The 109,514-nt window shown below is 39.4% G+C and overlaps 6 protein-coding genes and 3 long non-coding RNA genes across 13 annotated transcripts; 7 read left to right on the top strand and 2 right to left on the bottom strand.

The window, feature by feature from the left end:
- Positions 1–4,729: 4,729 nt before the first annotated feature.
- LOC116715873 (uncharacterized) lies at positions 4,730–6,272 on the bottom strand. Its single transcript, XR_004338274.1, has 4 exons — positions 6,236–6,272; positions 5,721–5,837; positions 4,977–5,053; positions 4,730–4,800 (listed from the first exon to the last, which is right to left on the bottom strand). It is a non-coding gene; the product is annotated as an uncharacterized LOC116715873 (long non-coding RNA).
- A 3,238-nt stretch (positions 6,273–9,510) lies between these two features.
- On the top strand, positions 9,511–11,986 carry LOC116715869 (uncharacterized). Of its 2 annotated transcripts, none has more exons than XM_032556588.1 (4): positions 9,511–9,765; positions 10,688–10,954; positions 11,296–11,448; positions 11,527–11,986. In XM_032556588.1, exons 1-4 carry the CDS (start codon positions 9,516–9,518, stop codon positions 11,688–11,690), a joined length of 834 nt encoding a protein of 277 aa, XP_032412479.1. In that variant the 5' UTR covers positions 9,511–9,515; the 3' UTR covers positions 11,691–11,986. The 2 variants fall into 2 exon arrangements, with proteins under 2 accessions (XP_032412479.1, XP_032412478.1); XM_032556587.1 differs by having other exon boundaries at positions 10,661–10,954.
- Positions 11,987–13,060: 1,074 nt separating this feature from the next.
- On the top strand, positions 13,061–17,622 carry LOC116715870 (trifunctional purine biosynthetic protein adenosine-3-like). 3 transcript variants are annotated; one of them, XM_032556591.1, is made up of 5 exons: positions 13,061–13,304; positions 15,827–15,899; positions 15,980–16,129; positions 16,250–16,415; positions 17,205–17,622. In XM_032556591.1, the coding sequence occupies exons 1-5, from the start codon at positions 13,200–13,202 to the stop codon at positions 17,245–17,247; spliced, it is 537 nt and encodes a 178-aa protein (XP_032412482.1). In that variant the 5' UTR covers positions 13,061–13,199; the 3' UTR covers positions 17,248–17,622. The 3 variants fall into 3 exon arrangements, with proteins under 3 accessions (XP_032412482.1, XP_032412483.1, XP_032412480.1); XM_032556592.1 differs by lacking the exon at positions 17,205–17,622 and adding an exon at positions 16,416–16,636 and having other exon boundaries at positions 16,250–16,345; XM_032556589.1 differs by lacking the exon at positions 17,205–17,622 and having other exon boundaries at positions 16,250–16,636.
- A 22,349-nt stretch (positions 17,623–39,971) lies between these two features.
- Positions 39,972–56,465, top strand: LOC116716301 (NLR family CARD domain-containing protein 3-like). The gene is made up of 9 exons (XM_032557221.1): positions 39,972–40,103; positions 42,200–42,338; positions 43,204–43,323; positions 45,240–45,391; positions 47,752–49,507; positions 50,766–50,945; positions 51,937–52,110; positions 52,641–52,793; positions 56,450–56,465. The coding sequence occupies exons 2-9, from the start codon at positions 42,211–42,213 to the stop codon at positions 56,463–56,465; spliced, it is 2,679 nt and encodes an 892-aa protein (XP_032413112.1). The 5' UTR covers positions 39,972–40,103; positions 42,200–42,210.
- A 3,106-nt stretch (positions 56,466–59,571) lies between these two features.
- Positions 59,572–61,463, top strand: LOC116716300 (uncharacterized). The gene is made up of 5 exons (XM_032557220.1): positions 59,572–59,598; positions 59,662–59,827; positions 59,907–60,031; positions 60,403–60,699; positions 61,458–61,463. Exons 1-5 carry the CDS (start codon positions 59,572–59,574, stop codon positions 61,461–61,463), a joined length of 621 nt encoding a protein of 206 aa, XP_032413111.1.
- Positions 61,464–67,361: 5,898 nt separating this feature from the next.
- On the top strand, positions 67,362–70,976 carry LOC116715875 (uncharacterized). Of its 2 annotated transcripts, XR_004338277.1 has the most exons (4): positions 67,362–67,639; positions 68,780–68,835; positions 70,337–70,460; positions 70,930–70,976. It is a non-coding gene; the product is annotated as an uncharacterized LOC116715875 (long non-coding RNA). The 2 variants fall into 2 exon arrangements; XR_004338276.1 differs by lacking the exon at positions 67,362–67,639 and having other exon boundaries at positions 68,585–68,835.
- A 1,067-nt stretch (positions 70,977–72,043) lies between these two features.
- On the top strand, positions 72,044–85,820 carry LOC116716299 (NLR family CARD domain-containing protein 3-like). Its single transcript, XM_032557217.1, has 9 exons — positions 72,044–72,049; positions 72,371–74,115; positions 75,375–75,554; positions 76,541–76,714; positions 77,251–77,424; positions 77,955–78,128; positions 82,481–82,521; positions 85,620–85,693; positions 85,803–85,820. The coding sequence occupies exons 1-9, from the start codon at positions 72,044–72,046 to the stop codon at positions 85,818–85,820; spliced, it is 2,586 nt and encodes an 861-aa protein (XP_032413108.1).
- A 5,090-nt stretch (positions 85,821–90,910) lies between these two features.
- LOC116716268 (uncharacterized) lies at positions 90,911–97,972 on the bottom strand. The gene is made up of 3 exons (XR_004338430.1): positions 97,960–97,972; positions 95,455–95,457; positions 90,911–91,762 (listed from the first exon to the last, which is right to left on the bottom strand). It is a non-coding gene; the product is annotated as an uncharacterized LOC116716268 (long non-coding RNA).
- A 228-nt stretch (positions 97,973–98,200) lies between these two features.
- On the top strand, positions 98,201–102,171 carry LOC116716298 (integral membrane protein GPR180-like; the record flags this gene model as incomplete). Its single annotated transcript, XM_032557216.1, has 9 exons — positions 98,201–98,384; positions 98,460–98,554; positions 98,647–98,752; positions 98,864–99,044; positions 99,372–99,421; positions 99,526–99,683; positions 99,850–100,047; positions 100,123–100,200; positions 100,282–102,171. Coding segments are annotated over 9 exons (1,206 nt in total), but the record flags the coding sequence as incomplete, so codon positions are not given.
- Between the last annotated feature and the right edge of the window lie 7,343 nt (positions 102,172–109,514).

Below are 109,514 nucleotides of genomic sequence, written 5' to 3'. Positions count from 1 at the left end.
AGGTGCTGCTCTGCAAACCCAAAGATTTCATGTTCAAGTCCTGCTTATGCTCAGATTTGAGTCAGCTGAATGTGTAGTTGTGTTTTAATTGTTCAACCATAATTATAAATCTCCATGTTTTCTAATTATTAAGCTGATTTTTAATCAGAAAATAAAACCTCCAATCTTTTGGATATTTAAGTTTCAGAACCACTAACAAAAACCTCTTTTATTGCAACCAGAACGTGGCTCTTGTTCATTCGCTAGAATACAGTTGATTGCAGACTTTCCTTCACATTTCCACAATTTTTTAGACTAAAGCATGGAAGTTCGTATTGTTAGTTATTGATCACCAAACTAAACCTGTTGTTGCACAACTGTTTGAATCAGAAGAGCTTTCAGAGTGTTGAAAAGATTTATGTCATAATTCTTCTAATGCAATGTGGGTTGCTGGATGTTTAACGACCAAATAAAGTTTTTAAAAAATCTTTGTGTATTTTTTATGCAGCTGACTGTGTACACATATAATAACTAAACCTTCATTTTAATCCTCCATGCCATTTTTGCTGTATTTTAAGTTTTCACATTTAGTTTCACAGCTTAAATTAGTAAAAGCAGAAACATCTCAAGTTGATTTCAGCTTTAATAACTTGTATAAAACTGCCATTTCTGTCTGGTTAATGGTGCAGCAGATCCTGCAGGGGGCGCTCTGGGGCCTCAGTGTTCAGGTCGGTTACAGTCACATCTCCCAGACTCCTGAATCTTCTGGTTCCTTCCTGAAATGATTTCCTGCAATAAAATGTTGGTTGGAAATGAGCAGAAAACTGAGAAAAACCTGAAAAAGTTCAAATCTGACCTCAAGTTTTACAGCTCAACTCATACAAAGGAAAACATGAAAATAAAGGTGTTTATTGTCACCTGGAAGGCGGCGGAGCCTCAGCTGGGTCAGGGGGCGGAGCCTCAGGTGTGTCAGCTCTAGTCAGGTTTGGATCAGAACCGGTTCAGACTCCATGCAGCAGCAGCAGCAGAGTCTGGATCAGGTGAGTGTTCACTTCTTCTTGTTTTCCTGATGTTTTATTTACAATGTTTCAATGTGAAATTAATCCACAGCATAAACAACTAAGCAGGTGTAAGTGAACCAGGGTGTGATATTATTTAAAACAATGTAGTTGCAAGGAAGTAAATTTGATAAGACTTTATTTGAAGGTTGTACGTAAAAAGGACATAGGATTCTTTATCAAATGTTGTCATGAAATGACACTTTTTTTTATACAGGGTTTACACTTTTAATTGACTTTTTATGTAATGTTTTAGTGTAAGTGTGCATAAAAATCTCATTATTTACCAAACAAAATAACAAAGTTTAGACTTTTATTGTGTGGAATATTGAACAAAACTATAACGCTGCCCTTAGATCAAATATAACTCGGATTAAATTAATGAATGAAATATAAAATCAGTATTCCTGGATGTAGAAAATGTTTCTGTAAGGACGCAGTTGTGACCTCACACCACTAGGGGCGCTAGCGGCCGCGCTGTTTCTCTTCTCTCTTGGAATAGAAGTAGCGAGCATGTTACCGTGCACAGTGCGCATGCTCACTGAGCATTGTTGTTGTAGTCAGCTGGTGGTTGTCATTCTGGCGGAAAGTGGAGAAAAATATCAAGTGAAACGGAGCAAAAGCCGAACGGATTGAAATATTTTACAGAAACGTCAGTAGGTGTCGCTGTTTTCGCTTTATAACTAACAGTGGCGCTTAATTTTATTTAAAATTAGAGCAAGTTGATCGTTTCTCCGCAGGTGGAGCGGTCGGATACCGCAGTGAAGTTAGTTTCAAGTTGGATATTCGATATTCGAGCTCCGCGGAGTAAGCGGCGTTTAGCTCAAGGTTGATCCGATTTATGAACGCTACTGTCGGCCAGCGGTTCTCCACCGCTCCCGGCCCGAGCTCCGCGGAGTAACCGACGTTTAGCTGAAAGTTGATCCGATTTCGGAACGCTACTCTCGGCCAGCGGTTCTCCACCGCTCCCGGCCGCAGCGCCCGAAGGTTCACTTAGGGACTATCAACAAATTACTGAACCTAACATTCCTGTCAAAGAAATATAATGTTTTCTTCAATAGCTTCCAGGTCATGTGACCTATTGACTCAAAATCACTTTGGAATAATTATACTAGTCTCTTTAGATGAGGCACAGTCATTTGTTTTCCATTTTAAATCATTTTCAATTTTAATTAATTTTTTTCATCAAAATTGAGGGTTTTTCTTCAATAGCTTCCAGGTCATGTGACCTATTGACTCAAAATCACTTTGAACTTGTTCTAATAGTCCCTTTAATTGAGGCACAGACATTTGTTTTCCATTTTAAATCATTTCCATTTTTTAGGAATTTTTTTCTTCAAAATTGAGGGTTTTTCTTCAATAGCTTCCAGGTCATGTGACCTATTGACTCAAAATCACTTTGAAATAATTCTAATAGTCTCTTTAGATGAGGCACAGTCATTTGTTTCCATTTTAGCCATTTTCCATTTTTTAGGAATTTTTTTCTTCAAAATTGACTGTTTTTCTTCAATAGCTTCCAGGTCATGTGACCTATTGAGTCAAAATCACTTTGAAATTGTTTCTACCAGTCTGTATAGATGAGGCACAGTCATTTGTTTTCCATTTTTAGCCATTTTCCATTTTTTAGGAATTTTTTTCTTCAAAATTGAGGGTTTTTCTTCAATAGCTTCCAGGTCATGTGACCTATTGATTCAAAATCACTGTGGAATAATTATACTAGTCTCTTTAATTGAGGCACAGACATTTGTTTTCCATTTTAAATCATTTTCCATTTTTAATTAATTTTTTTCTTCAAAATTGAGTGTTTTTCTTCAATAGCTTCCAGGTCATGTGACCTATTGATTCAAAATCACTTTGAAATAATTCTAATAGTCCCTTTAATTGAGGCACAGACATTTGTTTTCCATCTTAAATCATTTTCCATTTTTTAGGAATTTTTTTCTTCAAAATTGAGTGTTTTTTCTTCAATAGCTTCCAGGTCATGTGACCTATTGATTCAAAATCACTTTGAACTTGTTCTACCAGTCTGTATAGATGAGGCACAGTCATTTGTTTTCCATTTTAGCCATTTTCCATTTTTTAGGAATTTTTTCTTCAAAATTGAGGGTTTTTCTTCAATAGCTTCCAGGTCATGTGACCTATTGACTCAAAATCACTTTGAAATAATTCTAATAGTCTCTTTAGATGAGGCACAGACATTTGTTTTCCATTTTAAATCATTTTCAATTTTTAATTAATTTATTTCATCAAAATTGAGGGTTTTTCTTCAATAGCTTCCAGGTCATGTGACCTATTGACTCAAAATCACTTTGAAATAATTCTAATAGTCCCTTTAATTGAGGCACAGACATTTGTTTTCCATCTTAAATCATTTTCCATTTTTAGGAATTTTTTTCTTCAAAATTGAGGGTTTTTCTTCAATAGCTTCCAGGTCATGTGACCTATTGACTCAAAATCACTTTGAAATAATTCTAATAGTCTCTTTAGATGAGGCACAGTCATTTGTTTTCCATTTTTAGCCATTTTCCATTTTTAGGAATTTTTTTCTTCAAAATTGAGGGTTTTTCTTCAATAGCTTCCAGGTCATGTGACCTATTGACTCAAAATCACTTTGAATAATTCTAATAGTCTGTATAGATGAGGCACAGTCATTTGATTTCCATTTTAGCCATTTTCCATTTTTTAGGAATTTTTTTCTTCAAAATTGAGGGTTTTTCTTCAATAGCTTCCAGGTCATGTGACCTATTGACTCAAAATCACTTTGAAATAATTCTAATAGTCTGTATAGATGAGGCACAGTCATTTGTTTTCCATTTTTAGCCATTTTCCATTTTTTAGGAATTTATTTCATCAAAATTGAGGGTTTTTCTTCAATAGCTTCCAGGTCATGTGACCTATTGACTCAAAATCACTTTGAAATAATTCTAATAGTCTGTATAGATGAGGCACAGTCATTTGATTTCCATTTTTAGCCATTTTCCATTTTTAGGAATTTTTTTTCTTCAAAATTGAGTGTTTTTCTTCAATAGCTTCCAGGTCATGTGACCTATTGACTCAAAATCACTTTGAAATAATTCTAATAGTCTGTATAGATGAGGCACAGTCATTTGATTTCCATTTTTAGCCATTTTCCATTTTTAGGAATTTTTTTCTTCAAAATTGAGGGTTTTTCTTCAATAGCTTCCAGGTCATGTGACCTATTGACTCAAAATCACTTTGAAATAATTCTAATAGTCTGTATAGATGAGGCACAGTCATTTGTTTTCCATTTTTAGCCATTTTCCATTTTTTAGGAATTTATTTCATCAAAATTGAGGGTTTTTCTTCAATAGCTTCCAGGTCATGTGACCTATTGACTCAAAATCACTTTGGAATAATTATACTAGTCCCTATAGATGAGGCACAGACATTTATTTATGTTTTATGTTTTTATTTTATAATTTTTAGGAATCTTTTCCTTAAAGTTTAAGATTGTTGCTCAATAGCTTTCAGATAACGTCATAAAATTACTTATCAATTTGAAATGATTCCAGTACACTTTATACATCACACATAGCATCAATGCCAACACAAACATATTACATTTTCATTTTCCACAGATATTTTCAAAACGTATTTCGAACAATAATGAACACAGTTTCTAGTTTTCAGATTAACTACACAATACACATTTCCAACTGCCTGTTTTTTTCTTTTGAAATTCTGTGCTCTTCATATTTATGCACAGGGCATGGTACCATCGGTCACAGTTGTCACACTGGATCTGTTCACAAATACAAGAAAATATACATGTTTAGCAGTATTGAACTTACTCATCTCCTGTCACACAGTTTGGTGTTTAATTGCTTGTTATTTATTATATAAAACATTTCATGGCTCCCAAGAGTCATTTCCTGTGTCTAATTCTGAATTTTACATTGACAACTCTTGATTTCTCACCCAGTCTGTCATTCCAGGGCCAGACCCCGGGGCTTTGTATGCAGCGCACATCGCACACCAACAGTGGTCATCAAATACTGTAATCAAGAAGAATATACAGCATATTCAAACAAGATAGATTGATAGATCGATATATATATATATAACAAAATAGCTAATTATTTCAGAAAATTAATTTAAAATTATTAATACTTGGAGATTATATAAAATACATTTGTAAACTAAAGTAAATTTTCTAAATTATCAATGTTGCATATCGTTTAGATATCTTTGTCTGTTTGGATTGGCACTGTTGGTGGTTTATATTTTGTGAAATGGAATTTGCATTTTGTAATTTTTTTTTTTTTTTATTGACCTCACGGGCTGCAGGAGCTAATGAGGGCAGACTCTATATAAGTTGAAAGAGTCATTGAAACAGTGAATTAATTGAACTGTCAAGATGTGCTTGTCACAAAGAAATCAAAACTTAGTGTTCCCCAGCGAAAGCAGCGAGGTCTGTTTAGTTTTGTTATCTTTATTGGTTAAGTTCATGTTTTGTATTACAATGTTTGTATATGTTTTAGTTTTCACATTTATTGAGGTTATTGTGGTGACTTTGATGATGGTGGTTGATCTTAATCAAATAAAATAAAAAACCTTAAATTCACCAGTCAAGACTGGTTCAGTAATGTAAGAGCTGGGGAGATTCTGCAATATATATGTGTGTATGCTTATGTATTGTAAGTCGAAATGCACATGGTATACCTGATGCATCAAGGATTTGAAGAGCGAGAGTTCTTCTTTCACTTTTCATTGCCTTTTTGTTGTGTCAAAATCTACATCTGGCATCAGAGGGAAGGCTTCCATCAGTGCTTTTGCCATCTAAAGAAAAAAAAAGTTTTTAAAGACTTTTTTTATGGCATTATAATGGCATCAGACTTAAAACATTCATGTGGACATATATAGTGTACCCACATATACTAAAACAGGTATGTTTGTTAGTACAGATACCTGTAGTGAAACATCTAAATGTTTCAACATTTAGAAGATGATGAAAGAACTGTAATTACAAATACTGTGTGGCATGTTGCACTGACCCCAGTTATGGGCTACTGTTGGGGGAGTCTGTATTTCTCCAAGTGAATACACACTCTTTCCACAATTCCAAAAGCCCATTTTAACTAACCAGAGAGACTGTATTTGATGATAGACAACTTTTCTCTATAATAATTACACAGTATCCACACTTGTATAACAAAAACATGAACTCATTAATTTACTTTGACTACAATAACTCCACAGCTGCTTCCGTCTTGTGAATAGGGTGGCGCATTGTCCCCCCTTTCCATTGGATCCCAACCCAGTCTGTTTTTCCATGGCATGTCCTTCTCATTTTGAAGTATTCTCTGGATAACAAACAAAATGATTTGTGTAAGAGCAATTGTATTCTGTAATTCCACTCATAAGACAACTCACGCTTTCCTCTATCAGTTTCTGTTAACAACAACAATGTTAAGTTTATTGAAATTAATATTTACATAAACATTTAAATTAATAGAAATATTTTTACATAATATATTTTGAAAAAATGTTATGGATAATATATTTCAATAATATATTCAGAAATCTGAATGTCACATACATTCAGATTTTTAACTCAATCTCTATGTGGTCACTTTGCAAATTTATTAATTTTTAATACATTTTAAAAATTATTAGAGCTTTATTTACTGTATTCTTTTAGCTGCCTTTGGGAGTCCACAAGCTCAGATGATACTTGTGCAGGATCTATTAGGAATACAGTTCTGGCTTCTGCATTGATGTACTAAAACAGATCAACAAAGTAAAGGGGCATAACAAAGAAAAATTTCATTAAAACTAATGTGAATATGTCATGCTCTATCCAAACCATAAAATGAAAAAATATTGATTATAGACAAAAAATCACAAACCAGCAACTTCCAGTGATTGTTGTTCACAAGGACAAATGACAGAACTGCTTCATAGTTGTCAAAGTTTACCTGAAATGGCATTAAAAATGTTCAAAAATTAAATGTTAACATAAAGACAAACTTTAAGCACATGTCTCGCAATTAATCTTTTCCCACATGTCAGTATTTACTTTTACTGACAATTTTGCTTTTCAATGAGAAGGTGTTTTTAAAATTTATAATTAATTTAGATCGCAAACAAATGTCTGTGCCTCATCTAAAGAGACTATTAGAATTATTTCAAAGTGATTTTGAGTCAATAGGTCACATGACCTGGAAGCTATTGAAGAAAAACCCTCAATTTTGATGAAATAAATTAATTAAAAATTGAAAATGATTTAAAATGGAAATCAAATGACTGTGCCTCATCTATACAGACTATTAGAATTATTTCAAAGTGATTTTGAGTCAATAGGTCACATGACCTGGAAGCTATTGAAGAAAAACACTCAATTTGAAGAAAAAAATTCCTAAAAAATGGAAAATGATTTAAAATGGAAAACAAATGTCTGTGCCTCAATTAAAGGGACTATTAGAATTATTCCAAAGTGATTTTGAGTCAATAGGTCACATGACCTGGAAGCTATTGAATAAAAACCCTCAATTTTGAAGAAAAAAATTCCTAAAAATGGAAAATGGCTAAAAATGGAAAACAAATGACTGTGCCTCATCTATACAGACTGGTAGAACAATTTCAAAGTGATTTTGACTCAATAGGTCACATGACCTGGAAGCTATTGAAGAAAAAACCCTCAATTTTGAAGAAAAAAAATTCCTAAAAAATGGAAAATGGCTAAAATGGAAAACAAATGTCTGTGCCTCAATTAAAGGGACTATTAGAATTATTCCAAAGTGATTTTGAGTCAATAGGTCACATGACCTGGAAGCTATTGAAGAAAAACCCTCAATTTTGAAGAAAAAAATTCCTAAAAAATGGAAAATGGCTAAAAATGGAAAACAAATGTCTGTGCCTCAATTAAAGGGACTATTAGAATTATTCCAAAGTGATTTTGAGTCAATAGGTCACATGACCTGGAAGCTATTGAATAAAAACCCTCAATTTTGAAGAAAAAATTCCTAAAAAATGGAAAATGGCTAAAATGGAAAACAAATGTCTGTGCCTCAATTAAAGGGACTATTAGAATTATTCCAAAGTGATTTTGACTCAATAGGTCACATGACCTGGAAGCTATTGAAGAAAAACCCTCAATTTTGATGAAATAAATTCCTAAAAAATGGAAAATGGCTAAAAATGGAAAACAAATGACTGTGCCTCATCTATACAGACTGGTAGAACAAGTTCAAAGTGATTTTGAATCAATAGGTCACATGACCTGGAAGCTATTGAAGAAAAACACTCAATTTTGAAGAAAAAATTAATTAAAAATGGAAAATGATTTAAAATGGAAAACAAATGTCTGTGCCTCAATTAAAGAGACTAGTATAATTATTCCACAGTGATTTTGAATCAATAGGTCACATGACCTGGAAGCTATTGAAGAAAAACCCTCAATTTTGAAGAAAAAAATTCCTAAAAAATGGAAAATGGCTAAAAATGGAAAACAAATGACTGTGCCTCATCTATACAGACTGGTAGAACAATTTCAAAGTGATTTTGACTCAATAGGTCACATGACCTGGAAGCTATTGAAGAAAAACAGTCAATTTTGAAGAAAAAAATTCCTAAAAAATGGAAAATGGCTAAAAATGGAAAACAAATGACTGTGCCTCATCTAAAGAGACTATTAGAATTATTTCAAAGTGATTTTGAGTCAATAGGTCACATGACCTGGAAGCTATTGAAGAAAAACCCTCAATTTTGAAGAAAAAAAATTCCTAAAAAATGGAAAATGATTTAAAATGGAAAACAAATGTCTGTGCCTCAATTAAAGGGACTATTAGAACAAGTTCAAAGTGATTTTGAGTCAATAGGTCACATGACCTGGAAGCTATTGAAGAAAAACCCTCAATTTTGATGAAAAAAATTAATTAAAAATTGAAAAATGATTTAAAATGGAAAACAAATGACTGTGCCTCATCTAAAGAGACTAGTATAATTATTCCAAAGTGATTTTGAGTCAATAGGTCACATGACCTGGAAGCTATTGAAGAAAAACCCTCAATTTTGATGAAAAAAATTAATTAAAAATTGAAAATGATTTAAAATGGAAAACAAATGACTGTGCCTCATCTAAAGAGACTAGTATAATTATTCCAAAGTGATTTTGAGTCAATAGGTCACATGACCTGGAAGCTATTGAAGAAAACATTATATTTCTTTGACAGGAATGTTAGGTTTCAGTAATTTGTTGATAGTCCCTAAGTGAACCTTCGGGCGCTGCGGCCGGGAGCGGTGGAGAACCGCTGGCCGAGAGTAGCGTTCCGAAAATCGGATCAACTTTCAGCTAAACGTCGGTTACTCCGCGGAGCTCGGGCCGGGAGCGGTGGAGAACCGCTGGCCGACAGTAGCGTTCATAAATCGGATCAACCTTGAGCTAAACGCCGCTTACTCCGCGGAGCTCGAATATCGAATATCCAACTTGAAACTAACTTCACTGCGGTCGCTCGGATGGAGGCAGAGCCGGAGGACCAGGAGGAGGAAGAGGCGGCTGCCGCCATGCTGTGGTCCATCCAGGAGGCTCTGGAGAGGCAGACCCAGCAGATCGGAGCGTCGGCCTGCGGGGCCACAGCGGTGGTGGACGTCCTGAAGGCCCTCGGAGTGGATGTTGCGCCGGAAGAAGCTGACCGCTGCGTCCAGACCCGCCTGAGGAGGAACGAGTCTCCGCTGCCAGACTACCTGCTGTCCCGCAGCGAAGCAGGTGAGCTGCGGCCATGTTTATATTATGGGATGTTGGTGCGTGAAGAATAGTTTTTGACATGTTTGCCAGCGAAATAATGTGCAGCTGTTCATTTCTATTGAGACTAGAACGGATAGCAGTGACGCATGTAGGGGCGCTGGGCTACCGGGGCGCCAAAGTAAAGACAGAAAATCTATTTCTTTTCATCATTTTTTGTATCTGAAGGCTGTTGATTGTGTTGGAGTACAGAGAGTAGAATGTAAATGTGCAAGTTTTAATTTGTAAATAATTTGAAGGGATCTGGATGAAGTATTTTTGTTCATATGACATCCGATCTTAATTGAGTTTCTCGTTTTTTTCTCTTAAAAAATGTCCAATGACAAGAGATATTTGTCTGGGAAGTTAGAGTGGGGTTACAAGAATATTCTTTTAATTTTATTTCTGAAAGTCCTCATAATAGTATTTGAAAAAAATTCAAAATTGTGCTTTATAAAATTATAAGCGAAAGTCGTTTTAATGAGGAAAAAAAGCTTGTAGTTATTAACATGTTATGATTTCTGTCATTAAAACAAACTAAATGAATTTTTAGAGTTCTTCTGATATGATGGTGATGGGTTAAAAAAACATCTGTAAAACTAATACCAAAGTAAAATTTCACATTTCTCATTTAAACATTTTATTTTTTCTGTAGAAATTTTAAAGAAATTACTACAATTCTTGCTATAGAAAAGAAGTCACAGCTTCAACCTAATATTTTAATGTAGATCTGAATTCAAAGTCAAAATAAGTCGAACCAAGATGGCCGCCCTGACATCACTCTGCATGTTCTAAACACAAGGAGTGAATTAGTTAAAAAATAATGTAGATGTTCCATGAATTAATCTGTAGTGTGAATCTTTTTTCTTGTTGCCGTTAGCGACCGGTCATGTTTACCTTTGTCCAGGTGCGACTCACGCTCAGCTGATCCGAGGTGCTCAGGAGGCCAGCGGCGGGAAGGCCGTCGGTCACTTCTTCCACCTTTATCCACGGCGGTGCGTCAGGTTGGTTTCCTGGCTCGCACGCTGGATCAGGAAGGGCGTCGTTCCCGTGGCGACCATGAACATGCAGGTGGCCGTGCCCGACGGCGAGGAGGTGCCCGACGCTTGGCACCATCAGCTCATATTTGGAGTGGCGCCCAGAGCCGTTTTTATGACCAACCCTTTGGATGTAGGTGTGTAAGCCAGAAGATTTATGGTTTATTTTACCATATTGTACCAAAGCAGTCAACCTGTTGGTTTAGTTATTGGTTATTTTACTCTTAATTGCACTTACTGAACAAATGAAAGTTGTTTTTACATGCTGGCGTGTCTTTAAGTGAGCTGTACTGGCGCAGAGTTGTCACATAAAATAGGATTTCAGTACGTTTATCTCTGATTTTTGTTTCTAAATGGTTCAAGTCAAATCAGAATTGTTTTTCTGTATCAGAATTGAAAGAAGGGGATGAGCGCATCTCTGTTTTGTCATCTACTTTTATCTGAACATAAAGAAGTTTGGTTCTGTTCTCTCTTTCAGTCGGTGAGGTCGAAGTTCACCAGCGACTCTGCAGCCAGTCGGTGCTGCTGGTTCGTCGGGAAGACGTTCTGCAGAGATTAACGCCCGACGGTCCGCCGTCCGACCTCTCCCAGATTCAGTCGGACCCGCGCTGGTGGCAGCTGGACGTCGAGGGTGAGGCGGCGACCTTCCTCACCCACCTGACGCCGACCTCTGAGCCTCCATGTTTGATTCTGGTTTTCTTTTCTCCAGGTCAAGTGAGGCAGATGATGTTAGAGGAAGAGCTGGAGGACGGGCCCAGGACGGCTCACGTCAGCATCCCCGCGGCGTACAGTTCAGGGGTCACGCTGTTTGTGCTGACGGGTTCAGACGTGGCTCAGCAGCTCCTCAAGGCTCCTGAACTTCCTCTGCTGTGACGACGGAAAAACCGACTGGAGAAACGCTGGAAAGGAAAGCAGCTCTCTGATTATTCTCCTCCAGTCAGCTGGAACGCTGATTATCTCAGTTCATTTATTTATTTCAGAAGCAATAAAAGCTTCAACTCCATCTTAGTTATGAGACTGAAATATGGAGTTGGAGTTAGTGAGCTTCGGTTCATTTTCTGCTCCGTTTCTTCCACTAAAGATGTAGAAATGTCGCATCTTTTGCTGTTTCTCCGTCATGTTTTACATGTAATATTGTTACAATACTAATAATAAATGTTTTTGTGGAATGTTCTGTGTTTCTTTAAAAAGTTCAAATATTAATGTTCAATGTGTAACTAAAATATAAACTCTCAAATGCTAAAAGCAGAAATATTTAAGTATACCATGTTATTTATTTTAAATGCATAAGTTTGGAATCAGAGAGGAATTATCAAGCACTAAAAGCCAGAATACAGTTTCCAAATAATAAAATGTGTGGAGTCAAAATGAAAACAGTTGTGAAGTTTTACCATAATGAGCATTTGTAGGAGAAAAGGGGGAAGTTTGCAAACTGAATAAGTAGGTTGCTTATACAAGTTAAAAAATGTATAAAGTTCTTAAAGAGATTTTAGGAAACTTTCCAAAAACGTTCCTGAAGATCAGCTGCATTTCTTTTTAGGGAACGATTCTCATGTTCAGGACCCGGCACTGCTCAACATGTCTGAAGTAAAAATAAAGTATTTAGTGTGAAGGCTATAAGTGAAATAGATCTGATAATGTAGAATGATGTGCAGGTTCTTATGAAGTCAAAAAAGGTGTGCTGGTTATTTAATGTAGTGAAGCATTTAGGAAATAACAGATACGTTGAGGAATGAAGACATTTTTTCACAAAGGTAATCCTGGCAGCAAAGAAAAACGATGTGAAAGATGAATGAAGAAGATAAGATGGGGATTTTGGAGGAAATTGAAACAAAGGAAAGAATTATTAGAGTATGAAAATACTGCAAATGCAGTTAAATCATTACTGAAAGTACGTTTGTAAAATATTGTTGGATGAAATCCTCCTAAAAAACTTCAGGAAGTAATGTTGTTAGTAGTAACTCTTAAATCTGATAAACTTCTTCCGTTTGTTGTGTTTGCTGGCCATAGATTTTAACCACAACTATGGTAGTGAAATACTTAAAATCCTATTTTAGCTCTAACGATGATTGAAGCTTCATTATTGCTTTAGAAAGTGTATTAAAGGTAAATGTTAACTATTTATTTTACAGTTTAGCTCAGCTGTAAAGGAACTACGTCTCCCGTGATGCTTTGCGCTTTCTCTCCCAAAGGAAGTAGTGGAATCCAAAAAGTGTTCCTCCCATCATTTGGTGAAGGTAAGACTCCACACGTGTCGACGGTTTTAGCTTCTCTGTTCTCTCTCTTTTTTCGTTAGTAATTTAGTTTGTGTGCAAACTTTGCATGTTTTTCTCACTGTGACTCCACGCAGTGTGTGTGTGTGTTAATGTTTAGTTGCGTCACATGTGTCCCCGCAGCTTCCACGGAGGGTCAGTCCACCCACGGAGAGCGGGGAAAGCACAGCAGGCGAAACGGGCTGCGAGTAATTCTTGGTTCATACCAACAGAGGTTGGTAAATGTTGTGCATGTCGACGTCTTTTTGCTGCTAGATTCACTTTAAAGTCAACAATATTTAGAAGAGAAACGCTTAAAAGTGATGGATGCAAATAAAGCCTTCATTATTTTCTAGCAGCATTTTAAATCTGCTCCCAGCTTATTATATGTACTTTTCTATCAGTTGGTTTCAGGAGGTCACATGAGCCCAGTGACTCCAATCAGAGTTGAACATGTTCAGCCAGGGTCCAACACTGGACTCTCTGTTATCCCAGAGATTTATGAGGGGCCGTTTAGGACAAAATTTACGTTTTGTCTCTCACACACTACCAAAAACTCTCGCATACTCCAAAAAAGTAGCCACGCACACTCCAAAAAATTACGTTTTGTCTCTCACACACACTACCAAAAACTCTCGCATACTCCAAAAAAGTAGCCACGCACACTCCAAAAAATTACGTTTTGTCTCTCACACACACTACCAAAAACTCTCGCATACTCCAAAAAAGTAGCCACGCACACTCCAAAAAATTACGTTTTGTCTCTCACACACTACCAAAAACTCTCGCATACTCCAAAAAAGTAGCCACGCACACTCCAAAAAATTACGTTTTGTCTCTCACACACACTACCAAAAACTCTCGCATACTCCAAAAAAGTAGCCACGCACACTCCAAAAAATTACGTTTTGTCTCTCACACACTACCAAAAACTCACGCATACTCAAAAAAATAGCCACGCACACTCAAAAATTACTCACGCACATTCAAAAAATACTCAAATTGCGTATACACACACTACTAAAATGTCACACACACACACACAAACGTTAACTTTCTCGCTCACATACACTACTATCAGCTCGCTCACATACACTGTACTAACAGCTCGCACATTCACAAACGTTAACTTTCTCGCTCACATACACTACTACCAGCTCGCGCACATACACACAAACGTACTGGGTGCCAGTATTACAGGAATTATTAACCGGCGCCAACTAGTGCCGAAGAAGAAAGAGTTTGCTATACCGAACATGGCTAACTCTAATTCGAAACGAGAGAGAATTGGTCAGGCAGCTGCCATTTTAAACACCATTCTATCTTCTCCGGAGGCAACCAGCACTTTGACAGGCGCATTAAATGATTCAACGACTGCCCGCAGTGCTACAATCTGGCACCCAGTGGACAGATTGTACTACAACAATTTTGCTATTTTTAATCAATCAATCAGATTCATTTATTTCTATAGCACATTTAATCTACAAGAAAGTTAAACGTTCTATATATATTTAAAAGCACAAATATACTAAGTAATAGAACATACAGTGAGTCAACAATCGAAACTTATAGTTTAGGATCTACGCATGCGCAGTTTGATCCAAAAATTATGCCCCGCCTCTTCCGTGACAACTCTCACACATTCAAAAAGAGTCTCGCTCTCACACATTCAAAAAGAGTCTCGCTCTCACACATTCAAAAAGAGTCTCGCTCTCACACATTCATAAAAAGTCTCGCTCTCACACATACATAAAACGAGTCTTAGTACTGTGTGTGTGTTCAACTTTAGTCTTGTGTATGTGAGAGATAAACGTCTGTGTGTGTGCGAGCTGTTAGCAGTGTATGTGTGCGAGAAAGTTAACGTTTGTGAATGTGCGAGCTGTTAGTACAGTGTATGTGAGCGAGAAAGTTAACGTTTGTGAATGTGCGAGCTGTTAGTACAGTGTATGTGAGCGAGCTGATAGTAGTGTATGTGGGCGAGAAAGTTAACGTTTGTGTGTGTGTGTGTGACATTTTAGTAGTGTGTGTATACGCAATTTGAGTATTTTTGAATGTGCGTGAGTAATTTTTGAGTGTGCGTGGCTATTTTTTTGAGTATGCGTGAGTTTTTGGTAGTGTGTGAGAGACAAAATGTAATTTTTTTGAGTATGCGAGAGTTTTTGGTAGTGTGTGAGAGACAAAACGTAATTTTTTTGAGTGTGCGAGGCTATTTTTTTGGAGTATGCGAGAGTTTTTGGTAGTGTGTGAGGGACAAAACGTAATTTTTTGGAGTGTGCGTGGCTACTTTTTTGGAGTATGCGAGAGTTTTTGGTAGTGTGTGAGAGACAAAACGTAATTTTTTGGAGTGTGCGTGGCTACTTTTTTGGAGTATGCGAGAGTTTTTGGTAGTGTGTGAGAGACAAAACGTAATTTTTTGGAGTGTGCGTGGCTACTTTTTTGGAGTATGCGAGAGTTTTTGGTAGTGTGTGAGAGACAAAACGTAATTTTTTGGAGTGTGCGTGGCTACTTTTTTGGAGTATGCGAGAGTTTTTGGTAGTGTGTGTGAGAGACAAAACGTAATTTTTTGGAGTGTGCGTGGCTACTTTTTTGGAGTATGCGAGAGTTTTTGGTAGTGTGTGTGAGAGACAAAACGTAAATTTTGTCCTAAACGGCCCCTCATAGAGATTGGCCTGTTTATCTTTACTCTGTTTCTGCAGTAATCTGGGGCTCCACATCAATGCCGATTGTGTTAAAATTCCAGTTTCGTTTTTCTTCCAGCTCATTGGTTTGATCTCTACGATTTCATCGGACCTCCATCCCCTGGAAAAGGTCACGGCTCTTCCTGCTAAAGGTCAGCGCTTGCATAATTACACGGTGGCTTCGCACGGTGAGAGAAAATCCTCCTTCAAGTCGAATCTCTTGTGGTTCCAGTTGCGATGGCGGAGCGGGTTCTGGTGGTAGGAGGCGGGGGACAGGAACACGCGCTGGCCTGGAAGCTGGCCCAGTCGCCCCGGGTCCAGCAGGTTCTGGTGGCTCCCGGAAACGCAGGAACCGCCAGCTGCGGCAAGATCAGCAACTCTGGTACCTGAGGGGCTGTTGGACCTGCTAACTGCTCAACATAGGATGTATTTTAGCTGAAATCACTTGACAGAATGGAAAAACAGAGGTGAGCGTCTGTAGCTTTCTGTTGCGTTTCTGCAGAGGTGTTGGTGAGCAACCACAGCATCCTGGCTCGGTTCTGTAAGGACCACCACGTCGGTTTGGTCGTAGTCGGACCCGAGGCGCCGCTGGCAGCAGGTGGAGTCGATTCCAGTTTCTTATTGTGGGATCAAACCTCAGGAGGTTCTGACCCGTATCGTCTCTGCAGGTATGGTGGACGATCTGACGGCGGATCTTTTCTTATTTCTGTAGACAGTCTTTAAAAACAGATAAAAGTATTTAAATGACATTAACAGCAGCAGCATAATATTGTATGTGTAATACATTTATTTACAGATTAATTCAGTTCTACAAAAGACTGCAATTAACTAAGTAATATTAAGTACTAATAATTTAAACTTTATTAACTTTTTATATTTAATTTTTCTCTATTAGCCCCTTTAATCCTGCTTGATGCTCCTATCGCAGGTGATTGAATTTTATTTCAAACACATTTTTATTATTTATATTTTTTCAGGCCTTGAGTCTCAAAATTTCCCACAGTGAATCGTTTTTGGAGGATTTTTATAGAATAAGTTTTATTTTCCATGTACTAACCCTGCAGTGACTCTTATTTAACATTAATGTAAGCTGATTTGATTTGGCTTGATAAAAGTGAAAATGAGATCAAATAAACTGTAATTAATATGAAGAGGAATATCTGTAGTTGCGATAGTTCACCACCAGAGGGCAGTGAGCGCTCATAATCCTCCATCAAACGCCTGTTAAACTGCAGTTTGTTCTGCTGGTTTTCTTCTGAATCCATGAAAAAAGCTGCTCAGCTTCAGATCTGCTTCACTAACAGCAAAACAGAAATACTGAAGCTTTTCCATCTTCACTCTAGTTTTTTCACTCTGTTAAATCTAACTGAACTATCAAACTTTGGCTCTAGAGGAAAACACAAGTTACGTGACTTCCTGTGAAAAAAGAAACTGAAACCAACTTTGGTCTCCTTCAGATCAGCCTCCATTTTGAGCTGCAGGATGGAAATAACTTGCTGACTTGTTACTAGAGGTAAGTGTTGCCGCTCCGGGTCCCTCCGTGTCTCTCGGCTCTCTGGAGCCTTTCTAACCGATGAACCCACCGAGGCTTCCCGGGGCCTCAGTCACCTTGGCCTGGGTCGCTCGGCTCTCATAGGGCCTGGTCCCCGCAGCAGCGCTCTGTTTACTTTATTGAAGGCCTGATCTAGAAAGGAATTAGATCAAATGAAAAACTTTATTGTGAGACGTTGCTGCTTATAAAGTGATGTAAGTGAGGTTACATTATGCGACTATAAGGAACAAAAAGAGAAATATTGAACACACTATAAACACACAGCTCAGTTACTGCGCAGTTAACCTGGTGAATGATCAGCTATGATCTACCATGACAGCAGCATCTAAAGCTGATCTGTTTGTGTGGAGCAATAATGAACTTTTCAGATTTAATCTAAATAAACTGAGAACTTAATGTAACTTTTACAGTCCATCAGTTCTTGCTGCAGCGACTCTCTCTGGTGTTTTAACCTAAAAAGCAGAACTAAAACATTGTAAACTAGTTTTCTCTGCTTGTTGAAATCAGCAGGAAGTGAATCACATCACTCCGTCCCTCATCAGTCTGGGGTTCAGCAGAAACTGATGTTTCTCTTGTCTGTGGATCAGAACCGGCTTTAAGCCGTCCACAGATTTCCTCTCTTCCTCCTCACTGAGTTTGATCTTTTTCCAGGTTTTCCTCTTGTTGCTCCTTTCAGCAGGAAGAAACTCTTTGTCTCTCAAAGCTCTGCTGGAAAAATGCATCCAGATCCAGACTGACTCTTACCTGAAAGGTTGCTGTGTTTAGCAATCAGTATCTGCAAAATCGGAATCGATCAGCCAGAAAACTGCAGTCGGTTCAACCCTAAAAATAACAAAACTTTTAAATGGAGCAATAATAATAAAATAAATAATTTCACAAACATTTTAGATCAGTTGTAACAAACTAGTTTCTAACTAAAAGAGTTGCATTAATGTGTCTCTTTATTTTGAAGTTCAATCAGATCAATAGACTAAATATGTTTCAGGCCTCGCTGAGTGTTTGGGGGCTTCATCCCCCTATTGAAGCAGCTGTTTACCCATGATTCCTTGCAGTGGGTCCAGCTGGTACCTCAGCTGGATGCTGTGGTCCCTGAAAGCTGCTTTGTGTCTCTTGAGCTGAGAGGAAATCCTGCTGAGCTGCACACAGAGGCTGACATGTTGCTGAGATCCCAGCTGGACCCGGTTCTGTCTGGAGGAGAGCTGTGGACCCGACCTGAGCTGCTGCTCCCTCAGAACCTTCTGCTCACTGACTCCCTCCATACAGAGCTACAATAGAGTCATGATGCGTTCAAGTCCACTGGGAGCTAAATAAGTTCACTAGTTCATAGGAAATGTTCACTCATTCATTCAAATGATTCACTCTGATCCTCTGAACACATGATGGGAACCAGCTTTCTGCTTCACAGGACAGTTACTGGAACCGGATCACTGGACTGGCTGGTTCTGGTTTCTCTCTCCAAAAGGCCAGAAGATGGAAGATCAGGACAGAGCAGAACCTCCAGGACCCTTCAGTCCATCTATGAGGAGTGACCAGTCCAATGATCATCCTCCAGACTTCAGTAATGAACCTGGACCATCAGACAGAAAGTAAGAAACCATTTTTTAACTGATTCATGTGAATCTATAGAGATATAAAATAAAAGATATTAACTGGTTGATCTTCAGTGTTTTAATAAACAGTAACTTAATTTTCTGAGATATTAATTTAAAGTTAGTCATAAAGGATGTTGGTCAGTAAATCAGAGTTTGAATGAAAGTCTGAATGAATCAATGATGAAAATGTTGCATGAAAACAAAAACAACCAACAATGTGAGGAGCAACGACTCAGATTGTCTCTAAACCCAGTGAAGCACTGGAGCTTCCAGACTGGGAACACTGGTATCAGTCATGATACCAGATATGATACAATGAAGAACTTCAAACCAGAGATCATCAATGATCTCAGGTTCTGTTCTGACCCAGTTCTGGTCTCTAGTTTGTGGTGGACCTTCATGAACATGTTCAGCTCCAGCCTGTTGATAGTGAAATATTTCACTGATGAAGAAATGTCTTTGCAGGAGGAGGAAGTGTGAAGAAAGACCCAGAACAGGAGCTGAACGGCCGACAGCCAATCAGAGCAGCTGTTCTCCAGGTGAGACTGAACTCCTCCAATCAGAGCCTCCTGTCGTCTCTGTTGGACCAGATCCACGTCTTTAGTTGAGATTTGGAAATTCAAGGTTTAAAAGTCTTTTAGTGATCAATTATTTCAGCTGGTGTAACTGGAACTTATGTGCTGGTGATGATAAAGAAAGGAGAAAAAAAGTGATGAAAATGTTTGTTAATCAGTCAATATTTTCATCAAAATATTCACCAATAATATTGAGAGTTAACAGCTCCTTGATGACCTTCTATCAGATCGCGTCTTTAAACATTCAGAGATAGAAGGTAAACTTGAGAAGAACCAAACCAGAGCAGACAAGGACTGCAACAAAATAGATGCTGTGATGAAGAAGAACAGAGAGCCTGCAGATTGATGGTCAAACATCTTCAGCACATGGATGAATTGAAGGTTTCAATTAATTTCCGTTTTTGGGATTGCTTTTTCTTATATTGTGCCTCCATATCTGGCTTGTCTTTATTTATTATCGTAGCTGCTTCAGGTTTGCTTTTGTTACATTGTGCAGCCGTGTTTCCTGGCCTATTCGCTCGTCGGTTTACGGGTCAAGAGTGGCGATTTCAGCTCGACCTGACCGAGTCCTGTGAGCGTGAGATGCTGGGTGTCTGGGGTCACTCTGGAGGCTATATGTGCAGCAGCCTCTTGGTCATCCCCAAATACCTTTGCTGGGTTTTACAGGGTTAACTGGGCCACCTTTCACCTGGGATCCTATCCCAACGCTCATCATCATCCCAGTGAGGTGGGCATGTTTTCGGGGTTGTTTCTTTTCTGTGTGTGATTTCTCAGGACTCTGTCGGTAATCGTCATCCAGTGCTTTAATCACCGCCTCTGGCGGTCATCTGGGATTCATCGAACCGTAGTTACAGTCGTGACTTTCGTTCTTCTTACCATGCAGAGTTTTTATGAAATTTGGGCTTTTTATTTATTGATTTACTTTTTTCTCATCCATTAAAGCTGATGCACAAATTGTCTCTGAGAATATCAAAAAATTATTGTTTTCCTTATGTTCAGCTGAAGTGTCTCCTCTCCTGTCTTTGTCTCTTTCTTCAGATTTTGATATTCGGTGTCAGAGTGACCATAAAGCGTCTCTGAAGAAGAAGTTCCAGAGTCTCTCTGAAGGCGTCGCTGAAGCTGGAAATCAAACCGTTCTGAACCAGATCTACACAGAGCTCCACATCACAGAGGGGTTAACTAGAGAGGTCAACCAGGAACATGAGGTCAGACAGATTGAAACAGCATCCAGGAAACAAGAAACAATCAGAAGAGAAGACATCTTTAAAGTCCCACCTGGAAGTGATCAACCAATCAGAACAGTGATGACCATAGGAGTGGCTGGCATTGGGAAAACACTGTTAACACAAAAGTTCACTCTGGACTGGGCTGAAGGCAACACCAACCAGAACATTGATTTCATATTTCCATTCACTTTCAAAGAGCTGAATATGTTGAAAGAAGAAAAGTTCAGTTTATTAGGACTGATTCATAAATTATTTTCTAAAACCAAAGAAATCAGCAGCTTTGAAACGTTCCAGGTTCTGTTCATCTTTGATGGTCTGGATGAAAGTCGATTTACTCTGTATTTCAAGAACAATCCGATCCTGACTGATGTTACAAAGTCCAACTCAGTGGATGTTCTGGTGACAAACCTCATCAGGAGGAAACTGCTTCCCTCTGCTCTCCTCTGGATAACCACACGACCTGCAGCAGCCAATCAGATCCCTGCTGAGTGTGTTGACATGGCAACAGAGGTCAGAGGATTCACTGACCCCCAGAAGGAGGAGTACTTCAGGAAGAGATTCAGAGATGATGAAGAGAAGGCCAGCAGGATCATCTCCCACATCCAGAAATCAAAAAGTCTCCACATCATGTGTCACATCCCAGTTTTCTGCTGGATCACTGCTAAAGTTCTGGAGGATGTGATGAAGACCAGAGAGGGAGAAAAACTGCCAAAGACTCTGACTGAGATGTACATAGCATTCCTGGAGGTTAACTTTGTAATCAAGAAGGAAAAGTATGATGGAGGAAAAAAGACAAGATCAATCTGGAGTCCAGAGAACAAGAAGCTGATTGAGTCTCTAGGAAAACTGGCTTTTGAGCAGCTGCTGGAGGGAAACCTGATCTTCTATGACGAAGAGCTCAAAAAGTGCAGCATCAACATCAAAGATGCTGCGTTGTTCTCAGGAGTGTTCACTGAAATGTTTAAAAGAGAGAGAGGGACGCGCGACATCTCCGTCTACTCCTTTGTTCATCTGAGCATCCAGGAGTTTCTGGCTGCAGTCTACATGCTCCACTGTTTCACCAGCAGGAAGTCAGAGGTGATCAAGACGTTTCTGGGAGAAAAATACAGAGAAACATCTCTAGATGAGTTCATGAAGAAAGTCATGGAGAAATCCCTCAGCAGTAAAAATGGCCACCTGGACCTGTTTGTCCGCTTCCTTCATGGTCTCACTGTGGAGTCCAACCAGAGACTCTTAGAAGATCTGCTGGGTCAGACAGAGAACAGTCCAGAAACCATCCAGAGAATCATCACCAACCTGAAGGAGATGAACACTGATAGAATCTCTCCTGACAGAAGCATCAACATCTTCTACTGTCTGGTGGAGATGAACGACGTCTCATTTTATCAGGAGATCCAACGGCTGCTGGATTCAGGGAAGCAGCTCTCAGTGAATGACTGTTCAGCTCTGGCCTTCATGCTGCAGATGTCAGAGGTTCTGGTTGAGTTGGACCTGGAGAAGTACAAAACATCAGCATCAGGACGACGGAGACTGGTTCCAGCTGTGAGGAACTGCAGAAAGGCTCGGTGTGTCCAGATGTTTTCATTGTGTGAATGCTGATTCAGCTCTATTGTCCTCCTGTTTCTTCTTCTTCTTCAAGTTGCTTCTGGATGTTTTTGGTCTTTAACTTCTTCCTTCATCCTCTGGACTATTTCAGCCATTCAACCATCTAATGAGATGCATGTTTGGCGCTGTGGGAGACGGCTGCCTCTCCAGTAACTCTACAGTTTTTAGTTTTTAGCTTTTTTCTTTAACTTCTTAAGTTGCTGTTGTAAAAAAAGAGGTAATTTAACGTTAACTTTGGACAAAACGTTTGGCTCTTTCCTCTTTAATTTTCCCGGATCCTCAGCGAGTGGCGGCGTGCTGCTAAAGTGAAACAACAAAGCGCGTTGACGTCACAGATCACAGAGTTTAATCTCATACAAAGCAACGCATGAACGCGTCTTTGGAGAGAGCCAATGTAAAAAGGCAAAATGGTGGCCGCTCTCTGCATTTTCTCTCCTAACACGAATTCTTATACTCAAGAGGTGTTTCTCTATTTAATTTATGCACTCAAGGCGTTCCTCTTGTTGACCAAACTGGAAACTCCCTTAAGCGCTCAGAGAAACTTGGAACTCCCCTTAATTTACGGCAAAGATCAAAGGGCCATCTGTCTTCGAGTTAGCAAACCGCTGCGCTCTGACCCCCGTGGCTCCCACGGTCATTCTGAGTACAGAACGATCCTGAGATAAGACCTCACAGATACCTGTGAAATCTAAAGTCTCTGTCTCCCAAGGAAAATGCTAATTTTATGGCCTCCTATGGCCCGGCCTCACAGCAGGGAGACTCCATTGAGTGATCTGCATTTTGGCCCCTGTTTGTCTGAATGCCTGCTCATCTGGCTCAATCCCAAATGCTCAACAGAAAACTGTTCCAAATAAGAGTGTTGACTATACCTTTTACACATGTCGTAAGATTAACTGTATTAAGCACTAAAAATAATCATTTTTCCTTAACAGTCCCCCTTTTGAGGTCTTCATAAAAGACCTCAATAAAAATTGATTAAGCCTTCTAATACAGAACCAAAAAACTATGTATTAAACTAATAAAAAGAGAAAAAAACAAAAACAAAAAATAAAAAAAACCAAAAGAGTGACGTAACCCAATTATATAACAGTCCCCCTTTTTAAACAAAACCCAAGGGTAAGAAATACTTATCCTTTCAAGAATATAAAATCATAAAACAAAATTATCACAATACAACCAAGACACAGGACAAACAAAAACCCAAAGTATAAAATGAAAAAAAATAAAACAGGGACATACATAGAAAAATTAGTAAGAAATGGTCTGCAACTTAAAAGACAACATTCACCACAAAGTTACAATCTGCCAAAAAATGAGAAACACACAAAATTACAATCTGCTCCTCGTCTTTTTTCTGTTTTTCTTTTTTTTTTTTTTTTCAATGTCCGTCGATAGTCTCTCAAAAAACAAAATATGAAGTCTTCGTCAGGAAATGTTCAAAAAATACGCGCAAAAAGAAACGAAAGTCCTTTCAGAATTCGCAAAGAACGAAAACACGCAGCAAAAAATTAATGTCGATCCTCTTGTAGCCTGATCTTCGGTTGGAAACCTCAGGTTTCCACCTGAACGTCCGTTGCCCACTGAAAATTGGATTATTATGCCAATTAAACAGCGAGTTTTAAGGAGAAGGTGAAATCTCCTTGTGAGGAAACTGCATCCTTTGCCATCACCTATCACAGGTTGTTAAAACAGACATTGCATCATCAACAGGAGTTTCATTAGCATCAGAAACATAAGTAGAACATTCTCTAGTGTCATCGTCATCAGTGTCAGCATAATCAAACAATGGCTTAACTTAAAGAAAGTAAATTTGGCTTTGTCATTTTCCATCAGGGAAATTACTTTAATCCTTTTTATCAAAGAACGCAGATTTTGAATGAGACCACATCCACAGGGCACCAGGAAAACAGCTGCAAAACCGTAATGACAAAACAGAGATCAGATTTTCCCAAGGCATCATTCATTTGTGTACTCATCACAAATATCTTCAATTCACTGTGTGTCCGAGTGAATTCTCCAACGCTCGTGGCTCTGTGGCTGCTATCGTCGAAATAAGTGTGAAACCGCTTCTCCAAGCAGTCACACTCCTCCTCGAATGACAACAGCTTTTGTTGCAGAGTCCAGAGTCCTGCCTGGAGCTCTGAACTCCAGGCCAGTCTGTATGTAGAAAGCCATGAGCAACTCATCACGTGGAGCCTTATCTCCTACTTGTCCAATTCTGCTCATTAAATGGTGGATGTGATCCATTCAATTTACGTTTCCATTATTATATACTACACCTCCAACAGATGGAAAACACCAAAACCCTGTAATCACTTGCTTCAAAAGACAAGGTTCTAAATTAGCGTTTTCCCTGAATGTCAAACATATGCAGATCTTCATTTGAAACCAATCTTGTAATATAGAAGTAAACAAAAACAAAATAATAACAAAAACTTAAAAATGTAGTTGTAAAGCTTACATTTACCATCAAAACAATGAATATCAGTGTGAATTAAACAGTCCAGTTTAAATTACTTTATAGAACAAACTAGATCTTACTGGTTGCTTTTGTCTAAAACATTCAACATGCGTTCCTCAAACAAAAATTCAAAAGAGTTAGACCTGGAGAAAATATAATGTCAATGTATAACTTAACAAATCCAGACATTTTCAAAATATATCCATTAAATTAATGCTCTGAAAATGGCTAACACAATAATATTTTTAATTTCTATAATTATTTCCCCAGTTAATTTACCAAAATATGCTTCATTATCACTATAAATTTGTTATCTATCGTTTCAAAATACTTTAGCCCATTGTCAGAACATCCTTCAATGGAGAATAATTCAAATCCATTCAAAATAAGCACATATTTCACCAGCCTTTCACTTGTATATGTAGCACAGATCAGACATGTTCTTCAAAAATTTGTTTAAGTAATATAAGTTTCAGTAATCTAATTAAGCAATATAAAAGATAACACATAACATATTCTTCCCCCTGATGATACATTACTTGCTAATGTATCACAATTTCTACTATGTTAAATAACGATGTTGATGAAACAGGTTTATTATTTTACCTGAGAAATTCTACCCATACTCAAAACTGCCTGTTTTCCCAAAAGGTAAACTTGTCAGAACAATTTGTTTCGGCATGAGGAAACCTTCAAGATGACTCTATTTTCCCAAAACACTTCACGTTACAGTTGTAAAATTCAGTATTTCACTATACTCTTATGATTCTCAAATAATTAACTTTACAAACTTCTCAAGAATTTTCACTAGAGTTCGACAAAGCATGTTTCCCAATTAAGACTCAATGTTCTGATGCTAAAACTTACATTCAACATATTCCCCATTATTTCGTTGCTCACTATGTATGTGCTTGCTTAAACTATCTAGAATAAAAAGAAAATGTTTCACTGAAGTGTAGGAAAACAAACTACACCAAAATCCTGCCTAATGTAATGATAAAGACTCTCTACAACTACCTATAATCCACAGTGCCAAACAAAACCCCAAGATTTAAACACCCAATCTCTATGTTCCTTAGGAAAAAAGTTAATTAAATCCTGTCTACTTTTAGATTTCACAATTTATATTTTAAAGTCACTACACTAGTGAGGGCAATCACCATTGTCAGATCACAAAACAAATCTTTAACCCTACCATAAAACCTTCCTTCACCTCTTGGAGGGAATGATTTGCATTACAGCTTCACGTTCTTTCCTGCTGAGCTGCTGCAAGTGGGGGTTGCTTTGTACTTAAAAAAACAGTGTCATGCAAAGAGGCTTCACATGTTGGTTAGTTGAATCTAGTGGGGTGGGAGTTACAGCCCAGCTCTGTGGCTCTCCTGCTGAGCTACTGCAAGTGGGGGCTGCAAGTCCCCCTGATCTACATTATTCTCTACAATAGTTCCACCAGATCCTCTTTCATTAACCCATACGTTATTTCTAACTTAATGTTATCCTGCAACAACAAATTTGTACATTTTAGCAAACTGTTTCTATATTTAATCAATTTCTATTCAACAAGATAGGTACTTCTATTTTATTCTGTCTTAATTATCAATAAGGCCTGTGGATTTAAAAATATTTTATCTATCCTAAAGTTTTGGTCAGTTTAAAAAGACTGATTGTGAAACTATCTAGAATCGGTTGCATACTGCAGTTTGTTGTTATCTGAGCAATTCCTCTTACAGTTAGAGCCTGTTTCTCTAAAGATCTTTGTTTTGTCTGTATCCTCTACCCATTTTAAAAGTCCCATTGTAGCTAATTGTATTTCATTCTATTTTACTACGACCTTCACAGCCTAGAAGGAATAATCAACATTTTATCTACTATTTTAGTGCATAATTCTATACACAGTTTGTATTTTATTTATTTCTCTACCCAATCAGTCATGTATTTAGCCATTTATTTATTCACTTTATGTTCATTTAGTCATCTATTAATTCATTTAACCTTAGAACCCATAATTTATACTTTCAATTTGTTCAGATGTTTTATGTTATCAGGATTCTATCTTTCAATAACCTTCCAAACTTTACACTGGAGGTCACAGTAACTGCTGTTATTGCCTAATTTGAATAATTTAGTCCAATTCAACACATAGGCTGACAGAGGTGCTGTTTACCTTCTCGTTGTATTTATATGAGACAAAATACCAAGTGGCATTCCATCTCCAATCACACACTCTTACACACCAACATGAATTGTAACACAAACAAAAACACAAAACATCTGGCCAAGTTTATAGTCAGTCACAATTTCATCAGTCCCCAAGTGTCAGTCTGTGGTCATTATTCTATCAAATTTTACTGAAGTTAATATCAAATTTTACTGAAGTTTATATCAAATTTAGTGAAGCTTCAGGAATTTTCCAATGTTTTATTAACATTTTTTCATGTTTCAATTTAATTAATTTTAAACTCTAATCTTCAGGAACCTGTTTTAAATACCGTGCACGTTCAAAAAGAGACATGTCAAAGTTATGTTAGAATCAAATAACAACCAATAATTTCCTGTTTTCTGGTACCAGTTCTACTTAACCCTTATTTTAAAACTAAAACACCACGTTTCGCCTTCATTCTACTTTCGACACGCCTTCTAAACCGTACTTTTTCCTTAGTCAGGTACTGTAAGTTTCCTGGCTCCCTCTGACACATTAACTTCTCATCCCCTTTAAGACTCTTCTACGAACCCCGACCATAAAAATAGCGTATAGCACGTTTCGCAACTCAGTGTCCATAATAACTTTACAATAAAACGCAGCAAAAGCAACTCAAATCCACACAAACAGCGCTTTTCAAACACAGCATTCTGCACAGAGCACACACACACACAGACACACACAGCTCCGCAGCTTCACACCTCTGCAAATTCACACCTCATGTTCCACCGCAGCAGGCGGCTCACAAATCACCACACACAGAGAAACACAGAGAACACAAACACGGTTTCAGACAAACGTAAAAGACAGAGGGGGAAAAAATAAAAGTAAGGCGCCTGGCAACAAAGATAAAAGATGCATCACTTTTCCAACTTGTAAACTCAATCTTTTCTAAGAGTGATTCAACTCGATTCCAATATAAGTCCTATTCCAAGGGTGATTCAACCCGATTCTAATATAAGTCCTGTTCCAAGGGTGATTCAACCCGATTCCAATATAAGTCCTATTCCAAGGGTGATTCAACCCGATTCCAATATAAGTCCTATTCCAAGGGTGATTCAACCCGATTCCAATATAAGTCCGCTGGAGATGAGTCAGTCTCCGGGCTGATACAAGCCCAAACTACCAAATTGATACACAATTCCCAAATTGCTTTTTTAGAAACCCAGTCATCGATTTTCAGGGCAAAGAACATAATTAAGAAACCCAGCATTTACGGCAGAGTTAGCGCAAACTCCTCTGTCTGGAACAGCCACGATCCCCTGTACTGTGTATTTTCCATCCAATTACTCAACAACAGACTCTTTTATGAACAAATCTATCCTCCCCTGCAGCTTCGAAACTCCGCGTGGCAGCAAACAACAAAAGAGTAATTAAAAAATGTCTTACCGCACCGAGCCGAACGGATCGATCGGGGAGAGACCGCCACCCGCCAAGATTCTGCACCGACAAGCCCCCAATTGTAAAAAAAGAGGTAATTTAATGTTAACTTTGGACAAAACGTTTGGCTCTTTCCTCTTTAATTTTCCCGGATCCTCAGCGAGTGGCGGCGTGCTGCTAAAGTGAAACAACAACAAAGCGCATTGACGTCACAGATCACAGAGTTTAATCTCATACAAAGCAACGCATGAATCAATCAACAAAGCTGCAGAGGAACAGAGATATGCATTTTTCTCGTAAAAATAAAGACAGACAAGGGGAAGACAGACAAACACAAAACAAAGACAAACAAAAAGGCAAAGACGCGTCTTTGGAGAGAGCCAATGTAAAAAGGCAAAATGGTGGCCGCTCTCTGCATTTTCTCTCCTAACACGAATTCTTATACTCAAGAGGTGTTTCTCTATTTAATTTATGCACTCAAGGCGTTCCTCTTGTTGACCAACTGGAAACTCCCTTAAGCGCTCAGAGAAACTTGGAACTCCCCTTAATTTACGGCAAAGATCAAAGGGCCATCTGTCTTCGAGTTAGCAAACCGCTGCGCTCTGACCCCCGTGGCTCCCACGGTCATTCTGAGTACAGAACGATCCTGAGATAAGACCTCACAGATACCTGTGAAATCTAAAGTCTCTGTCTCCCAAGGAAAATGCTAATTTTATGGCCTCCTATGGCCCGGCCTCACAGCAGGGAGACTCCATTGAGTGATCTGCATTTTGGCCCCTGTTTGTCTGAATGCCTGCTCATCTGGCTCAATCCCAAATGCTCAACAGAAAACTGTTCCAAATAAGAGTGTTGACTATACCTTTTACACATGTCGTAAGATTAACTGTATTAAGCACTAAAAATAATCATTTTTCCTTAACACTGTGTGTGCTCTTTATTTATCCCATGGATAATTTCAAACCAAATACGCAACCAGGAGACTTTTTTCTCACTTATTCAAGAGAGGAACTGCTGGACTGGAGAACAATGGGACAAGCCGGCATAAGGCACAACATTCCGGTGGAGCTGAGGAGGAGACCGAGGGGCTGCAAGGCTGGGGCTAAACTGAAGGCCAAGCTAGCGGACAATAGGAGGCTATACAAGCCATCGATTCCCACTGTAATCATGGGGAATGTGAACTCGCTGCCGAACAAGATCGATGAGCTGTCTGCACTGAACAACCAGCGGATCTACAGAGAGAGCAGCTTGTTCATCTTTACAGAGACATGGCTAAACCACCTCGTGCTGGATGCTAACGTGGACCTGCCAGGATTCACCGCTGTGAGGGCTGATAGGGACACGAAAGCGAGCGGTAAAAGAAAAGGTGGGGGACTCATCATGTATGTGAACAACCGATGGTGTAACCCAGGACATATCACTGTAAAGACTGTTTGGTGTTGCCGGGACCTCGAGCTATTAGCCGTTAGCCTGCGGCCATACTACCTGCCGAGGGAGTTTAGTCACGTGATCTCCATCTGCGTTTACATCCCACCGAGAGTGGACGCTACCACTGCATGTGAAAAAATCCACTCTGTCACAGCAAGGCTACAGACACAACATCCTGACGCTTTTATTATAATTTCTGGGGACTTCAATCATGTGACTTTGGACTCTACTTTGGCCACTTTCCACCAAGCTGTTGACTGCCACACTAGGAATAACAGGACAATCGACCTCCTGTATGCCAATGTGAGGGATGCATACAGAGCAACACCCCTGCCCCCACTAGGGAAGTCAGATCACAACCTCGTTCACTTACAGCCACTGTACACCCCCCTGGTCCAAAAGCAGCCTATAACATCCCGCTCCATCAGGAGGTGGTCCCCTGAGATGGAGAGTGCTCTGAGAGACTGTTATAACACCACGGACTGGGATGCACTGTTCAGCCCGCATAGCAAGGACATAGAGGGGCTGACACACTGCCTGACGGACTATCTGAACTTCTGTGCAGATGTGGTATCCCCTGCCAAGACTGTCCGCTGTTACCCTAATAACAAGCCATGGGTAACACGGGAAGTCAAAACTGTCCTCAATAAGAAGAAGGCTGCCTTCAGGAGAGGAGACAGGGAGGCCATGAAGGCAGCACAGCAGGAGGTGAAACAGTGTGTGAGGGAAGCAAAAGACAGTTACAGGAGAAAGGTGGAGCAGAAGCTGAGAGAGAACAACATGAAGGAGGTCTGGGAAGGTGTGAGGACCATCACTGGCCTCAACACAAAGACCAGAGTCGTTGGGGGAACAATGGAGAGAGCAAACGAACTGAACAACTTCTTCAACAGGTTCAACCAGTCCATGACCCCCCAACCCCCTCTCTCACTGCAGCCACCCCTGCTCCTTACCACACACCTCCCCCCAGACAACACTACACTGACAACCCCCCCACACACCTCAGCACACCCCCCGCCCCACTTCACCACAGACCAGGTCAGAGAACAGCTGAGGAAGCTCAAGCCCAGGAAAGCAGCAGGGCCGGACCAGGTGTGTCCAAGGCTGCTGAAGACCTGCGCTACTGAACTGGGAGAGCCACTACAGCGGATCTTCAACCTCAGCCTGCAGCTAAGGGAAGTGCCCACCCTCTGGAAGACATCCTGCATCGTCCCAGTGCCCAAGAAGAACAGGCCCAGCGAGCTGAATGACTTTCGGCCCGTGGCACTTACTTCACACCTGATGAAGACGTTGGAGCGGCTCTTCCTCGGCCTCCTCAGACCCCAGGTGGAACATGCCCAGGATCTCCTGCAATTCGCTTACCAGTCAGATGTTGGTGTGGAGGATGCCATCCTCTACCTGCTGCACCGGGCCCACTCCCACCTGGATAAGGGCAGCGGCACGGTGAGGATCCTTTTTTTGGACTTCTCCAGTGCCTTTAATACAATCCAGCCCCTTCTGCTCCAGGATAAACTAAACAGCATGGGAGTAGACCCGCACCTGGTCACCTGGATCCATAGTTACCTCACCAACAGGCCACAGTATGTCAGGCTGAAGGACACCGTGTCTGACACTGTGGTCAGCAACACAGGAGCCCCCCAGGGCACAGTGCTGGCCCCACTTCTCTTCACCCTGTACTCCTCTGACTTCCACTACAACTCGGAGCTGTGTCGCATACAGAAGTATGCTGATGACACAGCCATAGTCGGATGTATCAGGGACGACAGAGAGGAGGAGTATCGCTGTCTGGTGAGGGACTTTGCTCTCTGGTGCCACACAAACCACCTGGAACTCAACACCGCTAAGACGAAGGAGCTGGTTATAGACTTTGGGAGGTCCAGACCAAAGCCGAGACCAGTCGCATTAGAGGGAACTGAGGTTGAGGTCGTGGACTCCTACAAATACCTCGGGCTGTGGCTGGGCAGTAAACTGGATTGGTCAAAACACACTAGTCACCTGTATGGGAAAGTGCAGAGCAGGATGTACTTCCTGAGGAGACTGCGGTCCTTTAACATCTGCAGCAAACTGCTCTGGATGTTCTACCAGTCTGTGATTGCCAGTGTCCTCTTCTACACCGTGGTGTGCTGGGGAGGCAGCATATCCAAGAAGGACACGTCCAGACTGGACAAACTGACCAGGCGTGCCGGCTCTGTGGTCGGCATGAAGCTGGACTCTCTGGTGACGGTGGCAGAGGCGAGGACACTGAACAAACTGCTGGACATCATGAATGATAGCAGCCACCCTCTACACGCCGTCATCAGCAGCCAGAGGAGCCTGTTCAGTGACAGACTGCCGCTTCCCAAGTGCCGGACCAATAGATTTAAGAACTCTTTTGTCCCCCATGCCTTCAGACTGTACAATTCCTCATTGGGGGGGGGGAGGTGACACAGGACAGAGGGTGGAAGGAGTAGTGACCCCTTGTATTTTTCTCCATACTTATCAGGTCAAACCACATGGTGCAATACGATATCACTGGTCAATCTATCCGCCAAATTCTTATATTTTTTTTGTGTTGTATTTATATTTACTTATATTCTTATATTCTATATTCTTATTCCTTGTTTCTTGCATAATTTAAGGTTTTTCTTGCATAATTTAAGGTTTTGGTTACTCACATTTGGTGTGTACCTTAGTATTTAATTTGTATTTTGTATACTTTTGCTTACTGTGTGTTATCTTTGTTTTTTGCCTGGGAGCTGCTGGTAACTTCAATTTCCTGAGGGAGTCTTCCCAAAGGATCAATAAAGTACAAGTCTAAGTCTAAACATTCAGCTCATCCAGGACAGCTGCAGCTTCTGGTTTTAGACATTTTGATCATTTTAAAAATATTTATTTTTTTATCAGTTTTCATGTTTAAATGAATAGAAAACCCTGAACTCTAGAAAATAACTATTTTGTCTGAAAGATCCAATCAGCCAGAGAGACTTTTACACTTTAAACTCCTCTTCACTCATTGAGCCGCTACTCCTTTTAGGATCTTTGTCTTTTTTTTTTTTTATAAAATCACTGTTTAAGTTTGATGGACACTTTAAAATAACCCCAATAATTGCTGCTGTTGTCATGGAAACCAGTTAGAAACTTAGTGAACCAACTTTTCCTCCTCCCACTAGTTTCCTCTGAGTTTGTAAATCAGAGCAAAATGTGGTGATTGTTGTCTGGCTCCAGAAAAAGTCCTAGTTTCTGTCAGATCCTCCCAAAGCTCTGAGAACTCTGCTTCCAGAGCTGGAACCATTTTCCTCATCAACTCTTCATCTGCAGCTTTTGTTGAAGCTGTTAGCCATGAAGACCTGGAGAGACATGAGCTTCAACTCTTTAGACATCCCAGCCTCTTCTAGTTACTGGAGAACTTTCACTGCTTCACCATGAAAAATGCTGCTGGACCCAAACACTCTGTTTTGGTCTTCAGCTCTTTAAGAGTTTAGCAACAATTTCTTCTAACATCCAAACCTTTGTTCCTCTGAGACAAACGGTCTAGTCCAAGTCCGAGCTGTGAGCAGTTCCTCCTCCTCTCCATCATCTCCAGTAGTTTCCTTCATCAGCTCAGTCAGCCTCTTCATCAGCTCCTTTGAGGCTCTGATGCTGCAGCTCCATCAGATGCTGCAGAGAAAACTGAACTTTCCTTCACAGATGATAGAAGATCTTCAACATCTGACTGCAGCTGAAGGTCTGAGGACATGAAGCCTGGACCAGAACCAGAACCAGAACCTGGACTTTAACCAGGAACTGCACAGATTCTCTGTGGGGTCAAACTCAGTAAATTGAAGATCAGATGTTGATCAGATGATGACATCACTGTTATTATATTTTAGTCTGTTTATGATCCAGATTGATTTCATTAGAACTGAATTTATTTCTTCTCTAATCACAGACTTGGTGGCTGTTCGCTCCTAATGGATGAATGTGAAGTTTTGGCCTCGGCTCTGAAGTCCAACCCAGATCTGACTGAACTGGAAATAAATCAGATCTACATAGATGAAGGTGGAGACTCTGATATGAAGCGTCTGGTTGAGATCCTGGAGAGTTCAGTCAGTAAAGTGAAGAATCTGAGGTTTGTTTTCCTTATTTATACAATAAAATCCTTCATTTATACTTTAAACATTAGTTTAATTAATGCTTTTATTCTAATATATTTTATTTTAAAACATGTTTAAATGTCAGAATAAAATCTCTAAAACTTTTTACCTTATATATTATTTTTTTTCTTATATCAGACTTGGAGATTATTGAACTTTATTTTTGAGTTTTTCACTTTAAAATGTTTTTTACTGATGAACAAAATGAGTAAAATAATTCAAATGATGTAAATGAATGATGGAGATGTTTCAGTTTGGTTTGGTAAAGATTCAGATTGTTTTATTTCTCATTTCTGATTCTCATCTTTACATCCAGAATGAAATGTTGTTCCTCCAGAGTCGAGCCACAAACACTGACAAGTTCAAATCATCATTAATGACCAAATCTAAGAAATGACTGATTGTAGAAAAGCAAATCTAGATGAAATGAATGAAAGTGAGGTTTGCAGCAGCAGCAGGTTCCTCAGCTTTGTCCTGAAGCTGTGGTTCTGTTGGGCCGGGTCAGAGAGGAACCGTCCTCTTCAGTCTGACAGCTGTCAGTCGGTTGGAGCCTCGTCTCTGTGATGATGCTTCATCAGGTCACGTCTCTTTAGGAAATAATGGCCTCCATTGGCTTTCAGCAGCTTTAATAAGAACCCAAGGCCATTAATGAAGAAACTGAGTGGTTCTGATCCAGTTACCAAGTCGGGTCTCCAGCTGATGATCAGGAACCAGCAGAAATAGCTCAACTCATCCAGGCTGATAGAAAACTTTGAGTTTCTTTTGGATCAAATGTTCTGGTTCTGCTGGTTTGGACTCTTTAAACCAGTTTGACTGGATCAGATGTTAGAATCAGTTCATCGTGTTTCTTTTACATTCAGGAAAATTAATTTTCCACATTTTTATTATTTATTTGTTCATATTTCAGTTTTAACCTGCATCCTGTTGGCTTCAGCTCACATCTTTTATTCTTTATTCAGATTGTGGGAATGCAGGTTGTCAGAGACCAGCTGGACTTCTCTGTTCTCAGCTCTGAAGTCCAAACCGACCCATCTGACAAAACTGGAGCTGGGCTGCACCAACCTGGAAGGTTCTAGATTGAAGGAGCTCTGTGGTTTTCTACAGACTGAAGGCTGCAGACTGGAGACATTGATGTATGTAATTATATAATTATTGATATTTCTGTGAATAATTATATATAATTGATCATAAATCAAATTAATTTCTTCTGTTCTAATAAATATTTTCTGAGTTTGTTCCTGGACTTGGATCCAGAGTTTAATTTAGTCCCTCTGTGTAACTGAGTTGGACCTGCTGACCTGAGGTCAGAACAGGACAGCATTCGGACCCCCAGTGTGTAGAAATCCCCCTCATGTGAAGCAGGTCAAAGGTCATTCAACCCAGTCTAGAAAAGTGAATTCCTGGAATCTGACAGGATAATAATAATAACTTAATAACTGACAATAATCAATAACTTCAACACTTTGATCAGAACCTGGAATGATTTTACTGACTAAAATCCTCCAACACAACATGACCCAGTACCAGGTTCTGGTTCTGGTTCTGGTTCTGAAGTCAGCAGGTCTTTATTGAAGCAGCAGCTTGTTGGCATTAATATTGATGAGAATCTTTAACTGGTTCTGTTGGACTGATTAACCTGCATCCTGTTGGCTTCAGCTCACATCTTTTATTCTTTATTCAGGTTGAATGACTGCAGTTTGTCAAAGATCAGCTGTGATTATTTGGCCTCAACTCTGAAGTCCAACCCGACCCGTCTGACAGAACTGGGCCTGGGATTCAACAACCTGAAGGATTCAGATGTTCAGCAGCTGAAGAATCTTGTAGATGATCTAGAGTAAGTAAATGTTTGTAGTGAGTCCAGCTGCTGTCAGCATATTGAACTAAACCCAGTTAGCATCAAAGCAAAGATCCAGTGTTCCCAGTAAAGCTGCAGCTTCTCAGTGGGAGGAGAATGGTTCAGGCTTCCTGATTGGACACAGAGACAGCAATCAACCAATCAGAGGAGCAGCAGCTTGCTGTGTTCCTGTGTTTGTGTTGGTGTGAAGATGAGTGTTGTTGCTGTGTCCATGTCTCCAGGAAGTCCAGCTGGACTCCAGCGTCCAGCCGTCCAACATGTCTAGAGACAGTGGTCCTCATCCATCAAACTGTGGCAGCAGCAGATCTGATCTCAGATCTGTTTGTTCTCTCAGTTCAACAGGAAACAACTGATCAGGTTCATCTTGGTCACAGCTCTGAGATCAGTCTGACTGCAGCCTGGAAACCATCTAGTGGATGTGCTGCGTCACTGACTGCTGCTGGAGAGAGGCTGGAAACACTCACTGATCTGCTCTCTCCTTCCTTCTTCTCTCTGCAGGTTCTGATCTCTGTGAAGTAGAGAATGGTCTCAGTGTCCTGCTGATCCTCAGAGGTTGAAGCTGCAGCAGTTTGAGTCTAAAGAGACTCTGACTGGATCATGATGATGACCTCTGACCTCCAAGGTTTTCCTCCCGTTTATTTTCTCGTGTCTGTCATTTAGTGTCTGATATTGTTTGTCTCTTTGGATCAATAAAGATCCAATTCAAACTGGGCTCCATTTAGAGGCTTCATGGAGTTTTGATCTGAACTGGATTCAACTGGAAAGTTGATCTTTTTTCTCTCTGATTCATTTTCATCCTGGAACCAGAAATGGTCTGAGAATGGAAACATGGGAATCATTTTCAGTTCAGCTTTGAAGCCATGAAAGACACTTCAAACCTCTTTTCTCTGCTGCTTCTTCCTTCTGCTGACATGAAAATGTTCCTCAAAGCTCCACAGATAAAAAGATGCTTTACTGGAAACTGCAGAGAAACTTCAGCTTCCATCACAGAAACCAGTTTAACCAGCTTAGAACTGGATGTCCTACAGAAACTCTGATCTTAGAGCAGTTTTCAGGAACATCTATAATTTGAAGAAAACGATTTTTACATCTTTTTATCTTTTTATTATGTAAGAGCGAAAATACTCCTTATAAGGTTGTTTTTCACCAAGGAAATCTGGCGCCAAAGAAGGTCGAATTGACCTGGCTCATAGAACAATTTTTGTTCTGAAAATCTGTAAATAATAAAGTTTTCATCATAGTCACTAATTCTCAGTGCTTTAATATGTCAGTTTGTTTTGGTTGTTTACCTTTTTAACTCCATATTTCGTGTTTTAATTGTAAAAGTTTAGGACTCAATGTAGCCCATCATAGCTGTTTACTGTGATTTTACTGATTTATTCAGGCCTCAGAGAATTAGTGGGGTAATGAGGTGATTGACTCATTTTCCATCCATCCATCCATTTTCTGTTGACCCTTGTCCCTAATTGGGTCGGGAGGGGTGCTGGTGCCTTTCCAGCTACGTTCCGGGTGAGAGGCGGGGTCACCCTGGACAGGTTGCCAGTCTGTCGCAGGGCGTGATTGGCTTATTTTATTTTTTTAATATCTCTTTTAATGTAATGTGTGTTGCTGGGTGTTTAATGATAAACCAATACAGTTTTTAATAATATTCTTTGTTGGAGTTTTTTTCTATGCAGCTGACTGTGTACAGATAGAGTAACAGCAGCTTTATTTTAATCCTCCATGCCGTTCAGCTTACTGTATTCAGATCAGGAAAGATATTAAAATTTATATATATATATATATATATATATATGTATATTTAGTTTTTATCTTTAGTTTGACAGTTTCATAAACAGAAACATTGATTTCTGTGTATTTAACAATTTTTTAAGGTTCTAATTTAAGGCAGTAGCTTATTTTTGAATCATTTAGTCTGCTTCATACTATAACCGTAGTTATTTTATTTCCCAGTGTTTTATTTTGAAAGATATCACAGGGAGCGTTTTTATAATTTTTGCAGCTTTATCGTAGTTGTAATTATCAAGTTTAGCCACCAGAGGGACTGAACACACTTCAGGTACGCAATCCAAGGGGTTAGCGGCAGTAATGGTTCAAACCTCTTTTCCCTGCTGCTTCTTTATGAAAAAACAAACGATTTTACATATTTTTATCTTTTTATAGTGACTATAAAAATTTCTAAATAATAAAGTTTTGCATCATATTCATTGATTCTCAGTTTGTTTTTGTGGTTTACTCTTTTAACTCCATGTTTCATGTTTTACTTTAAGTTTTCTAAAGATCCTTAGGATTTGATGTGTCACATCAGGACTTTTTACTGTGATTTTTACTTACTTATTTATACCTCAGAGAATTATTTGGATAATGTGCTGATTTGTTTATGTTTTTTTCATATTTCTTTCCATGCAATGTGGGTTTTTTGGTGTTTAATAAATGATAAAGTTTTTAATAATGTTCCTTGTTTTGGATTTATACGTAGTTAACTGTGTACAAATATATTAACTGCACCTTTAGTTTAATCCTTCATGCTGTCTAGCTTTTTTGTATTCAGATCAACACAGAAATTAAAATGTATTTATTTAAGTTTTCATCTCTAGTTTGACAGATTCCTCCAAGGAATTCAGAAAGATTACCTGTCTTGTCAACCTCTTGTCAACATGGACATCCGAAAAGACAAATGCGCTATGAGAAACTTCTAAAGCTTGGAAGATCGTGTGGTCTGCAGGTTATGACATCATATATCAAGTACAAAAGATAAGGCTTCAAATCCTGGTGAAAATTTGCAAAGAACACCTGCTTTTTCAACTTCTGTCACCATTGACAGCAGAAAAGATAAATGTGTCCTGAGAAACTTCCAAAGCGTGGAAGATCGTGTGGTCCACTGGCTCTGCCGTAGAACCAGAATTATGAAGGACATCAGTTCAAATCTGGAGTGACACTGACGGAGGAGTGAAAGCACCACCATCAAACTAAAACAAGAGCTTAAAGAGAAAAATGGAATTCTTTAAATACAAAACACAGGAAAAAACAAAATATTTTGGAAAACTTAGTGCCATATTTCTTTTCAACATGCTAAAAACTGGAAGTGAAGGAAAAATTATAATCACTTGCATAAAAGTAAGTGCCCTAACAGGCCTGGAGTGTTGGAATATCCTATGATAGTTCACCACCAGAGGACAGCGATCACTTATAATCAACCATCATATTCCAAGACAACAACTTCACCAGGTCACTGACCAACTAGGAGTCAACACCAATCTTCCCAGTTATATCTCACCAGCAGGATGCCTGGTGGAGCGGTTAAAGGTGCTGCTCTGTAAACCCAAAGATTTCATGTTCAAGTCCTGCTTATGCTCAGATTTGAGTCAGCTGAATGTGTAGTTGTATTTTAATTGTTCAACCATAATTATAAATCTCCATGTTTTCTAATTATTAAGCTGATTTTTAATCAGAAAATAAAACCTCCAATCTTTTGGATATTTAAGTTTCAGAACCACTAACAAAAAACTCTTTTATTGCAACCAGAACGTGGCTCTTGTTCATTCGCTAGAATACAGTTGAATGCAGACTTTCCTTCACATTTCCACAATTTTTTAGACTAAAACATGGAAGTTCGTATTGTTAGTTATTGATCACCAAACTAAACCTGTTGTTGCACAACTGTTTGAATCAGAAGAGCTTTCAGAGTATTGTAAAGATTTATGGTTAAATATCTTTAATGACTGTAGTGAGCTGTTCTGATGGATCTGGGTCGTCCAATCAGGATGGACCTTGTTTTCCTCCATCAGCTGCAGATTCACCACCACCAGAACTTACTGCTTCAGTCACTCACACCATCAGCTGCACTTTGTAACTTGTGGAATTCTTTGATTGTTGTGAGAGTTTGGTTTGTTCCTGTTTTACTGCCTGCTGTAAAATGAATTGCCACCAGGATAATAAAGTGGAATCGACCTTTGACCCTTGCAGTAGGCTTGGCATCATAAAGGTTAATGATTAAAGAAGTGGAAGCAGTCAGAAAATGATCCGTCTAGAAATGGAGCCAAATGTTTTCCAGACTAGAAATAAAGTCAGAAATATTAAAGCTGAACTAAAGCGATCAGATCTCCTCCCAGGATTTTTGCTGATCACTTCCTGTTTTACTGAACTACTTCCTGTATTGATAAGTTGACAGGAAATGACCTAAAAATTAGAAAAACCCTGAAAAAGTTTTAATCTGAGCTCAGTTCTCCAGCTCTGCTCACTGTTGATTCAAAGGGAAGAAAACATTAAAGGTGTTCAAAATCACCTGGGCAGGGGGCGGAGCCTCAGGAGGAGTCAGGTATCAGAGCAGGAGAAATGGGGTCAAAGTTCATGTAGCAGCAGAGCAGAATCTGGATCAGGTGAGTGTTGACTTCTTGTTTTCCTCTCTCTGGGTTTTCTCTCTGTGGAGGAACCAGAACCAGAACTCGGCCCGGTTCTCCTTCAGCTTCAGCTCTTCATATCTTCACAGGAAACAGACGAAGCTTTTATTTTCTGACAGATGGACTCAAACTAACAGAAGCAGGAAGTTCAAACCTTTATTCTGTCAGTGGGAATCTTGGACCGATCCGTTTATCCTGATAAAGTCTCTTTAATCGTCTCCCTTTGAGAAATTTGACTTTAGTTTGGTTCTGCTGCCTGCGTTGTATTCTTCCATATCATCACCAAAATAATCAGTACATTTATAGATTAATATGGAGATTAAATCGTTTAAAATCAAACAGCTGCTCCAACCTCTAGAATAGATAGAATAGAATTACTTTATTCATCCCAGCAGGGAAATTATTTTGCAGTTTCAGCAGCATAGAGACAAGACACACAACATCCACCACTGAGTAGCAATGTAGACAAGATAAATAAGAATAAAATATGACATGCTGTCAATATAAAAAGCAGCTTAGAGCAGACCTTGCAAGGATTCAAAATGCAGAACAGTATGTATCTGTAAATATATGTACAGCAAGTGTGCCACAGTGCAGTTGTGCGAAATTGGACTGATTAGTGCAGAACAATGATTTAGCTTTTATTGTACAGTGAGATGGCATGTGGCAGGAAGGATTTCCTGTATCTGTCCCTACGACAGCGGAGCTGGAGCAGCCTATGTGAGAAGGTGCTCCGCTGTCTGTCCATTATGTCTAATTCTTTATTGAGGAGCTAAAGTGAGGAGTTTGTTATCTGGTAGTTTGTTCTTCTGGACCTGTTCCTCTCAGGCTCTGTGTTCATTGATAACTTTACCTGACAAAGGAAAGAATGATTGGTTGTTACGGGCAAAAAAGGAAATCTCTGCTGCTCGGCCCTGAGTTCAGGAAAACATCCGTTAAAATCCCGTCTGCCTGCTGAGGTTGATCAGTTCCAACAGTTCTGGAGGAGACAGAGGAGCTGTCCTACCCACAATCCTCTCTGCTGGTTTTATCCGTTAAAATCTGATTTTACAGTCAGGTTACCAAAGCAGCATGTAACGCTCTGCTGTAAAAATCCTCCTAACATCAGAACAATCACCAAACCTCCAGAGTCTGTAGAGAAAGTTTGCTGTTTGCCAGCTGAGGTCATCATCAAGGTCAACTCCCAGCTGTTTAAAGTAGTGTGTGATGTCTTTACTTCATCCTTATGTTGTTAAAAACATGATCAGATTTATTACAGCATCACAGTGAGACAAAGACTAGAGAGAAGATTTTAGTGAAGGATGATCTTCCAAAGGCAATTATTACTCTGCTTACCTGACAACTAAACACCAGAGCAGGAGGCCAGACTCCGTTCTGGAGGAGCTTTCTGCAACTGATGCTGCCACCTGGTGATAGTAGCAACGCATTTCAGTCAGATAATAACAAGCAGGATATAAAGATGTTTTCATTTCAGCCTGAAGGAAATCAGATCCTAGAATGATTGACAGTCAATACCAATTCTTAAAAGGAATATTGTTCCTCATGAAGTAAAATGTGTTAAATTAATGTTCTTATAAATGATTTTTTTATAGTCAGTTTACGTACTGATATATTATGGCTTCCATACTTGCATAAATATTTTTTTCTCGGAGTGTGTATTAATGCGGTATTTTTAATTTCCATTCAAACTAAGTGCAAATTAAGCTATTTATGAAATAAAGTCTGAAACATAATGAATCGTTCACGTTTTCCAGATAAAAGATGGCGCAGAAGCAGGAAGTGGATTTCAGTAAGTGATCAGAAGCAGAAATTAACCATCATAAAGGAACAAACTGACCAATCACAGCCTGTGTTGCTGCCATGTGATGAACCTCAGCCTCAGTGTGTATTTATTGTTTTCATGCTTCCTGTTCAGTGAACTTTAAGAGGTGTTTAATTCTCAGAAATCTCTGAGGTTGTGCTGGAATCAGGTTCCTCTGATCCTCTGAATCTATGATGGGAACCAGCTTTCTGCTTCACAGGACAGTTACTGGAACTGGATCACTGCACTGACTGGTTCTGGTTTCTCTCTCCAGAAGTTCAGAAGATGGAAGATCCTGATCTAAAGAAGAACAGAGCAGAATCTCCAGGATCCATCAGTCCGTCCATGAGGAGTGATGCCTCCAAACAAAAACCTCCGGAGTTCAGTACTGAACCTCGACCATCAGACATAAAGTAAGAAAAAAGTTTCTAACGGATTCATGTGACTTTATAGAGATAAAATATAAATGATATTAACTGGTTGATCTCATTGTTTGAATAAAAAGTAACTTCATTTTTAATTTACATGAGCTTAAAGCTAAATAAACATGGAAGATGTTGGTCAGTAAATAAGTAGAGTTTCAATGAAAGTCTGAATGAATCAATGATAAAAATGTTGGATGAAAACAAAAACAACCAATAAATGTGAGGAGCAACGACTCAGATTATATATGTGAAACTCTGGGTCCAGTTTATCCAGGTAGGCTGATGACCGGGCCACGCCCACTGAGCCTCTGCAGCTCCAAACAGAAAGGTCAAAGGTCAACGCGGCTGTAGAGGACTGGGCTGGTCTCCTGGTTCTGCTTCCTGGTCGGTTCTTGGGTTCTGGTCTTTAATGACCCACATCAGCTCCTCCTACTAGCTAAACAGCTTTGGTTCTGATATCATGGACCAGATCCTCTGATCTCCACCTTCTGCCACTAGATGGCAGCACTGTGATGCTGTGCAGTGCATTCTGGGCTTTGTAGTTCTATTAATGGATATTATAGAAGAACTTTGTGGAATAATTCCTAGAAATATGGTCTGATCAGATTCATCAAACTGGGATATGAGCCTGTTGTCCTGCAGGTTCTGCTTTGACCCATGTGACCCAGACCAGTAGAACCAGTTCTAGAGAAAATGTGGAGTTTGACCCAACAGATCAGTCTGAATGTTTCACTCTGGAGCTTTAAACCTTCTGCTTTTCTGCAGCAGTTTGTGTTCAGATCTTCTTCTCTGGTTTTTATCTCAGAGTTTCTCACTGATTGATGATCTGAATAACAACATGTTTGTGTTTCAGAGGGCAGAACCACAGATGGAGAGCAGAACCTCCAGGATCCAGCTGTCCATCCATGAGGAGTGATGCCTCCAAAAAAAAACCTTCAGACTTCAGTACTGAACCTGGACCATCAGAACCAGAGTAAGAAACCAGTTTCTATCTGGTTGATGTAACTCTGAAGAAACCAATGAGGGTTTAACTTTGATTCTGATTAAAAACTGATGCAGGAAGAGAACAAATATAATTTAAAGCATTATAGTTTAACAGTGACCTAAACTGGGCTTTCAGAGACCAGAACCAACTGTGGAGGAAAAACTAAATATTTTCCTTTGTGTTTCTGAAGCTGCAGCAGCTTCCAGGTTCCACAGAGGTCTGGTGTCTGTGGGAGTGGGAACAATAATGGTGATGGTGGGACATTTATAGAAGCACAAGCACTTCCTGTTCCACCATCACATTCAGCCAATCACAGCGCTCATTTCACTGACATCAACCAGCTGCAGACAGAAGGTTAAGGGTCAGACTGGAGACTAAAGTATGATTAAACTCTAACATTTTCCTCATAACAAGTGAAATAATCTCCTAAAAGGCTCAGATATTAAATGTCAGAAAACATAATTATGTCCCAGACCGACTGTCAGGCTGAATTCACTAAATAAATGTCAGTTTGATCCACATCAACCATCCACCATAAACTGGAACAAAGAAAACTGATTTACCAAGAAACTCGGCTTTAGGTTCATCAGATCAATATATCAGAAAATTATTGGTTATCACAAAATCACTGAACACACTGTGATTATTATGAACTGCTTTGAGTTCAGTAAATATAGATAATTATTGAAGAGAAATACCTTCAGGCTCTCTGTGCCTCTAGTTTATTTATTGACTCTTTGTTTAATACATAATAAATGTTTTAGAGTGAATGGTGGTGGTGCGGTTAATCCTTGATGTGAAGGTTGTGGGTTTGATTCCTGTCTCAGACCATTTGCTTCATATGTTCCTTTCCTCTCTCCATCCTCATACCTGCTAAATTACTGTTAAATATCAGCAATTAGTGCCAAAAATGTCTTCGTATAAATGTTTTATTAAGAGTTAACCCTCAGTGCAACAGCTGAAGAAAAGAATTTATTGATATTGATTCGAACATTTGGGTCAATTTTGTGGTCCTTGGTACCGGTTCTAAACTCTGATCTTTTCTGTAAATTCACCAATAAATACAGATGTTTTCAGATGTTAAAATGTGAAGATTAATATTAGACTGTAGAGATTGGTTATTTTAATAATCTATTTCATTTTCAACACTTTGAACCAATCAGATCAGATGGAGAAAAAAATCAACTTTCAGCTTCATTTTAGCTTCTATTCAGACAAACCAGACGGGCTGAACAGAACCTGATTTTAATGCTTTTGATGACAAAGGAACCCAGAAACAGGCGAGACGAGCAGAATCAGATGAAAATCAGAACCAAGTCCATAAAAGGAACCAGACCACCTGAATAAAACAGGAACTGGGCTCAATGAAAATGGACTGTAACTAAAGACTACAACTGCAAACAATAAATCAGGACAAAAAACAACAACAAAGTGAACAGAACCAAAGTCCAAAGTATCATCATGAAGTCAGATTTAGTCGACCCAACTTTATATGACTAATAAAAACATGAACTTTAGATGACTTGTTGTTAGCTCTGCTAGCATGTCCACATAATGCTCTGCCACAGTATAAAGCTCTTTATAAAGAGCTCAGATCAATGCAAACTGGGGCTGAGTCGTGTTTACTGGTGTTCCACCATTAAAGAAGGATCCAATTTTCTCCACAGGAATCCAGATTAGAGTCAGTTTTTGTTTTTTCAGCCTCTGATGGATCAGTTTTCTATTCTGGCTCAGACAGAATAATGATTATTGTCCCAGAACAGATTCAGATGGACAAACACAATTGTATTATATCTGGTATCATTATTGATACCAGTTATAGTTTGTGGTGGACCTTCATGAACATCTTCAGCTCCAGCCTGTTGCTAGTGAACTATTTCAGTGATGAAGAAATGTCTTCACAGGAGAAGCTTTGGTGAGGAGGAGCATCCATCCTGCTGTGCTTTGGGTCAGAATGTTCTGATGGATCCGGTCTGTACCATCTGCCCCCAGTGTGGGAAACGACCCAGAACAGGATCTGGACTGCTGACAGCCAATCAGAGTAGCTGTGCTCCAGGTGAGACTGAACTCCTCCAATCAGAGCTTCCTTCTATCGTCTCTGTGGAACCAGATCCACGTCTTTAGTTGAGATTTGGAAATTTAAGGTTTAAAAGTCTTTTTGTGGTCAGTTGTTTCAACTGAATCTGTCTTTTTCCAGCTGGTGTAACTGGAACTTATGTCCAGGTAACTGGGCTTAATAAAGTCCTCATTTAATTTGAGCCTGTTCAAAAAATGGCCACAAGATAAATGTACAAATGTAACTTTTTATTTTGTTCATTTTTAAAATTGTAAGTGAAGACTCTTACTCTGAAGGGTCATGTTGCAGCATAACATGTCATCAGCTCTAAATAAAACAAACACTTCATAGAATCAATTTGATGATTCTTACAGATAATTTTATTTGTGTTTCAGCACATTATGAGGTTAAGGGGAATGAAATAGCAGAGAGGATGGCTAAGGAGAGCAGCAATCGGGTTTTGGTTGATATTAATGTTACGTTTAGTATAACAGAAATAAAGTGTATAATAAAACAATAAAAGAGAGGTGGCAAAAGTTATAGGTCAGCAAATTGCCCAGCTGCCAATATGGTTAATCTGACCTTGCTGAAAATGATTTTTGTTCTACTTTTATTGGTTATTACACCAGGCCTTTAAGGTTCTGCTGGAAAATTGGAGTTTCTAATTTGGGAAATGACTAAAGGACAATTCCACGTAATTTCTTTCTACTTTGAGCATCTTTAATGTGATCTACTTCAAAAACTAAAATATGTAGACTTCAATCATGTAGATTATTCAGGCCAGATTATCTAAAACCAAGTTTGTAGTTTTTTTTCTTTCCCTAAACGAAGCTGCATTAAAGCTTTGATTTGTGAAGCTTCAATGCAGGTTTGATTTCAACCCTTTTAATGTATCTGGACCACGGTCACCATGTCTCTCTATGAAAAGGGAGAACATGGTGGATTTCACTAGGCAGAAAGTGATTTAAACTCTGTTATAGAGTTTAAATCACTTTCTGCCCATTAGAAAGTGACTTTGAGTAACCTCAGAGGTCACTGAAGTCTCTGAAAAACTCCCTGGTTCAAGGTGTGGTTGAGGTTCAGCCTGGCAGATGATGGTAAATGTAGAATATAGTAAGGAGTTATGTTACAGAGAAGCTTCTTCAGGAAGTGAATAGTTTGTGAGATCCTAATGGTTTTGGAGACAATCAGGCAGATGAATGTGAGGACAGCAGAGCTGCAGCAGACAACAGAGGAGTGGAGGAGAATCTGGGGACCAACAAGGCATCCTTAGACCATGGAGGCACAGAAATCACAAGAGGTGAACTGGAGAAAGATTACTAGAAACAATAACTACATGCTATAGTGAAGAGTTAAAAACTCAGAGAGATAACTAGTAACTTGTCCCCTGTCTGTCAGATCCTGGTTTTTACCTGGATTTATGGCCAAATGTTCACTAATCACAATCTATAGTTTAAAGTTTTCTGCTATTAGTGTAGAATAATGTAGCCCATATTTTAAGAGTGCAAGTATTTCAGCTTTTAAACTCAAGCAGATTGAAAATGCTCAACCAGTAGGTGGCCCTAATGGGTAAAGGCCCTTTACCCATTTCCTGAATGGGAAGCTCAATCTGAAGCCAACTTCAGCTCTGTAAAATCCAAACTGTTTCCTGAGTTTGATTCCATGAATGAGAAGTTAGATGGTGAACCACAACTCAGACCTCAATAAAACCTAAACTAACAGGAGCTGTTCCCTCTGCTGGACGTTGTTTCCATCAGAACTAGTTTGATTTGGCCATAATTTTGTGATAAAACAGCAGTGGCCTCAGAGGCCATCAAAGAGGATAATTTGATACATGGGTCTATGCAGTTGTTTATTAAATTCATGTCTATTTTTGCAACTCTCATTCCAAGTATTTTGTGTAATTTTGACTGCATATATCCCAGTAAACTTGAAATAAGATAAAAATATACAGATAAAGTCTCAGGAAGATATAGAAGCTTGTTTAAAGTCCATATTTCTTGAATATTTTTCAATTTCCATATAGATTTTCTATATTTTTAAACTTGTTTAGAGAAAGGTGTTTTCTGTTGCTTTTTAATGGTGTTAATATTTTTCAAACACTGAGAGCTGAAATAGATTTGAAAGATAAAACTTTACATCCCAATGAATCAACAGCAGCAACTTTAACTTTAAGTCGTGACTTTCGTTCTTCTTACCATGCAGAGTTTTTATAAAATTTGGGCTTTTTATTTATTGATTTACTTTTTTCTCATCCATTAAAGCTGATGCACAAATTGTCTCTGAGAATATCAAAAAATTATTGTTTTCCTTATGTTCAGCTGAAGTGTCTCCTCTCCTGTCTTTGTCTCTTTCTTCAGATTTTGATATTCAGTGTCAGAGTGACCATAAAGCGTCTCTGAAGAAGAAGTTCCAGAGTCTCTTTGAAGGCGTCGCTGAAGCTGGAAATCAAACCGTTCTGAACCAGATCTACACAGAGCTCCACATCACAGAGGGGTTAACTAGAGAGGTCAACCAGGAACATGAGGTCAGACACATTGAAACAGCATCCAGGAAACAAGAAACAACAATCAGAAGAGAAGACATCTTTAAAGTCCCACCTGGAAGAGATCAACCAATCAGAACAGTGATGACCATGGGAGTGGCTGGCATTGGGAAAACACTGTTAACACAGAAGTTCACTCTGGACTGGGCTGAAGGCAAAACCAACCAGAACATTGATTTCATATTTCCATTCACTTTCAGAGTGCTGAATATGTTGAAAGAAGAAAAGTTCAGCTTATTAGGACTGATTCATAAATTATTTTCTAAAACCAAAGAAATCAGCAGCTTTGAAACGTTCCAGGTTCTGTTCATCTTTGATGGTCTGGATGAAAGTCGATTTACTCTGGATTTCAAGAACAATCCGATCCTGACTGATGTTACAGAGTCCAGCTCAGTGGATGTTCTGGTGACAAACCTCATCAGGAGGAAACTGCTTCCCTCTGCTCTCCTCTGGATAACCACACGACCTGCAGCAGCCAATCAGATCCCTGCTGAGTGTGTCGGCATGGCAACAGAGGTCAGAGGGTTCACTGACCCCCAGAAGGAGGAGTACTTCAGGAAGAGATTCAGAGATGATGAAGAGAAGGCCAGCAGGATCATCTCCCACATCCAGAAATCAAAAAGTCTCCACATCATGTGTCACATCCCAGTTTTCTGCTGGATCACTGCTAAAGTTCTGGAGGATGTGATGAAGACCAGAGAGGGAGAAAAACTGCCAAAGACTCTGACTGAGATGTACATAGCATTCCTGGAGGTTAACTTCGCAATCAAGAAGGAAAAGTATGATGGAGGAAAAAAGACAAGATCAATCTGGAGTCCAGAGAACAAGAAGCTGATTGAGTCTCTAGGAAAACTGGCTTTTGAGCAGCTGCTGGAGGGAAACCTGATCTTCTATGACAAAGAGCTCAAAAAGTGCGGCATCAACATCAAAGATGCTGCGTTGTTCTCAGGAGTGTTCACTGAAATGTTTAAAAGAGAGAGAGGGACGTGCGACATCTCCGTCTACTCCTTTGTTCATCTGAGCATCCAGGAGTTTCTGGCTGCAGTCTACATGCTCCACTGTTTCACCAGCAGGAAGTCAGAGGTGATCAAGACGTTTCTGGGAGAAAAATACAGAGAAACATCTCTAGATGAGTTCATGAAGAAAGTCATGAAGAAATCCCTCAGCAGTAAAAATGGCCACCTGGACCTGTTTGTCCGCTTCCTTCATGGTCTCACTGTGGAGTCCAACCAGAGACTCTTAGAAGATCTGCTGGGTCAGACAGAGAACAGTCCAGAAACCATCCAGAGAATCATCATCAACCTGAAGAAGAGGAACACTGATAGAATCTCTCCTGACAGAAGAATCAACATCTTCTACTGTCTGGTGGAGATGAACGACGTCTCATTTTATCAGCAGATCCAACGGCTGCTGGATTCAGGGAAGCAGCTCTCAGTGACTGAATGTTCATCTCTGGCCTTCATGCTGCAGATGTCAGAGGTTCTGGATGAGTTGGACCTGAAGAAGTACAACACATCATCAGATGGACGACTGAGACTGGTTCCAGCTGTGAGGAACTGCAGAAAGGCTCGGTGAGTCCAGATGTTTTCATTGTGTGAATGCTGATTCAGCTCTATTGTCCTCCTGTTTCTTCTTCTTCTTCAAGTTGCTTCTGGATGTTTTTGGTCTTTAACTTCTTCCTTCATCCTCTGGACTATTTCAGCCATTCAACCATCTAAACATTCAGCTCATCCAGGACAGCTGCAGCTTCTGGTTTTAGACATTTTGATCATTTTAAAAATATTTATCTTTTTATCAGTTTTCATGTTTAAATGAATAGAAAACCCTGAACTCTAGAAAAAAATCTATTTTGTCTGAAAGATCCAATCAGCCAGAGAGACTTTTACACTTTAAACTCCTCTTCACTCATTGAGCCGCTACTCCTTTTAGGATCTTTGTCTTTTTTTTTTTTTTTTATAAAATCACTGTTTAGGTTTGATGGACACTTTCAAATAACCACAATAATTGCTGCTGTTGTCATGGAAACCAGTTAGAAACTTAGTGAACCAACTTTTTCTCCTCCCACTAGTTTCCTCTGAGTTTGTAAATGAGAGCAAAATGTGGTGATTGTTGTCTGGCTCCAGAAAAAGTCCTAGTTTCTGTCAGATCCTCCCAAAGCTCTGAGAACTCTGCTTCCAGAGCTGGAACCATTTTCCTCATCAACTCTTCATCTGCAGCTTTTGTTGAAGCTGTTAGCCATGAAGACCTGGAGAGACATGAGCTTCAACTCTTTAGACATCCCAGCCTCTTCTAGTTACTGGAGAACTTTCGCTGCTTCACCATGAAAAATGCTGCTGGACCCAAACGCTCTGTTTTGGTCTTCAGCTCTTTAAGAGTTTAGCAACAATTTCTTCTAACATCCAAACCTTTGTTCCTCTGAGCCAAACGGTCTAGTCCAAGTCCGAGCTGTGAGCAGTTCCTCCTCCTCTCCATCATCTCCAGTAGTTTCCTTCATCAGCTCAGTCAGCCTCTTCATCAGCTGCTTCAGCTCCTTTGAGGCTCTGATGCTGCAGCTCCATCAGATGCTGCAGAGAAAACTGAACTTTCCTTCACAGATGATAGAAGATCTTCAACATCTGACTGCAGCTGAAGGTCTGAGGACATGAAGCCTGGACCAGAACCAGAACCTGGACTTTAACCAGGAACTGCACAGATTCTCTGTGGGGTCAAACTCAGTAAATTGAAGATCAGATGTTGATCAGATGATGACATCACTGTTATCATATTTTAGTCTGTTTATGATCCAGATTGATTTCATTAGAACTGAATTTATTTCTTCTCTAATCACAGACTTGTTGGCTGTTGGCTCCGAAAGGCTGAATATGAAGTTTTGGCCTCGGCTCTGAAGTCCAACCCAGATCTGACTGAACTGGAAATAAATCAGATCAACATACATGAAGGTGGAGACTCTGATCTGAAGCGTCTGCTTGAGATCCTGGAGAGTTCAGTCAGTAAAGTGAAGAATCTGAGGTTTGTTTTCTTTATTTATACAATAAAATCATTCATTTATACTTTAAACATTAGTTTAATTAATGCTTTTATTCTAATATATTTTATTTCATAACAACCTGTTTAAATGTCAGAATAAAATCTCTAAAACTTTTTACCTTATATATATATTTTTTTCTTATTTCAGACTTTGAGATTATTGAACTTTGTTTTTCAGTTTTTTACTTTAAAATGTTTTTTACTGATGAACAAAATGAGTAAAATAATTCAAATGATGTAAATTAATGATGGAGATGTTTCAGTTTGGTTTGGTAAAGATTCAGATTGTTTTATTTCTCATTTCTGATTCTCATCTTTACATCCAGAATGAAATGTTGTTCCTCCAGAGTCGAGCCACAAACACTGACAAGTTCAAATCATCATTAATGACCAAATCTAAGAAATGACTGATTGTAGAAAAGCAAATCTAGATGAAATGAATGAAAGTGAGGTTTGCAGCAGCAGCAGCAGGTTCCTCAGCTTTGTCCTGAAGCTGTGGTTCTGTTGGGCCGGGTCAGAGAGGAACCGTCCTCTTCAGTCTGACAGCTGTCAGTCGGTTGGAGCCTCGTCTCTGTGATGATGCTTCATCAGGTCACGTCTCCTTAGGAAATAATGGCCTCCATTGGCTTTCAGCAGCTTTAATAAGAACCCAAGGCCATTAATGAATAAACTGAGTGGTTCTGATCCAGTTACCAAGTCGGGTCTCCAGCTGATGATCAAGAACCAGCAGAAATAGCTCAACTCATCCAGGCTGATAGAAAACTTTGAGTTTCTTTATTGATCAAATGTTCTGGTTCTGCTGGTTTGGACTCTTTAAACCAGTTTGACTGGATCAGATGTTAGAATCAGTTCATCATGTTTCTTTTACATTCAGGGAAATTAATTTTCTACATTTTTATTATTTATTTGTTCATGTTTCAGTTTTAACCTGCATCCTGTTGGCTTCAGCTCACATCTTTTATTCTTTATTCAGATTGTGGACCTGCAGTTTGTCAGAGACCAGCTGGACTTCTCTGTTCTCAGCTCTGAAGTCCAAACCGACCCGTCTGACAGAACTGGACCTGATCGAAACCAACCTGGGAGATTCTGTAGTGAAGGAGCTCTGTGGTTTTCTACAGACTGAAGGCTGCAGACTGGAGACATTGATGTATGTAATTCTATAATTATTGATAATTCTGTGAATAATTATATATAATTGATCATAAATCAAATTAATTTCTTCTGTTCTAATAAATATTTTCTGAGTTTGTTCCTGGACTTGGATCCAGAGTTTAATTTAGTCCCTCTGTGTAACTGAGTTGGACCTGCTGACCTGAGGTCAGAACAGGACAGCATTCGGACCCCCAGTGTGTAGAAATCCCCCTCATGTGAAGCAGGTCAAAGGTCATTCAACCCAGTCTAGAAAAGTGAATTCCTGGAATCTGACAGGAACAAATCAATAATCAATGACTTCAACACTTTGATCAGAACCTGGAATGATTTTACTGACTAAAATCCTCCAACACAACATGACCCAGTACCAGGTTCTGGTTCTGGTTCTGGTTCTGAAGTCAGCAGGTCTTTATTGAAGCAGCAGCTTGTTGGCATTAATATTGATGAGAATCTTTAACTGGTTCTGTTGGACTGGTTAACCTGCATCCTGTTGGCTTCAGCTCACATCTTTTATTCTTTATTCAGATTGAAGAAATGCAGTTTGTCAAAGATCAGCTGTGATTATTTGACCTCAACTCTGAAGTCCAACCCGACCCGTCTGACAGGACTGGACCTGACAGGAAACAACCTGAAAGATTCAGATGTTCAGCAGCTGAAGAATCTTGTAAAGATTGTTTGGTAAGTAAATGTTTGTAGTGAGTCCAGCTCCTGTCAGCATATTGAACTAAACCCAGTTAGCATCAAAGCAAAGATCCAGTGTTCCCAGTAAAGCTGCAGCTTCTCAGTGGGAGGAGAATGGTTCAGGCTTCCTGATTGGACACAGAGACAGCAATCAGCCAATCAGAGGAGCAGCAGCTTGCTGTGTTCCTATGTTTGTGTTGGTGTGAAGATGAGTGTTGTTGCTGTGTCCATGTCTCCAGGAAGTCCAGCTGGACTCCAGCGTCCAGCCGTCCAACATGTCTAGAGACAGTGGTCCTCATCCATCAAACTGTGGCAGCAGCAGATCTGATCTCAGATCTGTTTGTTCTCTCAGTTCAACAGGAAACAACTGATCAGGTTCATCTTGCTCACAGCTCTGAGATCAGTCTGACTGCAGCCTGGAAACCATCTAGTGGATGTGCTGCGTCACTGACTGCTGCTGGAGAGAGGCTGGAAACACTCACTGATCTGCTCTCTCCTTCCTTCTTCTCTCTGCAGGTTCTGATCTCTGTGAAGTAGAGAATGGTCTCAGTGTCCTGCTGATCCTCAGAGGTTGAAGCTGCAGCAGTTTGAGTCTAAAGAGACTCTGACTGGATCATGATGATGACCTCTGACCTCCAAGATTTTCCTCCCGTTTATTTTCTCGTGTCTGTCATTTAGTGTCTGATATTGTTTGTCTCTTTGGATCAATAAAGATCCAATTCAAACTGGGCTCCATTTAGAGGCTTCATGGAGTTTTGATCTGAACTGGATTCAACTGGAAAGTTGATCTTTTTTCTCTCTGATTCATTTTCATCCTGGAACCAGAAATGGTCTGAGAATGGAAACATGGGAATCATTTTCAGTTCAGCTTTGAAGCCATGAAAGACACTTCAAACCTCTTTTCTCTGCTGCTTCTTCCTTCTGCTGACATGAAAATGTTCCTCAAAGCTCCACAGATAAAAAGATGCTTTACTGGAAACTGCAGAGAAACTTCAGCTTCCATCAGAGAAACCAGTTTAACCAGTTTAGAACTGGATGTCCTACAGAAACTCTGATCTTAGAGCAGTTTTCAGGAACATGTGGAACCTGGAAAAAAAAAGATTTTATATATTTTATGTTCATTGTAAAAGCTAAATCTTGAAGTTTTACGTCATCATTGGTTCTCAGCTTTAATTTCTCTCAGTTTGTTTTGGTTTTTACTTTTTTAACTCCATTGTTATGTTTATTGTGTATAATATTGCTAGTGTTATTATTAGTTGAAATACGCCACCTTGTGGCGTTTAAGTTATTGTTTAAGTTAATAGTAGAAGAAGAATATGGACAGGAAGTGCTTTGCCCAGAATCAATGGCCGCTCCACACTCCTCCTAGTTCTTTCTTGGTGTTTGTTAAAGCATTGTCTGTGAGTATTACTTGATAATAATATTAAGACACCTGTAATGTTACATAATATGATGGTATTGTGAAAAGTTGTATGTTTATAGCCCGTTATTATTATGCTAATGAGTCCGTTTTCATATGCTAATTTTTGTTGCTAATCGCTAGCTAACATCCTCATTTCATTGAAAGTCAATGCCATGTTGGTCCTTTATTTTATTTGTATCGCTCTGTAAAGCCTAGATTGTAATACATTGCATTTCTGTATGTTACAGTTTCACAAAAAAGGAAGGAGAAGAAAATTATTGAACTATCACTGAAGTAAACTTTATTAACCAGTCATCGCCGTCAGGATTTTCTTCATCTTTCAAGATTGTTTAGCTGTTTGGATAGCTAGTGCGAGTATCTAGTGAGACCAATAACATCCATATTTCATGTTTTGAGTTTTCTAGAGAACTTCAGGCTCTTTACTGTGATTTTACTGATTTATTCAAACCTCAGAGAATCACTGGGATAATGTGCTGATTGGTTCATGTTTGATTTTCATAATTCTTCTAATGCAATGTGGGTTGCTGGATGTTTAACGACCAAATAAAGTTTTAAAAAAATCTTTGTGTATTTTTATGCAGCTGACTGTGTACACATATAATAACTAAACCTTCATTTTAATCCTCCATGCCATTTTTGCTGTATTATAAGTTTTCACATTTAGTTTCACAGCTTAAATTAGTAAAAGCAGAAACATCTCAAGTTGATTTCAGCTTTAAGCTACTAATTTAGCCAGCAGTTTATTTTTGCAGTATTCAGACTGAAGATGTTTTTTTAATAAAACAGATGAGAATCAATCTTTTCACTCAAAACTCGATTAATGAAATCAGCTATTGAATTAGAATAATAACTTGTATAAAACTGCCATTTCTGTCTAGTTAATGGTGCAGCAGATCCTGCAGGGGGCGCTCTGGGGCCTCAGTGTTCAGGTCGGTTACAGTCACATCTCCCAGACTCCTGAATCTTCTGGTTCCTTCCTGAAATGATTTCCTGCAATAAAATGTTGGTTGGAAATGAGCAGAAAACTGAGAAAAACCTGAAAAAGTTCAAATCTGACCTAAAGTTTTACAGCTCAACTCATACAAAGGAAAACATGAAAATAAAGGTGTTTATTATCACCTGGACGGAGGCGGAGCCTCAGCTGGGTCAGGGGGCGGAGCCTCAGGTGTGTCAGCTCTAGTCAGGTTTGGATCAGAACCGGTTCAGACTCCATGCAGCAGCAGAGCAGCGTCTGGATCAGGTGAGTGTTCACTTCTTGTTTTGCTGATGTTTTATTTACAATGTGAAATTAATCCACAGCATAAACAACTAAGCAGGTGTAAGTGAACCAGGGTGTGATATTATTTAAAACAATGTTGTTGCAAGGAAGTAAATTTGGTAAGACTTTATTTGAAGGGGTGCACGTAAAAAGGACATAGGATTCTTTATAAATGTTGAATTAGGTTTGAATTAGGTCCGCTGTATTTTATATTTCTGTTTTTTTGTCAATGTTTTGGTAGCGATCTGGACAGGTAATGTCCTGTTCTGCAGTGCCGGGGGGCCAGACGGGTGTAAAGATAATTTTCTGGACCCGGACTCAGACCTCAGAGACGCAGAGTGATGGATCCTCTGGGGAGTCAGAGGCAGGAGGCTTAAATGAAGTGAGCTCTGCTACGTGAGCGCTGAGGATTAGAACAAGCAGAAACTATTATTAGTGGTTTATTGTGTTGCTGAGCAGAAACTTGGTGCAGCTTTGGCTATTTTATAAAAGTCTTTATAGATAAAACTGAATCTGATCAACTTGAAAATCTTTATTAATTTAATGAAATAGTCATGGAAAAAAAATCTTGAAATGTTTAAACATAAATAATCTTTAAACTGAAATGTGAACTGGTTGTTATTTTCCATTTATTTCCTGGTAGTGATGATCAGACAGGATTCTTCTCATTAGCAACACACCTCTGCTGTGAGAGGGGGCGGAGCCTCAGGTGGGTCCGGTTCAAGTTCTGGAGAATCGGGTCCAGTTCGTTCCGACTCGGTTTGTGTGAACAGAAGGAGAAGCAAAGATCTGATCAGGTGAGTTTTAACTCCACACAGTAAAAATGCCAGTGTTAAAATCTCAGGTGTAGTGTTAAATAAAGAATGAGAGTGTTGTTTTGACACCACACAGCTTTAAAATAACACTGGAAGTGTAAACTCCGTAATATTTGCGTTGTTAAATTCCAGTGTTAATTGGTTGGTGTTGCTTAAGCCCCGCCTTCGCGTAACGGCTGCAGAGCACGTTCTACTTTCTGTCGTCACGCCACCAGCCAGTCGGTCGGTACGGCTTCATTTCGCACACGGAAGACACAATTCTTTCCTAAAGGTGAGCTAAATATTCATACATGACCATTGTTTCGTTGGAAATGTGCTTTTTAGTTTGAGACTTCAAAGAGTGCACGATATTCAACCCATTTTGCATGGAAAATCCACCAAATTCAAGGTCCCGCCGTTTTGCCAAATCTAGGCGAACGGTAAATTTGAATTCTGTTATACAACCCCTGGCAAAAAGTATGGAATCACCAGTCTTGGATGAGCACTCATTCAGACATTTCATGCTGTAAAACAAACTCAGATCAAAAACATGATACAATATTAAGGTCGTTCCAAAGTGCAACTTGTTGGCCTTCAGGAACACTCAAAGAAATGAAGAGAAAACATTGTGGAAGTCAGTGAATGATACTTTTATTGACCAAACACAGGGAAATAAATATGGAATCACTCAATTCTGAGGAAAAAAGTATGGAATCATGAAAAACGCATAAACAAAAGACCATTCAAAATACATCACTAGTATTTAGTTGCACCACCTTTGGCTTTTATAACAGCTTTCAGTCTTTGAGGCATGGACTTGATGAGTGACAAACAGTATTCTGCATCAATTTGGTGCCAACTCTCTGTGATAGCAGTTGCCAGATCAGCTTTGCTGGTTGGACCCTTCTTGTGGACCATTTTTTTCAATCTCCACCACAGGTTTTCAATTGGGTTGAGATCTGGACTATTTGCAGGCCATGACATCGACTGAATGTGTCTTTCTTCAAGGAATGCCTTCACTGTTTTTGCCCGATGGCACGATGCATTGTCATCTTGGAAAATTATTTCATCATCACCAAACATCCGTTCAATTGAAGGGATGAGAAAACTGTCCAAAATGTCAATGTAAACTTGTGCATTGATAGAAGAATTAACCACAGTCATCTCCCCAGTGCCTTTGCCTGACATGCAGCCCCATATCATCAAGGACTGTGGAAATTTGGTTGTTTTCTTCAGGCAGGCCTCTTCATAAATCTCACTGGAACGGCACCAAACAAAAGTTCCAGCATCATCACCTTGTCCAATGCAGATTCTTGACTCATCACTGAAGACAACTTTCATCCAGTCATCCACAGTCCATGATTGCCTCTCCTTAGCCCATTGGAGTCTCGTTCTTTTATGTTTAGGTGTCAATGCTGGTTTTCGTTTAGCTTTCCTGTATTGAAATCCCATCTCCTCTAGGCGATTTCTTACGGTTCGGTCACATACATTGACTCCAACTTCCTCCCATTTATGCTTCATCTGTTTAGTTGTACTTTTTCGGTTTTCAAGACAAATGGCCTTAAGTTGTTTGTCTTGACGCTTTGATGTCTTTCTTGGTCTACCAGTACGCTTGGCTTTAACAACCATTCCATGCTGTTTGTATTTGGTCCATATCTTGGATACAGCTGACTGTGAACAGCCCACATCTTTAGCAACCATGCGTGAAGGGTTACCTTCTTCAAGAAGTTTCACAATCCTCTCTTTTGTTTCAAGGGACATTTCTCTTGTTGGAGCCATGGTTCTCACCACTCCACGTCGTCCAGCAGCCCTCCAAGGTGTCATGACTGCAGGTGTTTTGAACTGCACACTAACGGGCACATCTAATCTGGGGCAGGTGTCCATTTAGGGAAAGGAAATAGACTGGGTGTGTCCTTTTTTTTCTACCTCCAATTTGAGTGATTCCACACTTTTTTCCTCAGAATTGAGTGATTCCATATTTATTTCCCTGTGCTTGGTCAATAAAAGTATCATTCACTGACTTCCACAATATTTTCTCTTCATTTCTTTGAGTGTTCCTGAAAGCCAACAAGTTGCACTTTGGAACGACCTTAATATTGTATCATGTTTTTGGTCTGAGTTTGTTTTACAGCATGAAATGTCTGAATGAGTGCTCATCCACGACTGGTGATTCCATACTTTTTGCCAGGGGTTGTATTTGGTAAGTTCTAGTTGTCATTTTAAACCATGGATAATACTTGTATTTCTGTATTATTTGAAATATTGGCGATGTGTGTATCTAAAAAGCTAACTTTGCAAACGGTAGCAGATTCTGACTAGCTAGCTAGCTCAACACTCTAGCTTGGATGAAGTGTATATAGTTGACAGAGCTGACGTGTTCAAAGTGATAGTGGAAGTGATAAAGGGTTGGTTTAAAATATCTGTAAGGTGGCAAAGCTTGGACCGTGTCCCTTTTTTGTTATGCAGAAATGCTGGTTCAAGTGGAGTATCAGACCGTCCAGAAATGGGTTCGGGTTCCAGTGACGGATGACTGCTATGATTACTTGAAATTCATGCTCGAGGGTAAGTTGAGTACTAAATATGTTGTGGCAGCTGCCATTAAATTAAGTGAGCTTAAGGTAGTTTATCATAAATTATGCCCGAATGCTTATTAACCAACCCCTGTCCTTGTTCAAGTAATAATTATGTCATTATTTTTCATAAAAACGGTTATGTCAAACAATATGGGGAACATTAAAGATAAAATGTACTATTTCAACCACCAGTTCGTTGTCTGAAAATGTTATTCTAAATATTTTCAAATTATGAATGTAATTGACTCTTACCAGTTCTAACCATATGCTATAATGAGCATGTTAAGATTAGTATATTTGTTTCCTTCCAGTTCATGTTAAATTCAATTTGGCAAGTGAAATCTGTGTAGACCTGAAGGAATCTTCTGGAGTTGATGTGGATGCTGATATTTTTGATGAACTCCTGAGGTCTGCTACATTGTCTTTCAAAGTAGTAACTAACACTTTGGTAAGATTTAAAAGCATTAAAACAAGTGTTCCTTCTAATGCATTTTAAAAATATATAAATCTGAAGTTAATTTTAAGTTGTTTGCTAATGAGTCTTCTAAACTTTATACAGTGGGCGCCGTTGACGAGAGTGAGGTAACAGACGCTTCCTTCAGTTCTGAAGATGGGTCAGCCTTGTCAGTTCAATCTCCAAGCTCAACGATCTCATCTTCTACAGTGATCACAGAGAACAACCAAAGCACAGAGATGACGACTGGCTGAAGGACCACCTGACAGCAAGATGGTAAAAGATGTGAGTTGTGTCAAGGTGGGAAATACTTTTACCCAACTTTTGAATTGGGTTTTTTAATGGTATTTTTTATTCTGTTAGATTGAGCAGGACTTCATCATGCTCTTTGGAGAAGACCTCTCGGGGAAGTTCATTGCAAGATGGCCAACGTTCTACAAACCAAAGGTCATCACTGTCAGCAAAAGCCTTCGACAGAGCGTTCACCTGGATGACCTTCTGTCTGCTCAGGAGGAATCAAGTGATTATGGTATGTATTGATAAATAAATATGTTCAACAGTCTTTTCTATGTATGCATTCTCAACATGGCTTGTTATGATTTTATCAGAATGGGATAGCGACTTGGCAGCCATTCTCCTGCTGGTTCATCTCTTGCCTCTAACCGCCAAAGGGAAGAAACATGTAAAAATTAGTGCAACTGAGGCAGCTGATCGTCTTGTGAAGTTCATGAAGGTATGTTTTTGACATGAATTATTGTGCTTCACTTACTGTAAATTGATCTCCTTTTTACAAGACTGTAAAATGTAAAGTCATTATTTGGCATTATTTGTATTATAAATTTATAGTTATTTTTGGAGGGGATGGGAGAGATCAGGGTTAATTTTATGACAAAATGGAACAAAAAGTTGGTTATGGGAAAATAATGGCACAAAGAATTGTATGAGCCCATTAGAACTGATCTTTTCACTTAAGCTCACAGGAGTTTCCTTGCAAGTCGCATCCCCTTTTATGGCATGTTCACAGTTAAAGGAAGGTGGAAAATGTTCTTAATTTGTTGCTAGTGAGGGACTAAAACCCCACCATGTGCTGTCTTTTAATCTTAGGTGGGGACAAGCATGGCGACATTCCTTGGAAAAGTTGAATCTGCACAGCCCTTCCTCCTCAGCGTTGGAGAGAAGAAGAGCCGTATTCAGAAGTTCTACATCATCCTGGATCAGAAGCCCAATCCTTGTGTGGCACAGACTGCAGTGGCTGCCTTCGATGAACTTTTTAAGGCGCACTTTGTGTTTGCTGTGTCCTACGATGCAACCCTCTTCAACTTCTACACATTCATCCAAACAACAGTTTATGGGATTGATGCGGCAACAACAAAGGAGAGCCCCAGAGTCAAGGAAATCAGAGTGAGAATTAACAACACTTAAATATGCCAACATGTTACATTTGTAAGGTTCAGCACAGAAATTCTTCAACTCTTTTTCAGCATTTGAAATTTAGTTATGCTTTGTATCCAGGGCACAAGTTGCGTTTGAAATGTGGGGAACATAGCTGTTCATCTGTTTTTTACACATATTCTGGGTTCAAAAAGCACTTGATGAAAGAACATGGAGACACTATTGCCATAGATTCTGTTTATGTGGACAATGTTGGAACAGATAGTATTGAGACCGATGATGTTTGTGCTGATGACACATTGAGTAGTACTTCTGTGCCCCGCTACTATTTTGTATGAGCTGTGCATTGAAGGTCTGTAATACTGAAATGGGTTTAATAAAAGTTGAACTTTCCATTTCTGTGTATTGTTTTGAATATTTTTTTACCACTGGATTTGGTTAATATTGACACCTTGTGGGGTCAATTATTTACCTTTTTAACACACATTATGTTTTGAGGTTAACACTACACTGGTGTTACTTTTGACATTATATTTTAACACTAACACCGTTGTAATGTTAATGTGACACTCGGTATTGTTGAATATTAACAATATCTGGTGTTAATCTAACAAAAAATGGGTGTCAACCTTTTAACACTTTGAAAAGTGTTACTTTAACACCAGCTGACTTGGACACATATAGACACTTTGTGGGTGTTAAAATTAACACTGTGGGTGTTAATTCAACACTGGCATTTTTACTGTGCACATTCTTCTGGTTTCCAGTCCTGACTGGGTTTTCTCTCTTTGAGCTGCTGGACAGAACCAGAACCAGAACTGGGCCTGGTTCTGGTTCTGGTTCTGTTTATGATGCAGAACTGCAGCACCTGGTTTCAATCAGGAACTCTGATTTTCTCTGAGTTTTCATCTGTAACCCAGACAACAAGCTGAGTTTGCTCCCAGTTTCATAGTGGAGTCAAACTGGTACCAGTAGGTTCTGAGTGTTTGTGGCCCGGCTGAGATATCTGGGTTCCTGATTGGTGGATGGAAAATATTTCAATATGAAGTCAATAATTTATTGATCAGAGAGGATTTCTCTGGGCTTTTATCAGTAGAAAATCCAGATTGAATCAGACATTTTGGATCAAATGCGTTACTTTATGGACTTTCTTTAATATGGAAAACTTGACCTCTTTCTGACCATCGCTCCATTTCTGAGTCTTTCTGGTTTTAAATGTTTGCTCATTAGAAAATCATAAAATTGTTGGTTGAATCACAGCAATAATTTCCACAGCTGTTTGCCAACTTGCTAGGAAAGTTGTTTTATGTATTTTATATTTGAGTCACTGAATACAATCACGGACATTTCAAATATCCATGTTTTTCCTTTACTCTGATTTTGTTTTAATGAGGAAAATCAAAGTCCCTGGTGAATTAATGAATGAAACGTATTCATACCCCTTTAAATTTCTCACTCTGTTTCATTGCAGCCATTTGCTAATCTCAGAAAAGTTCATATTATTTCTCATTAATGTATACTCAGCATCCCCTCTTGACAGAAAACATACAGAATTGTAGAAAGCTTTGTAAATTTATTAAAAAAAAGAAAAACTGAAACATCACATGATCATAAGTATTCAGACCTTTTGCTCAGTAGAAACCCCTTTTTAGCTTGTACAGCCATGAGTCTTCTTGGAAATGATGCAACTAGTTTTTCACAGCTGGATTTGGGGATCCTCTGCCATTCCTCCTTCAGAACCTCTCCAGTTCCACCGGGTCGGATGGTGAATGTTGGTCATAGAGTTGGATGCAGGCATGCATAACAAATCACATTTTATTTTAAATATATTTACATTTTTCAAGAGTACATTGCCAATATACTATTACAGAATTGTACAAATTGTCAATACATTCAAAATTTGCAGACAACATGCTTATGAAAATTAGTACAATGAAACAATAGGTACACTTTAGAGGAAATGTGAAAAATATTTAACCAAGGACAGAGTATTGTTTTAATTTAATATCACAGTATTCCAGTATTATTGCAAACATACTGACATTTCTCCTTCCTAAGAACAGTGAGGATCAACGGCAGAACATTCCCATTCACTGCACTTTACAGAAACCTACAAAAAAGAACATTTGTATTTTAAAGAGTACAGAAAAATGGCAAAGAAAAAAGTCTGACTTACAATTTTAAGACGTAGCGGACTCGCTACGCATGTGACATCATCAGAACTGATGATTCAAGTAGCTGCAGCTTCTCTTCTCTGAATGGAGCTACAGCGACATCTGCTGGGTCTTAAAGGAATATTGGGAATTGCAGTATTTTGCACCAATGTTAAGTTATTTTTTTTCACATTTCTTCTATCTAATGTTGGTTCCTGGGTGTTTAATGAGACAATAAAGTTTTTAATAATGTTCTTTGTGTTTTTTCTATGTAGCTGTTTGTGTACAAATATAGTAACAGCACATTTATTTTAGTCCTCCGTTATGTTTAGGTTTCTGTATTCAGATCAACAAAGCAATAAAGTATAAAATTAAAAACTTTCATCTTTATTTAGTAAAGACGGAAGCATCCTGTTCAGTTGATCTAGATTTTAAAGCTTCTAATTACGGCAGAAATTTATTTTGCGTTATTAAATCTGAAGATGTTTAAATAAAATACATGGGAACATTTTAATTAATCAATACAGTTTTTTTCCTTGAAAGCTTCTTTAACCCTCTATGGCATGACTTTTTATTTTTTGGGGGAAAAAATATTTTCCTGCATTCTTTGGGAGCTTGGTGGTCCCTAATTACATGTCAATCATAAAATCGGACTCTGACACCTCCTGGAACCAGATTTGGGTTTGTTGCCTCAGGGTAACATTGGTCTAGAACACCAAGATTTTCTACACTGATTATGAGAAATGAAATACAAATCAAACAAAAACTATATTCATAAAAAAACTTTTTTTTGGACAAAAATATGTCAAAAATCATGCCCCCCAAAAAATAAAATAAAGGAGCAATGTGAGGTACAGATATGTGGTTTGTTGCCTGAGGGCAACGCCATGCCATAGAGCACATGTGTCAAACTCAAGGCCCGCGGGCCACATGTGGCCCGCTACGTCATTTTATGTGGCCCTCTCCCCCCTACCACCGTTTTACAGCCCCATTGATTGACTTAAAATAGGTTTTGAGCACGAATTGACTACAAACTACATATCCCATAATGCCTTCCGATTCTTACCAACCAACATTACGGCTTCTCGCCACTAGAGTGCAGCAGAGTCACCTCAAGCTGATTATTAATTTTCCCAGCGAATAAAACTGAAACATCGACAAGCTAACAAGCTAAAGAGCGAAGTCCCGTGATGTTTCAATCGAGGACTTTTACCGTCTCCTGCCCCCTGATTTGATGCCACAGCTTCGACTCCATGCAGCTCGTGTTTTGTCCACGTTTGGAAGCACCTATCTGTGCGAACAGATGTTTTCAATAATGAATTTAAACAAGACCAAGCACAGATCGCGCATTACAGACGAAAACCTACACGCCGTTTTGCGGATTGCCACAGAATAGTATGAGGGGCCGTTTAGGACAAAATTTACGTTTTGTCTCTCACACACTACCAAAAAGTCTCGCATACTCCAAAAAAGTAGCCACGCACACTCCAAAAAATTACGTTTTGTCTCTCACACACTACCAAAAAGTCTCGCATACTCCAAAAAAATAGCCACGCACACTCCAAAAAATTACGTTTTGTCTCTCACACACTACCAAAAACTCTCGCATACTCCAAAAAAATAGCCTCGCACACTCCAAAAAATTACGTTTTGTCCCTCACACACTACCAAAAACTCACGCATACTCAAAAAAATAGCCTCGCATACTCAAAAAAATTACATTTTGTCTCTCACACACTACCAAAAACTCTCGCATACTCAAAAAAATTACATTTTGTCTCTCACACACTACCAAAAACTCACGCATACTCAAAAAAATAGCCACGCACACTCAAAAATTACTCACGCACATTCAAAAAATACTCAAATTGCGTATACACACACTACTAAAATGTCACACACACACACACAAACGTTAACTTTCTCGCACACATACACTACTACCAGCTCGCTCACATACACTACTACCAGCTCGCGCACATACACACAAACGTTAACTTTCTCGCACACATACACTGCTAACAGCTCGCACACACACAGACGTTTATCTCTCACATACACAAGACTAAAGTTGAACACACACACAGTACTAAGACTCGTTTTATGAATGTGTGAGAGCCAGACTCTTTTTGAATGTGTGAGAGCGACACTCTTTTTGAATGTGTGAGAGTTGTCACGGAAGAGGCGGGGCATAATTTTTGGATCAAACTGCGCATGCGTAGATCCTAAACTATAAGTTTCGATTGTTGACTCACTGTATGTTCTATTACTTAGTATATTTGTGCTTTTAAATATATATAGAACGTTTAACTTTCTTGTAGATTAAATGTGCTATAGAAATAAATGAATCTGATTGATTGATTAAAAATAGCAAAATTGCTGTAGTACAATCTGTCCACTGGGTGCCAGTATTACAGGAATTATTAACCGGCGCCAACTAGTTTATTTATTTCATTTATTTCTATAGCACATTTATTTCTATAGCACATTTAATCTACAAGAAAGTTAAACGTTCTATATATATTTAAAAGCACAAATATACTAAGTAATAGAACATACAGTGAGTCAACAATCGAAACTTATAGTTTAGGATCTACGCATGCGCAGTGTGATCCAAAAATTATGCCCCGCCTCTTCCGTGACAACTCTCACACATTCAAAAAGAGTCTCGCTCTCACACATTCAAAAAGAGTCTCGCTCTCACACATTCATAAAAAGTCTCGCTCTCACACATTCATAAAAAGTCTCGCTCTCACACATTCAAAAAGAGTCTCGCTCTCACACATTCATAAAAAGTCTCGCTCTCACACATTCAAAAAGAGTCTCGCTCTCACACATTCATAAAAAGTCTCGCTCTCACACATTCATAAAGAGTCTCGCTCTCACACATTCATAAAAAGTCTCGCTCTCACACATACATAAAACGAGTCTTAGTACTGTGTGTGTGTTCAACTTTAGTCTTGTGTATGTGAGAGATAAACGTCTGTGTGTGTGCGAGCTGTTAGCAGTGTATGTGTGCGAGAAAGTTAACGTTTCTGTGTATGTGAGCGAGCTGGTAGTAGTGTATGTGAGCGAGAAAGTTAACGTTTGTGTGTGTGTGTGTGACATTTTAGTAGTGTGTGTATACGCAATTTGAGTATTTTTTGAATGTGCGTGAGTAATTTTTGAGTGTGCGTGGCTATTTTTTTGAGTATGCGTGAGTTTTTGGTAGTGTGTGAGAGACAAAATGTAATTTTTTTTGAGTATGCGAGAGTTTTTGGTAGTGTGTGAGAGACAAAACGTAATTTTTTGGAGTGTGCGTGGCTACTTTTTTGGAGTATGCGAGACTTTTTGGTAGTGTGTGAGAGACAAAACGTAATTTTTTGGAGTGTGCGTGGCTACTTTTTTGGAGTATGCGAGACTTTTTGGTAGTGTGTGAGAGACAAAACGTAAATTTTGTCCTAAACGGCCCCTCATAGAATAGAACTAAAACCAGACATCGACGAACTGACCAGGGGAAAACGGTGCCAGACATCCGGCCAGAAAACATTGGTAAGCACAAACAAACTAAATTTAAATAGAATGAATGTAAAACCAAAACTCAGTATACTGGAATATGCATATAGTTTATTGATTTTGCTTGTGTTTTGTTTATTTACAGAACACAACACAATGAGGATGTGTGTGAGTTGGTGACGGGGTGAAGAGGGATCAGCGTTGTGTTCAAGGACAGACAACATCACCTCATTGTTTTGTTCTTATGTGAAATGCATGTTCGTTGTGTAATAAATAACAAAAAAGTTTTGTGAATGAAGTTGAGAGTTAATATCAAAACTTGTTTTTTATTATTTGTCTGCTTATCTTCAAAGCAGACAAAGATTAATTTTCCCAGCGAATAAAACTGAAACATCGACAAGCTAACAAGCTAAAGAGCGAAGTTTAGCTGAGCAGTTTAAAAATACTGAGCATATTTTTAAACTGCTCAGTTTAAAAATACTGTAATTTTTAAACTGAGCAGTAATTTCACATCCATGCAAACTCAAAATGTAATATTTAAAACTTGAATACATAAAATCAGTTATTTAACAATATGAGGTGTTGTTTAATTTATTTTTAACATTGTATTTTCATACATTTATGCTAGGGTTGACCAAGTCTAGTTTTCCAGACCTATCACTCTGCAACTTTAGATGCGTTCTTTCTCTAACACACCTGGATCATTGACTCATTCATAGCCCTCTACAGAACTGAGTTGCTGCTAATGAGGGAAGTCAACTTTTTGTCTGGGGTATGTTTTAGCAGGGACACATCTAAAAGTTGCCGTCTGGAGGACTGCACTTGGGCATTCCTGATTTATACCGTCAATGTGGCCCATTGAGGGTGGCCAATATGCTGAAGTGGCCCTTGGTGAAATTGAGTTTGACACCCCTGCCATAGAGGGTTAAACTAGAACTGTACTGTTATTATATTTTCCGTTGTTTTATTTTGAAAGACGTCACAGGAAGTGTGTTTATAATTTTTTATAGCTTAATTGTAGGTTCTCACTTCTATCTCACTGATTCCCAGTGAGATAAATGAAGACAGATTCTTCTCCTGGGTTCATGTCAATGTTTTCTCTGTCAGTGTGAACTAGAAGCAGCTCCACAGAGATGAAAACAGCCGCAGAGACTCTGAGCGGAGCTAACGATGCTAACAGGCTCCAGCAGCAGCTTCAGAGGAGCTGTGGCTCCTAAACTGGAGCTTCAGCTCCAACAGAGCTGAATCAAAGCTCTACAACTCTGGTTTAGACGCTAATATGCTGAGCTTCCGGTCTGAAGGTAGGAAAATATTTATGAAAAGTTAAATTATCCTGGAAACAGTCAGAATGATGTTGATGTTTTAGCTGCAGAGCCGCGAACTGAACTATTATTATCAGAGCAGGGCGGGTTTTGCCCTCTAGTGGACACAGATGGTAACTACAGCTACTTGATAAAGTTAGAGCGTTTACAAACCACATTCACTTCCTGTGAGTACTTTCACATTAAGAGCGATATAAAAGAGTTAATTTTCTCAATTAGTTTTCATATTAAATAATAAATTTTACTTTTCTTGTTTCCTTCCTGAAACTTTTATTCAAAAGCAGGAAATTAAACTCTGCTGAGGTTTTGCACCACCACCGTATAATTTTCTTATTTCTGTAGACAGTCTTTAAAAACAGATAAAAGTATTTAAATGACATTAACATCAGCAGCATAATATTGTATGTGTAATACATTTATTTACAGATTAATTCAGTTCTACAAAATACTGCATTTAACTAAGTAATATTAAGTACTAATATTTTAAACTTTATTAACTTTTTCCATATAATATTTATCCATTATGTGTTTTCATCCTGTGTGATGTTATGGTCTGAGCTGTTTGGATTATATATCAAACACATTTTTTTTATCTACATTTACATTTATTTACATTTTGATTCTCACAATTTCCCACAATTAATCTTTTTTGGAGGATTTTTACTAAAGTAAGTTTAGTTTTATTTTCCATGTACTAACCCTGCAGTGACTCTTATTTAACATTAATGTAAGCTGATTTGATTTGGCCTGATAAAAGTGAAAATGAGATCAAATAAACTGTAATTAATATGAAGAGGAATATCTGTAGTTGCGATAGTTCACCACCAGAGGGCAGTGAGCGCTCATAATCCTCCATCAAACGCCTGTTAAACTGCAGTTTGTTCTGCTGGTTTTCTGCTGAATCCATGAAAAAAGCTGCTCAGCTTCAGATCTGCTTCACTAACAGCAAAACAGAAATACTGAAGCTTTTCCATCTTCACTCTAGTTTTTTCACTCTGTTAAATCTAACTGAACTATTAATGTTTATTCGGATGAATCAAACTTTGGCTGTAGAGGAAAAAACAAGTTACGTGACTTCCTGTGAAAATAGAAACTGAAACCAACTTTGGTCTCCTTCAGATCAGCCTCCATTTTGAGCTGCAGGATGGAAATAACTTGTTGACTTGTTACTAGAGGTAAGTGTTGCCGCTCCGGGTCCCTCCGTGTCTCTCGGCTCTCTGGAGCCTTTCTAACCGATGAACCCACCGAGGCTTCCCGGGGCCTCAGTCACCTCGGCCTGGGTCGCTCGGCTCTCATAGGGCCTGGTCCCCGCAGCAGCGCTCTGTTTACTTTATTGAAGGCCTGATCTAGAAAGGAATTAGATCAAATGAAAAACTTTATTGTGAGACGTTGCTGCTTATAAAGTGATGCTAAGTGAGGTTACATTATGCGACTATAAGGAACAAAAAGAGAAATATTGAACACACTATAAACACACAGCTCAGTTACTGCGCAGTTAACCTGGTGAATGATCAGCTATGATCTACCATGACAGCAGCATCTAAAGCTGATCTGTTTGTGTGGAGCAATAATGAACTTTTCAGATTTAATCTAAATAAACTGAGAACTTAATGTAACTTTTACAGTCCATCAGTTCTTGCTGCAGCGACTCTCTCTGGTGTTTTAACCTAAAAAGCAGAACTAAAACATTGTAAACTAGTTTCTCTGCTTGTTGAAATCAGCAGGAAGTGAATCACATCACTCCGTCCCTCATCAGTCTGGGGTTCAGCAGAAACTGATGTTTTTCTTGTCTGTGGATCAGAACCGGCTTTAAGCCGTCCACAGATTTCCTCTCTTCCTCCTCACTGAGTTTGGTCTTTTTCCAGGTTTTCCTCTTGTTGCTCCTTTCAGCAGGAAGAAACTCTTTGTCTCTCAAAGCTCTGCTGGAAAAATGCATCCAGATCCAGACTGACTCTTACCTGAAAGGTTGCTGTGTTTAGCAATCAGTATCTGCAAAATCGGAATCGATCAGCCAGAAAACTGCAGTCGGTTCAACCCTAAAAATAACAAAACTTTTAAATGGAGCAATAATAATAAAATAAATAATTTCACAAACGTTTTAGATCAGTTGTAACAAACTAGTTTCTAACTAAAAGAGTTGCATTAATGTGTCTCTTTATTTTGAAGTTCAATCAGATCAATAGACTAAATATGTTTCAGGCCTCGCTGAGTGTTTGGGGGCTTCATCCCCCTATTGAAGCAGCTGTTTACCCATGATTCCTTGCAGTGGGTCCAGCTGGTACCTCAGCTGGATGCTGTGGTCCCTGAAAGCTGCTTTGTGTCTCTTGAGCTGAGAGGAAATCCTGCTGAGCTGCACACAGAGGCTGACATGTTGCTGAGATCCCAGCTGGACCCGGTTCTGTCTGGAGGAGAGCTGTGGACCCGACCTGAGCTGCTGCTCCCTCAGAACCTTCTGCTCACTGACTCCCTCCATACAGAGCTACAATAGAGTCATGATGCGTTCAAGTCCACTGGGAGCTAAATAAGTTCACTAGTTCATAGGAAATGTTCACTCATTCATTCAAATGATTCACTCTGATCCTCTGAACACATGATGGGAACCAGCTTTCTGCTTCACAGGACAGTTACTGGAACCGGATCACTGGACTGACTGGTTCTGGTTTCTCTCTCCAAAAGGCCAGAAGATGGAAGATCAGGACAGAGCAGAACCTCCAGGATCCATCAGTCCATCTATGAGGAGTGACCTGTCCAAAGGTCATCCTCCAGACTTCAGTAATGAACCTGAACCATCAGACAGAAAGTAAGAACCATTTTCTAACTGATTCATGTGAATCTATAGAGATATAAAATAAAAGATATTAACTGGTTGATCTCAGTGTTTTAATTAACAGTAACTTAATTTTCTGAGATATTAATTTAAAGTTAGTCATGAAGGATGTTGGTCAGTAAATCAGAGTTTGAATGAAAGTCTGAATGAATCAATGATGAAAATGTTGCATGAAAACAAAAACAACCAACAATGTGAGGAGCAACGACTCAGATTGTCTCTAAACCCAGTGAAGCACTGGAGCTTCCAGACTGGGAACACTGGTATCAGTCATGATACCAGATATGATACAATGAAGAACTTCAAACCAGAGATCATCAACGATCTCAGGTTCTGTTCTGACCCAGTTCTGGTCTCTAGTTTGTGGTGGACCTTCATGAACATGTTCAGCTCCAGCCTGTTGATAGTGAAATATTTCACTGATGAAGAAATGTCTTTACAGGAGCTGTGAGTGTGAAGAAAGACCCAGAACAGGAGCTGAATGGCCGACAGCCAATCAGAGCAGCTGTTCTCCAGGTGAGACTGAACTCCTCCAATCAGAGCCTCCTGTCGTCTCTGTTGGACCAGATCCACGTCTTTAGTTGAGATTTGGAAATTTATGGTTTAAAAGTCTTTTAGTGATCAATTATTTCAGCTGGTGTAACTGGAACTTATGTGCTGGTGATGATAAAGAAAGGAGAAAAAAAGTGATGAAAATGTTTGTTAATCAGTCAATATTTTCATCACAATATTCACCAATAATATTGAGAGTTAACAGCTCCTTGATGACCTTCTATCAGATCGCGTCTTTAAACATTCAGAGATAGAAGGTAAACTTGAGAAGAACCAAACCAGAGCAGACAAGGACTGCAACAAAATAGATGCTGTGATGAAGAAGAACAGAGAGCCTGCAGATTGATGGTCAAACATCTTCAGCACATGGATGAATTGAAGGTTTCAATTAATTTCCGTTTTTGGGATTGCTTTTTCTTATATTGTGCCTCCATATCTGGCTTGTCTTTATTTATTATCGTAGCTGCTTCAGGTTTGCTTTTGTTACATTGTGCAGCCGTGTTTCCTGGCCTATTCGCTCGTCGGTTTACGGATCAAGAGTGGCGATTTCAGCTCGACCTGACCGAGTCCTGTGAGCGTGAGATGCTGGGTGTCTGGGGTCACTCTGGAGGCTATATGTGCAGCAGCCTCTTGGTCATCCCCAAATACCTTTGCTGGGTTTTACAGGGTTAACTGGGCCACCTTTCACCTGGGATCCTATCCCAGCGCTCATCATCATCCCAGTGAGGTGGGCATGTTTTCGGGGTTGTTTCTTTTCTGTGTGTGATTTCTCAGGACTCTGTCGGTAATCGTCATCCAGTGCTTTAATCACCGCCTCTGGCGGTCAGTAGGGATGAAATAGAACAAAAGTTTTGACTGTAACTACGGTTCTATGAATCCCGGATGACCGCCAGAGCGCTCGGTCCCTCAGAATCATCGTGTTTCACGAGAAGATTAAGGGACTGAGCTGTCATTGTCACGTGACTATATAGACTTACTGGTGTCACCGGGGGTCACATGTGACCATGTTGGTATAAGATTCTCGACCTGTGCAAGAGAGATCATTCAGTGCTTTAAGCACCGCCTCTGGCGGTCATCTGGGATTCATCGAACCGTAGTTACAGTCGTGACTTTCGTTCTTCTTACCATGCAGAGTTTTTATAAAATTTGGGCTTTTTATTTATTGATTTACTTTTTTCTCATCCATTAAAGCTGATGCACAAATTGTCTCTGAGAATATAAAAAAATTATTGTTTTCCTTATGTTCAGCTGAAGTGTCTCCTCTCCTGTCTTTGTCTCTTTCTTCAGATTTTGATATTCGGTGTCAGAGTGACCATAAAGCGTCTCTGAAGAAGAAGTTCCAGAGTCTCTCTGAAGGCGTCGCTGAAGCTGGAAATCAAACCGTTCTGAACCAGATCTACACAGAGCTCCACATCACAGAGGGGTTAACTAGAGAGGTCAACCAGGAACATGAGGTCAGACACATTGAAACAGCATCCAGGAAACAAGAAACAATCAGAAGAGAAGACATCTTTAAAGTCCCACCTGGAAGAGATCAACCAATCAGAACAGTGATGACCATGGGAGTGGCTGGCATTGGGAAAACACTGTTAACACAGAAGTTCACTCTGGACTGGGCTGAAGGCAAAACCAACCAGAACATTGATTTCATATTTCCATTCACTTTCAGAGAACTGAATATGTTGAAAGAAGAAAAGTTCAACTTATTAGGACTGATTCATAACTTATTTTCTAAAACCAAAGATATCAGCAGCTTTGAAACGTTCCAGGTTCTGTTCATCTTTGATGGTCTGGATGAAAGTCGATTTACTCTGGATTTCAAGAACAATCCGATCCTGACTGATGTTACAGAGTCCAGCTCAGTGGATGTTCTGGTGACAAACCTCATCAGGAGGAAACTGCTTCCCTCTGCTCTCCTCTGGATAACCACACGACCTGCAGCAGCCAATCAGATCCCTGCTGAGTTTGTTGGCATGGCTACAGAGGTCAGAGGGTTCACTGACCCCCAGAAGGAGGAGTACTTCAGGAAGAGATTCAGAGATGATGAAGAGAAGGCCAGCAGGATCATCTCCCACATCCAGAAATCAAAAAGTCTCCACATCATGTGTCACATCCCAGTTTTCTGCTGGATCACTGCTAAAGTTCTGGAGGATGTGATGATGACCAGAGAGGGAGAAAAACTGCCAAAGACTCTGACTGAGATGTACATAGCATTCCTGGAGGTTAACTTCGCAATCAAGAAGGAAAAGTATGATGGAGGAAAAAAGACAAGATCAATCTGGAGTCCAGAGAACAAGAAGCTGATTGAGTCTCTAGGAAAACTGGCTTTTGAGCAGCTGCTGGAGGGAAACCTGATCTTCTATGACGAAGAGCTCAAAAAGTGCGGCATCAACATCAAAGATGCTGCGTTGTTCTCAGGAGTGTTCACTGAAATGTTTAAAAGAGAGAGAGGGACGTGCGACATCTCCGTCTACTCCTTTGTTCATCTGAGCATCCAGGAGTTTCTGGCTGCAGTCTACATGCTCCACTGTTTCACCAGCAGGAAGTCAGAGGTGATCAAGACGTTTCTGGGAGAAAAATACAGAGAAACATCTCTAGATGAGTTCATGGAGAAAGTCATGGAGAAATCCCTCAGCAGTAAAAATGGCCACCTGGACCTGTTTGTCCGTTTCCTTCATGGTCTCACTGTGGAGTCCAACCAGAGACTCTTAGAAGATCTGCTGGGTCAGACAGAGAACAGTCCAGAAACCATCCAGAGAATCATCACCAACCTGAAGGAGATGAACACTAAAATAATCTCTCCTTTCCCAGATATAATGAACACTGATAGAATCTCTCCTGACAGAAGCATCAACATCTTCTACTGTCTGGTGGAGATGAACGACGTCTCATTTTATCAGGAGATCCAACGGCTGCTGGATTCAGGGAAGCAGCTCTCAGAGACTGACTGTTCAGCTCTGGCCTTCATGCTGCAGATGTCAGAGGTTCTGGATGAGTTGGACCTGGAGAAGTACAACACATCAGAATCAGGACGACTGAGACTGTTTCCAGCTGTGAGGAACTGCAGAAAGGCTCGGTGAGTCCAGATGTTTTCATTGTGTGAATGCTGATTCAGCTCTATTGTCCTCCTGTTTCTTCTTCTTCTTCTTCAAGTTGCTTCTGGATGTTTTTGGTCTTTAACTTCTTCCTTCATCCTCTGGACTATTTCAGCCATTCAACCATCTAAACATTCAGCTCATCCAGGACAGCTGCAGCTTCTGGTTTTAGACATTTTGATCATTTTAAAAATATTTATCTTTTTATCAGTTTTCATGTTTAAATGAATAGAAAACCCTGAACTCTAGAAAAAAATCTATTTTGTCTGAAAGATCCAATCAGCCAGAGAGACTTTTACACTTTAAACTCCTCTTCACTCATTGAGCCGCTACTCCTTTTAGGATCTTTGTCTTTTATTTATAAAATCACTGTTTAGGTTTGATGGACACTTTAAAATAACCCCAATAATTGCTGCTGTTGTTATGGAAACCAGTTAGAAACTTAGTGAACCAACTTTTCCTCCTCCCACTAGTTTCCTCTGAGTTTGTAAATGAGAGCAAAATGTGGTGATTGTTGTCTGGCTCCAGAAAAAGTCCTAGTTTCTGTCAGATCCTCCCAAAGCTCTGAGAACTCTGCTTCCAGAGCTGGAACCATTTTCCTCATCAACTCTTCATCTGCAGCTTTTGTTGAAGCTGTTAGCCATGAAGACCTGGAGAGACATGAGCTTCAACTCTTTAGACATCCCAGCCTCTTCTAGTTACTGGAGAACTTTCACTGCTTCACCATGAAAAATGCTGCTGGACCCAAACGCTCTGTTTTGGTCTTCAGCTCTTTAAGAGTTTAGCAACAATTTCTTCTAACATCCAAACCTTTGTTCCTCTGAGCCACACGGTCTAGTCCAAGTCCGAGCTGTGAGCAGTTCCTCCTCCTCTCCATCATCTCCAGTAGTTTCCTTCATCAGCTCAGTCAGCCTCTTCATCAGCTGCTTCAGCTCCTTTGAGGCTCTGATGCTGCAGCTCCATCAGATGCTGCAGAGAAAACTGAACTTTCCTTCACAGATGATAGAAGATCTTCAACATCTGACTGCAGCTGAAGGTCTGAGGACATGAAGCCTGGACCAGAACCAGAACCAGAACCTGGACTTTAACCAGGACCTGCACAGATTCTCTGTGGGGTCAAACTCAGTAAATTGAAGATCAGATGTTGATCAGATGATGACATCACTGTTATCATATTTTAGTCTGTTTATGATCCAGATTGATTTCATTAGAACTGAATTTATTTCTTCTATAATCACAGACTTGGTGGCTGTTTGATCCAAAAGGCTGAATGTGAAGTTTTGGCCTCGGCTCTGAAGTCCAACCCAGATCTGACTGAACTGGAAATAAATGAGATCTACATAAATGAAGGTGGAGACTCTGATCTGAAGCCTCTGGTTGAGATCCTGGAGAGTTCAGTCAGTAAAGTGAAGAATCTGAGGTTTGTTTTCTTTATTTATACAATAAAATCATTCATTTATACTTTAAACATTAATTTAATTAATGCTTTTATTCTAATATATTTTATTTCATAACAACCTGTTTAAATGTCAGAATAAAATCTCTAAAACTTTTTACCTTATATATTATTTTTTTCTTATTTCAGACTTTGAGATTATTGAACTTTGTTTTTCAGTTTTTTACTTTAAAATGTTTTTTACTGATGAACAAAATGAGTAAAATAATTCAAATGATGTAAATTAATGATGGAGATGTTTCAGTTTGGTTTGGTAAAGATTCAGATTGTTTTATTTCTCATTTCTGATTCTCATCTTTACATCCAGAATGAAATGTTGTTCCTCCAGAGTCGAGCCACAAACACTGACAAGTTCAAATCATCATTAATGACCAAATCTAAGAAATGACTGATTGTAGAAAAGCAAATCTAGATGAAATGAATGAAAGTGAGGTTTGCAGCAGCAGCAGGTTCCTCAGCTTTGTCCTGAAGCTGTGGTTCTGTTGGGCCGGGTCAGAGAGGAACCGTCCTCTTCAGTCTGACAGCTGTCAGTCGGTTGGAGCCTCGTCTCTGTGATGATGCTTCATCAGGTCACGTCTCCTTAGGAAATAATGGCCTCCATTGGCTTTCAGCAGCTTTAATAAGAACCCAAGGCCATTAATGAAGAAACTGAGTGGTTCTGATCCAGTTACCAAGTCGGGTCTCCAGCTGATGATCAGGAACCAGCAGAAATAGCTCAACTCATCCAGGCTGATAGAAAACTTTGAGTTTCTTTTTGATCAAATGTTCTGGTTCTGCTGGTTTGGACTCTTTAAACCAGTTTGACTGGATCAGATGTTAGAATCAGTTCATCATGTTTCTTTTACATTCAGGGAAATTAATTTTCTACATTTTTATTATTTATTTGTTCATGTTTCAGTTTTAACCTGCATCATGTTGGCTTCAGCTCACATCTTTTATTCTTTATTCAGATTGAGGGAATGCAGTTTTTCAGAGACCAGCAGGACTTCTCTGTTCTCAGCTCTGAAGTCCAACCCGACCCATCTGACAGAACTGGACCTGAGCTGCACCAACCTGGAAGGTTCTGTAGTGAAGGAGCTCTGTGGTTTTCTACAGACTGAAGGCTGCAGACTGGAGATATTGATGTATGTAATTATATAATTATTGATATTTCTGTGAATAATTATATATAATTGATCATAAATCAAATTAATTTCTTCTGTTCTAATAAATATTTTCTGAGTTTGTTCCTGGACTTGGATCCAGAGTTTAATTTAGTCCCTCTGTGTAACTGAGTTGGACCTGCTGATCTGAGGTCAGAACAGGACAGCATTCGGACCCCCAGTGTGTAGAAATCCCCCTCATGTGAAGCAGGTCAAAGGTCATTCAACCCAGTCTAGAAAAGTGAATTCCTGGAATATGACAGGAACAAATCAATAATCAATGATTGATGCTTCAACACTTTGATCAGAACCTGGAATGATTTTACTGACTAAAATCCTCCAACACAACATGACCCAGTACCAGGTTCAGGTTCTGGTTCTGGTTCTGAAGTCAGCAGGTCTTTATTGAAGCAGCAGCTTGTTGGCATTAATATTGATGAGAATCTTTAACTGGTTCTGTTGGACTGGTTAACCTGCATCCTGTTGGCTTCAGCTCACATCTTTTATTCTTTATTCAGATTGAATCTCTGCAGTTTGTCAGAGACCAGCTGGACTTCTCTGTTCTCAGCTCTGAAGTCCAAACCGACCCATCTGACAAAACTGGACCTGACCAGCACCAACCTGGAAGATTCTGGAGTGAAGGAGCTCTGTGGTTTTCTACAGACTGAAGGCTGCAGACTGGAGACATTGATGTATGTAATTATATAATTATTGATAATTCTGTGAATAATTATATATAATTGATCATAAATCAAATTAATTTCTTCTGTTCTAATAAATATTTTCTGAGTTTGTTCCTGGACTTGGATCCAGAGTTTAATTTAGTCCCTCTGTGTAACTGAGTTGGACCTGCTGATCTGAGGTCAGAACAGGACAGCATTCGGACCCCCAGTGTGTAGAAATCCCCCTCATGTGAAGCAGGTCAAAGGTCATTCAACCCAGTCTAGAAAAGTGAATTCCTGCAATCTGACAGGAACAAATCAATAATCAGTGATTGATGCTTCAACACTTTGATCAGAACCTGGAATGATTTTACTGACTAAAATCCTCCAACACAACATGACCCAGTACCAGGTTCTGGTTCTGGTTCTGAAGTCAGCAGGTCTTTATTGAAGCAGCAGCTTGTTGGCATTAATATTGATGAGAATCTTTAACTGGTTCTGTTGGACTGGTTAACCTGCATCATGTTGGCTTCAGCTCACATCTTTTATTCTTTATTCAGACTGAGGGGCTGCAGTTTGTCAGAGACCAGCTGGACTTCTCTGTTCTCAGCTCTGAAGTCCAACCCGACCCATCTGACAGAACTGGACCTGAGCTGCACCAACCTGGAAGGTTCTGTAGTGAAGGAGCTCTGTGGTTTTCTACAGACTGAAGGCTGCAGACTGGAGATATTGATGTATGTAATTACATAATTATTGATATTTCTGTGAATAATTATATATAATTGATCATAAATCAAATTAATTTCTTCTGTTCTAATAAATATTTTCTGAGTTTGTTCCTGGACTTGGATCCAGAGTTTAATTTAGTCCCTCTGTGTAACTGAGTTGGACCTGCTGATCTGAGGTCAGAACAGGACAGCATTCGGACCCCCAGTGTGTAGAAATCCCCCTCATGTGAAGCAGGTCAAAGGTCATTCAACCCAGTCTAGAAAAGTGAATTCCTGGAATCTGACAGGAACAAATCAGTAATCAGTGATTGATGCTTCAACACTTTGATCAGAACCTGGAATGATTTTACTGACTAAAATCCTCCAACACAACATGACTGATAGGTTTATTTTAATTCCTATCTAGCAAAGATTCAGACCAGTCATCATTGTCTTTTCTGCAGAAAATGAGGGAAGATCCGAGACGCGACAAATCGCTGTAAAACACTGTCTGGGATCAACTCTGCCAGATCTTTCTCTGCATTTGGTTTTATTAGAAAACAGGGAAGGAGGTTGGGCCTTCTCACATAGTCACACAAAGAATTTGACCAATGACCTTTTTCTACAGGGTGTCTTGAAACCTTCTGTGGGCATGCCCTTAAAAGGGCATGTGGCTGGCCACAACTAATCAATTACAGATGGAAGCTGATACCACAGGAATGTGCAAAGTCTCTAGCCTCCAGGCAAACGTCCTACAAATGGTTAATAGTATTTCACATAAGAAAAAGAATCAAGTAACATCAAACAAAATAATAATATGCTACAAAAGATTAATAAAGTTCTACAAAAGAAAGAAAAGTTAAGTAAATATTAAAAGAATAATAGTATAAGAGTAATAATATAAAAATAATAATATGAAAACACTAGAAAATTCCTGAAGAAATTTAACCGGGGCCTGCCAAAGTGTGCCCGTCGGTTTGGACCCAGCGTTCTGATGCTAGAAATTAGCATCAATGCTAAAAAAAGCCGCAATCATATGAGGACAATGACAAGAATGTTGACTAACATGTACTTGCACCGTTCAGTATGATAAAGTAAGTGTATCAGCTAAAATTAGCAAAAATGCTAATGTTAGCATCATTGCTGTCACTAGCATGTGGGACATCACTAGGATGTTCTCTATAATGGACTTACTCCATTCAGTATACTAAACATGTCTAATAAGTCAAATAAATAGCTAATAGCTTATTTAAGCTAAAATGCTAATGCTAATGAACTGCCTTGCTGCGCAAGGCAGTTCCCTAACCTGGGAGAAAAAGATAATGCAGAATAATATTATTGCACCGCCTGCGGCGGTGCACTAACCTCGGGGGCATGTTGAGGCTTTTATTTTGAAATTTTTGTTAAGCTTAATTTCAAAGGTCCAAACTAATCCCATGTGTAATAGTCATTGGGTTAAATCAGTTATATAATGCTCAAAACACAAGTAGTTGATGTAAAAATATTCAAGGCTTTTATTTAGAAATTTTCTTTATGCTTAATTTCAAAAGGCCAAACTAATCCCATGTGTATCAGTGCTTTGGATACAAAAGTCACATAAAGCCAAAAAGAGCAATTACATGATGTAAAAATATTCAAGGCTTTTATTTTGAAATTTTCAGTATGCTTCATTTTAATGTTCCAAACTAATCCCATGTGTAATGGTGACTGAGTAAAATCAGTTATATACAGCCCATAGCAGCAAGTAGTTGTAAAGGCCAGTTCAGTCCTCCTCTGTTTCAACTGAGTCTTCCACTATAGTTAGAACTACAGTGATGCGTATTTGTAGTCCTAACCAGCAGCCAATAGCCTCCTGAGTTCCGTTGCTATGGTAAATAATTCTCTCTGCCAACTGTCAGCTGTGAGTGAGACATGCAGGGGAGACAATTCTCTGTTTGAGCCAGCCAGTTTGAACTAAAAAAAGCATTGGGAACAACTCCTTCCCGTTCGGGAACCGTAATACATATTCGAAAAGCGTTTGAAGCGTATGAGAGGGCTATTTGTCGTCTCCGATAGTCCCGCGATTCATATCTCTACGTCACTCACAGTATTAACAGCGATAAGAGAAAGAAATGTTGTGCCCAGATCTGAAATTTTTGAGAAATATATGAAAATACATGGGAGAGAGCCTGAGAGAGCGACAGAAAATCCTGTCGCATGACTTTGCTCTGAAGCACCGTGACAGAAAACCGTAAGCCCTAGAGAAATTTCGAAAACATTTTACCGGAGCAGGCATGCGTATCAATGTCAGGACCGAGTTTGATACCAATCGTGTGATATTTGTGGGCGTGAGGGCGATTTCAAAATTATTTTGGGCTCAAAAATTCTCTTCATTTCTCACTCTAAAAAAACGGCAGTTGGTGTCAGTTATGCTCTGCGTTTTGGCAGTTGGAAAATTTGCTCGTTTTTCGCTTTTTACGTCGCCATCGTAAGTCCAATTCCTTATAAAAATAATAGCTCCCTTCTCGGCATCGAGCCGCACGTTTTGATACCACTTTTGTGGGGGTGCACGCAGCGGTACGAGCCGCATTAACGGAGATGGAAGAAAAATAAATAAAGATATAAACTAGAAAATTCCTGAAGAAATTTAACCGGGGCCTGCCAAACTGTGCCCGTCGGTTTGGACCCAGCATTCTGATGCTACAAATTAGCATCAATGCTAAAGAAAGCTGCAATCATATGAATACAATGACAAGAATGTTTACTAACATGTACTTGCACCATTCAGTATGATAAAGTAAGTGTATCAGCTAAAATTAGCAAAAATGCTAATGTTAGCGTGATTGCTGTCAGTAGCATGTGGGACATCACTGGGATGTTTTCTATAATGGTATTACTCCATTCAGTAGACTAAACATGGCTAATAAGTCAAATAAATAGCTAATAGCTTATATAAGCTAAAATGCTAATGCTAATGAACTGCCTTGCTGCGCAAGGCAGTTCCCTGACCTGAGAGAAAAAGATAATGCAGAATAATATTATTGCACCGCCTGCGGCGGTGCACTAACCTCAGGGGCATGTTGAGGCTTTTATTTTGAAATTTTTGTTAAGCTTAATTTCAAAGGTCCAAACTAATCCCATGTCTAATAGTCATTGGGTTAAATCAGTTATTTATTGCTCAAAAGAGCAATTACCTAATGTAAGATTTCTCAAGGCTTTTATTTTGAAATTTTTGTTAAGCTTCATTTCAAAGTGCCAAACTAATCCCATGTGTAACAATTGCTGGGTTAAATCAGTTATATAATGCTCAAAAGAGCAATTATCTGATGTAAAAATTGTCAAGGCTGTTATTTTGAAATTTTTGTTAAGCTTAATTTTAAATTGCCACACTAATCCCATGTGTAACAGTGCTTTGGATAAAAAAGTCACATAAAGCCAAAAAGAGCAATTATCTGATGTAAAAATATTCAAGGCTTTTATTTTGAAATTTTCAGTAAGCTTCATTTTAAATTGCCACACTAATCCCATGTGTAACAATGGTTGGGTAAAATCAGTTATATAATGCCCAAAACACAAGTAGTTCTAAAGGCCAGCTCAGTCCTCCTCTGTAGTAACTGACAGTTCCACCATGTTGTAGTTCTGACATTCAGCTCAGACCTCTTTTGTAGGCACTCAGTGTCCGCCATGTTGTAGTTCTAACCTTCAGTCATTGTAGTTCTAAAGAGCAGTTCAGAGAGGCAGACTAAATTCTATGTCTATTTTGAGTCTAACTGACACTGTTTTGTGTCAGTTAGACTTTTGTTTTGAGTTAAATTTGGCTCGTTTTTTGTTAATTATGTCGCCACAGTTACTCGAAATGCCAACAAAAGTAATAGCTCCCCTCACGGGATTGAGCCTCACGTTTTGATATATATATTGTGAGGGGGCATGCAGCGGTACGAGCCGCATTAACGGTAGTAGGAAGCGGCAGTTATTTTGAGGTGTAGAACAATAGGTGCCTGCCATGCAATGCATAGGGATTACATCCCTATGCATTGCTATGGGCAGGCCCCAATAAAGAGACATTCTATTGGGTGTAGAATAATAGGTGCCTGCCATGCAATGCATAAGGAGAGCAGTACTGACTTGCTTCGCAAGTCAGTACTGCTCTCCTTATGCATTGCTATGGGCAGGCCCCAATAACTTGTAAAATAAACTCATAAGTAAATGAACTTAGATAATTATTCTAACAATGACCCAGTACCAGATTCTGGTTCTGGTTCTGGTTCTGAAGTCAGCAGGTCTTTATTGAAGCAGCAGCTTGTTGGCATTAATATTGATGAGAATCTTTAACTGGTTCTGTTGGACTGGTTAACCTGCATCCTGTTGGCTTCAGCTCACATCTTTTATTCTTTATTCAGATTGTATGAATGCAGTTTGTCAGAGACCAGCTGTGATTATTTGGCCTCAACTCTGAAGTCCAACCCGACCCATCTGACAGAACTGAACCTGAGAGGAAACAACCTGGAGGATTCAGATGTTCAGCAGCTGAAGAATCTTGTAAAGACTTTAATGTAAGTAAATGTTTGTAGTGAGTCCAGCTGCTATCAGCATATTGAACTAAACCCAGTTAGCATCAAAGCAAAGATCCAGTGTTCCCAGTAAAGCTGCAGCTTCTCAGTGAGAGGAGAATGGTTCAGGCTTCCTGATTGGACACAGAGACAGCAATCAGCCAATCAGAGGAGCAGCAGCTTGCTGTGTTCCTGCGTTTGTGTTGGTGTGAAGATGAGTGTTGTTGCTGTGTCCATGTCTCCAGGAAGTCCAGCTGGACTCCAGCGTCCAGCCGTCCAACATGTCTAGAGACAGTGGTCCTCATCCATCAAACTGTGGCAGCAGCAGATCTGATCTCAGATCTGTTTGTTCTCTCAGTTCAACAGGAAACAACTGATCAGGTTCATCTTGGTCACAGCTCTGAGATCAGTCTGACTGCAGCCTGGAAACCATCTAGTGGATGTGCTGCGTCACTGACTGCTGCTGGAGAGAGGCTGGAAACAGTCACTGATCTGCTCTCTCCTTCCTTCTTCTCTCTGCAGGTTCTGATCTCTGTGAAGTAGAAAATGGTCTCAGTGTCCTGCTGATCCTCAGAGGTTGAAGCTGCAGCAGTTTGAGTCTAAAGAGACTCTGACTGGATCATGATGATGACCTCTGACCTCCAAGGTTTTCCTCCCGTTTATTTTCTCATGTCTGTCATTTAGTGTCTGATATTGTTTGTCTCTTTGGATCAATAAAGATCCAATTCAAACTGGGCTCCATTTAGAGGCTTCATGGAGTTTTGATCTGAACTGGATTCAACTGGAAAGTTGATCTTTTTTCTCTCTGATTCATTTTCATCCTGGAACCAGAAATGGTCTGAGAATGGAAACATGGGAATCATTTTCAGTTCAGCTTTGAAGCCATGAAAGACACTTCAAACCTCTTTTCTCTGCTGCTTCTTCCTTCTGCTGACATGAAAATGTTCCTCAAAGCTCCACAGATAAAAAGATGCTTTACTGGAAACTGCAGAGAAACTTCAGCTTCCATCAGAGAAACCAGTTTAACCAGTTTAGAACTGGATGTCCTACAGAAACTCTGATCTTAGAGCAGTTTTCAGGAACATGTGGGACCTGGAAAAAAAAGATTTTATATATTTTATGTTCATTGTAAAAGCTAAATCTTGAAGTTTTACGTCATCATTGATTCTCAGCTTTAATTTCTCTCAGTTTGTTTTGGTTTTTACTTTTTTAACTCCATATTTCATGTTTTGAGTTTTCTAGAGAACTTCAGGCTCTTTACTGTGATTTTACTGATTTATTCAAACCTCAGAGAATCACTGGGATAATGTGCTGATTGGTTCATGTTTGATTTTCATAATTCTTCTAATGCAATGTGGGTTGCTGGATGTTTAACGACCAAATAAAGTTTTTAAAAAATCTTTGTGTATTTTTTATGCAGCTGACTGTGTACACATATAATAACTAAACCTTCATTTTAATCCTCCAGGCCATTTTTGCTGTATTATAAGTTTTCACATTTAGTTTCACAGCTTAAATTAGTAAAAGCAGAAACATCTCAAGTTGATTTCAGCTTTAAGCTACTAATTTAGCCAGCAGTTTATTTTTGCAGTATTCAGACTGAAGATGTTTTTTTAATAAAACAGATGAGAATCAATCTTTTCAATCAAAACTCGATTAATTAAATCAGCTATTGAATTAGAATAATAACTTGTATAAAACTGCCATTTCTGTCTGGTTAATGGTGCAGCAGATCCTGCAGGGGGCGCTCTGGGGCCTCAGTGTTCAGGTCGGTTACAGTCTCATCTCCCAGACTCCTGAATCTTCTGGTTCCTTCCTGAAATGATTTCCTGCAATAAAATGTTGGTTGGAAATGAGCAGAAAACTGAGAAAAACCTGAAAAAGTTCAAATCTGACCTAAAGTTTTACAGCTCAACTCATACAAAGGAAAACATGAAAATAAAGGTGTTTATTGTCACCTGGACGGAGGCGGAGCCTCAGCTGGGTCAGGGGGCGGAGCCTCAGGTGTGTCAGCTCTAGTCAGGTTTGGATCAGAACCGGTTCAGACTCCATGCAGCAGCAGAGCAGAGTCTGTATATTTTTGTTATTTAATAAATTATCTTAAGAAAACGAAATTGATAGAAAGGATATAAGGTTTCTTTTATTTTTCTTTTTTTGGGGGTTGGGGGAATATATATGTAGCATCCCGATCCACACTCCATTCCAGTTCATGGCGGTAATGCACATCAATAAGTTGCTTGCCAACCACAAAAAAGAAGAAGAAGAAGAAGAGCAGCGTCTGGATCAGGTGAGTGTTCACTTCTTGTTTTGCTGATGTTTTATTTACAATGTTTCAATGTGAAATTAATCCACAGCATAAACAACTAAGCAGGTGTAAGTGAACCAGGGTGTGATATTATTTAAAACAATGTGGTTGCAAGGAAGTAAATTTGGTAAGACTTTATTTGAAGGGGTGCAAGAAAAAAGGACATAGGATTCTTTATAAATGTTGAATTAGGTTTGAATTAGGTCCGCTGTATTTTATATTTCTGTTTTTTTGTAAATGTTTTTGTAGCGATCTGGACAGGTAATGTCCTGTTCTGCAGTGCCGGGGGGCCAGACGGGTGTAAAGATAATTTTCTGGACCCGGACTCAGACCTCAGAGACGCAGAGTGATGGATCCTCTGGGGAGTCAGAGGCAGGAGGCTTAAATGAAGTGAGCTCTGCTACGTGAGCGCTGAGGATTAGAACAAGCAGAAACTATTATTAGTGGTTTATTGTGTTGCTGAGCAGAAACTTGGTGCAGCTTTGGCTATTTTATAAAAGTCTTTATAGATAAAACTGAATCTGATCAACTTGAAAATCTTTATTAATTTAATGAAATAGTCATGGAAAAAAAATCTTGAAATGTTTAAACATAAATAATCTTTAAACTGAAATGTGAACTGGTTGTTATTTTCCATTTATTTCCTGGTAGTGATTGTAAGAGCGTTATGGTTGAAATGAGCAGTTACTGATGTGGCAGGAGCACGCGGCTTTGACACCTGGGTGGTGTGTGTCGAGGTGGGCGTGACTGTCACTAAGGTATGAATGGGAGCCATACTGGCGCGCTGATTTGTATGTATGAGGAAGCGGGTGCGCCGGTGGTGGTCATAATTTCTGTTGACCGTGTTGTAATGTCGCTCATTGTTAGTCACATCGTATGGTTTAGCCTGGTCAGTATGTGTCAGTCCATGTAAAATCTGAAGTATGACAGTCAAGTGGAATAAATTGATGATTGCAACAACAACCTGAAGCGACTTGGAGTGTATTGAAGCACGCGTCGGACAGTCTGAAATTCACCGCGTTAACCCAGTGCGGCCCTCTACAATACCGCTAGTTTGCCGCACAGTTATCGTCAACAGAAAGACAATCGAATGAGCGGATCATTGGAAAGGCAAGTCTGGATTCTTCGCTTCTGCTTGGAACAGTTTGGAAGCGGTAATGGCGCACGCAGCGCTGCGTCATCAGTTAATTGAATGAGATTCCTTCACTGCAGCTCAATCAAGTTCGCTGGAACTGAGGTATGGACAAATACACACACTGAATCGCTTTGTCTGAAGAGGAATTGTTAAAATCAAACAACGGGAAATGGAGTCAGCTGGATCCAAATCAAGTTCCGTTGTAAGCGGTAAAGATGAAAAAAGACGACCAAAATTAACTGTTAAAGCATTACAAAATAAAATTGAGAAGCTTCAAAAGGATCTCAAAGCAAAGGTTTATAAAATTAAAGGAGAAATAAACATTATTAAAGAGCTTATGAAAAATGAAGGAAATCTTGAGAGTGTTCAGTCTCACTGTGATGATTTAAAACTGATGCTTGAAAATGCAAAACAATTGTATGAGTCTGTTATCCCACTGTTTCCTGCTGAAGAACAAGAAAGACAAAACACTTGGTTTTCAAGCTTGTGTAAATATAATTCTGAATTTATACAAGAAGTTGAAAAATGGCTTTCAGGTGCAGAACAACTCAACAATGCAGCTCAAATGGGTGAAGAAGCTGAATTAAATCAGGCTCAATTGTCCAGTGTTGATCTCTGCGTGAATAAAGAGCTTAATGCACCTTTAGTTTCTCAGCATTTAGAGTGTGATGAAAATCCTGATGTTGAGGATGATGTAAAGCCAAGTGACAGTGTTTCTAATGTTGACAGCAGAAGGTCTAGAGGAAGTCGTTCATCAAGTCCTCATCAAGAGTTGAACGACGATCAAGAAGTCGTTCAACAAGTCCTCTGTGTTTTCTACATTTTCAGCTCGGGTTAAAGCAGAAGCAGATATGGCTGCATTAAAGGCACGACACAAGCTGTTGAAACAAAAACATGCTTTAGAGGAGCAGGAGGAACAGCTAAGGAAAAAGAAAGAAGAACTGGATTTGGAGATTGAACTTGCAGCCTCAATGGCTAAAGTTAAGGTGTTTCAAAGCTCTGTCTGTTCTCAAGTAACTAGTGCTGCACAGATTAGATCTGATGGCATGAATTCATATTTTGAGCATGAAAATAAAAGATCTCAAATGTTGAATGTGGATGCAGATACATTTGTACCTACAGCAGCTGGAACTGACTGTCATGATAAAGCTCCAACCTTTCAGTCCTATTCTTGTTTGGGTGCACGACCTAAAAACACAAAGGTTAAACAAAATCCAGACACATTGACTGACCAGGTGAAGATAAAAACAACACAAGTTGAAGTTCCAACAGACCGAATGTTTCATCAAACTCAGCCACAATCATCACATCATAAAAATTCATTGTCAGTTGATGAAAATAAACAACTGTTAAGTGTATTGGAAAGGCAGAATGAAATTACAAGCTTGCTTGTAAATCAACAATCTTTATTTTTTCTGCCAAAACGAGACATACCAACATTTGATGGTGATCCACTCCAATTTAAAACATTCATGACAGCGTTTGAACACAGCATTGAAACAAAGGCGCACAGTGCCAAAGATTGTTTATACTTCTTGGAGCAGTACACTAGAGGTCAGCCTCATGACCTAGTAAGAAGTTGTGTTCATATGCCTAGTGATTCTGGATATGCTAAAGCTAAATCTTTACTTCAAGAACATTTTGGTTGTTCATTGAAGATAATTGCTGCATATATGAATAAAGTTTTGTCATGGCCTGCTTTGCAAGCAGAGGATGTAAAGGCTTTACAAGCGTACAGCTTTCTGCTCAGGGAATGCTGCAATGTGATGGAAAACAATGGCTGTATGCATGAGTTGGATGTCCCTGCCAATATGCAAGCAATCATCAAAAAACTGCCCTTTAAGCTGCGGGACAGATGGAGAAATGATGTATGTGATTTACAGGAGAAGTTCAAAAGAAGAGTAACTTTCAGTGACATTGTTCGGTTCGTAGAAAGGCAAGTGAAGATCACCAGTGATCCACTTTTCGGTGATATTCAAGATTCTTTATCTAGACCAAAGAAGGATGTAGGAATCTATAAATCACAGCAGCGATTAAAGATAAAAGGAAGTAGTTTTGCTACTATTGTTGGAGATATGCAGAAGAAAGCTGACCTTGAAGTAAAGAAAGGACAAGAGACAGTTGTTATAAAGAGTTGTTTATTTTGTGGACCTGGACATTCCTTGGACACATGCCCTCTACTGGGAAGGAGGACACATGGGGAGAAATTGACATTTCTGAAAGAAAATGGGGTGTGTTTTGGCTGTTTATGCACTGGGCACATCAGCAAAGACTGTAAAAGGCGGCATCACTGTAAAGTGTGTAGCTTAAGACATCCCACCATGCTTCATGTCTTCTCCAAAGAAAAGGAAACTGGTCCAGTCCATAAGATAAAGGAAGTGGAGACAACAAGTGGAAGTGCCTCCATCTCTGCTCAATCCAGTGGTTTAACTGGGGCCGGTGAGCATGGCTGTACTCTTTCTATTTTACCAGTCAGAGTGAAGTCTACAAAGAGCCAGAAGACAATAATAACATATGCTTTTTTAGATCCTGGAAGCTCTGCATCATTCTGTACCGAAGAACTGATGAACAGATTATATGTCACTGGGAGACATACAAGCATCCTTTTACGGACAATGGGTCAAGAAAGGGTGGTTGGAAGCAACATTGTGTCAGATTTGGAGATTGCTGGGCTAAATGAAGACATCTTTTGTGAATTACCTGACTTATTCACACAAAGAAGCATGCCTGTTCATAACAGCAACATCCCCCACCAAGAAGACCTCGAAAGATGGCCACATCTGAAAAATTTGAAGATAACTGAAATCAATTCAGGAGTTGATTTGCTTATTGGAACCAATGTGCCTAAAGCGCTGGAGCCATGGGATGTCATCTGAAGTCAAAATGGAGGCCCCTATGCAGTTAGGACGATTCTTGGATGGACAGTGAATGGACCTCTCAGAGGAGACTGTGATTTCGACACAAAAGAGCTACAATCAACTGTTACTGTTAACAGGATTTCTGTGTCAAGACTTGAGAACTTATGGCAACAACAATTGAAGGTTGATTTTCCTGAATGTTCTCAAGATGAACAACCTGGATGGTCCAGAGAAGATAATCAATTCATGGAGCTGGTTACAGAATCAATTAAGCTGGAAGAGGGACATTACACCATTGCTTTACCTCTGAGACACAAAGATCTGAAAATGCCCAACAATAGGAAATTGGCTGAACAGCGTGTTTTGAATCTCAGAAGGAAGTTTATCAAAAACCATCAATTTCTTTCTGACTATACTAACTTCATGAATGATGTAATTTCCAAGGGCTATGCTGAGAGAGTCTCAGTTGAAAATCTTGAACGGTGTGATGGGAGGGTTTGGTATATACCACACCATGGAGTACATCATCCTCACAAGAAAAAGATAAGAGTCGTGTTTGACTGTGGTGCAACATTTGGAGGAAAATCCTTAAACACTCAACTCTTACAAGGTCCAAACCTCACCAGTTCATTGGTTGGTGTCATCACCAGATTCAGAAAGGAACCTGTTGTTATCACAGCAGACATTGAGGCCATGTTTCACCAGGTCCGAGTACCACCATCTGACTCTGATCTGTTGAGATTTCTCTGGTGGCCAAATGGAGAGTATGATCAGCATCTGGTGGAGTACCGAATGGTTGCACACCTTTTTGGAGCTACATCGTCTCCAAACTGTGCATGTTTTGCACTGAGAAGGTGTGCAGAGGACAATCAACAGCTGTTTACACCAAATGTCATAGATGCGGTGCTTCACAACTTTTATGTGGATGACTGTTTGGTGTCTGTGAGCACAGAAGAGGAAGCTGTGTCATTATATCAAGGACTTCGTGCTTTGTGTAAGAAAGGCGGATTTCAACTTCTCAAATGGATAAGTAACCGACGCAGTGTTCTTACTGCAATACCACAGCATGAAAGATCCATTGAGGTGAAGAACCTGGATATGGATAATGATGATCTACCTGTGGAGCGTGTGTTGGGAGTACAGTGGTGTGTACAATCAGACCTGCTGAAATTCAAGATCATCCTCAAAGATAGACCTCTGACAAGACGAGGAGTCTTGTCCATCATAAGTTCCATCTACGATCCTCTTGGATTTCTGGCACCAGTTGTCTTAGTCGCAAAGGGGATTCTACAAGATCTAAACAGAAGACACGTTGGCTGGGATGATCCTTTGCCACATGGTATGGTCCAGAAGTGGAAAAACTGGCTGGAAAGACTTCATCGGCTTGAAAGGTTTGGAGTTAACAGATGTCTGAAACCAGAAGACTTTGGACAAGCCACAAGTTTGCAGCTTCATCATTTCAGTGATGCAAGCGAGAATGGATATGGAACAGTGAGCTACCTGTTGCGGTGTAATGCTGATGGACAAGTGCATTGTGCATTTGTAATGGGTAAAGCCCGTGTAGCTCCACTGAAACCCATCACCATCCCTCGCATGGAGTTGACTGCTGCAGTGGTTGCCAGCCATATGGATAAGCTGTTGAAGAAGGAGTTAAGAATGGAATTACAAGACTCAGTATTTTGGACTGATAGTACTTCAGTTTTGAAGTACATCAAGAATGAAAAATTGAGATTTAAGACTTTTGTGACAAATCGAGTTGGAGAGATACTCAATTTGTCAAATCCCTTACAGTGGAGGTACGTTGCTACCGGTATTAATCCAGCAGATTTGGCATCCAGAGGAGCAAGTGTGGAGTCTCTTTTGAAGGCTAATACCTGGATGTCTGGACCAAAGTTTCTTCATGACCCTGAATGGAAATGGCCTGCAAATCCTGAGGACATAAGTCATTTTGCTCTGGAGGATCCAGAAGATCCAGAGAATGCGCCTTCATTGCCACCAGGAGTGTTTTCCAAGAATGATGTCTACGCTCGGCGAAGATGGAGACAGGTGCAATATATGGCGGATCTCTTCTGGAAGCGTTGGTTAAAGGAATACTTGCCTCAACTACAAGAGCGGCAGAAGTGGCAAAGAACAAGACGGAACCTTCTTCCAGGAGATGTCGTCCTCATCGTGGATGACTCTGCTCCACGCAACTCTTGGTTAATGGGTAAAGTTGTGAACATTGTTCCTGATAAAGGAGGACTTGTGAGGTCAGTTCGCATCAAGACAAAGACGAGCTACCTGGAAAGACCCATTACCAAGTTGTGCTTGCTTCAGGAGGCGGAGACACCTTGAACATTTAACGACCTTTTCTCTCCATTCTAATCACCAGTGACTTCCTTTTCTCTAGTTGATTGCTTAGTCTAAAAGATAGATTAAAATAAATTTGATACTGAGCAAATTTATGACTATTTGTTTCTTAGGCTTGTCTCTTACAGTGTTAACATTTCAGACAATTATCTTTGTAATAATTAGGGGCCGGAATGTAAGAGCCTTATGGTTGAAATGAGCAGTTACTGATGTGGCAGGAGCACGCGGCTTTGACACCTGGGTGGTGGGTGTGTCGAGGTGGGCGTGACTGTCACTAAGGTATGAATGGGAGCCATACTGGCGCGCTGATTTGTATGTATGAGGAAGCGGGTGCGCCGGTGGTGGTCATAATTTCTGTTGACCGTGTTGTAATATCACTTATTGTTAGCCACATCGTATGGTTTAGCCTGGTCAGTATGTGTCAGTCCATGTAAAATCTGAAGTATGACAGTCAAGTGGAATAAATTGATGATTGCAACAACAACCTAAAGCGACTTGGAGTGTATTGAAACACGCGTCGGACAGTCTGAAATTCACCGCGTTAACCCAGTGCGGCCCTCTACAATACCGCTAGTTTGCCGCACATTTACTCCACCACTTCGTTGTTTCAAGTGTCAAAGATATGGACACATAGCAGCAGTTTGTAAAGGGAAGCAAAGATGTCCAAAATGTGGTGAAGATCACAAATTAGAAGAATGTAAAGAAGAAGCACAAGAAAAATGTTGTAACTGTGGAGGGCAACATAGAGTTACGTATGGAGGATGTGAGGTAAGGAAGAAGGCAAAAGAAATTATACAGATTAAAACAACTAAAAACATTAGTTATGCGGAAGCTGTTAAAAATGTGAAGGAGCAGACAACAAGAAAGAGTGAACAAATAGCGAGCCAAATCCCACAGCAAAACAAAGTACAATCAGAAGATAATATCACAGTATCAGTAGAAAAACTAATATTATTTGTAGCATATGTTATCAACTGCACTGACCAAGCCAAGCATAAAACTGAGAAAATTAAAATAATAGTGAGAGGAGCTGAAAAGTTTTTGGGGTTTAAAGAGGGATCATGGGAGAACATAAACAAAAAGCTGGAGGTAGATGGGAGATCAGGACCACCAGGTGAAAATAATTAATGCTAATATTACAATGGAATGCAAGAAGTTTAATTGCTAACGGACAGGAACTTAAAGGTTATGTTGATAGTCTTGAGGATAAACCAGAAATTATTTGTGTTCAGGAAACATGGTTAAAAACAACATTAGATTTTGTGATTAAAGGATATAATAGTGTTAGAAGAGACCGACAGGAGGAGAGAGGTGGAGGAGGATGTGGAATATTTATAAAACAAGGGATACAATATCAGGTATTAGGGAAAGGGAAAGAACTTGAATATATAGTAATTGAAATATGGGAACAAGAAGGCAAATTTAAAATAATACATTTTTATAATCCATTCAAAACATTATCGATTGAAATATTGGAGGAATTAACCGAATATTTGGAAGGGAAAATAATTTGGTGTGGGGATTTTAATGCAAATAGTACATTGTGGGGTAAAAGTAATGATAAAAATGGACAGGTTATAGAAGAATTAATGGGAATGAAAAATCTTGTATGTATTAATGATGGGAGGGGAACAAGAATCAATGATGGAATCAGTTATTGATTTAACAATTGTTTCAGATGTTTTAGCTGGTATTTGTGAGTGGTTCATTGATAAAAATTCAACAATAGGTAGTGATCATTATCCCATTATAATAAGACTAGGATTAAATTTAAATAACAATATAAAGGTCAATAAAAAACTGAATTTTAATAAGGCAGACTGGATTAAATTTAGATACTTGAGTCAAATAAATTTAGAGAAAGTAGATATGACAATGGATATAAATGATATAAATTTAGAAATTAGTAAAATAATTATGGAAGCAGCAGATAATTCTATAAAGAAAACAGGGTGTAGAAATGATAAGAAAATGGTGCCATGGTGGACAAATGAATGTAAAAAAGCAATAAAGTTAAGAAATAAAGCATTTAAAGTACTAAAAGGTAACCCAATTTATAAGAATTTAATTGATTATAAAAGAAAGCAAGCAATGGTAAGAAGAACTATTAAGAATGCTAAAAGAGAATATTGGAGGAATTTCTGTAGCACAATAGGGAAAGAAACCAAAATAGAAAAAATTTGGAAAATAATTAAAAGAATGAATGGCATAAGGAGAGAGTTTGAATATCCTATATTAAAAATGGATAATATAAATATAGTAAGAGATGAAGATAAAGTTGAAATATTGGCAAGAAAATTTGGTAAAATTCATAGTTCAAATAATATTAGTGAAGAGGGAAGAAAAGGGAGAGAAAATACAAAACTTAAATATAAAGAGTTAGTAGAGAGTGTTGAAGAAACAAATAATCTGTTAAATGTTGAGTTTACAAAAGCTGAATTGAATTCTGCACTCAGGAAGACAAAAAATACAGCACCGGGTAAAGATCGGATTTATTATAGAATGATAAGACAACTTAGTGAAAAATCAAAAGATATAATATTGCAATTATATAATAAAATTTGGGAGGAGGGAAAACTACCATTGAACTGGAAGGAATCAATTATAATACCAATAGCAAAACCAGGAAAAGATAATTCAAACCCAGAAAACTACAGACCAATAGCTTTAACATCCAATATATGTAAAATAATGGAAAGAATGATTAACAATAGGATCGTATATTATTTAAATAATAAAGGATATATATCAAAGTTTCAGAGTGGTTTTAGAAAAGGGAGGAGCACTAATGATCCAACGTTATGTCTAGAGCATGAAATTAGAAAAGCACAAGTAAATAAAGAAAGTGTAGTGGCAGTATTTTTTGACATAGAAAAAGCATACGATATGATGTGGGTTGAGGGATTATTAATTAAATTATATATGTTGGACATTAAAGGAAAGTTATTTAAATGGATTAAAGACTTTTTAACAAATAGAAAAATACAAGTTAGAATTGGTGAAGTGATCTCAGGAAAATATAAAGTAGAAAATGGAACTCCGCAAGGAAGTATTATAAGTCCGTTATTGTTCTTAATTATGATAAATGATGTATTTAAAGATATTGGAAAAGAAATTGGATGTTCACTTTTTGCAGATGATGGAGCTGTTTGGAAAAGAGGGAAAAATGTAGATTTCATTGTAAGAAAATTACAAAAGGTTATTATTGAAATAGAAAAATGGGCGTTGCACTGGGGATTTAAGTTTTCAGTTGAAAAAACAAAAGTAATGATATTTACTCAGAAAAAATTAAACAAGGAAATAAAATTAAAATTATATAATCAAGAATTAGAGCAAGTAAAGTGTATAAAATTTTTAGGAATATGGTTCGATGAAAAACTAAAATGGAATATTCATATTCAAAAAGTGGTAGATAAATGTAAAAAAATCTTAAATATTTTAAGATGCTTGGCTGGCAGTGACTGGGGAGCAGATAGAAAATCACTAAAACAGATTTACACTGGAATGATAAGATCTAACATACACTGTAAAAAAAATTCTGTTGTTTTTACAAAAAAAAACTGGCAGCTGTGGTTGCCAGAATAATTCTGTAGAAAACACAGTGAACATGTAAACTGTTTTACTGACCAAACAGTAATTACAACAGTGTTAAATTGTGAAATGAACAGATTTTCCCATAGTTTTGCACAAATTTTTACTGTGATTTGAAAAGGGTTATTTTTGTAATAAAACAGTTTTATCAAGTAATTTTAACCAACTTTTTCTGATGAATTATCATAATAATGCTGTTATTTTACACTTTTTTCCAGTAAGATTTACCCAGTTTTTGTTTGTTGTACAAAAAAACTTCATTTAGTCCTACTGATAAAATACCTTTAAATAACAGATTAAAACTGTTAAAATGTCAATTTAAAACATTTTATTAATACTTTCTGAAAAACAGAAATTTGCTCTAAATTTTTTTCTTTTTACTAATAATTATATTTTTAAATATCTATAAGCATCAAACTTTAACAAACATTTCCCACTTAAAGGAAACTTTAAAACACAAGGAAGCCCAATATAAATTGTATCTATGATAATCTTTAAAAAATAAACATACACTTACATACCTTTGAAATATTTATTTTCTCATTTGTCTTTTCTGAACATCATGAATCACATGAAGCAAATGCACCTGCTGAATAGATATAAATTTCTTCAACCTTTTTAACTTTATCAGAAACAGTATGAGAACCAACTTTCACCCCCTTTTTTTGGAGGGGGGGCTTGAAGATTATAACATACAATACATTTCTATTTCCAGTATACATTTTAATAATATTGGCTAATTTGCAATGTTTGTTTGCTAATACTAAGCCTTGTATGTTACAGTTCACGATGGCCAAAGTGATGGCAGTGGTCAGAGGCCACTCTTCAATAAAACAAGTATAAAAGGAAGAAGTTTGGTTATTTTTAGCGTCGTTGTCTGGCTGTCTAACTGCTGAAAAATTGAAAATCAGGGTGAGAAAAGCACAGTAAACATCAATTTAATGCAACATTGCACACTTGTAATGTTATACTACTTTATATAAATATAAAACGGTGTGTTTTATAACAACATTTTTTTACCCCAGAATAATCCAAACCTAAATGAAAACATTTATGCGACGGAAAAGACAATAAATGAATCTTCGTCACGAACAGGATTCGAACCTGTGTGGGGAAACCGCATTGGATTTGGAGTCCAACGCCTTAACCTGTCGGCCAAAAATGGGGCAAAAGAGACAATTAGAGGTTGGGGGAGGAAAAGAGGAAAAATCTGAAGCTTCTACTCAAGTACATGTTTCAGCAGCATTCATGTCATTTTAGTAATAATACCTGTTTCATGCTCCACGAAGCATTTTTTTTACACTAATTTCAAGTTCAATATAGCATAACATCCAAATTACTGTTTATTCTGAATTATTGAATTACTATACTGTTGATAGTATCACTTTTGAGAGGGCCAACAAAATTATAGAGCACACAAATAAATGATCATTGACATTTCTTCACTCTTACACACCTACATTCGCAGAGGGCTAACAATATACCTCGACATGTATAAAGCAACGCCTAAAGCCATAAACTCAGCAGATCCAAATGCAAACCAAAATGATAAAGGGAGTGTCAAGTTCTTCCATTAATTTTCTTTTCTCTGTATTAGTTTTTTGCAGTGTTTATTATTAATCTATTATTAATCTGGTCAGGTCGCCAGTCAGGTCGCAGAGACAGACAGGAAAACAACCATGCACACACACACACACACACACACACACACGCACACACACACACACACACACACACACACACACTCATACCTAGGGAGAATTTGGAGAGACCAGTTAATCAGTGTTTATATCAACAAAGCTTAATAACATGTAATTTTTCTGTAGCTAAACACAGAATATCTCAGATTTAGTTTGATACCAAATTTCAGCAATATAAAGAAACAGAGTGATTTGACTGAAAATTCAGTTTCTATAGCTACAAGGTGATTTAGCGTCATGAAAAACTGAGGTCACAAAAAATTACATGTATCGAAAAAAGGTTGAACAGTTGTTTGCAATATTACATGTGCTATTATGTAATAAAGAGGAATAAAGACCGCTGCAGTTATTAACTAAGCCCTCATAACATGGCAGCTGTCCTGTTGAAATTTAAAAACAATTCTGGGCTTTAAAACAAAAGTGATGGCATGATATTAAAAGATGAAAACTACAAAGAAAATCTTTCAAACAGTCACTGCTTCCCAAGAGACAAAACAGTCTGTCCAGAGGCTGGACAGTATCCTTTCCCCTTAATCTGTGTGAGGCCAGTGCTTTTGTTTTTTGATCGACCACAAACTGGACACTGACAGTGGTAGTCCTGCTTCCATTGGCGCTTTTTCTGAGGCTCCCCTCTTGCCAGGCGTTCCTGGTCCTCTAATTCTCAGTTCTGGGAAAGAGGTGTCACAGCCACGGATACCTTAGGAGGAAGATTCACACCTTGGAGAAGATTGTCCCTGTCTGTTCTCTTCCGCCGCTCATGTAACCTGAAAGATAATACAACATAAGCTGCTCTGCACCCGCAATGATTCCCTTTCAACTCCTTCGAGACTTAGTGGTTGTAGTCGAGGTGTCTTTGAGGTGTCTAATCTTGCTATTTCTTAACGAGTTAATTAATAAAATACAAAAATGAAATAAAATAAGATAAAAAATATTTGAACAAAAGTCTAGAAAAAGACTAAATCAGAACTAACCCAACACATCTACCATGAGAGGCACAACTCTTTAAAATATATTATTATTAGTAGTAGTAGTAGTAAAAGGAGGAGGAGAAGTACAGTAGTACTCAATACTACTGTATTAAGTCAGACAGTAAAGAATGTACGTGACAGAAAAGGACTTGGTGGTGAGATGAGTTTACCTCTCTGGTAAACGAATGCTTAGCAATTCCAAGTTTTATTATTGACTAAATATCACATTCATCGTAGCAAATTCACTGAAAGGAAACCATGTTTTACTGCTTTTTTCAATGGAATTAAATATTATATCAGATCTAACAATAAATTGGGTGTTTAAACGTTTGAAATATGCAATGCTTTAAATGTACTATTTGAAACCTAAACCCCCTAGCTTTTTCTTTTTATTTGCTTATCTGTACTGTTCTTTTCTGAGACATGTAAATATATTCAGTCAACGTTGTCCTATGTTGTTATACTGTAAATCTCATTCTTAATTGTTTATTTCATATTAACGTAGTATTTAGTCTCACCTTGTCTTTATTTCTTTAACTTAATAAACTGCCCAACTAATTTGATTGGTGCTGATGTAGTCATTCCTTTATTGAAATCTTGTTTTATCTATCTTAATCTGTAATAAAATATTACTCGATGTTAAAATACACTTTAAAAAAAGTAGAAAGTGTCTGATATTTTCTTGACTTGTTTAATTTTAGCAGGTGACGGCGGGCTGCTGGTGTGTCGGCTGGACAACCCATCCCTGGGAACAGAGAAGGAGGCCAGGCTGCTGCTGTACCAGGACATGGACTCAGACCTGGACAACCTGAGCTGCTCCCAGCGACTCAGCAGAGCCCAGTTCACCAGTTAGTGTTCTAGTTTATTACTACGAAGAGATCAAGAGGCCATTGACTGACTTTTCTCCCCACCACCTGCTTCAGTTTCCCTCAGCCAGGACGAACACAACCAGACTATCCCTCGTCAGTCTTCGCCCACAGCCTGGCAGGTGCTGTACGCTGACAGATACACGTGCGAGGTAACTGGGAATGTTGCGTGTTTCCACGGACATAAAATTCAAATACAACCGTTGGGATGAGGAAATATTCCCGTTGTTTGTTTTCTTGTCAGGAAAGCTCAGCAACGCCGTCGTTCGCTGACCTCGGCTTCACTCTCCTGCTGTTCAACCCCGACTCTGCTGGGAACCCGCTGGATCACTTCAGCGCAGAGGAAGCAGGTCAGACGACTCTGACACACGATGTCGGTTTAGGAGGACGGCCATGTTTTTAGTTGTTCCAAACTCTTCCTGGGGTTTTGTTTTTATCCGTACACAAATGTGTTTTCTCAGGGCTGCACAGTTTCTACTTCCTCCTACTGCTCGCCTACTTCATCGCCTGCTGCATCTACTTCCAGCCTCTGTATCAGGCGCTGAAGAAAGGGGGCCCCATGCACACGGTCCTCAAGGTGCTGACCATGGCCCTGGCTCTGCAAGGCTGCTCTGCCCTCTGCAACTACATCCGCCTGGCCAGGTAGCCTCCATCCAACCGTCCTATAGAAGTGTCCACCGTCAAGTCAGTATATAATGAGTTTTACGTTCAGAAATGAACGATTAGAAAATATTCAATTCTTTCACGATATTCTATCTGTGTGTTTGATTGCTGTAATGCACACAAATGTTTATCCACTCATTATTGACGCCACAATGTCAATACAATGTCAGTTTTTTGCTTTTGAACATTCTCCTGTTTTCTGTGGAGAAACGAAAACAATCAAAACTAAGCTTCAAATATGAATGGCTTTGAACCGAGCTTTATTCTTTAAGTTGAACTAAAAATGAGTAATCTGGTGTCCGGCAGGTATTCCAGAGACGGTACTGGGATCCCCCTGATGGGCAGCCTGGCAGAGTGTACGTTGCGCTCCGCGCCTCACCTTAACTCTACTCACACATCAATTAAACAACGCCACCTTTAGTCACGTCTTCTTTGCGCTTCTGTGTGTGTTGCTGTGCAGTCTGGGACATGGTGTCTCAGGTGTCCATGCTGTACATGCTGCTGAGCCTGTGTATGGGCTGGACTCTGAGTCGAGGCAGGAAGCCGCAGTCCAGACCGCTGCAGTGGGAGCGCTCCCCGGCGTCCACGGCCGTCGCTGTCGGCGGCGTGGTCACACAGGTACCAGCTTATGTTTTTATGTGGCCAGAGTTTGTTACTAGAGAAGCTTCTCGATGTTCTGGTGGGGATTGGTGTTGTCCACAAAGAAGTTGATATCGGCAGTCATGGCTGGCAGAGAGCAATCCGATGCGTAGCCTTACACATTGACCCGATCTGTGGTTCCCAGGGGGTCCTGCTGCTGTGGGAGCAGTACTCTGAGTCAGAGAGCAAACACCACAGTTATCACGCCCAACGAAGCCTAGCAGGTCTCCTCCTCCTGGCTCTGAGAGTGGCGCTGTCCCTCCTGCTGGCCTCCGTCCTCTACCAGATCGTCTCCACAGAGAGGAGCACCCTGAAGAGAGACTTCTACCTCTGCTTTGCTAAGGTGACGACTCTGAGCTCCACCAGCAGCCTCTGAGCCTGACAGCCGCCTGACCTCCAGGTTGTCTTCTCTCCACAGGGCTGCTTCCTGTGGTTCCTTTGTCACCCCGTCCTCGTCCTCATGTCTGTGGTCTTCAACGACCACCAGAAGGAAAAGGTGCGAGGCCACAACTTTCAGAATTTGACTGTCCGTTACCTGAAATCTTCATTACCTCTGTCACTACCTTTTGTTCTGTAGGTCATCACCATCGGCGTGATCCTCTGTCAGTCCATCTCCATGGTGATCCTCTACCAGCTCTTCCTGTCCCGCTCGCTCTACTGGGAGGTGTCCTCCCTCTCCTCCGTGTCTTTGCCGCTCACCATGTCCAGAACGAACCACAGGGGGCGCCTATGAGCACAGATACCGAGGTTACGGTGAGAACTGAAGCGTCTCTGTCAGACGCAGCAGGAGATGTCCCCCTGCACCGTCCTCTGTCCCACATTAGAGCTACCACTGAGCCGTGGACAGAGGACAGTACTTACTGCAACATACTACCTCTGACTTCTAACTGGAGCCTCTGGGATGCAAAATGCATGGCCAAGCATGCATCAGCTGGCGAGGTAGACGTCGGCAGAAAACCATGAGGAAGAACTTGAGAGAGTGCAAAATCACAAGCAATCACAATTAGATTGTTTTTAAAGGCTTTACCTGCAAATCGCTGAGTCAGCCACGATTGGGGCAGTCTGCATGTAGATAGGCTTCCCCGCAACAGTTTTCATTCCCTTTTACCACAAGCTTGAGCTTATTTTATTAGCATTTTATGTGATAGACCAACATGAATTAAAGTGGAAGGACAAAAACATGGTGTTCAGGGTGTCAGTTTCAGTTTCCCAATAAGCAAAACTTCAATTCTGGTCTCTCCTGAGGCCTTCGCAGAACATCTGGATTTAATTCTGAAATGTAATTACAAATTAATGGATGCTGTTTACTAATTGCTAGTAAAGACAGTGGATTGTATTCCAGGGTATCATCAGGGTTAAGGGAGATGAAAACAAATGTACGCCACTTCTATGTTGGTGTGCAATAAATTTTTAGGTGTTTTTTAATGCGTTCTAGCTAAACTTCTCTTTTTCCTAATGAAATCCTAATAAAATGTGGTTCTAGTGTGAGTATTCAAGAGGGAAAAGAAATCTCCAATACTGACGTTTTTCCTCTCAAAATTCAGACTTGTAGCGTAAAATTCTAACTTAAATCATAAAATGTCAGAAGTCTGACTTTTTTTCTTGATTTTTTCCAGATTTCTGTCATTAATGTGAGAATTTTTTATTATTTTTTTTTAAATTCTACACTGAATCTCAGAATTCTAACTTTTTTCTCTCAGGATTCTGATGTCAGAACTATTTTTGTCTCAGCAAGATTAGAGACTTTGAGAGAAATTAAAGCAGCATGAGTCTTTGCATAGCCAACGTGATTTTTATGTTATGATTATTTCTGTCACAAAAGCTGTACTGTTATGTAACTGTCAACATAAATGTATGAGCTGACAGCATGTGAGACGCAAACCATTGAAACGACATTAACTCTCTGTAGCTGCAGCGAACTGCATGACTCTGAATGGGCAGAAATGGTGAGTTTTCTGAAAAAATCATTTTTACAAGAGCTCCACTGTGTAAATACATTCCTGTGATTTTTTGTTTACTTCTGTCACCGGGCTAAATCGGACTTACGTTACGTGTCAAAACAAAACAGAGGATGGTGGGATCATATAATTTGAAAAACAAACATGCAGAACAGGTGCCAAGAAAGAAACTGACCTATTTATTTGTCTGTTTATTTTTTTATGTGATTTTAAAAAAGAAAAAAAAAAAGGCAGCATCCAACACCACTACTTCTCATTCTGTTTGGTCAGAGGCGATATTTAAAAATATACTTGAATGTAAAGCCTTTGTCAGCTGTTATAAATGCGCAAAATGATATCAGCTCATATTGCTTTGCACTGAAACAGTGCATGTGTCAAACGTTGCGTTATGTTTTATATTGCAGCACAGAGACAATCTAATATTTAGTGGATTATGTAATTATTCAAACTTGAATGTCCATAATTTATGTCACTTGTGGAAATAAAACGAGCAAACATGGCAACTGTAACGAGTTCACTGGAATTGGTTCATTTAAAAAAATTGAAAACTGTAAACATTTTTCTATTAATATGGCCGTGGAGACCACATGGTGAGGAGCTGCAGAGACTCTGCTCAGGTGGGATCCTGCATGCTGTTACGAGACACAAGTCACTATTTTTGCTTTTCGAAAAGCATCCAATTTAATATATTTTCTTATTCCGTACATTTTTCTTAAATAGTTACCATAAACATCGATTTAATGCAACATTGCACACTTGTAATGCTACACTACTTTGTATAAATTTAAAACGGTGTGTTTTATAACAAAAAAAACTTTCCCCTTCTCTGATGGGGGGCCGGGGTCAGTTTGTAACAGAAAAAGTTACTAATTAAGAAAAACAATTTAATATGCTTCTAAATTAAACCTTAGCTCGAAAAATGTGCCATTACTGTATAATAGGCCCCTGTGGTTTTTATTCATTATTACTGATTTGTGTTTAAAATCACAATGTCTTGCTTGTGCCGATTTGATATTAATGTATTAAAAGAAAATACATGACATGAGCTAGTTCACAGATTTTTGGTGACCATTCTTACCCAAACTAAAGATTAACAACAGTTTTGTGTATATTTGTATAGAGGAAATAACTTTTGTAATTACTTGTTTTAGAAAAAAAAATCTAATACAAATTCATCATGGCTCAAAGTAAAGTGAGTTTAAAGGATTTGTAAAATCATTTTTATTTGACATTTTATCGACTTTGTTAGGAACTTTCTTGTGTCTGAATAGAAGTTGATTGGATCATGAAAATAACTGTTTGAAATGCATCACTTTGTGTAAAAAGTGATGCATAAGAGTTTGAGTTTTGTAAGATATTCGGTGACATAACACTTAATAAACGTAAACATGCGGCAAGTAGTTTTTTTGGGTTTTTTTAACCTTTGTCAAACAGCAGAGGGCGCTGCTGCATTCATATTTTCTCAATGGGTGTAATTCATATTCCTTTATCTAATCAGGTAAACCCCGTTGAGATCTAGATCTCATTTTCAAGAGGGACCTGAGCAAAAAATTTGCAATACATAGCAACCTGGCTACAAGATAAAAACAATTAATACATATGCACAAGTATAAAACAAAAACAATGACACTGTTTCATAGAATCTTGTTGCCTATCTTTAATTTTTTTTTTTAATGTCTCTTCTCTATCGGAAAACAAGCCATTTAAAGGTGGGATGTTCTCACAATCTGTGAAAAATAAAAATGAATAAAAACCAGAAAATCCTGGGAGTTTGTCTTTGAATGTGAAGATTCGACATGAAGATGACAGAAAAAGAGCTACAGAAAATAAAACAATTGGAATCTGTATTGCTTTAAATGAACCCTTAGCTTTTTCTTTATCTTGAATATGTTTATCTGTATTTGTTTTTTCTTGAGGCAGAACAAATGAGGCATAACTCTGTCGTTATACAGTGTGTCTGCGAATAAAGTTAAAAAAAAACAACATCCGCCCCCCTCTCCCTCCCCCTCACCCAACAGACTTCTTGTGGCTTTGACGTGAAGCTGTGATGTCACTCATCCTGTCTGTGACATCACAGCCGCCTGTCTTTGTATTCCCAGGTTCCACAGAGAAATTCATTTGCAGACTTCAATCTCAAACAAAACTGAACGATGGCGCGACGAAATGAATTGCTGGAGAACGTGGAAAGTTTGGAGAAGAGCTGCCGGAAGCTTACAGGAGAGAACAAGAAGCTTCAGAAAACTGTCGAAAATCTGAGGCTGAAGATTGAGAGACTGAATGCCAGGAAAAAAGATACCTGGCAGACAGAGAATGAAAGGCTGGTCAACAAAAATGATTATTTGAAGCAACAATTCAAGACTTTAAATAGTGAATTGGACGAGGCTAAAGCGACAGTTGAACAATTACAATCAGAAAGCAAAGCCTTGTCAACCCATAATAAGAAGGTAAAATGGGGAACAATGGTCGATAAAAAAAACTTTAACAATTCAATGAAAGAGAAATCGCAACAGTTGTACTGGATTGGCAAGGTGAACGAAGAGCTCACTCAAGAAATTGCTGGACTTAAATTGAAGATGGACAAACTTAAAGCCAGGGAAGAAAATTTAAAGGCTGACGAAGAAAAGATGGACAAAACAGAGACTCAGACCCCGGATGAAGAAACTAAAGAAGAGAAATCAAATTTATTTCAGATAATTGGGAGAACGTTCATCAAAATGTACCAATCAGGGACTTTGAGGTATTGGGTGCCACCCTGGATATTTTAATTTCGAAAAAACATTAAATAACGACCACAAAAGCAGGGCTAGATTCAGATGAAGCTTGAGAGCAGAGGCAGAAATCTGCGGCTTCCAGCGGGAGGAACGGACATCAGAAGACCGTGACCACCGCAGGCTCCTAGGAGTCTCACAGATCCTTTCCAGGACTGTGTCTCCGACCCGCCTGCTGGAAACTATCCGTCGGATAGTCGAACCTCGGATTCAGGAAGAGCAGTGTGGTTTTCGTCCTGGTCGTGGAACACTGGACCAGCTCTACACCCTGCAGGGTCCTGGAGGGTGCACGGGAGTTCGCCCAACTAGTCTACATGTGTTTTGTGGACTTGGAGAAGGCGTTCGACCGTGTCCCTCGGGGAGCCCTGTGGGGGGTTCTCCGGGAGTATGGGGTACCGGGCCCTTTGATACGGGCTGTCAGGTCCCTGTATGACCGGTGTCAGAGTCTGGTCCGCATTGCCGGCAGTAAGTCGGGCTCGTTTCCGGTGAGAGTTGGACTCCGCCAGGGCTGAGCTTTGTCACCGATTCTGTTCATCACTTTCATGGACAGAATTTCTAGGCGCAGCCAAGGTGTTGAGGGGATCCGATTTGGTGGCCTTAGGATCTCATCTCTGCTTTTTGCGGACGATGTGGTCCTTTTGGCTTCATCAGGCCGTGATCTGCAGCTCTCGCTGGAGCGGTTCGCAGCCGAGTGTGAAGCGGCCGGGATGGGGATCAGTGCCTCCAAATCCGAGGCCATTTTTTTGAGCCGGAAAAGGGTAGAGTGCCTTCTCCGGGTCAGGGGGTTTGTCCTGCCCCAAGTGGAGGAGTTCAAGTATCTCGGGATCTTGTTCACGAATGGGGGAAGAAGGGAGCGGGAGGTCGACAGGCGGATTGGCGCAGCGTCTGCAGTCAAGCGGGCGCTGTACCGGTCCGTCGTGGTGAAGAGAGAGCTGAGCCAAAAAGCGAAGCTCTCGATTTACCGGTCGATCTACGTTCCCACCCTCATCTATGGTCATGAGCTTTGGGTCGTGACCGAAAGAACGAGATCGCGGATACAAGCGGCCGAAATGGGTTTTCTCCGTAGGGTGGCTGGGCTCTCCCTTAGAGACAGGGTGAGAAGCTCAGTCATCCGGGAGGGACTCAGAGTAGAGCCGCTGCTCCTTCACATCCAGAGGAGCCAGTTGAGGCTCGGGCATCTGGTCAGGATGCCTCCTGGACGCCTCCCTGGTGAGGTGCTCCCGGCACGTCCCACCGGGAGGAGGCCCCGGAGAAGACCCAGGACACGCTGGAGGGACTATGTCTCTCAGCTGGCCTGGGAACGCCTCGGGATTCCCCCGGAGGAGCTGGAAGAAGTGGCCGGGGAGAGGGAAGTCTGGGCCTCCCTTCTGAAGCTGCTACCCCCGCGACCCGACCCCGGGTAAGCGGAAGAAGATGGATGGATGGATAAATTGCTCCTTCGAAGCCGGAGTCCGATACGCCTGCTGGAAACCAACGGCTGACGGGACGTCCGTGAAGGGGGGACAAGTGAGTAGCGTTTAAATTAAAAAGTGAGCGAACAATTGAGGGTCTTTGGGGTGTAAAACCCCATGAATCCTAGGCACTGATAGGTAACAGAAGGACGGCGGAGAGTCCGCGTAAACTGAAAAACCCGTAATACCAAGTGTGTGTGTGAGTGTGAGAGTACTTGGAGGAATTTAAATACCACTAGGTATTTGTCCTCATACCAAACGGCAGGAGTGCAAACGGTGAACCTCTGGTGGATGCATGTAGGCAAGAATTTCCCACCTGAAAAGGTTGAAGAGGGAATTACCACAACAGGGGATTGATCACCGTCCTGCTAAGAATTTATCCAGTCTTTTAGAGTCCACCCTGTGTGTTTTTAAGACTGGAACGAAATTGACTAATTTGCTCAAAATGGGAAAAGGGAATAGCAAATTAACACCGAAAGATAAACTCCAGTGTAAGGACTGGAAGTTTATGGAAAGACAAAACCCTAACTCAGTAAAGAATTTAAATAAATTGATAGAAAAATATAACTTTCAGGGCCAATTAAACACTCAAAAGAACTGACTGAGTTATAGGATGAAGTATGACAGAAAACAAAAATCAAATAAAAAAAAATATGAGTAGTGAAGGAATGGGTGAGTTAGAAATGTGGATGGAGGAGCTAAAAAGAGAGAAGAAGGCAATCAGAAAAGTTAGGATAAAACAGGAGAGCAAGAAGAGTGAAGCAGATCAGGCAGCAGAGCAGGGAGGAGCTCAGGTAGGAGTTATAAGAAAAAAGCAATGTCAAATTTATTTATATAGCACTTTAAAAACAGGCATAAAACTGCACCAAAGTGCTGCACAAGAATGACAATAACACAAATGAATAAAAACAGAGTATCAAAACACTAGTTCAATTAAATGCCAAGGAATAAAAATGAGTTTTAAGAAGCGATTTAAAATGATCCAGGCTGTGGGCAGATCTAATTTGGAAAAGTAGATTGTTCCATAGAAGAGGAGCAACAACAGAAAAAGCCTGATCTCCTTTCCTCTTAAGCAACCAAATACAGAAAGAAAATAAAAAGAAGATTTTGAAGATACAGAGTATAGATAGATAAATAAATGATTTAGTAAACAAAATGAAAAATAATGAATTATCTAAAAGCTGGAAAGAAAAGTAGGTGAGAGGAAGTTCATGCAAGGAGGGAGTGAGGATTGTTTTGTGGTCTGTCTGACAGTAGAGAAGTCATGATCATCGCATAAGGCAAGATTTTGATGTAGTTTTAGTTTTCTAAATTCAGAGAACAGTTTTCTCTTTAGAGTGGCTTGTTTAAGTAAGCAAATGATTTATGAGGAATGAAATAATATGGGACGTTTTAAACGTTTCACAACTGCAAAGAGAATAATAATTTGGTGTTGTGACGCCTTGAGTGGACATCCAGAGAGGTTGATAAGCAAGTGTTAAGGTGCCAACCTGAACATTATCCAGCTGAATACCTCAATTTAGGCTTTGATGAGAAAAGAGCAGCTCTCTTCTCATCAAAGCCTAAATTGAGGTATTCAGCTGGATATTAGAGAAGATCTCTGAGGTTGTTCTGGTTCCCTCTGAATCCTGGAGATAAATTATTCACATGTGGTTTTAATTTCATTTCTTATTTCATGGAAACACTGCAACAGTGAAATTGTGTTTTTTTGACATTAGCAGAAAACAAACTGAGATTTGCTGACAGTTGTCATGGAAACCTCCCAGAGTGATGAAGACTCCTCCAGGCCTTCATCGCCGCAGCTTATTCTGGCTGCTGCTGCAGCACCCAGACACCAGCGGCCCTCGGGGGCCCGGCGGTGGCAGTCCGACGCCCCTGAAATTCACGGGGCGTCGGACCGGAGACCCTCGGCTCAAAGAGGTCAAGGAGACGCTGAAGGTCACCATGGAGACGACCTCAGACGGAGCGCTGGACCGACTCCTCCTCAAGAAGTACGCTTTATTTATCTTTCTACTTTATGGCTTTAAAACACTTTTTTCTTTTTATTGGCTTTTTATTTTGTTTTTATTACAAATTCAGATTCTTTTTTGTCATTATTATGAAAAGTTTTAGTTTTTAATTTGGTTTTTATCCAAAATAGTTTCATTATAATAAAACTAATTCTAATTTTATGAGTTCTTTAAAATTCTTCAGAGTAAAAAGTGTTTTTATTTTTGAGAAGGCTATATTTATCTTAAAATAATGTTTTATATGTTGAAGCTTTTTACTTTCACTATGACCTTGAAAAGCATCAAAATGACTCACATCCACTGGGACCAGCTTCCCCTCAGCATGATGCCGCCTCCTCCATGTTTGGACCCGAGGTGTCCCCGTAGCGTTTCCATGGCGACAGCGTTTCTGCTGGTTTCACGTGCAGGTGTAGCAACAGGCTGACGGACGAGGCGGTCACCGACCTCAGAACATTTTACGTTTCTATTTCAAATAGTTTCCAGATGTCGATCAGGATGTTGAAGATTTTCAGTTTTATTTTTCATCTGATCTGTTTGATGATCTGCAGGAACAGAAGAGAGAAAAATACTCTGAGTTCAAGTTACAAGAGTTGAATTCAGCAGAAATATGAAGTATTAATTTCATTTAAAAAGCTTTAAAGAGCATGTTAATGGGGCAAAATGTCATTTTATTCTGTTGTGGTGAAAAAACTTGAGCTAAAATGAGACATGATAGCAGTTCTATAGATTCAGAGCCAAACACTAAAACTTCCTCCGGATCTGTAGCATTAAATCCACTTCAGAACAGATCCAGACGTCCTGAGCAGATCCTCCAGAGAAAAGAAACACAAGATTTGAACTTGGATCATTTGTGACTCAGCTGCTTGGATGTGTGTTTGGCTTTGAAAGGTTTTGTTGTGAAGCAGAAAGTTGATGAAGTTCACAGTGAAGACGACTTCAGTCCACCTGAAACCTGGTTTCACTCAAACCGTCTGATTCACTTTAAGGACGGGAAGTTTCTGATGCAACAGGAAGGAACAAAAGGTCAAAGTTGAAATGAAACAAAGATAAACTCCATGTTGCTCACAGATCTGATGGGATCAGTTTGAACAGCTGTTGTTCCAGGAGAACAGTTTTGTTTTCCAGCTTTTGTTGACGGACAAAAATTTGCATTAGAAGATGAGATAATAACCGACTTTCTTTGGTTTATTTGTGTGGATTTAAAGTCGAACAACTTTAAAGAAAAGCAGTAAAACCTGGAGGAGAAACCTGAGCAGCGTTCTGACAGACCAAACACTGAGAGGAACCAGAGTTTGCATCGTCAAAGTGACGACTGTGAAATCATCTGAATCTTGTGACTCGTTTCCCATCAAATCCCAGACAGGAGAAGCAAAGCCTCACGTCTCCAACATGAAGATGGAACAGGATGCAGGACTTCCACCGAGCGTCACGTCACTCACAGCAGATCAGGAGTCTGGCTCTTCACCTCCACACTACCTAAAACCTGGGACAGCGAGGGGTTAAAGGTCATCTCCAGCACCTTAAATGTGCAACATTTCACTTCATATGAGAGCGTTTCAGTTTAGAGGCCAAAACCAGCCAAGAAGCTTCAGAGTTTTCCTGCAACGTAGCGCTGGTCTATTGG

Source organism: Xiphophorus hellerii, chromosome 24 (genome assembly GCF_003331165.1).
Source record: "Xiphophorus hellerii strain 12219 chromosome 24, Xiphophorus_hellerii-4.1, whole genome shotgun sequence".
Taxonomy (NCBI): Eukaryota; Metazoa; Chordata; class Actinopteri; order Cyprinodontiformes; family Poeciliidae; genus Xiphophorus; species Xiphophorus hellerii.
Note: the sequence above shows the minus strand (reverse complement) of the source record. Positions and strands in the feature narration are given on the sequence as shown.

Bases quoted from the DNA above. Each gene is read 5' to 3' on its own strand.
- LOC116716301 (XM_032557221.1), top strand. From the start codon at position 42,211: ATGGAAGATCCTGATCTAAAGAAGAACAGAGCAGAATCTCCAGGATCC. The intron at 45,392-47,751 runs GTGAGACTGAAC...CTCTTTCTTCAG, and splicing joins TCAGAGTAGCTGTGCTCCAG to ATTTTGATATTCAGTGTCAG. The intron at 49,508-50,765 runs GTGAGTCCAGAT...CTCTAATCACAG, and splicing joins AGGAACTGCAGAAAGGCTCG to ACTTGTTGGCTGTTGGCTCC.
- LOC116716299 (XM_032557217.1), top strand. The intron at 74,116-75,374 runs GTGAGTCCAGAT...CTATAATCACAG, and splicing joins AGGAACTGCAGAAAGGCTCG to ACTTGGTGGCTGTTTGATCC. The intron at 77,425-77,954 runs GTATGTAATTAT...TTCTTTATTCAG, and splicing joins TGCAGACTGGAGACATTGAT to ACTGAGGGGCTGCAGTTTGT.
- LOC116715870 (XM_032556589.1), top strand. From the start codon at position 13,200: ATGTGTCCCCGCAGCTTCCACGGAGGGTCAGTCCACCCACGGAGAGCG. The intron at 13,305-15,826 runs GTTGGTAAATGT...TTTTTCTTCCAG, and splicing joins CTTGGTTCATACCAACAGAG to CTCATTGGTTTGATCTCTAC. The intron at 16,130-16,249 runs GTACCTGAGGGG...GCGTTTCTGCAG, and splicing joins CGGCAAGATCAGCAACTCTG to AGGTGTTGGTGAGCAACCAC.
- LOC116716300 (XM_032557220.1), top strand. From the start codon at position 59,572: ATGGTAAAAGATGTGAGTTGTGTCAAG. The intron at 59,599-59,661 runs GTGGGAAATACT...TTATTCTGTTAG, and splicing joins AAGATGTGAGTTGTGTCAAG to ATTGAGCAGGACTTCATCAT. The intron at 59,828-59,906 runs GTATGTATTGAT...TGATTTTATCAG, and splicing joins GGAGGAATCAAGTGATTATG to AATGGGATAGCGACTTGGCA.
- LOC116715869 (XM_032556587.1), top strand. From the start codon at position 9,516: ATGGAGGCAGAGCCGGAGGACCAGGAGGAGGAAGAGGCGGCTGCCGCC. The intron at 9,766-10,660 runs GTGAGCTGCGGC...TGTTGCCGTTAG, and splicing joins GCTGTCCCGCAGCGAAGCAG to CGACCGGTCATGTTTACCTT. The intron at 10,955-11,295 runs GTGTGTAAGCCA...TCTCTCTTTCAG, and splicing joins GACCAACCCTTTGGATGTAG to TCGGTGAGGTCGAAGTTCAC.